Source organism: Pan paniscus, chromosome 22, assembly GCF_029289425.2.
Source record: "Pan paniscus chromosome 22, NHGRI_mPanPan1-v2.0_pri, whole genome shotgun sequence".
Lineage (NCBI taxonomy): Eukaryota > Metazoa > Chordata > Mammalia > Primates > Hominidae > Pan > Pan paniscus.
This window is the reverse complement of record NC_073271.2, coordinates 37,493,766-37,636,518: the sequence shown is the minus strand read 5'-3', so window position 1 is coordinate 37,636,518 and position 142,753 is coordinate 37,493,766. Positions and strand designations below refer to the sequence as shown.

At 47.4% G+C, this 142,753-nt stretch overlaps 2 protein-coding genes, 1 long non-coding RNA gene and 1 other non-coding gene across 19 annotated transcripts; 2 read left to right on the top strand and 2 right to left on the bottom strand.

Moving 5' to 3' along the window:
• Positions 1-25,392: 25,392 nt before the first annotated feature.
• Positions 25,393-25,513, bottom strand: LOC112438125 (small nucleolar RNA SNORA32). Its single transcript, XR_003026605.1, has one exon. It is a non-coding gene; the product is annotated as a small nucleolar RNA SNORA32 (small nucleolar RNA).
• A 30,889-nt stretch (positions 25,514-56,402) lies between these two features.
• Positions 56,403-89,447, top strand: TMPRSS2 (transmembrane serine protease 2). Of its 2 annotated transcripts, XM_034947921.4 has the most exons (13): positions 56,403-56,473; positions 60,001-60,223; positions 64,985-65,071; positions 66,070-66,189; positions 74,004-74,130; positions 75,326-75,436; positions 77,988-78,031; positions 80,244-80,415; positions 81,761-81,936; positions 83,013-83,108; positions 85,218-85,360; positions 85,868-86,020; positions 87,602-89,447. In XM_034947921.4, exons 1-13 carry the CDS (start codon positions 56,459-56,461, stop codon positions 87,611-87,613), a joined length of 1,479 nt encoding a protein of 492 aa, XP_034803812.1. In that variant the 5' UTR covers positions 56,403-56,458; the 3' UTR covers positions 87,614-89,447. The 2 variants fall into 2 exon arrangements, with proteins under 2 accessions (XP_034803812.1, XP_034803811.1); XM_034947920.3 differs by lacking the exon at positions 87,602-89,447 and having other exon boundaries at positions 85,868-87,544.
• A 5,099-nt stretch (positions 89,448-94,546) lies between these two features.
• Positions 94,547-133,292, bottom strand: MX1 (MX dynamin like GTPase 1). 15 transcript variants are annotated; one of them, XM_055105128.2, is made up of 20 exons: positions 132,828-132,964; positions 131,774-131,807; positions 131,549-131,669; positions 130,729-130,884; positions 126,365-126,463; positions 125,802-125,913; positions 123,059-123,134; positions 121,490-121,615; positions 117,636-117,828; positions 116,513-116,650; positions 113,812-113,966; positions 112,634-112,772; positions 111,861-112,059; positions 109,916-109,994; positions 108,229-108,351; positions 107,658-107,799; positions 104,506-104,664; positions 102,555-102,631; positions 100,942-101,190; positions 94,547-95,232 (listed from the first exon to the last, which is right to left on the bottom strand). In XM_055105128.2, the coding sequence occupies exons 8-20, from the start codon at positions 121,592-121,594 to the stop codon at positions 95,002-95,004; spliced, it is 1,989 nt and encodes a 662-aa protein (XP_054961103.2). In that variant the 5' UTR covers positions 121,595-121,615; positions 123,059-123,134; positions 125,802-125,913; positions 126,365-126,463; positions 130,729-130,884; positions 131,549-131,669; positions 131,774-131,807; positions 132,828-132,964; the 3' UTR covers positions 94,547-95,001.
• A 122-nt stretch (positions 133,293-133,414) lies between these two features.
• LOC134729727 (uncharacterized) lies at positions 133,415-135,704 on the top strand. The gene is made up of 3 exons (XR_010111096.1): positions 133,415-133,759; positions 135,081-135,129; positions 135,458-135,704. It is a non-coding gene; the product is annotated as an uncharacterized LOC134729727 (long non-coding RNA).
• Positions 135,705-142,753: the final 7,049 nt, after the last annotated feature.

Genomic DNA, 142,753 nt, shown 5'->3' with positions numbered 1-142,753 from the left:
TAAAATTCAGTTTGACTTTTTTGCAGGGGGACTCACACAGTCTTGTAAAAAGAAAGCTAGCAGTGTCATGACTGACATTTGAACTAGATTGTCAGGGGTCTTTACTGCAAAGTTTTGGGGACAGGGAGAGAATACTATTTCCTGTAATGGAAGAAATGAAAACTTGGTGAAGATTCCACATGGGAACGTGTTGTGTGTTGATTGAGGGCAACTCTGGGGCACTAGGAAATCCAGGTAGCTTGTCAGGTGATCAATCATGTGAGATGAGAAGGGCGAGAGAACAGAGGGGCAGCCTGCAGGAAGTGTATGCAGCACTGAATAGCTTCCAGATGTCGGTTGAGAAGAAGCTGTAAAAAAAACGAAAAACAAACGAAAAAAAGATTTAGCAACAAGGAAACAACCAGGCATATGGGAGCAACGTTTTGCTCTAGTTTTCAGGAACAAGTGACTCACCAGCCTCACCGGTCACCACAGAAACTGAACCGTCTGCTAAATGCAGCGGGAATGCAGGAAGGTGTTACATGTGGGGCGAGTGCGATTCTAGGCATTTCCTGCACTGTCAGAACAATTAATTGTTATTATTATTTTGAGAGAGGGTCTCACTCTGTCTCCCAGGCTGGAGTGCAGTGGTGGGATCAAGGCTCACTGCAGCCTCGACCTCCCCTGGCTCAGGCGATTCTCCCACCTCAGCCTCCTGAGTAGCTGGGACTACTGGTGCACCACCATGCCCAGCTAACTTTTTTGTATATTTTTGTAGAGTTGGGGTTTCACCATATTGCCCAGACTGGTCTTGAACTTCTGGGCTCAAGTGATCTTTCTGCCGCGGCCTCCCAAAGTGCTGGGAATACAGGCATGAGCCACCATGCCCGGCCTGAAACGATTAACAGTGTTCAGGAAGAAACTGAGACTCAGAGAGATGAAGGCAATGGGGTCACCTGTGGGTAACGACCAGACCCCTAGTTCAAACCCAGTCTGGTCCATCTGACTGCAAACTCCACGTGCCTTTCTCTCTGCCTTGCTGCCTTCGAAAGGGCAAACGTGAACCATTCCCAGGTACACCCAAGTGCACATTTTTACATGTTTTCTTTATTACTTTTATTTTATGTTATTTTATTTTTTTGAGACAGAGTCTCACTCTGTTGCCCAGGCTGGGGTGCAGAGGTACCATCTCAGCTCACCAAAACCTCCATCTCCTGGGTTCAAGTGATTCTCCTGCCTCAGCCTCCCAAGTAGCTGGGATTACAGGCGCCTGGCACGATGCCCGGCTAATTTTTGTATTTTTAGTAGAGATTAGGTTTCACGACATTGGCCAGGCCGGTCTCAAACTCCTGAGCTCAGGCAGTCTGCCCTCCTCGGCCTCCCAAAGTGCTGGGATTATAGGCATGAGCCACTGAACCCAGCCACCTTTTACTAAACAGAGAAATAAGGATCCTCAAGCTGAAAATATGTATCAAGTCTGAAATCAAAGAGAGTTTTAGTTGCTATCTACTTTTTCCTGGAAGCTCCATCAAATGTAGCAGAAAGAATATCTAGAGAGGAAGAAGAAAATTCAGCATTGTCACCTTTCCCAAATCTTTCATTTCAGGAGAGAGAGAGGCACATGGCTCCAAACAATTCTGTGAAGAAGCCTCTGCGTCCTGCGTGTTGAGCCATTTGCAGGACATCCCAATGCCCAGCAGTGAACTCTGCCAGCCAATTTTAAACACAACCCTGAGCCGCTGCCGCAGCCCCTCCATGCCTCTCAATCGGATTGTGAGGGCAGTGCCTGGGACTTGCCGGACTCTCTGTCCTCCGGGCTCTTTCAGGACCTGTCCCCTTCAATCTCTCCGTGCCCCCTTCTCATACTCACGGGTCCCTCCAGTCCTCGTAGGGTCTCCTTCCTACCTTTCCGTCAAACTTCTCGAAATCACATACGCTACCTGCAGCTTCTCACCGCCCCCCTGCACTCTGCCTCTTGCCATCTGGTGTCCACCTAGAACTCAGTAGAAATTGCTGGGGAGGGAAGAGATGGGAAGGACATCTTCTTTCAACAGCCAGTTCCTCCTCCACCACCTGGACACACCCAGGGTGCTTGACACCTGGAGGGTAAACATCTTCCAGCCCGGACTCCCAGGACTCCAGGACCACGAGCTTCCTGCTGGGGCAGCCAGAGGCCCAGCTGTCCAGACCCAGGGGTCTTCTTCAGGCAGGTCAAGAAGCAAAGGGTAGGATGAAAAAGAGGAGGTGGGAGGCGGGTCACCTCTGGTTGGAGCTGTGCCTAGTGGCCTAAAGGACAGACTTTTCTTCCAGCTCCCCTGAGACCCCTGTTCAGCACTGTCACCTGAAGACTTGGCTGTGCACTGCTGATGGCCCCCTGCGCCATCTTGTTTCTCTCTGAGGTGCCCCAGCAACTCTGCAAATGACCCAGCAGGACCAACTTCCTGGTCCCAAGGCTGTTGGATGGAGCTTAGGAGAGAGGGTAGATGGAGCATCGCTCATCCAGACACCTCAGAAGGGGCAGACAGCAGCACGCAGAGTGCCAAAGGGGAAGAGATGTGGAGCAAAGAACTGGAAACTTCTCAGGTGTGTGTACTTGGGGGCACGGAGGGGGAATGAGTGTCCTGGTGGGAGAGAAGGCAAATGAAGGTGCCCATCTGAAGAAGGGGCATGTGCTGCCAAAATCTGAGGGTGAGAACAACACCAGGGCCAGTGGGTGAAAACGGGAGGGCATGGGCCTTCTTAGAGCACTGGTTGTAGAGTTCTAGGTGGACTCCAGGCTACAGGGCACTACAGATGAGGAGGTGGTGAGAAGCTTTAAGCAGCAGATGCTATTTTGAGAAGTTTGGCCAGGAAGGGGAGGAAGGAGACAGTGTGAGACAGAGTCGGAGCAGATGGAATGGCGTGGCTCCAGGGCAGCGCCCACCGCCTGCAGGTGTCGTATCCCAAGGCTGGTGACCCTCCGAGGCAGCTTGACCAAGCCAGCCCTTTAGGAGCTGGAGTGGTGGAGGGGCCGCAGTGAGGATGACTTCATAATTCACTCCTTAGAGAGGCCACGTGAGAGGAGGAAGCACAGCTGGGCGAGGCCCTTGGACATTCAGGTTCCAGGCCATTCACCCCGTTGCTGCCCCAACCTGGACAAACTTCCAGGCCAAAGGGGAACAGCAGCCGCAGCTCCCTGCTTGGGGATTTCCCCGGGTGACCGCAGGGCTGGGGAGCATTACACGGCCACTCAATGGCAGAACAGATGACTCCTTTAGGAGAGCTGCCTCCAGAACCTTCCAGGCCAGGATCCGCCTGCCAGCTGCCCACCTCCGGGAGGCTGGAGGAGCCGGGCCAGGCCACATTTGTGGAGCCCGAAGGCCCGTGTGGCGCTTCTCCTATTCTGTTGAGTGGTAGTTTACTTTGTTTTGTTTTCATTTTTTTTTAGTTTATTTTCTTACTTTTAAGGCAAAAGTTAAAACTGCCTACATTAAATTCTGGTTAAAATTCAACATGCTGCCTGCCACGTGTCTCTGTGTCTGGGCGGCTCAAGCCACTGCTCCCTGGGCGGTCCTACTGCAGCCTTTGCCTGCCAGTGCTCCTCCGCCCCACACCTTGCAAACCCGGGTGATGAAGGCTCATTCTGGCCCCCATGGTGGTGACCCCAAAGCTGAGTCCCTGGCCCTCCCTTGTCTGTGTTATTTTGGGGGCAGTGATGATGCCTCATGGTTGATGGTGATGCTATCATGGGTCATGCTTCTTTCTCTCCTCTGACTGTGATCTTGGCCTGAGCAGACCAATCCAATGGTGCTCTTAATCTGTGAGGGGGTGTGTGTGTGTGTGTGTGTGTCTGTGTGTGTGTGTGTGTGTGTGTGTGTGAGAGAGAGAGAGAGCGCAACAGAGCGCGCACCAGCCATCCATCCCCCTGCAAGTCAGGCAAGTGATCCTGCCCCAGGTGGGGAGAAAGCTGGGGTCCCCTCCACACTGCTGTAGGGCCATAGAGGCAGGCTTCAGGCACATCCAATGGTGCAGGTATGCTGGCCTTGGGAGTCGACACACGACAGGCACTCTGTGCTGATGGAGAATCCTGCAAAATGTGGCACTCCTCAAATATCCCCAAACATGGCAGAATCTGGTAAAGCGAGGATAAAGGGGCTGGAGCAGGTTGGAGCAGAGAGGAAGGGAGCAGGAAGCCCTAGTGGAGCCCGGTTCCGCCTCAGTGCTGGGACCTAGGGAAGCACATGGCCTTTCTAAAGCCTCGGTTTCTCAGTTTCTCCACATGTAAAATGAGAGAATCAAACCAGAGGATCTCTAAAGCCCACCTACCTAGAGACTCTGCAGGGGACTAGTCACCTGACCCTGCCAGCAGGACACTGCTACCTGGGCCCCTGAGCCACTGCTGACTGCCGGGGAGGCTCTCTGCCTTGAGACTGGATGAGCCCTCATGGTGACAGCTCACTGATGACCATAAAGTATTCCAGGAAAGAAACAATAAATGAGACGTCCCTGTTTATCAGAGCCATTACTGAGCTGTGTGGTAGATTTCAGGTCAGTAGAGAAGTGACTTTTGCCCAGAGGAAGTCGGTCTGAAGGGACCCAGCGGACACACCCGGCTGTTAGAGGAAGGAGCTGCAGGGAGAAGTGCCCACACCCACAAGGTTTAACAAAGTGTGACCCACCCCTGCAGCAATTTTCCTGGGAGCTGATTTAAAATGCAGATGCCCGGGCCCTACCTCAGACCCACTGATGCAGCGTCTGTGCAGGTAGGACCAGGGAATCAGCATTTTACACCAAGCGTGCCGGGGGTTTTTACGGATATGAAAGTGTGGAAAACCCTGAGAGGCTGGGCAGCAGTTTGATTCTAGAAGGGAGTGCTTTAATTCCTCCAAAGTTGGCCAGCTTTTATTTTAGCGATAAGGTCTCACGGAAGTCGACTTGGAGATGCCCTTGTTTAGACAGCTAGGTTAATGAGCGCCTTGCTTTTTGTGCTCACATAAATAACCCTTTTCCTGTTCACTGCCTTCTGGACTTACAGCATCACCGTCTTGTTCCCTAGGCATTCACATTGGCAACTCCTGTTCCAAGAATAATTATTTATGACAGATTTCAATTTTCGGGGCAGGGATGGTGTCTTACTCATCCTGGGCTTCAGGGCATCTGTGTAACAGATGCTCCAGGTAATGCTTGTTGAAATTAACTAAAATGAAATGCTTGAATGAAGGTCACTAGGCTTTCAAGGAAGCCCCATGCAATCACCTTATCGTCCAATAACCACCCAGTGCCTTGCCCAGAGCGTGGTATCAAATCGTTGTAAAACACACATACGTATAAGATTAGTTGGATTTCCCCACCATAGTTAAGGAAGTAACCGCACCAAACGATAAACTGACTCATCCAAAGTCCCCCCAGGAAAAGCTTGGCTGAGACTAGATTTCTGAACCACCAACACCCTCGAATGAGCTGGCTGTTCCAGATGTGAATAGCAGAAATAGGCCAAGAAGAAATAAAAATAAGCAGTTTTCTAAATTACCAACACACTCTCGATATTGCCAATTTGTTCAGAAAACAATAATTTGTTTAATGCACTGATTCTTTACCTAAGATCGCTGTGAAAATGAGCCAATTCTGTACCTTCTAAAGAACTCAGTGCTGTTCTTTCTAAGGGGTCTCCACAACTGCTCAGTAGACTCAATGCTCCCTTCTCCTCTTCATTTCTTCTGGTGTCCTTGACCCAGAGAACTAATTCGGTGGTTCTCAAACTTGGCTGCCCCTGGAGAGATTTGAAAACCCCTGTAGGTGAGCCTCATCGCTTACAGATTAAAGTGGAACCACAGGGGCTAGTTTCTAATGTGCAGCGAGATTACAGTCCATTGATGTGAATAACATTAGGCCACCAACCGGCCCTTCCCCCCAAAACAAATATAAGTTACTTGAAAAATGAACGGGAAAAACTCACTTGGGAGAGAAAAAGACAAATGAAATTCAAATTGTTCAAAAACCCTCACACCAAGCAATGAAACTGTCACACAGAGGATCCCATCCCCAAATAATAGTTCATTGTTAACTGGCAGTTGACTGATTTTGGTGCTCTTGGTAACCTCTTCTGAATTCAGTTTTCTTCTTCTGGAGTAATTAGGTGAAGCAGTGATGTCAACCCTGGCTGAACACTGGAATCACCTGGGAAGATCAAAAAGCAACACCTCCTGCATCTAGGTTTGGTCTGGATATTGGAATTTTTTAATGTCCTGGTGGTTTTAATGGGCACGCAAGGTTGTGAACTACTTATTTATAGTTTTCATCAAAAGTCTGTCTGGTAAACTCTTAAGTCTTTTTCAGTCTGAAGTCTTTATTTTGAATTCAATCTTAATAAAAATTTGGTGGTTTACAGAATTCTAGATTGAAAGTCATTTTCCTCTGACTTTTGAATATTTTCATTCACCACCTTCCTCTATTTATTTATTTATTTATTTATTTTAAGACACAGTCTCACTGTGTTGCCCAGGCTGGACTTGAACTCCTGGGGCTCAAGCCATCCTCCTGCCTCAGCCTCCTGAGTAGCCACCTTCCATTCTTAATGTTGAGACATCAACTCTTAGCCTAATCTTCCTGGCTTTGTGTAGGTTTTTTTTAAAATCTTTTTTGCTCTAGTAGCCTTTGGATTTTCTCTTTTTCCTCGATATCCTGCGTTTTTAATGCACTGCATCTGACTATGAATTTATCTTTATTTATTCTCCTTGTTTCTCAATGTTATCTTTCTATTTGGAAAATCATGTCTATCTTCAATTTTGGAAAATTGTCAGGTATTATAATTCGGATATGTCCTCCACCATTTCCTGTATTCTCTACTTCTGGAACGTCTATTAGATGCATGTTGGAGTGTCTTATATTATTTTCCATATTATTTTGTCTCTTTCATATGTTTTTACTTCTTTGTCTCTCTGTCCTGTTAGCATTAATTCCTTGGTACAATCTGCTGTTTCTCGCTTTAACTGCATTTACTTGTTTATTGTTTATTTCAATATTTATAGTTTTTTATTTTCAGAATCTCCAATCCTTCATTTATCTAATCCATGTCTTCATGTTGATAGCTGCTCAAGCTGTTCACAGCACCCTATTTTTGTTTTTTCCTGTGGTCGTCCCTTCTTTCGTCTCTTTGAACATCGCACACAGTTAAATAAATCCTCTGATGATTGGTCTATCATTTAGATTTCCTCAGAAGCGTTCTCCAATTTGTCGCATTTATCGTAAATTTTTTCAAGCCATGTATTTTTCCCCCGGCTTTGAAACACCCTTTTGCAAGCTCCCATCGCTTGGTTTGTTTAGCTCTCCTTCTTCTCTCACCTCTCTGTTGTGGCTGGTAGGCCTGCGTTTAACTCCACCTCGAACTTCATCCTCTTCCAAGGTCAGACAAGCAGTCCTTATCAAAGCAACCTGGCCTTTTACTCCTGGAGCAAAGTCCCGCTCCTACTCTTTGTTTCCTAAAGAGGCTGACTCTAGGCTCCTGAAGCACACACCACAGATGCCCCTTCCCATTCAGGAGCTGGGATCCTGGTGGCTCTGCCCATTTCTACATCTGTGGGTTCTGCCTGCCCCTTCTGTGTATATCCATTCCCTTCCTAACCTATAACATTTTTTATTTTTTAGTATGGCTTTGTATGTAGAATATTTTCTCTATGATTGTTAAGATACTTTTGAGTGCAATAAGCAGAAATGGCAATTCAAAGTGTCCTTAAAATAAGGCAATTGACAGCCTCATGCAACTGCAAATCCAGCAGTGTCCGGTTGCTCTAAGAGGCTGTGAGCCTAGCTTGCACTTGTCCTTCCAGGTTGCCTCAGCAGCCCTCTCTGTCCCAGCAAGCTGACCTTACAGACTTCCATTTGAATTCAGCAAATGGGGAGCATCAGCAGGTGATCACAGTAGAAAGCAAAGTGAGTCTGGGTATTTATTTCCCTAGCTGTCTTCCTGTAGGCACCCCCACCACCAGGCTGGTGCAGCCTCCTCCCAGAAGGCCTATCCATGAGGCTCTCGGTCTTCCGGTTCTGGGAAGGTACCTCCCAACTCCCCTTTCAGAACTTGGTGGTGGAGAACAGGATGGGGACACCTCCTCCCACATTCACTAACTTCAAGCAAGTACTTCCCTTATCCATTCTACACCTTTTAAAACAGTCACTTTATTAAACTTTCCCTAAATTTTCCCAATTTCAATGTACCATTTACTGGGACTTTGATTAATTTAAAAGGTCACCAAATATCGAGGTATTTTTGTGTCTCTAAGCTTCATCCTAAAAGTGTTTGGTTGACAGATGGCCACAGCAGTCATAGTGTATACACATGGTAACATTTGGTGACAGAGAAAGACGTCTTCCCTTTACAGAGCAAGGGATTTTTTTCCAGCAACTTCCAGCCAACCTCCCCGCTGTTTCATTGGCTTTAACTGGTCTCCTGTCCATTTCTGAGCCGATTCCTGGCTACCGTGGAAATGCCTTGTGTTGATTGGCTTAGACCTGGGGGCTCTGACCAATTACTCTCAAGGAAGCTGGAATTTCAATGGTTGGCTTAGATTCTCTAGAGCTGAGAACCATCCTCTAGGGAGACCTCGCCATTTCTGCTAAGTTTGGGAGGACAGAGGATGAAGTGGTGAACCTGAGAGTGTATTTGGATGATTGCTGTGCATTCCCCTTTGCTGTGCTGCTTGGCAGTCTACAGAAATTTACAGTTCGGAAGGCATTTGTTATTTGAAAGTAACGGCCCCTAAAAACCTTCATCGGTCTCCAGACCGAAGACAATTATCCGGACCTAAAACGCCCTCAGTTCCCTTACCTGAGCCAGAACTAAAAGACAGAGCACTGCTTGAAAGATTGAATGAGATCGTGTGTCATTCACACCAAGTGGGGAGGCGGCTGGCCTGGTTTAGGCACAGCTCTGTGACCAGCTCCTCCCAACCTGCTTTGTCCATGAGTCAAAGTCTGACCATTGTGAGGGCTGGGGGATTGCTCAGAATGGGTCAGATGCCAACTGAGGGTCAACCTTTCTGTGCAACGTGGCTCTCAGGCAGTATTTTTTGTTTTTTATTTGTTCGTTTGTTTGTTTTGAGATGGAGTCTCACTCCCGTCGCCCAGGCTGGAGTGCAGTGGCACGATCTTGGCTCACTGCAACCTCCATCTCCTGGGTTCAAGCAATTCTCCCACCTCAACCTCCCAAGTACCTGAGACTACAGGCACGTGCCACCACACCCAGCTAATTTTTGTATTTTTAGTAGGACAGGGTTTCACCATGTTGGTGAAACTGGTTTCAAACTCCTGACCTCAAATGATCTACCTGCCTCAGCCTCCCAAAGTGCTGGGATTACAGACGTGAACCACCACGTAAAGCCTCTCAGACAGCTTATTTCGGGCTTCGTTATTAAGTCATTTTTATTTCCTGAGAAGAGAAATGAGAGAAAAGAAATGAGAAATGAGAGAACCATTTCAGATCAGTCTATATGACTACAAAAATATGATTATTTAATGGAACACATGAAACTTTCAATGATTCTTCACTCCCTTTCCTTCTCTCTTCCTCCCTTTCTACCATCAGTAGAGACTGAAGTGTCCTCACTCTCGCTGGGTGAATCTTGAACTGGAGAATGGAATTGCTGAAAAGAAAACAAAGGATGACAGGGGTGCCTGTGTGAAAGTGTGTGTCTATGTGTACATGTATGTACTTGTGCCTTCCTGCATATGTATACATGTAACTTGAGTGTGTGAGCTTGTGTGCATGAGAGTGCACAGTTGCACACACCCCACTGCATACCTCTCCTGAGTGCCTAGAAATCAAAACTAGATAGAATTTAGAGATCAACTAATTCAGAATCTTCCTTGATCACAGTGAACTAAATTAGAGCAAAAGACCTAGAGGTCTGCCAGTATCTACCCATGTTCATGCTGCATCAGAAAAAGAATTTGGTGATAACAACAAAATGGAGACAAGGAAATATTCAACTTGCCCTAGAAATGTTTATGAATGACTTATTTATGCTTCCATTAGAAGAGAATATCGACTTATATATATTACTTGAATTATGAACAACACTCTATACAGTTACAAATAATATGATAGTTTTAATATACTTACTGTGAGAAAATTTTGCCTATATTTTCATGTGTGCAGATTCACAGGCAGCAGATTGTTAATGCCTGAATAAGGCCTGTAGGGATTAGGCTGCATCCACATATGTTTATCTGGCAGAGAAAGTTCAGGTAGCACATGTGACCTCCAATGGTACAAGGCTCCAGGCTTAGTTACAGGAAAATCCTAGACAGTTCTATTAACATATTACTCCTGAGTTAACCAAACAACACAAATTGATTAACAATTTGTTAACTCAAGAGTAAAATCAAATTGATAATACTAAGACTGATATTAAGAGTAATTTATAAGCAGAAAGCATGAAGCAGCAATGGAAAATCACAGCCAACTCAAAACAACACTAATGATACCACAAATTCAAAATCTTCAGCAATCACAATCACTGAATATGTTCCTAAATATTCTTCCCCCTCAAAAAATAACCTTCTAAGAGATTAGTAGGTTGCTTTCCACTTAAATTCTCATGAAGTCTTTTATAAGGCATTCTTACACTTGCTTTTTAAACTCATGTTTTTATTGTGAAACGTAACATCAATAGCTTTTCCACAAAAGGCCAGTGTCTTTTTCCAGGAGGTACAGTAGCCTGGATTGACCTCAATCTGTGCTTGCTGGGGACGTCCAGAGTGGCCAAGGGGGTGAATCACTAACAGTAGATAAAGAAGAAAAGATATTTAACACCGATTGAATTATTCCAGGAGGTATGACCTCGTATTCAGAGGTGTAAGGTGTTAAAAATAAGCCTTGTTGGAGGTTGCAGTGAGCCGAGATCGCGCCACTGCACTCCAGCCTGGGTGACAGAGTGAGACTCCATAAAAAAAAAAAAAAAAAAAAAAGCCATGTAAAGACCACATTAAGAGCAATAGGTTGTCTATGTTGTGTAAATTCTCTTACAAAAGGAATGAAAAAGAAACAATGTTCTAATGTTATATAAATAGTACTTATAGCTAGGGATAAAGTTTCCAGCAACAGTATCTTGAAGTCAGCAGAGCTCAAAGAAATTAGAGGAAACTGAAGACCTTATAATGTTCTCTTGGAAAAGATTAGCTCAAAAGGCACGTCTGTGACAAGAAGACTGTATGTCATAGAGGCAAGGAGAGTTAGAATGAAATGGCTTCATCAAATGAGAACTTGGGGAAAAAAACAATGTGGCAAATTGGAATTTATATACACACAACCTCTGACCTTTCTAATGTGTGTCATGAAATTAACACATTTTATATTTTAAGTAAAGATCGGACTAATCCACATTGTTAAATTGTCTATGGATTTTCTCATAGGACAGTGTCTTTAATGGCCAGTGTGGCCTAGTTCCCGGGATATGAGGCAGCTTCATGAACAAGGGAGAAGCGGGAAGCGCTCGGGGCACCGTCGGGGCCACTTTGGAATTTTTTGTAAAGTAGTAGGCTGCTCATTTTAGCTAGGGAATACATAGCATTAGTAGTGATCTTTTTTTTTTTTTTTCTTTAAGACAGAGTTTCCTTCTGTCGCCAGGCTGGAATTGGAGTGGCATGATCTCTGCTCACTGCAAGCTCCGCCTCCTGGGTTCACGCCATTCTCCTGCCTCAGCCTCCCAAGTAGCTGGGACTACGGGCGCGAGACACCACACCCAGCTAATTTTTTTTTGTATTTTTAGTAGAGACGGGGTTTCACCATGTTGGCCAGGTGGTCTCGATCGCTTGACCTCGTGATCCGCCCGCCTCGGCCTCCCAAAGTGCTGGGATTACAGGCGTGAGCCACCGCACCTGGCCTGTAATCTTTTAATAATTTATTTCATAGGCTATAAGCAAATAGCTCATTGCTTTACACAAACTAAAATCAACATAACTCTGCCTCTTTTCCAGGTGAAAACCCAAAGCAGGCTGGTTCTTCTTGCCGGCTTCCTCCCAGACCCGTGCCTGGCCGGGGAGGGGCCACACTTGGAGAATTCCTGCTACAGATGGGTCAACATCTGGGAGTGGTGTTTCTCCCAGGACAGAATGAGCTAAAGGAGAGAAACTCTACCTGAGAAAAACAGGAAAAGAGGAAACTTGAGACAACTCAGGGCTTGGGTTCGGTTAGTAGCAAAGAGTTACATCTCTTTGTTTCTCAGGTCGATCAGCTACAGTGTGGCAAATACAAAGCCAAAAAAAAAAAAAAAATTCACTTCTGTGAATTGTGCTGTGATGAACACACCATGCATGCGTCTTTACAGTAGAACAATTAATATTCCTTTGGGTATATGCCCAATAATAGGATTGCTGGGTCGAACGGTAATTCTGCTTTAAGTTCTTTGAGAAATTGCCAAACTGCTTTCCACAATGGCTGAACTAATTTACGTTCCCTTTTCTCTACAACCTTGCCAGCATCTGTTATTTTTTTTTGACTTTTTAATAATAGCCATTCTGACTAGTGTGAGGTGGTATCTCACTGTGGTTTTGATTTGCATTTATCTAATAATTAGTGATGTTGAACATTTTCACATGCTTGTTGGCCACGTGTATGTTTTCTTTTGAACAGTGTCTGTTAATCAAGCTAAATGTCCATTAACGGTAGATTGGATAAAGAAAATGTTGTGCATATACACCATGGAACATTATGCAACCATAAAAAAGGACGAGGTTGTGTCCTTTGCAGCAACATGGATGGACCTGGAGGCCATAATTCTACGAGAACTAACACAGGAACAGAAAACCAAATACCGTGTGTTCTCACTTATAAGTGGGAGCTAAACATTGAGTATACACAGACACAAAGAAGAGAACAACAGACACTAGAGTCTACTTGAGGGTGGAGGAAAGGAGGAGGATGAGGACAGAAAAACTATTGGGTACTATGCCTATTACCTGGGTGGTGAAATAATCTGCACACCAAACCCCTGTGACATGCAATTTACCCATGTAACAAGCCTATACACGTATCCCTGAACCTAAAATAAACCTTAAAAACAAAAACAAAGAAGGAAAAACCCTTGCTTATTGGTGCACTGGGCCTTTTTACCAGTGGAGGCTTTCAACCTGTCTCATCTGGGAGTTATCTGGGAGTCACCTGGGAGGTGAAAATCCTGAGGCCTGGGTCCCCCAGGGATTGGGACCTGAGCAGTAAGCACTTCCATTACTAAGCCTGTCAGTCCACAGGAGTCACCTGCAGCCTCCAGGCCAGAGGGCTGACCACTAGGCTGAGGGGCACGTCTTGTCCTCCAGTTCTACTTGGACTGGGCTGCTGATGGGATCACATGCAACCACCCATGGCTAAGGCAGCCTTTGAGAATCAACTTGAAGACACACTCCCACCCACTCCTGGGGCAGCAGTCTTTAGATCTTTACTTATAGAATTTCTAAAGTGTTTTGAAAGACCATGGCCCTTTTGTACTTTTAAAGCTGATATCTAAACACTTCTATCATACATTTAATTAGTCAAGTAGGGAATCAGCGTAATTTGAATATTGACATTTTAAACAAAATTCACATCATCTTTAAAATGTATCCAATGGAATCTAACTAGCACAGCAATCTGACATCAGCCGCTAGTCGTTTAAAAAGCGTGAAAACCAGCTCTCTGACAGAAATTTTATGGGAATGCTTTTCTCCGTGAACTTGCATTTCTATTCTATGGCCTCTACTGATTTTATCTAAATGTAATATATTAAATATTGACAACGTTGAACTTTATCTGGAGGTTAGGAAATCCTCTTACCCTTTTGTGTTCCAGAAGATGGCTTACTGCAAGGAATGACCTTCCCATGTGATGTAGATGCAAGTCACCGATGGTCCATGTTGACCTAGGACAAGGCCAGTGTGAGGCCTTCCAGGTTTCTATTCTTTGGCCATCAGTGATTAGCTGAGTTGCTCTGCCCACTGATCAATCAGAACAAAAGCCTCATTAACCAAACTTTGGTTAAGCTTCTTTCCTTCCCTGGGCTCCTAAACTTGGACTGCCCTCAGCCTGTGCCTGCAGGCAGCCCCTTCTGAGAACAGGCTGGCCTCAAGTCAAACCTTCTTTGACCATGTGCCTCCCATCCATGTCACTGCCCCAGACTCTGCTCTTCCTAGTTTTGTTTACTCCTGTCTACAAAAGAAAATCCCTTTGTGCCTACCTCTTCAGATACTTGCAGGTCTCATGGTTGGAGAATAACTGCTTCCGATTCCCAATTGTAATTCCCAATTACAATAGTTTCCTTCCCTCTTTGTAACAATATCCTACCCCATTGCAATGGCTTCCCTCCCGGTTTGCAGTAAGTCCTCTTCCTCCATTGAAATAGTCCTCCTGGGCCGGGTGCGGTAGTTCAGGTCTGTAATCCCAGCACTTTGGGAGGCTGAGGTGGGCAGATTACGAGGTGCAGAGATGGAGACCATCCTGGCTAACACGGTGAAACCCCGTCTCTACTAAAAATACAAAACAAAATTAGCCGGGCATGGTGGTGGGTGCCTGTAGTCCCAGCTACTCGGGATGCTGAGGCAGGATTATGGCTTGAACCCAGGAGGCGGACCTTGCAGTGAGCCGAGATCGTGCCACTGCAGTCCAGCCTGGGCAACAGAGCAAGACTCCGTCTCAAAAAAAAAAAAGGAAATAGTCCTCCTCCCCCATTGAAATAGTCCCCCTGTCCCTATTGTAATAATCTCCCTTCCCCATTGCAATGGTCCTCCTGTCCCTATTGAAATAGTCCCCCTGTCCCTATTGTAATAATCTCCCTTCCCCATTGCAATGTTCCTCCTGTCCCTATTGAAATAGTCCCCCTGTCCCTATTGTAATAATCTCCCTTCCCCATTGCAATGGTCCTCCTGTCCCTATTGAAATAGTCCCCCTGTCCCTATTGTAATAATCTCCCTTCCCCATTGCAATAGTCCTCCTGTCCCTATTGAAATAGTCCCCTGTCCCTATTGTAATAATCTCCCTTCCCCATTGCAATGGTCCTCCTCCCCCACTGCAATAGTCCCCTGTCCCTATTGTAATACTCCCTCTTCCCTATTGTAATAGTCCCTTTCTTTCTGTTTGAATATCTTATCCAGTAAAGTTTCTCCTAAGTCCAAACTTATTTAACAATATTTATTTATGTCTTTTTTGGATTAACTTGTCATACTCCCCTAGAAGAAAATGCAAATTTAAAACTGTCTGAGGCATAGGGCCCTGATAACTCCTGAATTGGAGTTATCATCTCAATGATTAATGCACGGCTGGTGACAACAATAAGTATAGCATAGATATTGTTACAATTGTAACTTCTGTGTTTAATAGCATCTACCAGAAAAGGATCTGTTCATGAGGTGGCAGGATTTGAGAACTCATACCCCTCCACACAGACACACCCAGACACAGACACAGACACGGACACACACAGACACAGACACAGACACAGACATGGACACACACAGACACACACAGACACAGACGTGAACAGACACAGACACACACAGACACAGACATGGACAGACGCAGCTCCCAGTCTGAGAGGACTTCACCATCCTGTTGTCCTTGTCACATTTCTTGACCATTCCAGGCACCTGCGTCCTGACAAATGGTTTGATTACAGTAACTCCCTGAAAGACCCGTCAACACTGCAGTGGAAGATATCAATGGACAGCGCTAAGATTCTTCCAAACACCTCGCTTCAAAATCCTCTTCTGGCTGTTCCCACCAATCCTCTGAAGGCCCTAGCCAGGTTCTAATCATGTCCGCCTTCACCTGCCAGGCAGTGAATGTCCTGCCTCAGGCCACCCTTCAAATTGACCATAAATTCCAATATTCCCTTCCCCCTTTGGAGACACTCCCCGAGCTCCATGGGGCTGGGTGCCAGCTGGGCACAGCCTGAGCACAACCAGCTACTTACCGACGTGCAGGGGTAGAAATCCAGTTGACAGGCTGAGCATCCGTGCATGGCAGGGGCAGAAATCCAGTCCACAGGCTGCTCTGAGGTTCCCATTTTGTTTATGCATCTGTGCGTGAATGAGAGAGCTCAGCACCAATTTGGCCTCCGTTCTCTGACGTATCAGTGTAAGTGCTGAGGAAACAAGCTTGCCTTGGACAAGTGGATGGGAACACGGGGACTTTGCAGTCATCCCACTCACTCTGTGAAGTCCTCCCAGGTTACACCCCAGAATTCACGATGAAAGCCACACTTTTAAGTTCCCAGCCCTGCTCCATCATTTACTAGATGTGCAACCTCAGGCAGGCCATTACAGCCTCCTGTGCCTCAGTTTCCCCATTGGTCATCTGGCAATGTCTGCCTTATGGGATGGGGAGGACTCGTGGGTCCTATGGTCAGTAACGATCAATGTGATTTTAATGGTCTCTCAGGGGGCAACGAATGTAGGGCTTTCATCTGCCCTGCTTAAAGCCAAGAACTGGAAACTTTCTGGTTTGCAGGGTCAATACCTAGTCATGGGGTGCTTGCTGTCTCCACACCCCAATCACCTCCTCCCGCTTTTGGGGAGGGGGAGCTGGGTGAGGTCAGGAGGTGGAAGTGGAGGGGGGCTGTGTCCTAAGATGCCTCTCTGGCAGGGTGCTTTGGGTTGGGAGGCCCATTTGTAAAATGAAGATCTAACTATTGATTACCTTAAAACTATCCTCACTCACTGCAAGTACCCTCTCCCCGCCCCCACCTGCTTTAGGGGCTCACCCAAGGATGTTAGACAGGCTATTTCAGGAGCCTGTCTTTCCAGCCCCACCTGCAAACTTTTACTAAGAAATCTTCCTTCACTTCTGGGAGAGCCCCGTCTCAGCTTCGGGTGTGTCTTCTCTGACGGCAACAATAGGACATCTGCATTTAGATACAGTTCTTCTCCCAGGAGCTTGGCCTCCTCCAAGTTCCCTTTGCCCCTCTTCGCAAGGATCTGGGAGATGTGCCTAAAGGATCCTTTCTCTGCTGCAACTTCTAACAGAAGTGCTGGTGGCCTCTTAAAGAGGGTATGGTGGGAGATTGTTTCTTGACCTGTGTTGTCAGAAGCTCATGCATTCAAATCCCAGCCAAGCTGCTTTAAAAAGCATGTGGGGCCAGGCATGTTGACTCACACCTGTAATCCCAGCATTTGCAAGACCAAGGCGGGTGGATCACTTGAGGCTAGAAGTTCGAGACCAGCCCGGCCAACACGGCAAAATTCTGGCTCTACAAAAAATATAAAAATTAGCTGGGCATAATGGTGCGCACCTGTAGTCCCAGCTACTTGGGAGGCTGAGGTGGGAGAATCCCTTTGAACCGGGGAAGCGGAGGTTGTAGTGAGGCCAGATCATGCCCTTGCACTCCAGCCTGGGTGACAGAACAAGACTCCATTAAAAAAGAAAAAAAAGCCAGTTACTTAGCCTCTTTGAGCACATTTGCTGCTTTCTATAAAATAGAGATTCCACAAACCTTGAAGGCTGTAAGGATTCCTTAGGTAAGAGCAGAACCTAGGCTGCAATGGATGCTCAGATAGGTCTCAGGTTGGGAGCTGGGCCACCCACAGAGGAAACAGCTCAGCAACTGTGCACCCATGCCAAAATAAGTCAGCTGCCACTCTCAGGGCCTCTGCTTATTCCTGTCCATCACCGGCCAGGACTCCTGGCACCCCAGAAAAGGAGACAGGTGTCTCCTGTCCGTGCACCCCCAAGAGCCTCTACCCAGCCCTGAGTTCTTGCCAGCTTCCCTGCCAGCAGCCTCCCAGCATGGCCCAGTTCTAACTGCAACTGTTTTTATAAAGCAAATCTGTCGCTCTAGAATAGAAGTGGTCCCCAGGCTGGGGAGTGTTGGGGATGGGGGCCAGGTAGAAAGCAAGTCAGCTTTCCTCTGCCTCAGGCCAGTTTGGTGTTCCCCACTCTCAAAACCCCCTGCCTCACAAAGCTGGGCCTCAGTAGCATTTACCAAGTATTCCCCCACTGTTTTGTCACGCCACCTGGCCTCAGGACCAATTTGCCACCAATTGAAAGTCTGTTTCTTGGATTTCTGTTTTATGCCATTGGTCTGTCTGTTGTTCTCTGAACAGTTCCATACTGTTTTAATTTATGTATTTATGATGAATTACGATACCTAGGAAGATGAATTTTCCTTCTTTAAAACTCTTGGACTTCTGATTTTCATATGAATTTTATAATCAGCTTGGCAAGACACTTGGAAAGCCCTTAGAAACTTTGCTCAAAATGGCATTGCATTTGCAGATTCATTTGGAAAGAACAGAATTGACATCATTATGATATTGAGTCTTTCTGTTTATTAGCATGGTATGTTTTTATTTAAATCAGCTTTAAGTTTTCTCTTGCAGATTTTTTGTTAGATTTAGGGATCAAATAATTTTTGCTGCAATTATATGGAATCCTTTTTTGGATTACATTGTGGGGTGTAAACACCTGCTGCTAATTTTTATATGCTGATTGTGTATCCAAAACCTTGCTAGACTCTCTTGTTAGTGCTAGTAGTCTTGCATTTTCTAGTAGCCAGTTATATCTACTGCATATAATGACAGCTTTTCGTATTCCTCTGTAATTCCTTCCTCCTTTCCTTTCTTCTAAAAAAAAAAAACCTTAGCCACTAAAGTTAACAGAGTTTAATTGAGCAAAGTTTAATTGAGCTTGCAAATGGGGCAGCCTCCCAAGCCAGAGTAGGCTCGGAGACTCCGGCACAGCCACGTGGTGGAAGACAATTTAAGGACAGGAAAAGGAAAGTGACATACAGAAAACAGAAGCGAGGTACAGAAATAGCCACCTTGGTTACAGCTCGGCATTTGTCTTATTTGAACATGGTTCGAACAGTTGGCCACCTTTGATCGGCCAAAACTCAGTGACTGGCACGAGAGTAGGCTATGGTCTGCTTACAACTCCATTTAGGTTATAGTCACCAGGTACAGAGAAACCTTTGGGCTGAACTTAAAATACGTAAGGAGCAGCTTGAGGCTAAACTTGATTTAACCCTTCCTTCCTCCTTTCCTTTCCTTTCTTTTCTTTTCCTTCCTTCCCTCCTTCCCTCCTTTCCCTCCCTCCCTCCCTCCCTTCCTTCCTCTCCTCCAGTTTGTCTCTTTCTTTTTTCTTTCCTTTCCGTTCTTTCTCTTTCTTTCTTTTTTCTTTCTTTTCTTTCCTTTCTTTCCCTTCTTTTCTTTCTTTCTTTCCTCTTTCTTTCTTTTTCTCTCTCTCTCTTTCTTTCTTTCCCTCCCTCCCTCTCTCTCTCCTTTCTTCCTTCTCTTTCTTTCTTTCCCTTCCTTCCTTCCTTCCCTCCTTTCCCTTCCTCCCTGCCTCCCTTTCTTCCTTCCCTCCAGTTTCTTTTCTTGCTTGCTTGCTTGCTTGCTTGCTTGCTAGAATCTAGCACAATATTGACCAGAACTGGTAATAGAGAGCATCTGTAAAGATAGTTTATACAATTAATAGACTTTTGCATTGCTATGATAAATCCTACTTGGTCTTAAGTTTTTTAAATATATACTGCTGGATCTAGTTTGCTGATATTTTATTTATGTATGTAAATAAAATATTTGCATCTAAGTTCATAATTGAGATTAGTATCTAACTTACACTGCTTTCATTTGGTTTTGGTGTTCAGACCCAACATGCTTCAACTTTCTTTTCTAGTCTATGTAACTGTTTGCATAAGATAAGCGTTCTTTGAATTCTTGATAAAAGAAAAAAAATTCTGTAAATTTGGGCTTAGTATCTTTTTAGGCTGTAAGGAGGTATTTGATGCAGATTCAATTTCTTTAGTGGTTGCATTGATTTACTCAGGCTTTTACTTTCTTCTTGAGTTAATTCTGGCGATTTGGTTTTTTTTTTAGAAGTGTACACATTTTGTGCAAGTTTTAAAGTGTACAAATATAAAGTCATGTATATATTTTGTTAAAATGTTTAATCTCTCTTTTTATCTTCCCTATTATTCTTACGTAGTTTGTGCCTTTCCTCTTGTTTCTTTGGTCAGTCTTGATGGGAAATTATCTATTTTATGCTTTTTGTTCATTTCAAGAACCAGTTTGATTGATTCTCTTTATTGTTTTGTAGGTTTCTATTACATTTACTAGCTTGTATAGGGAACTCTATTAATTGTTTCCTTACAAAGTACTTACATACTTTGTAACATGTTATGTAATCAATTTTAATATATGTTACATGTATCCTTTAAAAGATCGTAGATTGCCATTTTATTCTTCTATGGAGTTCTTTATCCCTGCTTATGCCTTTTCCTTTAAAATCTAATAGGGGAGAAAAAGTAATATATTTTTCTCACCCATCGCTAGGTTCACGGCCCAAACCCCTATAACGAAAGACAGATGTAAGAAGAGAAAAGCATACAAAATTATTTAGTGTCAGGTTTATGTCACACGAGAGCCTTCAGAAATAAAGACCCACAGAAGCAGGGAAATGGTGTATTTTTTGTTTTGTTTTGTTTAGAGACGATGTCTTGCACTGTTGCTCAGGCTGGAGTGCATTGGTGCCATCATAGCCCACTGCAGCCTCAGCCTCACATGCTGGGGCTCACGTGATCCACCTCAGCTTGCCCAGTAGCTAGGACCACAGGCATGCACCAGCACACCCAGCTTTTTTTTTTTTTTTTTTTTTTCCTGTAGAGACAGGATTTCACTATATCGCCCAGGCTAGTTTCAAACTCCGGGGCTCAAGCAATCCTCCTGCCTCAGCCTCCCAAAGTGCTGGGACTACAAGTGTGAAGCACCATGCCTGGCTGAAACTGTGTATTTCTATAAACAGTTGTGGAAAAGTATGACAGGGGACAAACAGGGTTTGATCTAATGGTAATACAGTGAAGGTTTATGAAGTTTTTAAAATACGTTTAATGAAGGTTAAGGGAGCTTAGCCAGACCTGTTTGTTCAGATTCTTCTTGGCATCTCTGTGTCCTCCTTCCTTTCTTCCGGGTAGAGGAGGAGTCCTCTGGGATGAGGGTCTTATGACCTATTCCAGGAGAGAAGGAAGGAGGAAGCTCAGAGAGCGAACGTCCTGCTTCTGCGAGATTCTCAGTTTCCTTCACCTTAAAATACTCAGTGTGCCAGGGTGTCCTATTCTGGGGCAGCATATTCTGAGCCCTGGGATTTTATTTGTCTAATTCTCATATGACTACAGCAGCTTTCTTTAGGTTATTGTTCACAAACACATTACCTGGGCTTACGTCTTTTAAACAGCATATGGCTGGATTTTGTTTTTCTATTCAATCTGATCATTCCCATCTTTTGTATGTGATTTACACTTTTTTGTGGTTGCTAATATATTTGGGATTTCTCTAGTTCACCTTCTGATTTCTGACTGAATTTTTTCTTCATTCCCTTTTTCTCTCCTCTTCTACTTTCTGTTGAAGTAATAAAATTTTTGCATTCCCTTTTCTCCCTTCTCCTGCTTTGGAGCTTTATAAGTTTCAATTCCTTTAGAGATGGTCCTTCTTTAATATGCTTAAGTCACCACAAATTTTCTTTAAACTATTAAGAAAATCTGGCTGGGTATGGTGGCTCACGCCTGTAATCCTAGCACTTTGGGAGGCCAAGGCGGGCAGATCAGCTGAGGTCAGGAGTTTGAGACCAGCCTGGCCAACATGGTGAACCCCATCTCTACTAAAAATACAAAAATTAGCCAGGCGTGGTGGCACGCACCTGTAATCCCAGCTACTTGGGAGGCTGAGGCAGGAGAATCGCTTGAACCTGGGAGGTGGAGGTTGCAGTGGGCCAAGATTGCGCCACTGCACTCCGGCCTGGGCAACAAAAGCGAAACTCCATCTCAAAAAAAAAAAAAAAAGAGAAAAGATTAAGAAAATCAGCATTTCTATTCTCCTTCTCAAGGAGACACTCTGACACTCTTAGCCATGCCTCTGCGGACTCCTACTGCTGCTGTCCCCTGCCGCTTGGGTTTAACCATTCTTAACACACTAAATAGGTGTGCGTGGGGGGGTGGGGAGTGGGCGGGTGAGTGGATGTATTAGTTTTGCTTTTCCTATTGCTTCTGCAATAAATTACTACAGATGGAGTGAGCTAAACAATACAGACTTATTATCTTATAGTGTTGCAGGCCAGAAGTCTGACATGGGTCTTGCTGGGCCCAAACCAAGATGCCAATGGGGTTACGTTTCTTTCCAGAGATTCCAAAGGGGACTCTGTTTCCTTGTCTTTTCCATCTTCTACAGGCTGCCCCATCCTCTTTCCTCAAAGCCAGCCGCATCGTGTGTCTCTGACCATTCTTCCATAGTCACACCTCTCTTCTCCTGACCCTGGAAAGGTTAATTTCTGATTATGTTAGACTCATCTAAAAACCCCAGAATAGTCTCCTGTCTCAAAATTCTTAACCTTAATCACATTTGCAAAGTGCTTTTTGCTAAGTAAGGGAACATACTCACAGGTTTTGGGATTTAGGGCCTGGGCATCTTTTGGGGGCCGTTTTTCTGCCTACCACTCTTTCTGCCAAGAGGAAATTTAATTTCCCATTATTTTATCCATTTCTATGTTTACCTTCATTTCTTCAATCACTGGTCTTTTCCTAGCTTTCTTTCTTTCTCTCTTTTTTTTTTTTTTTTGAGACGAAGTCTTGCTCTCTCGCCTGGGCTGGAGTGCAGTGGCGTGATCTCCACTCACTGCAACCTCCGCCTCTGAGGTTCAAGCGATTCTCCTGCCTCAGCCTCCTGAGTAGCTGGGATTACAGGCATGCACCACAACGCCCAGCTAATTTTGTATTTTTAGTAGAGACAGGGTTTCGCCATGTTGGCCAGGCTGGTCTCGAACTCCTGATCTCAGGTGATCTGCCTACCTCGGCCACCCAGAGTGCTGGGATTACAGGCATGAGCCACTGTGATCAGCCCTTCCTAGTTTCAATTTGCTTCTTACTCAACGACTTATATTAATATCCCTTTAATGGGAGACAGTAAGTGGGAAAGCGACTAATTTTTTATTATCTGAAAATACTTTTATTTCCACTCCACTCTTGAATCAACTATTGCTGGGTATAAGATTCCACTGGGTGGGTTTTTCTGCTCAGTGCTTTGAAGCTCTTCCTCTTTCCGGTGTCTGCTTCTGGTGATCCAAGTTTGCTGACTGCTAACATTTGTTCCTGAATCCATCTGCTCCCTCTGGTGGTCTTGGGATTTCCCCACCGTCCATAATGTTCTGAAGAATCACTGCAGCATCCCTCATCAGACCTCGGTTTGTTTCAGATGGTTAGCACTTGGAGGTCCCTTGGGTGTCACAGACAGAGTGAGAGCCCTCACTGGTGGACTGTGAGGACAGTGACAACGTGGCCTGGGTGGATCACCACCGCTTGCTTTGAATATGAAATTGTTTTACTTGATAGGTAAGTGATTTTTAACCCCGGGAAAGTCTTTGAAGAAACATAGAAATTATAGTTGAATTTACCATGAAATCAATGAAGTTGAAGCTTCAGGCCCTTTAACAGCGTGTGCCCCTTCGGAGTCCCTGGAGCTCACTTCATAGTCATGAATGTGTGTTCTTTCTCTTAAAGAGAGCCCCGAAATTGTACAAGCTGCAGGCCCCAAAAAGGGTGAATTTTATCAAATCCCCAACAAAGACAATGAAAAAACAAGAGAACCAACACTTAAAAAATTAAGTTAAGGAATAACCTGTGTAAATTAGGGGTTTAAAATGTTTGTAATATTTCAGACAGTTTGGACTACTTGAGAATATAGCAAATTGGACTTGTGATTGCAACCTAGTGCGTTTTTGAGGCATTAATTTAGATCTTTGCTATCAAGCTGAAAACAGACCTCTTCTGTTTCTTGAAACAATACTAAACTATTTAAGAGAGCTTACACATAACCACATTTATAAATGAATGCTATTAAAATTACACATGTACTTGAAAAAGTTTTGTTAGACAACTGAAGTACTTAAAATGAAACTAAAAATATTTAAAAATGATAAATGCAATTCAAAACATTTGAGAACATTTAATAAACAAAAATTGTAAAGCCCCTTTTCTGAGTAATTATCAAAATTCTCCAGATTTCTAAGTAGAACAAGAGGAATTAAACATGAAAGCCTAAGGAAAAACCATGTTTTAAAATTTGTAGCTGTTGAAACATCAAATATATTTTTTTAAAAAGTCATTGCAAATCGTCTTTCCTATGCATAAAAGATACTCCGGGGGCATCATGAAATCCAAACAGAGAAATAGAAGTTATCTCTGTGAGCGGACTTCACATACCTATTTTAAAATCTATGTCAGATTTTCTGTAAAATTAATTTTCCTGGAAAGAATGCCTATTTTTTTTTAATTGAAGTCAAGCATGGTGGCTCATGCCTGTAATCCCTGCACTTTGGGAGGCTGAAGTGTGAGGACTGCTTGAGCCTAAGGGTTTGAGACTAGCCTGGGCAACATAGTGAGACCTCATTTCTATAAAAAAATAACAAATTGGCCAGGTGCAGTGGCTCAAGCCTGTAATCCCAGCACTTTGGGAGGCCAAGGTGGGCAGATCACGAAGTCAAGAGATGGAGACCATCCTGGCCAACATGGTGAAACCCTGTCTCTACTACAAATACAAAAATTGGTATTTGTATTGAGGCAGGAGGATCCCTTGAGCAAAGGGGTTGGAATCCAGCCTAGGCAATATAGTGAGAACCCATCTCAATTATTTACTTATTTATTTATTGAGATGGAGTCTCACTCGTTGCCAGGCGGGAGTGAAGTGGCACGATCTTGGCTTACTGCAACCTCTGCCTCCTGGGTTCAAGCGATTCTCCTGCCTCAGCCTCCCGAGTAGCTGGGACTACAGGTGCGTGCCACCACACCCAGCTAAGATGCATATTCTAATGATGGCTTTTCTCATCTGTGGCCTGCATTGGCATTTGTTCTGGAGTTGTGGTGCCCCACCCCATTTGAGGAGTGCCATCTCCTTATGCAATTTCTTTTCTCTCTGTGGATTTCTGTGACTGCCTCCCCCTGCCTGCTGGTCTCCGTCCAGGACCAGGTCTCACCGTGACATTCGCAACCCCTGCCTAGAAGTCAGCGGAGTGTCCCTGGCCCAGCATCTCAGTTTTTCCCATCCTGCTGAGACACCTTCTTGTCCCCAGGCCTGCTGGGGACCAGTTTGCTACAAACATTTCAGGAGGGAGGTCTGCAGCAGTCTCATTTCAACCTGCACTCCCAGAGTCTGATTCTGACCCTGACTCCTTGTCTCTCTGGATGCCCTCTTGGCCCCATGACCCCTAGACCCAAACCACGCCGGACCCCTGGGGCAGGAGCCCTTCTTCAGCTGGTGGCTGCAATGTCCCTCGCTGCTGCTGCTAAGCGTTTCTGTTCCATTTCTGCCCCACAAAAGGTGTCCATCTGGATTTTCAGTAGTTTGTTTTTTTTTCTAGCTTGCATTGTGTTCATTGGACAGTGATTATCTAGGCAATGGAAGTAAAACTAATAAAAGTTTAATAAGAGGTTAATAAAATGTTCCCAGTGGGCTGATCGCTAGCAAGGTGGCAGACAGAAAACCAAGTGAGGAATTCTCTTCTCGTCGTGTCCACAGCAAATGAGAAATTGCATGCTAAATGCCTTGGTAACAACCAGATCTGTTTTCCAGTCTGTGTCTTCTTGTTTTCTCCTTATATAGATTATCTCTCTGTGTGTTTTGAGACAAACAAATATGTGAAGCACCAGTCACGGTACCAGATTTTAAACTATTTCCAAACATATCTGTTCCGTTATTATCAGAAAACAATTCAGAACGCTCATGGGGAAGGAGGGACATTCCCAGCCTTACTCTCACTTGACCCCCAGCAGCAGTGGCTTCCTGGGCCCCACTCTGCGATGCACGATTTTCCCAAGTTCCCAGGCCCTGACCTGTATGAGTCCAGGTTCCCAGGCCCCCACTTGTATGGAGCGGCAATAACAAATCCCACAGGTGGGGAGCTTCAACGTACATTTATTGGTTCAAAGTCCTGGAGGCTGAAAATCCAAGATGAAGTTATTGGCAGGGCTGGTTCCTCTGAATCCTCTCTCCTCAGCTTGCAGATGGCATCTCCTCCCTGTGTCCTCACAGGGTCATCCCTCTGTGTGCATCTGTGTCCTCATCTCCTCGTCTTACAGGACATAGTCAGATCGGACCAGGCCCACCCTAATGCCGTCATTTGAACTCAATCACCTCCACAAAGACCCTGTTTCCAAATAAGGTCACATTCTGAGGTACGGGGGTTAGGACTTCAACATATGGATTTTGGGGGCCACGATTTAGCCCAAGCACCCCCTTCACCTTGTTTTCCTCCTGTCCCTCCTTAGAGCTTTCTGCTGTGCCCCAGGGAACTGCATGGGGCTCTTGTCTCCAGCTTCATTTCCTGGGAGATCCCAGCCAGCATTACGGCATTAAAGATTGTCTTGATACCCACATGGGAAAGACTCCTGCGTTCCTGCCCCCAGCCCGGGCCTCTCTGCAACTCCAGACTCGGATATTCAGTTGCCTCCTTGGTGTCTCCCTTTGGGGATCCAGAATTCATATCAGATCTAACTTGTCTGAACCTCAGTGATCATTTCACCACCAATTTACCCCTGTCTGCTCGGGGATGGCTCCTCCATCCTTCCTGGACTAGAAACACCAAGTGCTATCTCTTCACTAATAAGAAGAGAAAGGCAATGAGCTACCTGTGCCTCTTCTGAACTAATCAAATGAGGTGGCTGACAAGTAAAGACACGGAAAGGAAGAGAAAGGGTGGGGACCGTGCACTGGTGCAGGGCGGGTGGGCTGCGCTGGCCTTGGTCTCCTCCTCCCGCTTCACCTGCAGAAGCAGAGACAGACGGGCTTGCAGGGGTCCAGGTTGGAGAAGTCCAGGTAAAGGGCCCGCCCAGGTCTCACTGGCTTGAGAACAGTGGGTTCAGACCTCCCAAGCACTACAGAGAAGCTAGGTTGGTTCCAGAACTTTCTTGTTGAGCTCAAATGGGAGATTTCCTGGAAAGCTGGAGCCTAGAAGTCCTGGGAGAAAGCTGCATGGCTGGGGCATTTTGCGAACATTGCAAGAGTAAGCTAAGCTATTTTCATGGCAATCCTGAGGATCGCTGTCTGTTTCTGTTCATGCTCTCTCTCCTCTCTGGGTGTCCTGGCCGTAGTGCAGTGGTCAGGCACACTGGAGCAGTGCTAAGGGAGTGGGAGGTGCACCAAAGTTGGGACCAGTGAGTAGTTCTTATGTTGTCAGCAGTCATGTGCAGGTAATTTGTGGTTAACTCTGAGCCGTGGGAATGGCTTCCAGGAATACACGTAACACACACAGTGACTGCTGGGTGGCAAAGTGCAGGGCCAGGTGTCTCCCCACTGTAGAGGTACAGTATGCCCCATGGTGCCCAGCACTTTAAGTTTTCGGGAAACAGAGTAGAGAAGGGGGTTTTAGAATTCCAGAGCCAGAAGCTACCATGTCAAGAGAAGGCTGAAGTATCCTTCCAAGTGCTCAGCAGGAATGCTATTTTTATAGTTATTGTCCTAAGAAGTAAGCAAAGAGTATGCACCTCAAAGCTGTAGTTTAAAAGGAATTATAAAATTAATAAAATTATTATATTATTTTTGTGGATTTGTGATATTATGATACTGTTAGCTTTTTAGAATTTGTAATCCATTTTATTTTCATTTCTCATTTTAAACAAATATGATCTGCTTCGGATCTGCTCTTGTATTTATAATTTTGTATACTATTCCTTAGGGAAGTTACCCCACATTGTATAAGCTTCATCCTCTACAAAACTAGCATGGGCCCCTTGTAGGCTTCTTGCAAATATGCTGCATCCTCCCTCCAGCAGCACTGAGCACCCAGAGTTTGTGCAGAGTGGGTGCGTCTTGCCAGTGATGACACAGAGAATGAGCCGGAATGAGCCGAGACCAGAGAAACCCCGGCCCACCCAGCCAGCTGTGGACTACTTTGGTGCTTCCTTCTCTCTTCAAAGCATTCTCAGATCTATTATTTCACGTGGCCACTGGTTGGGCAGATCACCAAATCTCTATGTTACAGAGGTGAGGCTGAGGCCGAGGGCTCGGTGGCTGGCAGACAGCCATCTCGCTGGAAACTGGGGGCCTGGAGCCTGAATGCAAACATCCTGGGCTCTGGACCCTGCCTGGATGTGCACATGGTCCATATAACGCCCGGCGAGGCTGGCATTTCTGGTGGCAGCCAAGATGTGCCTAAGGAAACATTCTCTCCTCCAGGCCCAGAGGCTAATGCAGCTCCGATGGGTGCATCTGGTCCAACTGGAAAAACCAGCAAGCCAATCCCCCGGGGTGACCGCAGGCTGACCAGGGAAGAGAATTATTTTCAGATGCAGGTAGTGAGAAAAGTAGCAGAAAAAAAAATGCTGAATTGTTCAACAAGTGGACAAATTATTGCAATCCCAGCTGGTAGAATGACAGAAGCGGATCCTGGGGCCAGTACGGGGCCATCACCTCGACCCCCAGGGCAGTGGATGCACAGCACGCAGGCATGGGCAGAGGACAGGTCAGGACTCACTTCCGTCTCTGTCCTGCCACTTCCTCGCTGTTCCTGCCAGCTCTCCCAGCTTCTCAGCTTGCCCCTGGCTACCAACCCAACTCCCACGTGGAACAGGGAATGCTCTTCCAACAACCTTACCCCTGGCCAGTGCTTCCTTCTGGACCCAAAAATAAAGCTGGAGTTTTGGGAAACCTCCCCCACCACCATGCTGGGTTGTCTGGGTGCAGATGGATCGCCCCTAGGGTTCATGCCCAGGCACAAGTCTGCTGGCACCCACTCAGGGTGGCACTGTCCTGGCTGGTGCCTTCTCCGCATCCCTACCCACCTTGACTGCACCGTCCCTGGCTACACAGTGTCCAGCCTGACTATACTGAAGGTAGACACAGCCCCGTCCCCCTCTCCTCTCCAAATCCAGCCCAGCTCCCAAATACCAGGCAACATTGAACAACAAGCTCAGACCCTGTGCTTCCTCTGGAAAACAGGGCTACTAACCCCACCTCCCAGTGTTATTCCAAGGATGGAATGAGAGAATATTCAGGAAGTATTTATCAAAATACTGGACCTATGACACATCACTTAAAATCAAACCTATTTGATTACAGTTCTATTATGAATGATGAAAATTTTAAATTAGAATATTTATTGTAATTACTTTTTACAGTAGGTATCACAGGTTCTACATATCAAAAATATTGACCATAAACTCTCCCTTCTATGGCTTTGCTCCTGCTGCTTTGGGTGTCTTTTATTGATTGCCACAAAACCAGAGCTGATGTGGCACCATGAAATCCACTCACACTCCCAGCTCCTCCCGATAAAATGGTACTCAGCTAATAATGTCTTTCTTAAGGAAGTTACATGACTCTAGGATTTGTAAAAACAGTAGTGCATGTGGTTCTTCTGTCATTTTCTCTTTATTGAATTTCAGGACAGGGAAGGCATTTTCCATATACAGATCAAGCTATGGCTGGGTGGGGGTCCAGCTTCATGTCTCCATCATCGATGCCATGGGTGAAATTATGAGTTTAAAACATTTATTTTTATTTATTTATTTATTTTTGAGAGAGTCTCTGTCGCCCAGGCTGGAGTGCGATGGCATGATCTCGGCTCACTGCAACCTCTGCATCCTGGGCTCAAGTGATTCTCCTGCCTCAGCCTCCTGAGTAGCTGGAATTACAGGCATACTCCACCACGTCTGGCTAATTTTTGAATTTTTAGTAGAGACAGGGTTTTACCATGTTGGCCAGGCTTTTCTTGATCTTCTGACCTCAAGTGATCCACCCACCTTGGCCTCCCAAAGTGCTGGGATTATAGGCGTGAGCCACCGTGTCTAGCCAATGAGTTTAAAATTTAGAAACAGGGCTGGGTGCAGTGGCTCACACCTGTAATCCCAGCACTTTGGGAAGCTGAGGCAGGAGGATTGTTTGAGCCCAGGAGTTCAAGAACAGCCTGAGGAACATAGCAAGACCCTGTCTCTACAAAAAATAATTTTAAAAAACCTAGCTGGGTGTGGTGGTGTGTGCCCATAGTCCCAGCTACTCAGGAGGCTGAGGTGGGAGGATCACTTAAGCCCAGGAGTTCGAGGCTGCAGGGAGCTGTGATCGCTCCACTGCATCTAGCCTGGGTGGACAGAGCAAGACTCTGTCTCTAAAAAAACACAAAGGTTTAGGGAAAAAAAACAGACAGAAATGCTCAGGATCGAGCCACAGGCTTCTTTCCTAAGTCCTGGCCCTTGGCATTTTAGTTCCTCCAGCTGGTTCCATTCTCTCCCACCCCTTGGTTTTACGTCAAGCTATCATCACGGGTATTCTCTAAAAGTAGAAACACTTTTTCTTTGTCTCTTTATCTTGGGGTTGACCTGGGGTCTGAAAAACACACGTGAAAGAATTTTGACCATTGTCAGATGCTGCCCAAGTATGACAAGGAGAGGCTGTGCTTCCTCAGAATCCAGTGAGCACCATGCTGGTGCCTTAGGTACCTCGTGGCTTTCGTCTTTTCAATCAACCTACAGCATACAGAGTCTTTGTCCCATCTCATGGATGAGGTAACTGAGGCTTAGGGAATTTAAGCAACTTTTCTAGACTACACATCTCAGGAATGACGGTTCTAAGGGTTAAGACCACTTGTCTGATGTCAAAATCAATGTTGTAACCAACTTGAGCAGAACACACTGGTCAGCCAGTCCCTCTTTATAGAGCACATAATCGTCCCAAGCACAGAGTGAATTCCTGGAATCAAGAGGTGTCAAGGGGGTTATAGTGTCTGGACTCCAGGAGCTTTTATCCCCAACAAAACTGTCTCCCAAGTAAAGAACTGTGGCGTTGATTACCAGAAATCCTCCTGGTCACTGACTGCATTTCTCCCTGCTCTCCTACTACCTTATACCCCAGCAGCCGACACAGTCCCTGCTACTGAACTGGGAGCGCCCTGATGGATTCTGCTCCCCATCCCTTCTCCAAGCATCCTTCAGGTGCTGTCCTCTGCCCCTCACCCCCACCATGCCCAGCAGCCCCCTCCAGCTGGCCACAGCCACCCCCCTATGCCAGCCAGCCGCCTGGTCAGGTGATGCCTCTCTGGCTGCTTCTCATTGCTCCCATGCAGCATCGGAAAGGGACATCCCATTGGCTTTCACTGACTTGTGAAATAAATGCAAGAGTGCTCGGGACTTGTGGATGTGGACCCGTTGACTCTTTGCCCTTGGGGTGGGATCTATATTCTCTCCCTTTTAAGCTTCATGCTGAGGGCGGTGCAGGGGCAGTGGCTGAGGGAGAAGTGGGGGGCTTTGTCAGAAAATTGCCTACGACCCGAAATTCAAGCTTACAATCACAGTGTCAGTGTAACAGCCATGAAGCAAAGGACAGGGCTGGAATACATCATTTCTTTTCCTGTGTTTTTTTAAATTATTATTATTAAAAGTAATACAAGAAATCCAGGAAGGGCCAAGTGCAGTGGCTCCCGCCTGTAATCCCAGCACTGTGGGAGACCCGAGCTGGGTGGATCACCTGAGTTAGGACTTCGAGACCAGCCTGGCCAACATGGCAAAACCCCATCTCCACTAAAAATACAAACATTAGCCGGACATGGTGGCACACACCTGTAATTCCAGCTATTCAGGAGGCTGAGGCAGGAGAATTGCTTGAACCCGGGAGATGAAGGTTGTAGTGAGCTGAGATAGTGCCATTACACGGTAGCCTGGCCGACAGAGTGAGACTCTGTCTCAAAAACAAAAAAAACAAAAACAAAACAAAACAGAAATCCAGGAAGACAGTAAGCTCTGGGTGCATGCACTATGCAAAAATAAAATAAAATAAAATAAAATAAAATAAACCGTAATGTTTAGAAGCAGAGGCAGATTCCAGGGTCTTTCCTAATGAAAGAGGTGATATTTTTTCCCTGATGGTAGAGAAGATACTGAGGAAATGACCAAGACTTTCTTCCCTGGTGGCCGCATGGACACCCTCTTTATTTTTCACCTCTGGATTAAGAGTGGCAGGGCCTAGACTCCAGGATGCCTACAGCTTCCCAGCAACAGCAGGAGACGAAGACAGATGTCTCTGGGGGAAGTCAGTCCCCAGGCGCCCCGGGAGTTTGTCCATGGATGTGCACCCCTCAGAGAGGTTCCTTCCAAATCTAGGTGGGGTTCTGAGAAGCCCAGGACCCCTCCCTGCATTTCAGGGGACTCAGTAGCTGTCACTGGAATCCCTGTCTTACCTTAAAGTCATGTTTCTAAACCTTCTCAGCCTTGGACATCGGGCACTGTGTCCAGGTCTAAGAAGAGAAGGAGCCAATAGCCAGTGGTGTAAGGTTATTTTTACAGCCAATCTAACTCAGATGACTTAAGAAAGGAAATGTACCATTAAATTATAAACTCTTCATCTTTGGTGAACTAAGGACTAAACTCTGATTTTTTATCTTGCCCAAATTCCTATCTAAGGGGTCTGGGAAGTCATTTCCTACAAACCATAAATTTTCGTCAGATGGGTTTTATTTAACCCTATATATCGTGACTGACTTTCCAATCTGGCTCTGGCATAACATTATGTGACAAATAAGAAAATCAAAGTATTTTACCCTGAAATGTGTTTCTTTGCCATATTTTGAAATGCCCTGCAAAGATGTCCCTTGTGGGAGAAAATTTGCGTCTGTAAAGAATCTCTATTAACACAGCTAGATCTTGTTTCTTCCAGGCCCTCCCAATCCTGAAGAGATTAAGAGCCTAGCACCTTTTAAAGGTCTGAACAGGAAGCGTTTGTCATTGATTGTCTCTAAGGGCAGCCACTATGAGACTTTGGAAGAACCCTGGTCTCCACAGTCTTTTATCTTAACCTGAGCATTTCCTTTCTATGGATCCCAGGTCTTTAGACAAACACAACCAGTTGTCAACCAGAAAATGTTTAATTTGGCCGGGCGCAGTGGCTCACACCTGTAATCTCAGCACTTTTGGAGGCCGAGGTGGGCGGATCACCTGAGGTCAGGAGTTTGAGACCAGCCTGACCAACATGGAGAAACCCCATCTCTACTAAAAACACAAAATTAGCCCGGCGTGGTGGTGCATGCCTGTAATCCCAGCTACATGGGAGGCTGAGGCAGGAGAATCGCTTGACCCTGGGAGGCGGAGGTTGCCGTGAGCTGAGATCATGCCATTGCACTCCAGCCTGGGCAACAAGAGCAAAACTCCGTCTCAAAAAAAAAAAAGAAGTGTAAATTCACCTATAGCCTGGAAGCACCCTCTACCCATCCCCCACCCCCCCCAACTTTGAGTTGTCCTGCCTTTCTAGACCAAACCAATGTATTTCTTAAATGCATTTGATTGATGTCTCATGCCTCCCTAAAATGTATAAAACCAGACTGCACCCCAACCACCTTGGACGCATGTTCTCAGGACCTCCTGAGGGCTGTGTCATGGGCCATGGTCACTCAGATTTGGCTCAGAATAAAATTCTTCAAATATTTTATAGCGTTTCACTTTTTTTGTTGACACATGGCCGTGTTTTTATGTATTTATCAACAATGGAAGCAAAAGAAGAGGGTACAGGGGGCTCACAGACCATCTCACAGCGGGTGACCTTCAGGCAGAGGCACCTAGGGCTGGGTGTGTAGGGAGGGGTGGCCTGGGCCCACCCCCTAGGTAAGGCTCTCATAGACAACAGGGGGATGCCCCCCAGAAGTCACAATGCAGAGCTGCTTCTCACTCTTCCAGGCTGAGATCTGACTTCTCAGCCCACCAGAGGCAAAAAGAGGACAGTCTCACAGTCCCCAAGCCCAGAGACCACTGGGAGGGGAGCAAGTGGGGTCTGGACCACCGACCTTAGCTTCACCTCAACCCCCAAGAACACCTGCCCCGTTGGAGGTAAGGCCTGGAAATTTGCATTTTTTTAAAAAAGTCTGGCTTTCTCAATAACTCTTATATGGAATGACATTTGAGAATCACTGGAGATATTACCTATACACCCCCAACACACACACATACACACACACACACGCACACGCATACACACACACATGTGATTGTTCTGACCAGAACCTTGAGCATTCTGTCCCTTATATGAGGTGCTTCTGTCTCTAATCACAGCCTCCCTGGCCAGGAGACCCCTGCTTCCCATCTGGGTCCCCTTTCCCTCACTGACAGCAGGCCCGACTAGCACTGATCCCCGTGATGGCATTTTGTAAACTCCTGTGGCCAGTCAACCCTGCTCGTTAGTGGCACATTCTTCTGTTTTTGTTTGTATGTTTAGTTGTATGCCGTACTTTTGATTCATGAAGATAAGATCTCACTGGCATTAAGCTATTTTTATCTTTTAAACATGACCTTGAATACCTATGCTCTGATCCTGTGTGAGCTGCCTTTGCAGTTTTATTGTCAGAAAGTAATTATGTCATTACTTTCAACTTTTGGGGCAACAGCCTTGTCAGTCACTTCATCTAGAACAACAAATACTTTATTATTATTATTAATTCTATTATTTTGCTTAATCTCATGCTATAGGCAAGATCATGGCCTATGATCCTGTCTGGTCCTATGCTGTGACATTAGTAGTGGTTTTGTATGTGCCCAGTTATTTTTGGATATTAATTTATGTATTTTTCTTTTGTTTTTCCCTTTTCTCTCCCTCAGGCAGACTGGAGCTGGCTGTGGATTTTATTTCTCAGGAGAAGGAGGTGGGAGCTGGAGAGAGTGACCCGTGCATCTTTCCAGCTTTTCCTTGGCCACCTGGGTGGCATGGGAGCTGGGAGTCAGAGTTCTGCTGAGCTGTGGGACCGAAGGCCACTGGCTCCGGGGCACCTGCGGACTGAGACACCCACCTGCTGAGACCCAGCCTCTGCGTGCTTAGGGGTCCCCTGCTACAGGGCATTGAGGTGAGGTCCACCTTTGCCCAGTGTGAGAGCGCTGCTTTCAGAGCTTTGAGAAGGCTGTTATCATTTGTTTCTTTTTGAACTTGCCACCTCCCCACTTAGAGAATATCTCTGGGGACAGAGTTTCGTAACTCCTGCCGCATAGTTGGTGCCTGCTCTCGACTACATTAAATCTATTTTCAGTGCCCCTCCTGCAACAAAATAATGCTTTTATTTCTCACATCCCTGGCAACACTGGGTTTATTTTTATTTATCGTTACTGTCTCAAGTACGTGGGATTTTAATACTTTAATATCATCCTCATTCCTTTCCTTCCATGTCTGTGCCGTGCACTTTTTTCAGGTGGACAGAAATCGTTTTCACAGCTTCTTGCTCATTCATATCTTTCCTGGAATCCCCCCATTCTGCCTCTCATGAGCAGCCCCAGAGCTCTGTCCACCGGCTGACCCTCCCTCCCTGGGGAGCTCCTCTGGACCCCGGCTCCAAGTAGCACTTCCCTGCCGGCGCCCCCCAAGTTCACATCTCTATCCCCTCAACTCCAACTGCCTGCCACCACCTGCTCTTCCCGGTTTAATTAGCACCTCCAGTTGAACATGTCCAAGGCCAAGTTCTTGATGTCATCTTGCACATCCGCTTTCCCCATCTCCGTCAGTGGCGGCTCCATTCCTTCAGCTGCTCAGACTATCCCTGGGGTCACCTCTGACTGCCCAGTTCCCCTCAGTCCCCACATTCCATTTGCTAGTCCTCCATTCCCACTCCCCGCTCTAGGATGTCTTGAGCACTATTGTACAAGCCTTCTTCTAGGACCTCCCCTCCTTGGCACTGCTCCTGGCACGTCGTTTGTAACACAGCAGATAGGCCGGGTGTGGTGGCTCACGCCTGTAATCCCAGCACTTTGGAAGGCCAAGGTGGGCGGATCACTTAAGGTCAGGTGTTCAAGAACAGCCTGGCCAACATGGTGAAACCCCATCTCTACTAAAAAAAAAATGTAACAGCAAAGAGCAGACTGTTTCTTCTGAAGTGTTAACCAGGGTATGTAATTTCTCTGGTCCCAGCCATCCAGAATACAATTCTGAATCCTTCCTGCAGTGTTCAGGGCCTTCCATAATGCACTCTCACTGCCCTCCTGAAAGCTCCTCCCCCAGCAGAGGCACCTGCTGCTTCTCCTGCGTATGGACACCCTCCCAGACTCCTGCCAGAGATGGAGCCCCTTCGATGGTCAGGCTGGCCTCTTATCCTGGCTTTACATTTTTTTTTTTTTTTTTTTGGCACTGGCACTGCACATTCATTATGTGTTAGTTTCTGCCTTCCCTGCTGGGACACAAGCTTCAGGAAGCTGCATGTTCTGCTCTCTTTGAACTTCCCAGCACAGGTGGGCAGTAAATGTGTGCAGCCATCCTGCAGAGCAGATGCAAGGGTGCAGGTGTGGGGCCTCCATCGTTTTCCTCATTGTTTCTTTTCTTTTTCTTTTTCTTTTTTTTTTGAGACAGAGTCTCTCTCCATCACCCAGGCTGGAGTGCAATGGTATGATCTCGGCTCACTGCAACTTCTGCCTCCCGGGTTCAAGTGATTCTCCTGCCTCAGCCTCCCGAGCAGCTGGGATTACAAGCGCCCACCACCACACCCAGATAATTTTTGTATTTTTAGTAGAGATGGGGTTTCACCATGTTGGCCAGGCTGGTCTCGAACTCCTGATCTCAGGTGATCCACCAACCTCGGCCTCCCAAAGTGCTGGGATTACAGGCGTGAGCCACTGCGCCCAGCGTTTTCCTCATTGTTTCTAAGCTAGGGAAGTTAGGAAGCGGAGAGAGTGCACAGAGGGAAGCCAAGATGTTTCATGTGCTTGGCGGCAGCTTCTGACCTCCATTCTGTGGGGAGACGGGGTTTCTGGAGCTCGCTGCTGGGCATCGGGGGTTGACCGGACCCCAGCGCCTCCTGGAACAGCTTAGGACAGTGGAATTTCAGTTGCCTGCAGGGCTGCCACTCAGATGCCCGCAGGGCTGAGGAGCTCCTTCCTGCTCCTCTAAAAGGTGGCCCAGTGAGCCAGGTCTTCCATGTTTTAAAGAGAAGCTGGAAAGCTGAATTTTATGTGAAGTCTCCTAGTTTTAAGATGTCAGTTCAAATGTTTGTAAACTTCTGTGTTTCTAGTAAGACACATCGTACCTGGTTTGGCCCACTACAATCAACTGACAGCTTTGTTCTGGATCAATCTAAAGTTGATTGATGCATTTTTAAAAGCTGATGCTTTTATTTCTGTCCTCCAGCTGTATATGTAAGTCAAAGAACAATTGAGATACAAAACTGTGATTCAGTGTTACAACCCATGTAGAAGAGAGTTCAGCCTTAAGGTTTAATTTCTTTCATCTTACAAAATAGGGCATGGACAGATAACCTCACCATGAGTTTGTTCAACATTTTCTTATGAATATGAATACATCATCCTTTCCATAAGACATTTTAAGGCATCCGCAGGAAAATGTCGTGTTAAATATACATATCCTTCATGACTACAAATGTGAAAGTCATCCCTACATTTGTACCGTATGCAACCTGAACAACTACACATGGCAACCCTAGGTATGGATGTCTCTGTCCAGCCCAGTCCAGCCCTAGACTGCTTTGCAAGTTGCCTGAATTATCTACTTCTTGGAAAATATACCTTGTATTTGCCTAGCTCTTTGTAGTCCACAAGTCTCTCTCTATTCATTGGTTAATTTAATTCTTCATGACCCAGAAATACGTTATTATGCCTATTTTATGGATAAAGCAACTAATTCTCAGGGAAGCTGAGCAATCTGTGTATGAGATTACAGAAGTAGTTACAGGTACCGTGAAAGGCAAATCTGTGCTCTGACCTAAGGGGTCCCTGGAGCTGATACGCTCCACCCTGCATGATTTGGTGCATCTTCCTTATCCTTTGGGCAGGTGGGTATCCTCACCCCTACCCCAGCACCTACAGTCCACCCTGGGGGTAAGCTCCAGTCCCTCCCAGTGTGCTGCCTGGGGTGACCAGGAATCAGTGTTCCAGTGAGCAGTTAAAGGCCTGGCTGAGCCAGCTCACAGGCGCTGAGCACAGGTGCTTTCGCCTTCCACGTGCATCTCACACATGGGGCTGGGTGACACCCAGGAGGCGAGCATAATCACTACACACATGCCTGTGACCTCCTGTCGCCTGTGACCTCCTGTCACCTGTGACGACCTCATCATCTAAAAGCTCTAACTCAACCTTGTGCAGGAATCTTGAAATTCTTGACCATTTTTTTAGGATCTCAGATATTAAAACAATTTTCAAACTGCCATTAGCCTAAGGGGTTGCAGGTGATTTTTGAAGGACAGAGTAGGTAAAGAAGGAAGTACCTTCCCCATGCCCCGCTTTCTTTTTATAGTAGAATTCTTTACTATTTTACAGCAGACATTTTGTTCCCATGATTGGAAGACTTTTACAACCAGGAATATAGCCAGTTTTATTTTCTTTGTTAGTTTTATTGAGTAGTTTATCACTGTATATTTACATATGACATTGGTTATTGGCAGACATAGGCTCTCCAGATCCCTAACACACCAACACAAAATGAGCTTATTAGTCACGGTGATAACGGAAGCTACGCAGTGCCTGGGAGGCAGGAGGGCAAGGTTGGAACCCCCTGAAGATTGGAGTTGGGATAAAGTGGAACATTCCCTGTCGAGGGGTGGAGGGGTTGATGAGGAGTGAGTGTGGACCATGTTGCACCAGCCCAAGCTTGGTGGAAACAGCCAGGCAAAGGGTTTAAGTGAGAGATTCAAAGAATCTTAGAGCACAAAGTTGCTGCTTTCCATTGAAGAGCTGATGGGTCTTTCTGGAGGTTTCCATGAGAAATTTGCCCCATTCCATTTACTGGGGCTGGAGTCTCCTGGAACGACTTTGCCAGTCACGTGAATGGAAACGGTGGAAGAGCAAAGTCTCTCCTTAATTACACAGGGAGCTGTTTGCGGTGTGGGGCACAGGTGGTTTAAGCTTTCATTTCTGGTTTTGTTTTTGTTTTTTTTTTTGAGACAGAGTCTCACTCTGTCACCCAGGCTGGAGTGCAGTGGCGCAATCTCTGCTCACGGCAACCTCTGCCTGCAACGTTTAAGGATTCTCCTCCCTCAGCCTCCCGAGTAGCTGGGATTACAGGTGTGTACCACCATGCTTGGCTAATTTTTGTATTTTTAGTAGACAGGGTGTCACCATGTTGGCCAGGCTGGTCTCAAGCTCCTGACCTCAAGTGATCAACCCACTTTGGCCCCCCATAAGTGTTAGGATTACAGGCGTGAGCCACTGCGCCTGGCCAAAGTTCTTGTTTCTTAAAGGACAGATTGGCTAAAGCAGCTACAGTTTCCAAAAACCAATGGGAAAAATGGGCACTTGTGTATTTGAATCTTTAACTATATATTTATAAATATAAATATATAACTATATTTATATTTATGTATACATACTGTATATATGCCTGTTTGTACACGTATGTGTATACACATGCATACACACATACACATATATGTGCATAGATAATTAACTTGTTCTCAGCATGTTACATATCCCAAAATCTGGAAGTAGAGGTGCTCAAGTAGGATGAACTATGTTGCTCCTTGATCAGTTGGTTTGCTTCCTGACCAGATGTTGGGAGTGATAACAGCAGGCTCACAGTGTAGTGCTTCTTTGTCCCTGAAGAAATGAAAGAGGAGTGACCTAGCCATCTGCGACGGGCAGCCACCCCAGGGTCGCTCCTGTTCAGCACGGAAGCTTGTCGCCCCCATCCCTATGGATCTGCGTGTTTCACGGACCCTTTGCTCAGTCCCTCTTTAGCTACACTTCATATTTGTTTCTCTGCAAACACAGAGATTCAAGGGTTTTATGAGCCTTCCTTTGGGCCAGCCATTTTCAGGAAAAAACAAAACAAACAGAAAACAGGTGCAGTTCCTTAAGTGGACTCTCTGACTGGGCAGCGGGGTTTTGGGACTGGGAGGAGATGGAAGGGACAGGGGGTGGGTAAGTGCAGCAGCAGAAGCAGTGCCTGGCCGTCAAGGCTTTGGTAGCCCCAGAGTAACCCAGAGCCTCAAAGGTGTTTAAGCGTGAGCACCGTGGGAGCATCCGCGATTGCCTGGTTGGCTTATTATTATTTTTTTTTTTGAGATGGAGTCTTGCTGTGTCCCCCAGGCTGGAGTGCAGTGGCACAATCTCGGCTCACTGCAAGTTCCGCCTCCCAGGTTCAAGCCATTCTCCCGGCTAATTTTTTGTATTTTTAGTAGAGATGGGGTTTCACCATGTTGCCAGGATGGTCTCGATCTCCTGACCTCGTGATCCTCCTGCCTCGGCCTCCCAAAGTGCTGGGATTACAGGCGTGAGCCACCACGCCCAGCCGGCTTAACCTATTTTTAAAAAGTTACTTGCATGTATTTTAGCTGGAAAAAAGAAATGTACAAGGATCAAAAAGCTTATTTTATGATTATAAAGACTTGTGAACGGCCGGGCGCAATGGCTCACGCCTGTAATCCCAGCACTTTGGGAGGCCGAGGCGGGCGGATCACAAGGAGATTGAGACCATCCTGGCTAACACGGTGAAACCCCGTCTATACTAAAAATACAAAAAATTAGCCTGGCGTGGTGGCAGGCGCCTGTAGTCCCAGCTACTCGGGAGGCTGAGGCAGGAGAATGGCTTGAACCTGGGAGGTGGAGCTTGCAGTGAGCCGAGACCGCGCCACTGCACTCCAGCCTGTGCAACAGAGCAAGACTCCGTCTCAAAAAAAAAAAAAAAAAAAAAAAGACTTGTGAACAAAACCTTGAATTTTAGATCTTCAAAAACTTATTCTAAGTGGAATAATGTTTCTCACTTCTCTCCTTTTCAAAGCAATGAAAAAAAAATATGATCCTGGTTATCTTCACCCGTGAAGAGACTCCTCTTTGTTGGGTGGGAGTGGAGGAGGGCAAAGGCCCAGCCTTAGGGGAGGGCTTCAGTGAGGTCCATTCTATCAGAGCCAACTTTCTGGAAATAAAATTGCATTTGGCAACAGATATACTTTATTTTCTCTTGACAGACAGTAGGTAATGTGTTCTGAAACACATAATAAAAACTGTACTACTCATTTAGAAACACATTTTAGTAAAATGTTAAAAATATAGGAGAGGTAGATTATTTTCTATGCAAATGAAGCTTTAAAACTAGTTTCCTGGGCTTCCAACCACACTGACATGTTATCCCCCAGAACACAGGCATGTGCCTCTTCCTACTCTGCACCTGGCTGGGGTGGGCAGAAGATGGGAAGGGGCAGGAGAAATCAGAGGTGCACGTTCAACGTCCATACACTGAGGAAGGAAGTCCCTCCCCTTTGAACCCTTGCAGGATGCCCTTGCCCTGAGGTCAAACTAAGCTCTTTGGATGAGTCTGCGATGCCTCCAGGGTCTCATCCATCCCTGCCTCCCCCTCAAACAGCAGGGACTTTCAAACCTTTGAAAGCAGCAGCCTCCATTTTGCAGATGAAATCTTGCACACCCTCTTCAAAATGGGCCCCAGCCGAGGTGGATAACAGAGGGTGTTCAGACTGCTGGTGCCTGTCCTGCCTTGGCCTCCACCCTGGCCATCCCCTCCCCACTGCTATGGGACTGCCCTGCCCCATGCCACAGGCAGAGCTAGGTACCAGGGCTCCTGTCCTGGGGAGGGAGAAGCGGCTCCTCCAAGCTCCCTCTGCCCCACACTGGAGCCCCTGGCTGCCTTTCCTCATCCCTTCCTAGTGCAGGGAACTCCCAGGCCGTGGAGAACTCCCAAGGGACGAGATGATGACAAAGATGCTCTGCTTGATTTAACCCAGCAATCCCATTACTGGGTATATACCCAAAGGAATATCAGTCATTCTATTACAAAGAAACATGCACGTGTACATTCATTGCAGCACTATTCACAATAGCAAAGACATGGAATCAACCCAAATGCCCATCAATGACAGACTGGATAAAGAAAATGTGACACATATATACCATGGAATAGTATGCAGCCATAAAAAGGAACAAGGTCATGTCCTTTGCAGGGACATGGATGGAGCTGGAAGCCATTATCCTTAGCAAACTAATGCAGGAACAGAAAACCAAATACTGCATGTTCTCACTTACAAGTGGGAGCTGGACAATGAGAACACATGGACACAGGGAGAGGAACAACACACACTGGGGCCTGTTGTGAGGTGGGATGTGGGGAGGGAGAGCATCAGGATAAATAGCTAATGCATGCTGGGCTTAATACCTAGGTGGTAGGTTGACAGGTGCGGCAAACCACCATGACACATTTACCTATGTAACAAATCTTCACATCCTGCACAGGTACCCCAGAACTTAAAATAAAAATTAAAATTAAAAAAAAAAGATTCTCTGCTTGATGGAACTTTAGTCAAGCTCCTGGGCTTTTCTTAGGGCCCATATGTGCACTTCCTTCTAAAATCCAGCTCCAGCAAAGAACCCTGTTAAGTCAGTTTGATGAGAACTCCACCCTCGATATCTGATGGGGTTCCTCACCCTCCACGATCCCCCGGATGATGTTTGATCACCTCAGCCTGTTCTCAGCAAGGGCAGTTTACCAGAATCCCCCTCACCCCTGATGTTTCCCCTTAGTGATTTTCTATCCACGGACCCCACTCTGCTCCTGGGCTATCAGTCCCCACTTGCCTGTGCTGTAGTTAGAGTGGAGCCCAATCTCTCCCACCCCGGAAAGTCCCATCGCCGTGGTGCCTGGACCTATTGCGATGGTCCTGAGTAGTCCGCCTTTCCATCTTTAACAAGGGTCTTTGAATAACTTTTTCAACCATGGAAAGCAGGTGCTGCCTTTCTGGGAAGGATTTGGGGCACTGATCTTACCTTGTAGGCCCTTTTTAAAAAAGCCTTGTGACACTTCACCCATCTTTGACATATACAGCCGTTCATTTAAAATGGTGCTTTTTCAAAAAGCCCAGGATGTGAGCTTGAAATGTAATTCTGGAAGCTGACCTTTAATGAAGTTAAACACAATCCAGGCAGGGCTATTAATGGCCCAGACCCTTGAGGAATGAAGGTTTGTATCACTCCATCAGGTTAAGAACCATGACCAGCTGTCATGCTTCCCGAAGGCAGAGGGAACGCAGAGTGGGTAGTGGAAGAAGACAGTTACAAACACCAGCTATTGCCCATGCAACCTGTTATAAAGCATTAGATTGTCACGAGTATTTTCTCATTATTTTTTTCTAAATACATTTGTGCACGTATTTGTATATGCAGTATATATCTCTGTTATCTTTTCTCTCATATTCCTTTATTACATAACTTAAGGCGTATTGACTTTATATCATTGTATTAAGTATTGTTAATTTTACATTATGGTATTTAAGTTATGGAATACCAAGGAGAAGTGTAAACACTGGAGAATTTTACATCCACTTCTGGGGAAGGGCTTAGTGCATTTTTTGGTTGTATGCAGAAGAGTTTTATCACATTAGGCAAAATGATTACTTTGCTATTGTCTTTAGAGATAAAGTATGGTGTAAGGAGATGTGTGGGTGTGAAGTCGACAAGGGGTCAACTTATGGTGGCATATATATTCATGCTTAGATAAAACTAAGGTCACATTCTGTCATACAAGCTGGAGTGCAGTGGCACAATCAAAGCTCACTGCAGCCTCAAACTCCTGGGCTCAACTGATCCTCTCGCTTTCGCCTCCCAAGTAGCTTGGGCTACGGGTGCGCACCACCACACTTGGCTAATTTTTAATAAACTTTTTGTAGAGGCAGGATCTTGCTATGGTGTCCAGGCTAGTCTCAAACTCCTGGGCTCAAGAGATCCTCCCACTTCAGCCTTCTAAATGGTGGGATTACAGGTGGGAGCCACTGCATCCAGCCATGGTTAATTTTATGTGTCAAGCCGACTTGGTCATGGGATGCCCAGGTAACTGGTTAAACATTATTTCTGGGTGTCTGCGTGTGAGGGTGTTTTTGGAAGAGATTAATGTTTGAAAAGACTGTGTAATGCTGATTGCCTTCAATTTGGGCAATCTGTTGAGAGCCTGAATAGAACAGAAAAGGGGAGGAAGGTTGAATTTGCTCTCTGCCTGACTGTGTGAGCTGGACTTTGATCCTCTCCTGCCCTCAGCACTCCTGGTTCTCAGGCCTTCAGACCTGGACTGGAATCTGTTCCATCTGCTCTCTAGTTCTCTGGCTTTCAGGACTTTGAAAGCTACAACACCAGCTTTCCTGGGTCTCCAGTCTGTAGATGGCAGATTGTAGAGCTTCTCACCCTCTATAATTGTATGAGTCAATTTCTTATAGTAAATCTTTATATATATTATAAATAATATTTATTACATATAAGCTGTGTATAATATATATCATATCTGTATTATATTATGCATATAAAATGCATGTTTATGTATATATTTATATGTATTTATTTGTAATATATAAGATATTTATATTTATAAATAATATATAGAAATATAGATGTGTGTATATACATGTATGTGCATATGTATATGTGTGTATATATTTGTATTTCTCCTATTGTTTCTGTTTCTCTGGAGAACCCTGATTATTAATATAAAAGGAAAAACAAATGCTGAATGAACAATCACTCCAAGAGGCCTGAGTCTGTGGCAGCACTTACTCCCTGGTTTCTGGGTGGAATTAGCAGGCACCAAACACACTGTCAAGACAGAAATAAGTGAGTTGCCGCCGAAAGACAACTGCACCTGCCCTGTGTGCTGGAGAGGGTCTTTGAGGGTTTCCCACTGGGGCAGCTTGGAGCACAGGGCAGTGTGGGGGATGGGGAGGGCCGGGGCATATTGGGGACAATCCCTGTTGTGGGTGCCACCAGCAGACCACAAAAGGTGCCAAAGGAGGGAGTGAGAGGGAAGGGTTTACTAGGAAAGTCCTGCCCCACAGGAGGCTTCCGGGAGAGCTTCCCAGGAAGGGAGCAGTGAGCCAAGGCAGCCTGGGATGGGACTGAATGGGGCTTTTTTCTGCTTCCACCTCATTTTAAAGCAAATCATGTTGATTTGTATATTATGCAGGGGAGGAGAAAACATGCTTCCCCTCTACCTTTCTAGTTCGTTCAGCTAGTCTACAAATTAAATTGGCATCAAATAGATGAACAGGAGAAAAGCTGTTTTAATGTATGTACTCACAGATGGGAATCCCACAAGAATATGAGACTTAAAGAACAGGCCAGGTGAGTGAGGGGTCCAGTGCGGGGGCTCACACCTGTAATCCCAGCACTTTGGGAGGCCAAGGCAGGTGGATCGCTTGAGCCCAGATTGGAGACCAGTCTGGGCAACATAGGGAGACCCCCATCTCTACAAAAAATTAAATTAGCTGGGCGTGGTGGCACACGCCTCTAGTCCCAGCTACTCGGGAGGCTGAGGTGGGAGGATTACTTGTGCCCTGGGAGGTTGAAGCTGCCATGAGCCATGATTGAGCCACTGCACTCCAACCTGGGCAACAGAGTGAGACCCCTTCTGGGGGGGGGGGGTGGAAACACGAAAAAAAAAAAGGTGCAGCAGCCCGATGATTGAGGCTTATTTGTCACTCTGAGTGACAGAAAGAAATGGGGGTTTGAGGCTTCTGGGGAGCGGTGGAGGAGTGAGGGGAGCGTGAGGAGAGGAGGTGTCTGGTGAACGCAGGTTGCCCTGTGAGGTGAACACAGGTTGCCCTGTGTGGTGAACGCAGGTTGCCGTGTGAGGCAGATAAAAGTTTCCCAGGTGATAAAAGTTGTCCGGGAACAGCTCTCTTCCTGGTATAGATCTGCTGACTAACAAACATTTCCTTTATAGGTGCAAATTTCCTTTACAAAAGGGCATTTTCTCAGAGGTACTCTGGTGTCTGCAGTTTCTCAACATAACCAGTTCCAAATCATCAATGTGCCAAAGAGGACTATGTTGGGGTAGCAGATTCTGGTCTCCTCCAGTCCTACTTGGGGCGATGAATTCTGGTCTCCTACGGTCCTATTAAATTCTGGTGAATTCTGAGCCCCCACAATTGCAAACATTAGAAAGAACCTCTCAAGTGCCCGGGAACAGCCACGTCTTCCTGGCTGAGGTGTGTCCCACCACTTCCTCACTCCCGCCCTGGCCGGTGGTGCCGAGAGACCTGGGACCATCCTGGGGAGCCCTTTCCACCGGACGCTGGTGGGGGCCAAGAAATGCCAGCCTAGGCGGACTGGGGAGGGTCTTGGGCGTCCGGCGCTGTGTCCCCGCCACTCGTGCTTGGGCCAGCAGTCCCCAAGGCCGACTCCTGGGTCCTTGCCCAGAGGCCACAGTGGGTTCCCCGGAGGCCAAGACGGGGCCGGCCGCCTACAGGAGCTCGTGAGGTAGCAGCTCCGGGGGCTCACCCAGGACTCCAGGAGCGCTCCCCAGAATCCCCTTCCTTAACCCAAACTCGAGCCCTCGGGCAGCGCTGCGCCGCGGACCGGAGAGGGGCAGGCTGGCCGCTGGGGCCGGGCCCGGGAAGCGCCCCAGAGTCCCTTATGGGTCCCTCCGCAGCCGGGGTTGAGCCAGGCAGGGAACCCGTCCCGGACTTCCCCTGGGAAACGCCTCCTCCCGCCGCCCCCGCCCCCGCCCGCCCAGGGTGACCCGCGACCCGCTTGGGGGTGTCGCCCTGGACCCTGGGACACCGCCTCCTGAGATTAAAGCGAGAGCCAGGGCGGGCCGGGCCGAGTAGGCGCGAGCTAAGCAGGAGGCGGAGGCGGAGGGCGAGGGGCGGGGAGCGCCGCCTGGAGCGCGGCAGGTGAGCGGCGCCGGTACCAGGGTCCCGGCTCGGGGTCGGGGCTGGGGAGGGGAACCTGGGCGCCTGGGACCCGCCGATGCCCCCTGCCCCGCCCGGAGGTGAAAGCGGGTGTGAGGAGCGCGGCGCGGCAGGTGAGTGCGCCCGAGGGTCGAGCGCTGGGGCCAGCCGGGCAGGGCGCCTCCCGGGGTGCTGGGAGAGTGCTGGGCGCCTGGGACCCCTTCGCACGGCCGAGAGCCCTCGCGGCCCCTGTTGGCTTGGCATCGCGAGGTTGGGGCAGGTGGTCCTGCGAGTCCCTAGCCAGTTGGTGGAAGAGAGTCCCCCGGGATCCCCAAAGCTGGCTCCTAGTCCGCCTGCCCTCCACGGCCCCCGCCTGGGAGCACCGGTGCGCCTTTTCTCTTTGGGGACGAGGACTGGGAGTGCTGTCTGTTGGCTTCTTTGTTTGGGGGAAATCTCTGCAGTCCCGCAGTGTTACCTGAACTCCTTCTGCTTCTTGGTTCCCTACTGAGGTAGGGAGAAACTGGAAACTCGCTGAGATGCCGGGAACGATACGGCCGGCGCGGCGGGGACCGCTGGGCCAGGCTGCTGGAGGGCCCCCGGGCGAGGTGCGAACGGCCAGTCAGTCCCGGGGAGGGACTGCTCGCGACTCAGGCCCCGTTGCGGCGACCCGCTGGCGGCGATCAGGGCCGGGGCCGCCTGGACACCCGGCACCGGCAGGAACCCGCCCGGGAGGAGCCGGTCTGGCTCCTCCGCTTGCGCTCCGTGCCGAGTTGGGTGGAAGGCGGGGCACCTGGGCGCTTCGGACCACCTCATCCTGTCCTGCCCGGCTCGGCACAGTGGCACCCTGAGTGGTCAAGTGCTCCAGTCTGGCAGTGGGCGCTCTGCTCGAGCACGGGCCCAGCTGAAAAACTGCCCCATGTCCAGAAAGTTTGTGCGCCGAGAGCCCTGAGCGCTTGTGGCAGAGGAGGGCCTTCGCCCGCTCCGCCGTAGAGCTCAGCGCGGTGGCCCTGAATCCTGTTCAGAACGCCCTGGTGGCAGGCCTAATCACGAGGAATCCTGGTGGCTTGTTTGGGAAGGAAAGGATAGCACGGCGGCCAGAGGTGAGCCCTGTGGGCAGGGAGCACCCAGGGCTCGCCTTCGAGGCTGCACAGCCCTTCCCTCCGTGCGAACCTGTGCAGTGGTCCCGCGGGAAAGATGAGCGCATCGCGCCCAAGGCAGTGCCTGACCTCACGGAGCTCCCAGCCGTGAGAACCTCCCGAATCATGGAAAATTACAAAGGCTACGCAGCCCAGTTACAAGGCGTTTGGAAAACCTAAAGTGAGACTAAGTTTGTTGACCTGTCCCAGGAGATCTGGGAAGGTACTCCAGGAAGTGGGGATGCAGCCAGCCTCCCCTGCAGGGAGGATGGGGGTTGGGAGTGTGGCAGGGAGAGTTTACCAGCGCAAAGGGCCTTGGGGACGCAAGTAGCTAAGTCAGTCCTGGCTCCTTAGCTGCTGCTGTGAAGGGAGGACCTGGTGGGCCAGGTAACCAGGAGCTCCCCCAGAAAGTCACTGGAGGTTGCTCAGGACTTCCCCACCTTTAATGAGTGCTTTTGAAGAAGTAGGACCTGCCCTGCTCCGCTACAGAACTACTGGACAGGTGAGGTTAGAATGAAACCTAGCAACACCCTCGGGTAAGGACACACTAGGCTGGAGAGTTCGGGGTGCAACCTACGGGCTGAGACCTCTGCCTGGAGATGGCCATCGACACCTCGGCCTCTGGTTATTTTTAATTATCAGCTGGTGAGCTGGCTGGGATTTTGTTCTCTGCTTGGACATGTGTTTGGTCCCCAGCAGCTTCCCTTATTCCCACCAGCCAAGGACAACCTTCTAACAACAAGCTTGTGCTGTTGCTGGAGCCTCAGGCAGGGCCTCCCAGGTTGCTAGGTGCTGGCCTGCCTGGCACCGTTGGCCACTCTATCTGGAACTCAAGTCACCTTAATTGTAGGAGTATATTTGGCTGCACTGGCATTATAATAATAACCACAGACATTGATGTGACACTTTTTTCAGCCAGGCATCATTGCAAACCCTTTATAATGTACTTAACTCAATTGTAAGGAAACTGGGGAAGAGAGGTTGGGAAGCTTGTCCAAGATCTTGTAACCTGTAAGGGGCAGAACTGGGGATAAACATGGCCTGTCTGGCTCCATAGGTCAGTGCTTCCAGTGTCGGGCTCTGAGTTGGAGACACAGGATGCTTAGAAGGGGCTTTAGTGACAATCGGCACAGTACGGATTCCTTTTGATCCTTCCCTGGGTTCTCCCTCCAGGATGTTGGAATGTTACCAGCAAGTGGAGGAAAGGAGGGAAGGAAGCTGGAAACAAGGCGCCCGGAATCCTGATTGAAAAGGGCTTGTTCCTGGGCCAGGCTCTGGTTCTCCTCGACCTGAAAGAGCCCAGCCCCTGCCCACAGCCCTACCTGGGCTCCGTGCTGCTCCCTCTAGCAGTATGACATGGCCAGAGTGCCTGGAACTCTGAAAGGGGGCCTGCGGAGGGCTGACCTCCTAGGCCATGGGGGCATTGAGTGACAAGACGCTGGTGCAAATGTCCTGTAGGTGAAAAGGTAGATGCATGCAGTACCTTATGCCAGTAACCACCACCACCACCATCATCATCATCGGAGTGCGTTGTCCCCCTACCAGGAAATGTAAACCAGAAGTCTGGCTGATAACTCTTATTCTTTTCCACCTGAATCTGCGGCAAGATTCCCTAGGGGATCTTCATAATAATATGGGATCATTGCCTTGGTCCCAATTATTACATCAGACTCTGAGAATGGGGCCCAGGCATCTTATTTATTTATTTATTTTTTCTAAGCCCTCTTGAAAATTCTGGGTTTGGGGAGCACTGATCAGATCTAAGCCTTGGACACTGAGGTAGAAAGGAAAGATGAATGGTCAATGGAGTGCTTGTTCAGTTTTGGTTGCTGAAGACTTGGAAAGTGGCCTTGCTAGTGGGGAGAGTGAGGGCAGGGAGAGCTCCCTGTGGAGAACCAGAGAGCCCAGGAGCATTGAAGGCCCAGGTGCATTTCTGCTCTCTGGTCCCTCCTGCTCTGCACTCCCTGAGTGTCCCTCATCCCACAGTCACCAGGCCTTTGCTACTCTTCCCCGCCCCTCCTTACTTTCCAGGACACCTGCCAGGGGATCCTCCAATATGGGATGCACTGCGTGGCCTCAGGATTGGGGTGCAGGAGCATTATGTACCTGAGAGCTGAGGCCTGTATGGAGTCAGCCTTTGTGGGGCCCCTCCTGGCCCTAAGGGTGATTTGGGAAGCCCTGACTTGCAAGCACCAGGGGTATGGGCCTGGGTGTGAAGAAGGGGGCTTATGATGTCCCCATGGCCATGGACCACCCTGGCCCCACCTAGCCTGTGGACACCCAAGGAGGAGCAAAAGGGGGATCTGTGACAGGGTAGCAGCTTGGTTGAGCACACAGGCAGCTCTTCAGCATGACCTAGAACAGAGGCTGGGCTCCAGGAGGAGGCAGAGCCTGATCTGGGACTTGGTTATTCCTGGTTGCTGAGCAATGGTCAGGAGAGAGGAACTGAATGAGTGGAAATGGCGCTGGTTGGGAGTCGAGGCTGGTTTTCTGGCAGGTGTGTGGGTGGTTACTTTTGTTGTAAACAGAGTGAAGTTTGAGAGGGCAGGAAACTCAAAGACAGGCTTTTCATCCTCCTGGAGGTGAGTCCGGGAGAGGGAGGTGAGGGCTCTGACATCTATGTGTGGACGGCGCTGAGCCATTGGGCATCCATGGCAGGAGGGCAGGAGGAGTTTAGGGCACAGAGTTGTGGTAAGAAAGCAGGAAGTGTTTGAAGGGCACCTTGGCTTGCGGTTGTGGCAGCAGAAGTCTGGAAGTTCACTCAAGGGCAGACTAGGTGGAAAAATCGGGGCTGTCAAGTGGGACTCAGAACGAGAGGCTGTGACGATTGGATTTGTTAGAAAAATATTTTCAAGCGAGGTCTGACTTGGCAGATGGAACTAAGCTGAGGCTTTTTATGATTGCTTGTTTGTACGAGGTGCACAATGCAGTGTCAAATTCCCTTTAAGGCCATTGCTTTCCAAGGGGCTGTCCTGGCAGGGCACTCAGCCTGACCCCACTGCAGTATAGCCCAGGGGTCATGGGAGACCATGCTTTCTAGGGACGATGGGCTTGGAGTTCTTTGTGCAAGATTCTGATAACAGAGAATTTGCTGACATTTTCAAGTTCACTGGTGATGATGCAAATGCATAAGGAGTTGGGAGTAATACTGAAAGATCACTATGTCTGGTCTTGATGCTCAAGCCTAATTCTGTTCTGGAATATGTTGGAGAAATGATCCTCCAGTCTTGAAACATACATTTTTAGGTTTGAGGAATTCGGTACATTCTAAGGTAGCTCCAGGCCATATGTGAACTTTCTAATTGTTGGAACCTTGATTTCCCCAGATAGAATCCAAGCCTGCTCTTCTGGAAATTCTGATCATGATTCTGGTATTGTCCTTTGGATGTATGCAGAATAAACTGAATTCCTTTTCCACATAGCCGGCTCTTAGGTGTTGGAAGATAAACCTTATCTGCCATCATTATGTTATTACTGAGTGCTCATCATGGGTTGGGCACTGAGCTACGGCCTTGCTTTCTCACTTAATCCCTGCAACAACCCTATTTCTGTATCATCCCCATTTTACAGATTGACTTGGACAAGTTCTTTAAGCCTCAGCCAGTGGCTTGTGTGTGGTGTTGAAGTCTCCGCCTGGAGTGACTTGAGGGCCTCTGCCGCCTGCCTGCCTGTCATGCCAGGTTGCACTCAGCTTGAGGCACCTGGACTCCTGGGAGGTCACCCACTGTCCTGACTTGGGCTGCTGGTGTTGTCTGGGTGTGGGCATCTTATCGCCCTCTGCTAAATTTCATCTTACTCATTTGGCCTTTGGAACTCAAAAAATATATTTTTTTTCCTGCAAATTGCATTGTATTTCAAATTTACATTTCCGATCGTCTGTTGTTGGTATATAAAAACCATAGATTTTTATATTGATCTTGTATCCCTCAACTTTGCCAAACATGCTTATTAATTTTTTCCCCAATAGTTTTTGGGGTACAGGTGGTAAGAACTCCATAAAAACATTTAAATACTGTCTTTGTAAGCTACAAAGTGAGATTTAAAAAACAAGCAGAAAAAGAGAGAACCAGACCTGATTTCTGCCCTAAAAAGTTTGTAATCTCTTTGGGACAATGAGTCATTCACAGGAAAAGAAACTTGGATGATGCAGGCAATACCTCTCCTGAGGTGATCTTTCTGTTTCTCGCTCAACCTTTCTCTCTCAGTAGAACTCTTGTGCCAATCATTGTGTATGCAATTTACCTGATTATACATAAACAAGTTTCTGCTGAACAGCCACTGAAATCCACTGTTGGCTAACTTTCATTTAGTCGTGCATTCTATCCTTAGGAGGATAGAACATCTCGTTGTATAATGTGATATTAGTGCGGTTATTTTGGCATAAAGGGCTCTTTTTGATGATTTGGTCATTGGGGGGATGTGTCCGTGGATGGTGGTGGTGCTGTCTGGATTTTGAAGAAGGGGCACTGAGTCTGAGGCTGTCTGTTCCCTCTCACACCTCCAGCAACCGTACCAGTACCAGTCACAGGTGGGGGCTTCGAGAAGGAGAAGGTGTGTGCACAGTGGTGCACGGTGAGGTCAGTGGAGACTTCATTGCAGAGAATACCCCTGGATCTTGGGTGGGAGTCAGTGTCTACAAGCCTAACTTCATTCGCGTTGGCTTGGTTGTTCGGAAAGTAAGTCTCCAGTAAATGTGTCCTGAGATCTCCAGAGGAGAGAAACTAGGAGAAAAGATTCTTGTTTTGGCAGTAACTTCATCATGTCATGGGATGCGGATATGATGCCACAGCATCGTCCTGCTGCATGGTGGCCAGGCAGGTGACTCATGGGCTGACTCAGCTCTCAGTCCAGGATGGACCAAAACAGTGCGAGGACAGCTGCGTGCCATTGTGAGATTCAAGTGGGTGACACTGTCTGTATTGAAGGAAGAGCTCCCTGCCAGCCAGGAATGGAGCCTGAGTGCCACCCACTGTTGCTCTTTCACACTTAAAGGAAAATTTCCCCAAGTGCTCATGGTGGCTGGCTTTCCAGAATTGAGAGCCATCATCCCGGTCCTTTAAATGACAGGAGCAAGCATTCGCTAAACAGCCTTGTCTCTCGCCATCTACGTTACGTCTTGCTCCTTTCAGAAATGAGTTAATGCGATGTACAAGCTTGTGTGAATGAGGAAATGCCTGTTTTGAAGATGAACAGGACTGAACGTGATTTCCTGGTCTTTTCAGGACAGCAGTGCTTCCCCTTGCAGATCTAATGTCAGAGCGGGACATTCCTCCCCTTGTTTTATTTTCAGTTGGAGAATGTTGTTGTTGTTGTTGTTGTTTGTTTTTGTTTTTTTTTTTGAGACAGAGTCTCTCTCTGTCACCCAGGCTGGAGTGCAGTGGCCTAATCTTGGCTGACTGCAACCTCTGCCTCCCAGGTTCAAGTGATTCTCCTGCCTCAGCCTCCCAAGTAGCTGGGATTACAGGCACCCACCATCATACCCAGCTAATTTTTGTATTTTTAGTAGAGATGGGGTTTCACCATGTTGGCCAGGCTGGTCTTGAACTCCTGACCTCAGGTGATCTGCCCGCCTTGGCCTCCCAAAGTGCTGGAATTATAGGCGTGAGCCACTGTGCCCGGCCCAGCTGGAGAATGCTACTGGCAGCATCACTCTGGTCTTCCATTCCAAAGTCCATGGTAGCTGATTTGGGCACACTGAATATTTTTGTTTATCATGTTCTGATTGCTGGAAGAGATAGGATTATCCTGTGACTGCCTCTGGGTCCCGTGGCTTTTATTTGACAATTAATGGTGGTGGCTCCCGGTGTTCCTTCCTTCCCTGGCTTCCTTGTTAGGGATCGTGAATGAATAGCAAGTGTGGGTTTTGAGTATTGATTCTTCACTCCTTTCAGAGGGCTTCTGAGCTGGGAGAGCCGCCAATGGGATCGAATTTTCACTTCCTGAAACTTCAACCAAACCTGTAACCGGGGAGATAGGAGAGCCGAGAAACCAGAGGCGTGAGAATGTGTTTGGTTAGGCAGGACTCTTTGAAAGCAATCTTAGGACGGTACTGAGTTCTTTCCTGCTTATGAGACAAGAATGCGGGATTTATTGTGTTGTCAAGCCTGAGGATCCTCTCTCTTCACAAAGCAGACATAGGCAAGGTCTATTAAGATGTGACTAAAAGGCTTAAATGTTTTCGATACATTTTAAATGGTGATCCTTCCCACCTGTATATTAGTCACTTTCCTTTCCTTATACCCAGGAAGGTGTGAACTTTAGTTTTAATCCTAGAAAAAATCCCAAAGCTACAACATGACCTGGTTCTTGTATTTTTATCTGTACTTGAAGAGTAAATAAATGATTGGTGCATGTTTGTTGTAACCTGTTGGGTGAGGTTTCTCGAGACTAAAAAGCCATATACTCATTTTCATTCATGGCAGGCTGTTGGGGTTTTATAGTTTAATGATTCAGCAACTAGTTCTGCTTAGGACACAGGAAAGCGATGGTGTACTGAAGCCAGCCCCACTCTACTTGACTCCGTGGTGGGCTTCATGTTGGTAGCCTGGAAATATTTACCAGAGGCAAACCTGCGAATCAAGACAGCCCTGTTTTCCTTCAGCAGGTTGTTAAATGTTTATCAGCTTTATAATTCCTCTTATTTAATGGAAAGTTATATAGCACTCATTTTATGCTAAGCATGAAGCACTTCATTAGTATTAACTCATTGAATGCCCTGGAGGTAGGTGTTACTATTATCTGCATTTGCAGATGGGGAAACTGAGGCACAGAACCTTCGATAGCTTCCTCCAGGTCATGGAGAGTGAGTGGCTGAGCCTGAGTTTGGATCTAGAGTCTAGTCTCAGAGGTCAGGGGCTGAACCGCTGCCCAGTGCTGCCTGCTGCTGTTCGAGCACCTGCTTTGTGCCAGCAACTGGGAAATATTCTTCTGTGGGCGTGTCACAGACAGTGGACACTGGTCTGGCCAGGTCCGAAGCCCAGAGCCTCCTCCAGGTTCTTGTTCCCTCATTGGGAACATGGTCTTGTGGATGGATAATCTTGAACCCTGTTTCTTAAAATATTCTTTGGTCATTTAAAGCCAAGTGGGAAGGGGCGGAAAAAAGCCCTTTATTTGCTCAGGAAGTGCATTTTAAAGAAAAAAAAATCGTCCAATGACACTTGTTAAAATGGTGAAGCGAACTTTATTCAGGACCACGGAGACAGGTACAGGGACCACAGCCAGCAGATTTTGCAGTGGGAAAAAGAGACTGGGATCCGCTTGAGTACAGTATGGGCAAGTGGGAGTTAATTTATAACCAAGGATCAGGGTGGGGTTGGTGGGTGGAAAAATGACAAAGAGAAAACATCAAGGGTAAGGGGGATTCTGGCTAAACCAACCAAACAGGATTCTTGCTGAAGACAGGCTGGGTGATCAGACATCACCTGTGGCACGGTGGAGGCTGAGGAACCCGATCAGATATCCAGAGTGATCAGATACCGAGGGTGGGAGGTTCTGGCTAAACTGACTAAGCAAGGTTTTTTGCTAAAACTGGATTTTACAAGGAAATGCACAGATGGCCTAGAAGGTTCAGGAGCTTGATATAAGTTTGATCAAGCAAAGAATCTTTGTCCATGGAAAGTGATGTCAGAATGCGGCTTTACTATACAGCATTTCGTGTTGACGGTATCTCTAGCTATTATTGTTAACTGTTCACAAAGGACAACAAACAAAATGGCCCACAGCTTTCTTTTCATTACTTCTAATCTTAGCAATGGTCAAAATGGTTGGCTCTGAATTTCTTTCCTTTTTGGGTTTGGGGTAGTAAATGGAGTGACTGTGGACATGTTTTATGGATTATTTTAAGCATACGTATCTATTAAAAATTGAGAAGCCCACATGGCCTGCTTTAAAAAGTCAACTGTGAGCTGTATCTGGTGCTGAGCCCTGAACCACCTGCTGGGCGGTGGGTGGCTACTGGCAGTGCCTGTGGACGTTCTCGGGGAAAGACGGTCTGATTGCACCTGCTCTTCCTCAGTTCCTAGCATTGTGAGGCACTCTTTCCCCACTCTCCCACAACCCTCAGCTTAACACAACTGTGGTGATTGCTTTGTCCGTTTTCCCATGAGGACCCTGAGATTTCAACAAGGTTCAGTAACTCACACATCGACACTTCCAGGGAGCTGTGTTGCCAGGAACTGGCCCAGGTCTTTCCCTCCTGGGCCCATCTTGTCCTTAATCTCTGCTGACATTGATGGGTTTAGTTACCTTGTCGTGTTTCTTCAATGTTTTATCCCATGCAGTCTCCCTTGAGTAGATGTTCTGTATAGGGGATATCACAGCTGCCTGGTGAGAACTGGGTTAAGTCCAGCAGGATGCCTGGGCTTAGTGACACTGGAGTTGTGGGTGGCCTTGAGCCCCAGGCAGTCCCCTGAGAGCCCTTCCCGATGGATGTTTGAGTCACTGAGTGTGTTCCTTCTTCTTTCTGGTCAGGCTGTCCTGGCCGCTGCACTTACAATTGCACCCCATCCTCCTACCCACTCTGATCCCAGAGGAGAGTGCTTCTGCTGTAACCTCTAAGGTACAAGTGGGTCCCAAAGTCCTTAAATATGGAGGGATGTGGGGAAGCAGTGGTGAAGATGCAGGCCAAAGGTCAGCAGGCAACACTGGTCTTTGTTGTAGGTAACCTTCATCTAGAGATTCTTCTAGTTCTTTCCAGATTTATCTTCTAAAAACTAACTGGTATGGAAATATTACAGTCCTGTAATTCTTTCTTCTAGGTCATATTGAACATTCCAGATACCTATCATTACTCGATGCTGTTGATAACAGCAAGATGGCTTTGAACTCAGTAAGTGGTTAATTATTACCTTCCTGGCCTTTTCTTTGTTCCCTTGTCCCTTCTGTTATTCCCAACATTGTCTGGGGTCAGCAATTGCAACGGCTATTTGTAGGGAATGCCGGGCCACGCTGATGCTGTTCAAGGCACCCTCTAGAAAGAGTGAGTCAGGTGCGCAGCCACACAGCTGCCCAGGTGAGTCGCAAAAGCCATGGCTGTTGGGTAGACGTGGGTGATATACATTCTCACCTTGACCTCATCCCTTCCTGCTTTGCAGGGCAGGGGGCAGGGACAAGGAGTGGGGACAGATGAGGCAGGATGGCGATAACAGGGGTATGTTCCAGGGAAGAGACCCACGTGGGATCCCATCAATGCCCAACTGAAGGACTAGGAAAAGTCATAACTGCATGAGGCATGGGCGGGCCCTCCCTCTCCCTGGAGCCCACTCCCTTTGGAGACAAATGTGGCTAATCTCTGCTCCCCATTGTAACTGACCCATTTGCCTTATACCTAAAATAAGTGCATTTAGTAAAGAGTTTTAAACACTTCCTAGATTCTATATCTGGAAAATAGACCTTGTTTTCCCCTTTATTTGTTACTGATATTCATTTTTTACTGGGTCTGTGTTTAATTTCAAGTCCACTGCTCAGGAATTTTCAGGGACAAACCTGCTTGCTAGTGGATGGCAAGTTCTCAGATGGCTGAGATTGCAGCCTCTGGCTCCCTCATTTAGATGAGAGATTACCTTGTGTTTTCCCTCTGTGTGCTGCTCTGGTTCAGAGCTGTAATCTTCGGACTTTTGAAGGACAGCATTAGTGAGTTATTAAGTGGAGGTGAACTCTGCGGGCCTTGTTTGGCTCATTCCATTGTAATCAACTTCCCTGGAGGCCTCATTTAAAGTTCTAAGAGCTATGCTGCCTCTGCTCAGAACACCTGTCCATTGAGTACAAACTTGCTGTCATTCTCTGAGGTCAATAAGAGACAAGGGGCAGGCCGGGCATGGTGGCTCATGCCTGTCATCCAGCCCTTTGGGAGGCCGAAGCAGGCAGATCACCTGAGGTTGGGAGTTCGAGACCAGCCTGACCAACATGGAGAAACCCCGTCTCTACTAAAAATACAAAAATTAGCCGGGTGTGGTGGTGCATGCCTGTAATCCCAGCTACTCAGGCGGCTGAGGCAGGAGAATCACTTGAACCTGGGAGGCAGAGGTTGCGGTGAGCCAAGATCGCGCCATTGCACTCCAGCCTGGGCAATGAGAGGGAAACACTGTCTCAAAAAAAAAAAAAAAAAAAAGGAGAGAGAGACAAGAGGCAGAAATTAATGAATAGGAAAAAGTTTTGCATGGGGGCCCTTAGATACAGATAAGAGGAAAATGTGGCCTCCCAGAGTGGCCCAGCCAACAGGTAACCGGGGAGAGCTGAAAGAAGGGGAAGATGTGGGCTGGTGGGGCCCAGAGCGGCCTGTTCGGGGCGAGTCTTGACAGGGTAGGTCTCGGGAAGGCAATTTTTAAGTAGGCTGAGGAAGGGGAGGTGGGCATTCTAAGAAGATAGGCACCAGCTGAAGGATGGAGCTGAGAATAAAATGCTACTTCTAGGCAGTTCCTTTCACATTTATGTATGGCCACACTCTGATCCAGAAATTTCATTTAAAGGGATTTAGCTACACCTTTCTACCCTCTGCACAAAAATGCATGTAATGTGTAAGAATGTTTATTGCAGCAGAGCTGCTAACAGACCATGTTGTGAACCACTCAAATTTCCATTAATAGCAGATGATGAGTGAATGACGATACATTCCTTATACGAGAGAAGAGGATGTAGAAGAGGTATTTGCAGGATAACACAGAGACTATGCTCCTTTAGGAACATTTCTTCACTCAGTTTTTTTCTCTGCAAAATGTTTGTATTAATTCATACCTGTGCCAGTCTCGCTGGCAGTGGGAGGGATTATGGTGAGCGCTCAAGGAGATTATGAGTACAGGAGCCTGGTGGCAACTGAGTTCTCCAATGTTAGCTATTATTCTTCTCATTATAATTATGATATTGCTAGTTTACAGTTTTGTATATTCAAGGAAAAGACTGGAGGAACTAAAAGTACAGGATTTTGGCTTAATGGATTCTAACTCCAAACCTCTACACAACTTTTTAAAATTATTACTATATTTTACTAAATCCCAATGTCTGCCACTTTTTTTTTTTAATTTTAAAGAATACATAGCCCATTGGGCAAACTTGGGTTTGCATGCTTGGCTTTTCAGCAGATGTGGAAGCCCTGGGGTGGGTTCGCCCTGGCTTGTGTGGTTCTCGAGTTTGAGTCTGTACGTCTCGAGTGGGTCAGGGGCCTCAGAGCTTTGCTGCCATTGATTTCTCCCCAACAGCAGACAAAGTCTCACAATGACCTCAATTTTCCCTCTTTCTTTCTTTTGAAGGACCCATTTTTCATGGTACTTGTCTTGACTGTTTTCATAGTGTTTTTTTTTTTTTTTTTTGAGACGGGAGTTTCGCTCTTGTCACCCAGGCTGGAGTGTAGTGACGTGATCTCCATTCACTGCAACTTCCGCCTCCCGGGTTCAAGCAATTCTCCCGCCTCGGCCTCCCAAGCAGCTGGAACTATAGGCGTGCACCACCATATCTGGCTAATTTTTTGTATTTTTAGTACAGATGGGGTTTCACCATGTTGGCCAGGCTGGTCTCAAACTCCTGACCTCAGGTGATCCACCTGCTTTAGCCACCCAAAATGCTGGGATTACAGGAGTGACCCACTGCGCCCAGCCAAATCTGTATTTTTGTATGTAGAGGGAAATAATTTTCTCAACCGTAATCGTGAATAAATATTGTATTAAATTGTCATGAAGGAACTCCTGTTTAATAAATAGACATGTAAGAAAAAAAGAATGAATAGTAAAACCAAACCAAAACAAAAAACTTTGGTAATTGAAAGTTCTGGTTAGTTTTTATTCTAAATAAGTTCAATGTTTGACATAGTTGTAGACACCTAGGGAGAATCTGTAGTACCTTTTCTTTTCTATTACTTTTTTTTTTTTTTTTTTTGAGACAGAGTCTTGCTCTGTCGCCAGGCTGGAGTACGGTGGTGAGATCTCGGCTCACTGCAATCTCTGCCTCCCAGGTTCAAGCCATTCTCCTGCCTCAGCCTCCCGAGTACCTGGGATTATAGGCGCCCACCATCATACCCAGCTAATTTTTGTATTTTTAGTAGAGAGAGGGATCCACCATGTTGGCCAGGATGGTCTCGATCTCCTGACCTCATGATCCGCCCGCCTCGGCCTCCCAAAGTGCTGGGATTACAGGCATGAGCCACAGCACCCAGCCTTGTAGTACCTTTTTAATATCTTGTCACTTTCTTATTAATCTCTAACTGTACAAGTTGTATAGACAGGATGCATATTTCACAAAATAAAATAAAAACATTATCAATTTAAAAGATCATTGGTATAGCTGTGATATGATGTGATAGTTTGTATGTAACCCTTTAGTGCAAATAAGAGTTTTATATTATTCATCTTCTTTTCAATTGTTTAGGGGTCACCAACAGCTATTGGACCTTACTATGAAAACCATGGATACCAACCGGAAAACCCCTATCCCGCACAGCCCACTGTGGCCCCCACTGTCTACGAGGTGCATCCGGCTCAGTACTACCCATCCCCCGTGCCCCAGTACGCCCCGAGGGTCCTGACGCAGGCTTCCAACCCCGTCGTCCGCATGCAGCCCAAATCCCCATCCGGGACAGTGTGCACCTCAAGTAGGATTCTCTTTGTGTTTATTTCCTGTAATAAACCGGGGGTCCCGCGTCTACCTCCCCAGTGGGCTCTCTGCTCCCACCACCACTGTCGCCAGCTCTCCTGGTCTGACCCTTCTCCTCCATCTGCCGGAGCCAGCCTGTCTTCATGCCTTTCCACTCTCTTCCTGCTGGGTCAAAGCTGTCGCTGCCAGGCCTAGCCTCTTGCCCAGGGCCTGCAGATACCTCCCTCTTCCGTTAACTCTCCTGTACAGCTTTGCCTGTTCTACTCAGCGTAGGCTTTCGAGATCACCTTCTCTGGGTTTCTTGGCTGTGTGGTTTATTGGTGGCTGCTCTTGAATAAATGGTAAGCTTCCAAGAGCAGAAATCAACTATCTTACCTTTCTTTGTCATACAGTCCCCTGGATATGACAGGTCATGTTTAAGATGCTCCCTGTTACTTTGCGTTTAGTGGATGACCTGGCTGGTGCGGTTGTCACACAGAAGTATCTGAGCTGTCTCACTGGGCTTCGGGGTCCTGCGGGTGGCCGGAGCAGACCAGAGCGAGTGTGGGAGGACTGGAGGTTAAATTTTATTTACTGTCACTTCAGTCCCTCCTCTTCCTCACCCTACCATTCATCTCCTTTCTTTGCCATTTCATTTGGTCTCATGTCTTTCCAGTCCGCCCCCTCTTGCACTGCCTCCCAGCTGTTAATTCAGGCTAGTTTCAGTGCTAAGAATTGTCCAGGTGGAACCCGCCCAGCAGTGGCTACGCCAAAGATCTTTTACATTGATCTTTTAATTGATAGTGCTTTTATTTTATTTTGTGAAATGTGCATCCTGTCTCTACTACTTGTACAGTTAGAGATTCGTCAGAATGTGAATTTCCATGTGTCCACATCACATAATCAGTCATCAACGTGATTAATGCCAGTGCTCTGTGAAGCCCTGTCTGTCCCCACCTCTCCCCCACTCAGGACAAGTGCTGTCGTTCCTGCGTTTCTACCCCTCCTCTCACCCCCTCACCCTTCACAAATGGCTCTTCCACCCTGTTCCTCTCCAGCCACCTCCTGTCTCTGAGTTTTCTACCCCTTCATGAGCCTTAATTCCTTTCTCTCCCTTCTCTCTTTCTCTCTTTCCCTTCTTCCGATGCTCCCCACCAAGCAGATACTTGTGTTTGCACTGATGTTCTTCTGGGGGTGGTTGGATAGGTCAAGGCCAGTGGTTCTCAGTCAGGACAATTTGGACCCCCAGAGACAATTGGCAGTGTCTGGGGACAGTGTGGGTGGTTACAAGTGGGGAGAGGGTGCTGCTCCTAAGTAGGCACCGGGGATGCTGCTAAACCTCCTGCAAGGCACAAGACAGCCCCCCGACAGCAAAGAATCCTCCAGGCAAAATACCGCTTAGTGTGGAGGTTGGGAACTCCTGATCTTTGTCCATCATGGGGATGGAAGGAAGCCAGGGTGAAAGGGATAAGGAACTGTCTGTGTGAGCTACCCCCCTAAGAAAGGGCAGTGAAGGCCCTCTCCTGAAGTCAGCATCTCCAGACGGTGGTGTTCCCACCAGTGACGGCTAAACCCGGGAAGGCAAACGAACCCCTGGCCCACATGATGGACACATTTCCACGTTTCCTGGGAAAGACTAGATGATGACAGAGTTGGACAGGGATATATCAGTCCCTTATCAGTTGCTTTTATAAGGGAAGAATATGAACCTACGTGTATGATTTTTGCATTATAAAATTTATAAACTCAGAAATAATTTAGTAATTTAATTGAACTTATCCTGGTACTATTTTTAAGAAAACACTGTTGGCATCTAATATATAGAAATGTATACATTTCGAAAGTGTAATGTTTGGCTTTGAAACTCTTCTCCCAGTTATTGAGTAGCACCAATTCAGAAGCACCCATCAGGAGTATAAGGAATTTTTCTAGACTTAATGTATTTATTTGCTTTAGCAACAGCTGTAGAAGGTTGATGATTGAATAGGAGTGAATACACAGCTTAAAGCTTAGGCTTTGGAGAATCGAAGGTCCATAGTCCTCCAAATGTGCGTGTGAAACAAGCAGTTAAACATGAGAAACCTTAAGGCCGAGTTGACAACCTTAAGTTGGTCATGATTGAGGGAAATGGATAGTGGGTTGTGTGTGCGTGTTTTTTTTTGTTGTTTGTTTGTTTGTTTTTTGAGACAGAGTCTCGCTCTGTCACCCAGGCTGGAGTGCAGTGGCATGATCTCAGCTCACTGCAACCTCTGCCTCTCAGGTTCAAGCGATTCTCCTGCCTCAGCCTCCTGAGTAGCTAGAACTACAGGTGCGCTACTGCGTCTGGCTAATTTTTGGATTTTTAGTAGAGATGGGGTTTTGCCATGTTGGCCAGGCTGGTCTCGAACTCCTGACATCAGGTGATCCTCCTGCCTTGGCCTCCCAAAGTGCTGGGATCCACTCCCAAAGTGCATGGGTGGTATGAGCCACCGTGCTGGGCCAGTGAGTTGTAATTAAACTGTGCAACAGCAGCCATGACAAGCCAAGACCCAGTGGTGTCTGTACTGACCACGCGCTGACTACAGATGCCCGTCCAGCAAAGTAAACTTGAGGGCTTCCCGCTTTACACACGCTCCTGGTGAGAACTGTACAGATTGGCACATGCTCAGTGTGAGGTTCAGGATACCTATTTGAATAGCCCTCATCTCAGCAGACCAGTTATTTTATCTTGGATAAAATGGCACTCGGGAAGCCATAGACGGAGGAAAGTGTCCTTGGTAACGGGCCAGAGAGGGCATCTGGAATTTCTCTCATGAACTACCTTGGCCCCAGCTTGCCTCCATCATATATAATCATTGCAGCCGAGTTATGAGAACATCGTGTGCCTGGGCATGGCCCTCAGACCAGTGGTGCTGGCCTCATCTGTGAGCCTGTTAGAAATTCAGATTCAGGTCGGGTGCAGTGGCTCACACCTGTAATCCCAGCACTTTGAGAGGCCGAGGCGAGTGGATCACTTGGGCCCAGGAGTTCGAGACCAGCCTGGGAAACATGGTGAAACCTCATCTACCAAAAATGGGCCAGGCATGGTGGTGCACATCTGTGGTCCCAGCTACTTGAGAGGTTGAAGTGGAAGGATGGCTTGAGCCCAGGAGGTGGAGGCTGCAGTGAGCCATGATTATGCCACTGCATTCCAGCCCGGGCAACAAGCAAGACCCTGTCTCAAAAAAAAAAAAAAAATGCAATGCAGATTCATGCCCGACCCCCAACTGAAACAGAATCTCTGGTGATGGGAACCACCACATTCCCCAGGTAATTCTTAAGCCTGTAACAGTTTGAGAGTGATGGTAGAATTATCAGAATGTTGTCACAAACAGAGAGGCATGGCATTGAGCCCTCAGCAGATGGGTCAGCTCTGAGCTTATCACCCTGGCAGACCTCTGGAGGCACAGGTGTGGCCAGGTGGGGAGTTCCAGGCTGCCACACCACCTCTCCAGCCTGGGAGGGTCTGTTCAAATGCCTTCTCCTCCCCTCTCCTCCACCTCTGCACCTTTCTTCAGGGAAAGCTCCTGGGAGCTCCTGGACCTGGGCTGCTGGGCATCACTGGGGTGATGGGGATGGATGCCCTCCCTCCTGGCCCATGAGCTGGCTGAGCCCAGCGTCTGACTCTGCCATGCCTCTCTGGCACCTGTAGCTGTCTTCTGAACTCTGTGTGACTTTTGGCTTACCCTCTGACCAATAATGCTATGTCTCACTAGAGAAAAATCAGTGACCTTTTCCAAATTCATTTTTTTTCTGAAATGTGCTTTTCCTCTGAGTTTGGTATTTCTGCACTTGGACCAAAAGGCCTGCACTGGCGCTGTCCAGCAGGACTTAGGGACACCATGGGAAGGTTCTACAGCTGCACTGTCTGACATGGTAGCCACCAGCCACATATGATGACTGAGCACTTCAATTTACATCATTTTACTTAATTCCATGGGACATTAATTAAATAGCCACATGTGGCTTTGGTGGATGTCCGAATGGGACAGTAGCATCCATTCGCTAAATAGCCTTGGGTAAGACAATTTATTCTGCTTTGAGTACCACTAACAGAGTGATGATAGTTTTTAGGACAGTATTATTATTTTGCTTATGCTTGTAATTACCAAGATGAGGTCTTAGTTCTTTTTTTTTTTTACATTAATCATCTGCCTATTTTAAGACCCTCTTTTAGCATACTATCTTTTTTTTTTTTTTTTTTTTTTAGACAGAGTTTTTGCTCTGTCGCCCAGGCTGGAGTGCAGTGGTGTGATCTCGGCTCACTGCAACCTCTGCCTCCTGGGTTCAAGTGATTCTCCTGCCTCAGCCTCCCAAGTAGCTAGGATTACAGGCACCTGCCACCACGCCCAGCTAATTTTTGTATTTTTAGTAGAGACGAGGTTTCACCATGTTGGCCAGGCTGGTCTTGAACTCTTGACCTCAGGTGATCCACCCACCTCAGCCTCTCAAAGTGTTAGGATTACCTGCATGAGCCACTGCGCCCAGCGAAGCATATCATACTTTTTAAAAGAGCCTAACCTCCGTGTACTTTGCTGAAGATCACAGCTTCCTCCTGTTGGTCTCCAAATTGCATAAGGTTTAGTGTTATGGAAGAAGTAGGATCGTCCATGATATTTCTTAAAATTAAAAGTCACATTTTTAAGTGTATATGAAATAATTATTTCTTAATGTGGTGTACTATAAAAATAATAGATAACATTTGAGAGCATGACTTCTAAACAACTCTGGTCTGAACGTTGCACTCTCCTCCTTCTTCCAGAGACTAAGAAAGCACTGTGCCTCACCTTGACCCTGGGGACCTTCCTCGTGGGAGCTGCGCTGGCCGCTGGCCTACTCTGGAAGTTCAGTAAGTGCAGGGAGCCTCGATCCCACCATGTGCTCCTGCAGTCCCCAGTGCTCTGAGCCAGACCCTGCTCTCTGGGCTATTGAGACCTCTGGAGGCCCTCCATGAGGTTCCTCTCTTACATAACGAGGCTGTCTCTCTTCCCTTCTCTTGTTTAGCTATGAGATTGACACATCATGGGGAAAGCATTTAGAATGTACCCAGTGCTTTGGGGTGCTTGGTGCCACCCAGCACTGTGAGCACAGGTTCTTCTACCTTGGGGCCACACCCAGTTACCTGTATCTCACTGCACAGCAGTGGCTGTTGGGGACCAGGCCCGCCCCTCCATGTCCCACCTCCTGCAACTGCAGCCTGAGCCTTCCCATCAGCCTGGGGTGGTGCAGACTCATGCGCCATTGTGGATCCTTCAAGTTACCTGTGTGGCAGAGAGGACGTGTGAGTGCCGTCCAAACCCAAACACTGAGAGGGTCCTTCCCATTGCCCCCACGGAAGTAAGGTGCCCCAGTGCTAATTCCACTTATACTTGCTGGTGGCAAGGACACTTCTCCTCCTTATTAAAGTGGGGGATTGGCTGGGTGAGGTGGCTCACGCCTGTTATCCCAGCACTTTAAGAGGCCAAGGCAGGTGGACCACCTGAGGTCAGGAGTTTGAGACCACCAGCCTGGCCAACATGTTGAAACTCCATCTCTACTAAAAATACAAAAATTAGCCAGGCGTGGTGGCGTGCACCTGTAATCCCAGCTACTTAGGAGGCTGGGGCAGGAGGATCACTTGAACCCAGGAGTTGGAGGTTGCAGTGAGCCAAGATTGTGCCCCTGCACTCCAGCCTGGGTGACAGAATGAGACTTCATCTCAAAAACAAAACAAAACAAAACAAAACACAGTGGGGCCAGGAGTTGGAGGCTGCAGCGAGCTACAGTAATGCCACCATGTTCCTCACTCCATGAGGCTCATTGGGTTTCTCAGCCTGATGGGCACCTCTCTTCTGTTTTCTCTGCAAGTGGGCAGCAAGTGCTCCAACTCTGGGATAGAGTGCGACTCCTCAGGTACCTGCATCAGCCCCTCTAACTGGTGTGATGGCGTGTCACACTGCCCCGGCGGGGAGGACGAGAATCGGTGTGGTGAGTCAGCCTTGGCCTTGGGAAGGGACTCCTCTGCTCACCTTAGAGACAGCAGCCAGGTCCAGGGGCCTTTGGGTGACTGGGCCTGGCGTGCGTCCAGTACGCTGACACATGATGTCATTGAATCCCTGCTCCAGGCTGAGCCCTGGGGCTCAGAGAGGTTGTGTTTCCGGCCCAACCTCACCCAGCAGGTGGGAGATGACAGGGCCACCGAGGACTGTGTCATTGGAACCACACGTGCTCTGAACTGCCACAGGAAGTCAGTTAAGATGAGCAAACTGTTTATAAAGTTGGAGATGCAGGCTAGGAACGGTGGCTCATGCCTGTAATCCCAGCACTTTGGGAGGCCGAGGCAGGTGGATCACCTGAGGTCAGGAGTTTGAGACCAGCCTGACCAATATGGTGAAACCTTATCTCCACTAAAAATACAAAAATTAGCCAAGCGCGGTGGCGGGTGCCTATAATTCCAGCTATTCAGGAGGCTGAGGCAGGAGAATCACTTCAACCTGGGAGGCGGAGGTTGCAGTGAGCTGAGATCACGCCACTGCATTCCAGCCTGGGAGACAGAGCTGGCTCAAAAAATAAATAAATTAATTAAAAACAAAATTGGAGATGCACTATGTTATTTTCAAAACAAGCTGCCTTTAAAGATCTATCTGTTGTCACAGAGTGGGCTCATCTGTTTCATTTTATTTTCTGTGGTTTATCTATTTATTTATTTTAATGAACTAGGAAGCATTGCTCCTATTTATGGCATACCACATGATGTTTGGATACATGTATGCCTGTGGCATGGCTAAGTCAAGCTAGAACATGGGCCTTACCTCATATATGTGTCTTATTAAGAACACATAAAACCTACTCTTGTAGTGATTTTCAAATATGCAACATATAGTTTATTAACTGCAGTCACTATGATGTACAATAGATCTCTCGAACTTATTCCTCCTGTCTAAGATTTTGTGACCTCTGACCAACACCTCCCCAGTGCTGTCACCCCCCGCCCCCAGCCTCTGATAGCTGCCTTTCTACTCTCTGCTTCTGTGAGTTTGATGTTTTTACATTCCACATGTAAGTGGCCTCATGCAGTGTTTCTGTCTCTGTGTCTGGCTTGTTCACTTAGTGTAATGTCCTCCAGCTTCATCTATGTTGTTGGAAATGACAGGATTTCCTTCTTTCTTGTGGCTGAATAGTATTGCCTTGTGCATATACACCACATTTTCTTTATCCCTTCATTCACTGATGGACTCTTAGGTTGATGTCATGTCTTGGCCGTTATGAAAAATGCCGCAGTGAGCGTGGGTGTGCAGGTCCCTCTTCAACACACGGATTTCCTTTCCTTTGGATATAAACCCAGCAGTGAGATTGCTGGATCACATGGCAGTTCTGTTTCTCACCTTTTGAGGAAACTCCCTACTGTTTTCCATAATGGCTGTAGCAACTTCCACTCCCACCCCCACGGTGCAAAGTCTCCATTTCTCTTCTACAACCTCACCAACTCCTGTTATTTTCCATCTTTTTGATAGTAGCCATTTGAAGAGGTATGAGATGATACCTCATTGTGGTTTTCATTTGCATTTTTATTTGTATTTTTCATGAATTTTTGAGGGTGATTTCAAGGGTAGTTAGTGACTGGAACAGGGAAACGATCCTGAGTATGAGGGTTGTGCTAATCATCCCCCTCCTGCCAGCTGTGTACGGAACGGGGCTCTGCAGATGGCAGGGAGCTGGCTCGTTTCTCTTTAAGAGCTGCCTTTTACTTTTCTTTCTCTTCCTTTAAAACTTATTTCCTGGCCGGACGCAGTGGCTCATGCCTGTAATCCCAGCAGTTTGGGAGGCCGAGGTGGGCGGATCACGAGGTCAGGAATTCCAGACCAGCCTGGCCAACATGGTGAAACCCCGTCTCTACTAAAAATACAAAAATTAGCCAGACGTGGTGGTGCGGGCCTGTAGTCCCAGCTACTCGGGAGGCTGAGGCAGGAGAATCACTTGAACCTGGGAGGAGGGGGTTGCAGTGAGCCGAGATTGCGCCACTGCACTCCAGCCTGGGCGACAGAGCCAGACTCCATCTCAAAAAACAAAAAAAAGTCATTTCCCAAGCACAGCCATGTATTCCAGGCTTGCGGATCAGCGTTGGTGGTGGTGTGTGCTCTCATATCTTAGTTCCCGCTAAGCACACTCTGACATGTTTACACTAGAACCATTTGTTTTTTCTAGAAATAGAAATTTCAGAATTGTAGAGTCAGAGGACTTACCAGAAATCTCTTAGGTAGTTCTCCTCCCCTCCCTCAAGTGCAGTCCTAACCTCCTGGAGTTTTCTGTAGAAACCACAAGCCTCAGAGCTGGCCGAGAATTCTAGCCAAAGATTTTTCCATGCCAAAGTAATCCCCCCTCTCCTAAGGGCCATCCTTGGTGGGGACTGGTTTCCTGTTAAGCCCTCGCTGTCAGTCGTGGCTGTGGAATTTCCTGGTGAGGAGCACTGGCCCGTGGAGCTCGGCCCTCGTGCCGGCCTTGAGCAGGCCCAAGTGTTCTGTGTTCTTGATACCTTTCCTCCAGCACAGTCTTGCTTCCCAGAAAAAGGTTTGCACTTGAAAATGATGCATTTGCTGATTAAACATAGTTCTTTTGCTTTATTTGGTTTCTAAAATAAAGTGGGGAGTTTTTGAGATTGAGTAGCGTGAGGTTAAGATAGCACGTGGAATGGCTTTTTCTTTTCTTTCTATTTTTTTTTTTTTTTTTTTCCTGGAGACAGGGTTTCACTCTGTTGCCCAGGCTGGAGTGCAGAGGCATGACCATGGCTCACTGCAACTTCGATGTCCTGGGGTTAAGCGATCCCCCAGCCTCAGCCCCCCAAGTGGCTGGGACTACAGGTGCTCGCCACCACACCTGGCTAATTTTTGTATTTTTTGTAGAAATTGGGTTTCGTCAATGTTGTCCAGACTGGTCTCGAACTCCTGACCTCAAGCAATTCTCCCGCCTCAGCCTCCCAGACTGCTGGGATTACAGGCGTGAACTATCGCGCCTGGCCTGGAATGGCTTTTGATGTTCTCCTATGTGCACATGTGGGTGAATAAACACCAACAAAGTCCTTATGTTACCTGAAGAGTTGCTCTCTTCTTAATATTTAAGTCGTATTTATTTAAATACTTTAATAGTTGTACACTATTAAAGTATTATTAGGTCAAAATCAAGGAAGTACAAAAGGGTATGCCGTGAAAAATCTCTTCTTCCTTGCTCTGCTTACTTACCTACCCCGCATCCCCCCATACACCCCAGACACACACACACACACACACACACACACACACACACACGCATCACTCCCATACATGCCCACCTGTTTACCAGCCAATCACATTTCTTGGGGCAACTCATCTGAGTTGCTTCTCTTTCCAGAGAGTTTTTGCATAAAGAAGCACAGGTATTTCTGCGTTACCATGACCCTATTTCCCAGTGGTTCCTAGCCAGTTGACTCTCCTGCACTGGATACCATCCTGGACAGCATTCCTTAGGGAAATGAGCCCCCTGTTTTTTCCCACCATGGCACAGTTGGTCCTTTGCATGGATGCACCATTATTGCCCCTGTCTCTTCTTGGTGGACCTTAAGGTTTTCTCCACCCTTTTGCTGTAACACACACTGCTCCAAGTGTGTGAGCATATCAGTAGGAAACGCTTCCAGGAGTAGAACTGCTAGGTCAGAGGGTGTGTGGATCTGTAACCTGACAGACCTAGACCGGCTTCAGTTTGGTTTCATCCAGTTTCCATATTGATTATTCATATAAAACGAAACAGACAAACAACGCTGTGCATGTATTCTCTCTTAGACCAGAACAGGCATAGGGTGCACTTTTAATTTGTCCATTTCGTAGAGTAGAAATTGTTTTTGCTGAAATGCACACCTTAGGATGCTGAAGAATATGACCCGTCCCATGGAAAACATTAAAAAATGTGTGTAGCGCTTTCTTCCCAAGGGTGTGTGTGTGTGCATATTTTAACACTCATTCACTTTCTACTTCCGTTGCTATCCTTTCTGTGAGTCTTTCTCAGAATCTCAGAAAAGAAACTAAATTGTTCACTCTAGTTAACAATGCTGTACTCTATACCTGGAATTTGCTAAAAGGGCAGATTTTAAGTATTCTCGCCACAGAAAAGAGAAAAGAAAATGGTAATTATGTGAGGTGGTGGACATGTTAACTAGCTTTATTACGGTGAGCATTTCACAGCGGATATCCAGTCATCACGCTGTACACATTAAACATGTACAATTGGGTTTTTTTTGAGACAAGGTCTCCTTCTGTCACCCAGTCTGGAGTGCAGTGGCTCAGTCATGGCTCATTGCAGCCTCGACCTCCTGGGCTCAATCCATCCTTCCCCAACAGCCTCCTGAAAAGCTGGGGCCACAGGCATGTACCATCATGCCAGGCTAATGCATATATATTTATATTTTTTGGTGGAGATGGGGTCTTGCCATATTGCCCAGGCTGGTCTCGAACTGTGGGCTCAAGTGATCCTCCCGCCTTGCCCTTCCAAAGTGCTGAGATTACAGGCATGAGCCACAGCACCGGGCCTACATGTAAAATTTTTATTTGTCAACTATACTTTGACAAAGCTGAGAAAAAAAATCCTAATATTTAAAAAAAAAAAAAAAAGGACTAGCTTGAGACCTTTTCCAGCTCTCTGGCTTATCAGCTGCCGTCTCTTCCAGGTGCAGATAGCTGGAAGGGAAAGAAAATCCCTAAAATTACCCACAAGCCAAGAATGAAGTGTCTCCCTTTGAGCCACAGTGGCAGTTTTGTTTTTAATCATAGAAACGTATTTTGAGCCGGGTGTGCTGGCTCATGCCTGTAATCCCCGTACTTTGGGAGGCCGAGGTGGGGGGCGGAGGGGGTGGGGATCCCCTGAGGTCAGGAGTTCGAGACCAGCCTGACCAACATGGAGAAACCCCGTCTCTACTAAAAATACAAAATTAGCCGGCGTGGTGGTGCATGCCTGTAATCCCAGCTACTCATGAGGCTGAGTCAGGAGAATCTCTTGAACCCAGGAGGTGGAGGTTGCGGTGAGCTGAGATTGTGCCATTGCACTCCAGCCTGGGCAACAAGAAAAAAAAAAAAAAGAAGAGGAAGAAGTGTATTCATTTCAGTTACTTTTAAAAAAGTGAACAGACTTTATATTTTAGAGCGGTTTTAGGTTTACAGAAAATGAAACAGACAGGGCAGCGAGCTCCTTGTACTCCTCCCCAGCACACAGTTGCCCTGTTATGAACATCCCACATCAGTGCTGTGCGTTCATTAACACCGATGAACCTGATGCATACATTATGATGAACTGAAGTCCTGGACTTCACCCTTTCTCTTGTACAGTTCTGTGGGATTTGACAAATGCATAATGCTGTACAGCCACAATGATAGTATCGTCCAGAGTAGTTCTCCTGCCTTAAAACCTCTTCTGCTGCACCTGTTTCTCTCTCCCCACTCACCCCAGCTATCTGATCTTTTTAGTGCCTCCGAAGTTTTGGTCTTTTCAGGATGTTGTAGCATTGGAATCATGGAGTATGTAGCCTTCACCACATACACCTTACTTCACTTTGTTGGCTTCCTTTGCTTAGTAATATGCATTCAAGTTTCCTCCATGCCTTTTCATGGCTTGATAGCTCATTTCTTTTTAGCACCAAATAATATTCCGTTGTCCAGATGTAGCACAATGTTTATCCATTCATGTAACCTGTGACCGACTCACAGGTAGGATGTGGAATCACTCACCACAGAGGCATTAGACAATAATCAGACCCAAGTCATTTCATGGGGGAACAAGCCCACAGGTACCAGACTGTCCAGTGAGTCAGGGCCACTCGTAGGAAGTAAGAAGAGAGGCTAGAGCATCGCCAGGTCCTCACTTTATACTTTAAGTCCATGTATATTTCTCCCAAACCACACAGCATTGTTTCCATGCTTTCAGCTTTGCATGAATAACGTGATACTGAACGCATCATTTAGCACTTGCTCTCTTTCCCACAGCGCTGTTTTCAAGCTTCTTCCTGTTCATGATGCTCTGCTTAACCCTTAAGCTGCATGGGATTCTGTTCTGCGAATACGCCCACCCCATGTATTATCCTGCCCAGCGAAAAGTCCCCAAAACTCTGGATGGTGGTTACCTCTAGGGAGGGAGAGAAGAGATTGGGAATAGGGAGCGACTTCAACGGTGTTTGTAATGTTTTGTTTCTTTAAATAAAAGAGCTGAGATCATTTCAGCAGAATGTTGATTTAGAGTCTCCTGGACCATTTGTTGCTCAAAGTGCTCTCTGAAAGAGCACTTAAAAAAAAAAAACCTTTTATCTTATTATTTATTTATTTATTTATTGAGACGGAGTTTTGCTCTGTCACCCGGGCTGGAGTGGAGTGGTGTGATCTCAGCTCACTGCAACCTTTACCTCCTGGGTTCAAGCAATTCCCCTGCCTCAGCCTCCCAAGTAGGTGGGATTACAGATGCGTGCCACCACACTTGGCTAATTTTTGCATTTTAGTAGAGATCGGTTTCTCCATGTTGGCCAGGCTGGTCTCAAACGCCTGACCTCAGGTGATCTGCCCGCCTCGGCCTCCCAAAGTGCTGGTATTACAGGCGTGAGCTACCATGCCTGGCCTATCTTATATATTTTTAAAAACAGCTTATTGAGATCTAATTTATGTACCATAAAATTCAAGTATATAATTCAGTGCTTTTATATATAAAACATATATATGAAATAGGTTATTGAGATATAATTTTTTATATAAAACAGCTTATTGATATGTAATGTATGTACCATAAAATTTAAATATATAATTCACTGGCTTTTCTATATTCACGAATATGTGCAACTATCACCACAGTCAATTTTAGCATATTTTCATCAGCTCATAAAGAAACCCCAAGCCCTTGAACTATCACCCCATATCCCTCCTCCCAGCCCGTCCCTCCTACTCCTAAGCAACCACTAATCTACTTAGTGTCTATAGATTTCCTACTCTAGGCATTCCATGTGAGCGGGATCATGCAATACGTGGGCTCACGCAATATAAGTGGCATTCCATGTGAGTGGGCTCATGCAGTATGTCCGGCTCCTTTCACTGAGCGTAAGGTCTTCAGCACTCATCCAGGTTGCAGCCTGTGTCTGAATTTCATTCCCTCTTCTGGCTGAATCGTATTCCATTGTGTATCTTGGACATATCCTATTCTGCTCACCCAGCCGTTGGTGGGCGTTTGGAGTGTTTTCGCCTTTCGGCTGTTTTAAGAGGGCTGCAGTGAACGTTTGTACAAGTTTTGGACCCAATGCCTGTTTTCAATTCTCTTGTGTAGAGAGCACTTTTTAGCAGAAAAAGAACAGATTTGTGGCCTCCCTTTGTGTGCGGTCAGTGCCTTGAGAAGAGTGAACTGTGCTGCCACCTCTGGAGCCGTGGAGAGCGCCGGGCTTGGGTAGCAGCTAGGACGATACAAGTTGGGACAAGGCCAGGTGCAATGGCTCACGCCTGTAATTCCAACACTGGGAGACCGAGGCAGGGGGATCACCTGAGGTCAGGAGTTCGAGACCAGCCTGGCCAAAATGGTGAAACCCCATCTCTAATAAAATAGAAAAATTAACTGGACGGGGTGGTGGACGCCTGTAATCCCAGCTACTCGGGAGGCTGAGGCAGGAGAATCACTTGAACCTGGGAGGCGGAGGCTGCAGTGAGTGGAGATCAGACCACTGCACTTCAGCCTAGGTGACAGAGCGAGACTCCGTCTCAAAAAAAAAGAAAAAAAAAGAAAGAAACTCATGGGTAATCCTCCCTCTCGTGCAGTTCGCCTCTACGGACCAAACTTCATCCTTCAGGTGTACTCATCTCACAGCAAGTCCTGGCACCCTGTGTGCCAAGACGACTGGAACGAGAACTACGGGCGGGCGGCCTGCAGGGACATGGGCTATAAGTGAGTATGGGGCAGCACCCGCCGAGTGACAGTAACAGACAGCAGAAACACAAGAAGACCCTCTCTCTGCCTCCCTGTGAAAGCACCGGCACATGAGTGCTGGGGACAACTGTCACCTTCCAAAAGCTGAGCCCTATAACCAGCAGGTGGAACTTGTCCTGCTAGGGCTGTGCCCAGCACACAGACCTTGGCTCACTGCCACCTTGCCCTGCCTCCTCCTTGGCCTCTATAGACTCCTGGTTGCTCGGGAGTGCCCAGTGCTGTGGTCATCTGGTCAGAGGGGCAGGCTGAGGGCGTTAGGTGCCTCTTTTTCCAAGGTGCCTCTCAGCCAGGGTCCATTCACCTCCCTGGGTAGAGGTTGGACCAGAACAGCTGGCGAGGAGGGTTGGGCTGGGGAGAGCAGCAGAGACAAATCCTGTGCCAGTTTCACTTCATTCGGGAGCCATGGAAGCCTTTTGAGCTGGGGAGAGAATCAATCAATCAGACTGATACTTAAAAAATGTCATTCCTGCTCGTAGCTCTGAGGGAAGGTGGGAAGGCTTAACAGGGTGTGTGTCGCCTGACAGTGATTCCTAACGGGGGTGGGGCGGTGGTTACCACTTATCAGCACTGCCTGGGGAGATGTGGCAGCCCTCAGGCATCGGGGGAGAGGGTGGTAGGATGCTACTGCCACTTTGTTTTCCATGGGAGGGTCCCCAGGTGATTTCTATGCAACTTTAGGGTATTCAATATGCCAGTTTTCAGAATGAATTACCACTCGGTGAGAAAGTTGGCATCTTAGCTAGTCACTGTGACATCCCTAAACAGCAGGGGTGAATTACACAGCAAAGCCCCCATCACAGTCCAGGAACCTGGTGGAATTGATAACTGGGGCCATGTTAACATCTGTACCTTTTATTAGATTAAATGTCTGTATGATTATACAATCCTATGTCCTTCTCATAGTTTCTTGATCCTAACCTGGATAAGAAACACAACCAATGAAGGAATTTTGTCTGACACTTTAGGGTTATTGAATCAAAAAATCGTTACAATATTCTAGCACTTGGTTAGAACGTGTGATTTTTTTTCCTAAATGCTAAGGTTTTTCCCTCTTATTCTGAATGTCGTATGAGCGGTATTATGACATAGTATAGGATTTGTGTTTGCTTATGCCTTAGCCATTATCACAAATAAGGTTTTCTGTCTTTTTTAGGAATAATTTTTACTCTAGCCAAGGAATAGTGGATGACAGCGGATCCACCAGCTTTATGAAACTGAACACAAGTGCCGGCAATGTCGATATCTATAAAAAACTGTACCACAGGTATGCAGCGATTTCTTCTTGAAAAATTTTGGAATGAAATCAACTAGGAGACACCATGGGGAATCACTGTCCTGAGTCTGATTTCTCTGAGCTGCAATACTCGGTCTGGATGGGTTTTGCATTGGGAGGAGATTAGAGTCTGACCAGGCCTGGTTACTCTAAGCAGCCCTTGGTTTATTCATAGGAAGTGGCTGAGGTTTCTCTGCTATTTCATTTTCAGCCTCTACCATCTGCCCTTGTTGGTAGCGGCTCACACTGCAACATCGACATTCAACTCTATTTAGTTTTCTTTCCTCTTCAGACATTTAGAGGTGTACCTATTTTGTCAGGGCGTGGTTCTAGGAATCCAAGATAATGTCTCAGTGTCCCAGCCAGGGTGACCGGCTCATTCCAGTTTGCCAGGGACTTCACTGGCTTGAGCAAGGGAAGTCCTGCTCCATTCCAGGCAGCTGGGCTGGCTGGTCCTGTTAGCCCCAACCCCGGGACAGCAGTGCCAGAGGGTGCTCTGTGAGGGATGGGCAGCATTCTGGCGGCCTGGGAATGAGTTGTGGTGTGTCCAGGGGGTAGAAGTGGGTACAAGCCACAGGTCACATGATGAGTGGCTGACCTGGCTGGGAGGGCGGAAGAGGGGATGGACTTAGGCTCTTCCTTTTGCTTTGCGCATATTTAGGATGTTTGCAGACTTGCTATGATTGTTGCTGTTATGTGTTTTCTGATGTGAAAGATACACAGTGTCCTTTGCCCATGAGCTCTCCTTGCCTCCCAGGTCCCCAGGGCTTATGCCTGGTGTCTAGGCATCACCTCCCTGCCCGCCAGGTGCCAGGTGCTGCATTTTGGGGGAGGATGAACTAATCACCCCGTGCCACCTTTCCTCTGAGTGGGAGCCTGGGGCAGGTTTGCATTCCTGGAGGCCGCTGGTGGAGGTGTCTGGGGGCCTGACTTCCACTGCAGCCTGCTGTCCTGGGGAATGTGGCAGGGCAAGCCCAGTGGGGAGGGCTGTGCACGGCCAGGTGCACCCATCAAAACAGCAGGGCTGTGGTTTGTCCCTGTGGAGAAGCTAAACACAGCTGCCTGGGCACTTTGTAAATGCTGAGTGGTTCTTTGTCTTCCTGGGTTACACACAGAATCAGGGAGCCAAGTCCAGCCAGGCAGGGGCGGGGGGAGGGGAGGAGGTGCTGCCGTCCCTTGGCAAGAGCCTTGGGAACTCACAAGGAGGCTGGAGGGCTTGGAAGAAAGAAGAGAAGGCCATTGTCTGGTAGGCTTTATTCTATCTCGGTGGTGGTGGTAGGGGGAGGCGCACTTCTTTTCCTCTTTCTGTGCAGCAGTTGCCCTTTGATGCCTGAGTTCTTGGCTTGTTTTCTGTCGGGCTTCTGTGAATAACCACATGTGCCCTGGCGCTGTGACCACACAGGGCTATCCCTACCGACCTTAGGATTCTTAGGAAATGTCTTCTCTTAAAGGGGACATGTCTTCACTTGGCTGTGTCAGTGCCCCAGAGCCAGAGTCCACCTGGAATGCACCTGTAGTCACTGGGAACCCGGGGGGTGTGCCTCAGTAACAGGGTGTCAGGAAGGACCTATTATTGTAGGGCCTGGGCTCCTGCAAGGTGGTTTGGGGGTGGTTGGAGGAAGCAGAGATTTGCTCTGGATTGGATGCTGTCAGGAAGCAGGGGTAATTCTGTGAGGCTGCTTTATTATTTTTTTTCTAGGAGGAGGTTGGAATGAGGCTAGGCTAAAGCTGTGATTGGTAAAGAAACGTCCGTCGCTCAAGTTAGCCAGGACAGGAGGAGACATCAGATTGTGATTTTGTGGTTGTGAGCACAAGGTTCCTGTTCCGTCTGTTCAGACATCATTTCAGAGGAGGCTCCTTGTGTCTTGCCCCATCTTGGGCATGGAGGGGCCTAGTCCGATATTGACGCTCAGTGAAATAATTCAGGTTCCGCAGAGCACACGGCCCAGCTGTCGGGGCGGGCCAGCTCTGCATGCCAGGGGCTGCGTCTTTCCTTCTCAGCATAGCCTGGGAAATTCACTGCAGGACAAAATGCATCAATTACTTCCCCTTCATCCGTAACCTGGGATGTTTGACTCCCAAATGAGTAACTCTTACGTTTCTTCTAATCCTAGGGAAACTATTGGTTATATTGCTTTCAACACTACAAATTTAAAGCAGTTATAGGAGCCCAGAGGTTTCCAAATGGCTTCCTTAAAAATTAGAAGATGATTTTAAATTCCAAGAGGAAAAACAAAAACTAGCATTATTGTATGCTTACCCTCACAACCATCCTAGGAGCTGGTACAATTTTAAGAGAGGTTAAGTAACTTGCCCAAGGTCACATTGTGGGGATGTGAGCCGCGTACCTTGGCTCAGTGTCTGGTCTTTGCCACTGTCCCTATATGGATTTACTTACCTTATTGGAGTTGTAACTAGCAGACCCTTCTATGTCTCAGAAGACAGGAGAGGGAACATCGGAAGAAATGACTGATTTCTAAGCATGTGAGAGGCAGGTGACTCCGCACTATCGTGACCAGAATTTCCCCTGTTCTTTTTGCAGTGATGCCTGTTCTTCAAAAGCAGTGGTTTCTTTACGCTGTATAGGTAAGTTCATCTGGAGTCCCCCTTTTGATACTTCTAACTAGGAAAAGCTCTCTACTTTCAGAACAGTACTCCCTGTGTCTCTGGGGGCGTGGGAAGGAAGAAGGTGGGGTCACGGGTTGGAATGTGCCCAGCGGCGTCTCGCTCTTTCCAAGGAGCTCCTGGTTTAGATTTCCATGGCCTGTAGACACCTTCAGCCTTGGGTCCAAGGGACACCCCCTGAGATCAGGCACGCTCAAGAAGCTGACAAAGCCCTACACTTTATGCCACCCATGAGCTGGAGGCCCGGCAGGTCTCTTTCTCCAGAAAGCAAAGGGGGGTGGCGTTAGTGAGCCCTGGCAGCCACATAACGTGGACTTGGAGCATCTGCGGGGCTGTGGTCCAGCACCACGGTGTGGCCACCAGGTGCTCATCAGCCAGTGGGACCTGGGAGGAGGGACAAGACCAGAGAACAACAGTGCTCTTGCCTCTTCTCTCCTGAATTTTGGACGGTGGCTTAGACTTGGGTGTCCCCATCTCTGTGTTTAGAGTGCTTACAGTTTCCAAACTGTTTGCAAATGTGGAAGCCACCGTCCCTCTCCTCTGGGATGGCCCAGTGCTGTCGTGGGGCCGTGGTCCTGAGCTCAGCTTTTCATTTGAAGAGGTGGAAGGAGCTGACACTGTCCCATCCCGGCAGGGCTGGCTCAGGTCTTCTTTAGGTCCTGAGTGGGGGTCCAGCACAGCCCCAAGGGTGCGTGGCACCCGCCCTGCCCTCTGCCCATGCACTCATCTCCTGGTGGAGAAGACACTCACACACAGGAAGCAGGGAAGGCAGCAGACCTCACTCACCCCTCACCCCCTCACTCACCCCCTACTCACCCCCTCAACTTCTCATTCACCACTCACCCCCTCGCCCCTCACTCACCCCCTCACTCCCTCAACCCTCACTCACCTCCTCACCTCCTCACTCTCCCCCTCATCCCTCCCTCACCCCACCCCGTCACCTCCTCACTCACCTCCTCACCCCCTCACTCACCCTTCACCCCCTCACTCACCACCTCACCTCCTCACTCACCCCCTACTCAACCCCTCATTCACCCCTCACCCCCTCACTCACCCCTGCACCCCCTCACTCACCCCTTCATCCACTCACCCACCTGCTCACCTCCTCACTCAACCCCTCACCCCCTCACTAATCCCTCACTCCCTCACCCCCTCACGCCCTCACTCACACCTTCACCTCCTCACTCACCCCCTCACCCCCTCAACCCCTCACTCACCCCCTCACCCCCTCACTCACCCCCTCACCTCCTCACTCACCCCCTCACCTCCTCGCCCACCCCCTCACTCACTCCCTCACCCCCTCACCCCCTCACTCACCCCCTCACCCCCTCACTTACCCCCTCACCTCCTCACTCACCCCCTCACCTCCTCACTCACCCCCTCACCTCCTCACTCACCCCCTCACCTCCTCACTCATGCCCTCACCCCCTCACTCACCCTTTCACCTCCTCGCTCATCCCCTCACTTACCCCCTCACTTCGTCAATCACCCCCTCACCTCGTCAATCACCCCCTCACCTTTTCACTCACCCCCTCACTCACCCCCTTACTTCCTCACTTACCTCCTCACCCCCCACTCACTCCCTCACCCCCCACTCACCCCCTCACCCCTCTCACCTCCTCACTCGCCCCCTCACCTCCTCACTTATCCCCTCACCCCCTCTATTACCCCCTCACCCCCTCAATTACTCCCTCATCCTTTCAATTACCCACTCACCCCCTCACCTCCTCACTCCTCACTCACTCACTCACTCACCCCTTTACCTTCTCACTCACCTCCTCGTCTCCTCACCCCCTCACTCACTTCCAGCCCTGCCCCTCCCATCTTCCTTTTCTTTGTGTGAGAATCTGGGGTCCCTGAGTGGTGTCAGTCCCTCCAAGACTCAAGGAGTCCCCAGGGCCTCGTTATCCAGAACACCCCCACCTGGGTCCCGGGAGACCCCATGGGATCACAGGAGTGTTCAGGGAAGTGGTGCTTCCTGGGTCTGGGTGGGCTGGAGGGGCATCCTCCCTTCCCCAAGAGGAGACCCCCAGGAGCCCCCTAAGTCCATCCCCAGCAGTGGTGCCCCTGCCCTGTCCTTGCAGCCTGGGAGACCCTTGGGAGGGGCGGGAGCTGGGTGGCTGGGCGGCTTCTGCTGGTCTCACCCCACTGGCCTCCTGTTTGTCATCCTCAGCCTGCGGGGTCAACTTGAACTCAAGCCGCCAGAGCAGGATCGTGGGCGGCGGGAGCGCGCTCCCGGGGGCCTGGCCCTGGCAGGTCAGCCTGCACGTCCAGAACGTCCACGTGTGCGGAGGCTCCATCATCACCCCCGAGTGGATCGTGACAGCCGCCCACTGCGTGGAAAAGTATGCCAGGGGCGGCGCGGGCCGGATGGGGGCTCCGGGCTGGCCTACAGCCACCCTGTGACCTTGAGCAGGTCTCAACCCTTGCAGCCCCAGCATCCTTGTGTTTAAATGGGGAGAGTATTGCACCTGCTTCCTGGGGCTGTGAGGCAGCAAGTGCGCTCATGCCAGGCAGTGCATGGCTGTATGCACTGAGTGTCCCCTGCACGCAGAACACAGGGTGCAGGTGGAACATTCTCCACGATGTCGCCGTGACCAGCGTTCCTTCCAGCCACTGTCCTCTGAGCTCTGTCCTGCCCTTGAGCAAAGCCCCTGCCCCCTGAAGTATCCTGTCTCCGGGATGCTAGTCCCAGGAGAGGGCACACTCAGACAGGCTTCAGGCTGCCCTGCTGGAAGGTCCCTGGGGTTAAGCGTTCTTGGCCACAGCATTGCTCATGCAGAGGGTTAGGTAGGGGTGAGGCTAGCCGTGACAGTGTTAGCATTTATGGACGCTACCACCCCCTCCCCTTTTCCTTAAACACATAGTGCTTTTGGTCACATGCTGCTTTGGAGGAGGCCTCACTTGGCGGATGTATTTTTCTGCCTTAGAGAGAGGCTGAACTGGGTTTGACTCTTGGCCCAGCCCTCTCTTGCTGCGTGCCCTTAGACGATTCACTCAACGTCTCTGATCCATGGCATGTACAACTATAAGATGGGCATGCCCTTCTCCTCTCGGGCTGTTATGAAGGTCAAGGAAGCAAGGGCTGTTACCCAAGGGTGCTCCCTTCTCTCCCCCTCTTCACACCCCTGGGTGCTCTGGGCCCTCTAGGAACTGTGTTTCTCTCAAGGGCTGTTACCCAAGGGTGCTCCCTTCTCTCCCCCTCTTCACACCCCTGGGTGCTCTGGGCCCACTAGGAGCTGGGATTCTCTTAAGAGGAAACTCTTCGATAAAGGAAATGGTTTGATTGATATTGGACTTCAAGTCTGTTCATTAGTATCCATTTATTAAGCACCTACCATGTGCCAGGAAATGCTTTGGCGTACAAAGGAAAATAAGGGCCAGTCCTGCTAGAAATGGCCTTGAAACCTCAGGGAGGGATGTCGGCCCATTGTGGGTGCTGCAGATTCCTTGAAGGTGACGCAAGAGCCAGAAAGAAGGATGATGTAGGGGGCTGAGGCAGGGAGTCAGGGTGGGGGGAGTGTGGGGGAGAAGGGGAGACCGAGCCCCTCTTCCACTATCTCCCTGTGTGGTTTTTGGTGAACCATCCTGCCTCTGGGTGTCTTGCCTCCAGCTTCTGATGTTGGAAGTTCATCCACCGAGAGCTCTGTGTTTATGGCTCTGAGATACTGAGTCCTTCTTCTCTCCCAGACCTCTTAACAATCCATGGCATTGGACGGCATTTGCGGGGATTTTGAGACAATCTTTCATGTTCTATGGAGCCGGATACCAAGTAGAAAAAGTGATTTCTCATCCAAATTATGACTCCAAGACCAAGAACAATGACATTGCGCTGATGAAGCTGCAGAAGCCTCTGACTTTCAACGGTACGCGTGGCTCAGGCTTGGCAAGCAAGTTGGCAGAATCTTAAAGAGATGTTGATTGGAAATGACACTTGTGCTATGCCAAATGGAAGGGAGGCATTTGCGTTGAGCGAGGATAGCGTGCAGCGGGTGGCCAATGGGAGAGGCTCACAGAGGCTAAGAGCACCTGCCGCATTTTGGGGGAGGCAGCAGCCACCACATCTGTTCTGTACTGTACTGAGTGCTGGTGATTCAAGCCAGGCATGGAAAAGGCTAGAACAAGGCTTTCCCACTGCAGCACCCTTGACGTCTGGGGTGGTTCTCTGTTGTAGGGCTCTCTTGTGCCTTGTAGGATGTTAAGCAGCGTCCCCAGCCTCTACCCACTGGAGGCCAGTAGCTACCAAGCTGTGACAACCAGTGTGGCCTGCTGACATTGCCAAACATCCGCTTTGAGGCAAAGTCACTTCCAGTTGAGAACTACTGGCCTAAAATGTGTAAAGATCCTTGATTTTTAAAGATACATTCTAAAACCAAGTTGCTTAATTCAGGACAAACATGCTTTCTCTTAGCCTCTTATTCGGTCCTACTCTGGTCCATCCAAGGGTCTGGAATGTTCTAGCCCCATGTGGATACAGAAGAAGCAAAACCTCAGCCCTCCCTACAGCATGTCTGTATTCACATTGGGAAATGGTTCACATATAGAAGAGCGAATGCCTGAGCAATGGCGTGGCGCCTCTGGGGCGAAAGCTGACTCCATTGACTCCATCGGCTTTTTGGCTGTTGCCTCCTGTGTGTCTTTCCCGTCTTGGTCACCTGAAGATATGTAATTTTGGAAGCAGAGCTAGCAAATAATTCCTCTTATAAGCAGAGCTAGCAAATAATTCTACTTATAAGTAGCATAACTTCTTGCCTGCCAGAAGGAGGGGTCTGGCAGGGGGAGAAAGTGAGAATGTGGGACTTGTTGGGATGCAGGGTCCTCTGGGCAGGGTGGCCGGGGTGCCAGGCCCAGCAGCCTGCATGTGGGAAGGCCAGGTGCAGACATAGCCCGAGGCCTTAGGTGATACAAGCCTGGCTCACTGTGTTTTCTCTTCTTGAAACAGACCTAGTGAAACCAGTGTGTCTGCCCAACCCAGGCATGATGCTGGAGCCAGAACAGCTCTGCTGGATTTCCGGGTGGGGGGCCACCGAGGAGAAAGGTGAGGCTGCTCCTGGGCACACAGGACTGCAGGGCCCACAGATGGAGCATTGGGTTCGGAAGTGGGAGGTCCAGGTTTTAATCCCAGTTCTACTACTGAATGATTGGATGACTTTGGTTGATTCCCCCAGTCCTTGTGCCTCAGTTTCTCCATCTGCTAAGTGGGAGAAATCCTGCCCAGCCTACCTAATACACCGTGTTCTTATCATGATCACACAGAGCAGCATGTGGAATGGCTTTTGAAGTATCTGGGCCATATGAGTTTAGAGGTGCAGGATCTCCTGTGTTGCACTCATCGTGAGTTTAGAGCTGCCCTGGAGATCCCACCAAGGCCTGCATGGCTGAGTGACAGGGGGCTTGGTGAGGACGGGCGTCCTGGACCCATGGTGGCCACATCTAAGCCTGTCCTCTGCCCTGATAACCACAGAGAGAGGCTCTCTCCACCCCCTTCCGTTGCAGTCTGCATTTCTCTCTGACAGTCTTTCAAATGAAGGGAGCCTGGCTGCTTCATTTTTATGGAGGGTTGGAAGTGCTTAGTGGCAGGCACAAAGGTTCATTTTACATATTGTTTATATCCTTCTCAAAAACGTCTAGGCCATACAGACAACAAATCCTTTCAAACAAGGGGAAAAGTACAAAGGTTGGGTGATTTTTGGGGAGCGTCAGGGAAGGTAGTGGGGGGCATCCTGGCTCCTCATCAGCAGAAACTTACTACAGTGGAGCCACAGGCTGGGCAAAAGACCTCATGGAATCCAAGATGAAGGGAATATCGACAAATATTTGTGCGCACCTGCACCTAGTACAGGCTTGGTGCTACTCAGGTGCTGGGAATGCAGAAGTGAACAGAGTAAGACAAATGTCTCTGCTGTCAGGAGCTTTACCTCTCTTGTGGATGTCGGTGGTGGGGACGGGGCAGGTGTGGTCAGACAGATGGGAGACAAACAACTGAGTGAGGTACTTCCAAATATCTGAGGGTGGGGATCACAAGGTCCCGGCTACTTTGAAGGGGTGGTCAGGAAAGGCTTCTCGGAAGAGGTGGCATTTGAGCTGAGACTCAAATGGCAAAAATGTGTACACATCAAAAAGGCTAGTGCATGTATCTTCAGGTGTGGTCAAGGGGCCAAGGAGGTGGGCTGGGGCCAGATTGCATAGGTCCTTGTGGGTTATGGTGAAGACACCAGCTTCTCGTCTGCTTGGGGTGGGGAGATCGTGAGCCGGGGAGTGCCATGATCTGGCAGCTGCGTGGGGAGTGGGGATGAATGGATGGAGACGAGGATGATGGTGACGAGTCCATTGCTGGGATTCCTTGAGACAGGAAGCCAGCTCATAGCAGAGTGCGGGCGTGGATGTGGAGAGATGAGGGTACACTTGGGCTAGAGCCACCAGACTTACTGATGGGTTGCACGTCTGTGGGAGAGAGAGTGAGAAGTCAGGGACGATGGCTTTCCACTCTGTGGCTGAAGCCCCAGGATGGCGGGTGGTGCCATTTTTCAAGCCAGGAAATATTGGTTGGTGAGAATTTGGGGTGGGAGAAGGTGTGACGGAGGGTTCTGGTTTTGCACACTAAGCCCACGGTGCCCAGAAGATGCCCGAGGGGAGGCAGCAAAGCGAGAGTGGGAAATGCAGAGGTGGCAAGTGCAGGCCGTGTCTTGAGACGCTCTAACGTGCAGGGGAGCCGAGAAGCAGGTGGCCTAGGGAGGGTCGCGTGTGCTCCAGAAGAGTGTGTCCATGCCAGAGGGGAAACAGGCGCCTGTGTGTCCTGGGTGGGGTTCGGTGAGGAGTGGGAAATTGGTTCAGCAGAACCAAGCCGTTGGGTGAATAAGAGGGGGATTCCATGGCACTGATAGAGCCCTGTAGTTTCAGAGCTGGGAATTTCTTTCCCTGAAGCTGAACTCCAGAGCTGCATTCAGCACAGGCACCGCCAGTTGTAAGGAGAATCCAGGTTTCCCAGGAGAGGGGTTGGTGCTGGGATGAGCTGACGGGGGCAGGGCTGGAGAATAGGGCTGTGACCATCTGTGTAGTATGTGTGGAGGTCTCAGGGAGGGAAGTGTGCTCTCCCTGCGAGAGCTGCTGGCAACACTGGGGGCTCAACAAGTCTCCCTGTCCTTAGGGAAGACCTCAGAAGTGCTGAACGCTGCCAAGGTGCTTCTCATTGAGACACAGAGATGCAACAGCAGATATGTCTATGACAACCTGATCACACCAGCCATGATCTGTGCCGGCTTCCTGCAGGGGAACGTCGATTCTTGCCAGGTAATTCAACATTTTTATTCTACCTTTGGCCCTTACCAGATCCTACTGAACCCCCCATGAGAGAGAGGGCATTCTTGGGGTCAGCAGAGCCTCCTCAGTGACACGGAGCCAGCTCAGGGCAGTCATGGGAAGTGATGGCCACAAACAGTGCGAACGCTTCTGGTGGCAGAAGGAAGTACAGTCAACAAATCACACACACCCTCTGAAAAACTAGTATTTGGTAAAAGTGCCAGTGGAACAGAAACAAGTATTTAGACTATTTTAAATTATGAACGGCAATTTATTTAGTAACTATTAGCTTGAACAGATTAAAATTCAGGATGGGGGCTGTCTCTTTGGGGGTTACATCTCTGTCACCATCACCCCTTGATGGTGGAGATTCGAAGCCCACACAGTCACTCGTAACTCACACTGTGACCACCCCCCCAACTCCTCTAGGCCTGGTCAGTGGTGTGCGGCAGATTGTGACTTGATTTTCTGCTCTCTGTACCTTGCTGTGTCCCACAGGGTGACAGTGGAGGGCCTCTGGTCACTTCGAAGAACAATATCTGGTGGCTGATAGGGGATACAAGCTGGGGTTCTGGCTGTGCCAAAGCTTACAGACCAGGAGTGTACGGGAATGTGACAGTATTCACGGACTGGATTTATCGACAAATGAGGGTAACTATCCTGTCCTCCTTCTGACTGTGTTCTCCGATTCCTCGAGCCAAAGCCAGACATCTGTTAGGCGTGGTTCTGCTGCTGGAAGCTGACTGGTGACCACTGGTCAGCATGAAGCAAACCCTGCTTCCTCCAGCCACAGCCCCATCCCCCCAGTGTCCACCCATTGCCCATTGCCTCTCACTGGCTTCGCTTGCATATTTCCCCTGGTGTTTGGATGAAAAGCGCTGGGGCTCAGCTGTGTGAAATTCCTTGGTGCTCTGCCGACCACACTTCGTTCTGGCTCAGCTGACTCAGCTGTTCCACCCAGGCCACCTCACATCAAACTTTCTTTTTTTTTTTTTTTGAGATGGAGTCTCACTCTGTCGCCCAGGCTGGAGTGCAGTGGCACAATCTGGACTCACTGCAACCTTTGCCTCCTGGGTTCAAGTGATTCTCCTGCCTCAGCCTCCCAAGTAGCTGGGATTACAGGCATGCGCCACCACGCCCAGCTACTTTTTGTATTTTTAGTAGAGATGGGGTTTCTCCATGTTGGCCAGGCTGGTCTCGAAGCCCTGACCTCAGGTGATCCACCCACCTCAGCCTCCCAAAGTGCTGGGATTACAAGTGTGAACCATGGTGCCTGGCCTCACATGAAACTTTTGATTTATAGAGAGCAGAGGGAAGAGCCAGCTGTGCCCATCCTTTTCTGGGGCCATCGAGTGGCTCCTGGGCAGCCCCCAAGGTTAGGAAGGGCAGGAGCAGCCAGGGTTCTCTGATGCCCCAGACTCAAGCACGAGGGAAGGTCTCAGGGGTTCCATGTGAGCCTCATGGACGTCTCTGCTTAGCAGAGCCCTGGCTTTGGGCATTGTCCAGATAGGGGGTGAGAACCAGATCTTCTCATCTCCAGGACCTCAGACGTATAGTTTTCTCAGATTTCTGTGCTTTCTGGGGCTGGGCTACTAGTGGAAGAAAGCAGTCTATTCTGTCTTCTCCCAAATCTCCCAGATGCCCAGTCTGTTGAAGGAGGAGCAGAACCAGGGGGCCTTTCCCGCTAAGGCCCGACCTGTGTCTCCTTCAAATGACACGTGGGACTCAGGGCCTTCCCATGACCATGGGGCCCAGGGGGCGTCACCTGGCCCAGGGCCCAGTGCTAGAAACAGATGACCCCAGGAGGAGGAGGCAGGGCAGGAGGGAAGCTGGCAGGGCTGGGACGGTCAGCCAGGCTGAGGGGCGGACTTGCACCAGGATGGAGCTAGCAAATGATCCAGGTGTGTTTGGTGGCTGCAGGTGGGTCTGCATGGCTGTGCAGGGAGGGAAGGGCTGCGTGGCAGGAGAGCAGCCGGGGGAGGCCCAGACTCTGCTGAAGAGATGCCCGTCGTGCCGGCCTCCACATCCGCTGCCCGCTCCTTCCGGAGCTCCTGCCCCGCCATGCTCAGCCTGACTCTGACCAACACGTTGGAGAGAAGAATGATCCCTTTGTGCTATTAAGCTTGCTTATTTGGTTTCTAAGTGCTTCATGCGAACCTAGAGGAAAAAATTATTTTCCACCTTTGTTTGTCTTAAGAAAATAACACACTTTTTCTTTTCCTATTTGAACAGGCAGACAGCTAATCCACATGGTCTTTGTCCTTGACGTCGTTTTACAAGAAAACAATGGGGCTGGTTTTGCTTCCCCGTGCATGATTTACTCTTAGAGATGATTCAGAGGTCACTTCATTTTTATTAAACAGTGAACTTGTCTGGCTTTGGCACTCTCTGCCATTCTGTGCAGGCTGCAGTGGCTCCCCTGCCCAGCCTGCTCTCCCTAACCCCTTGTCCGCAAGGGGTGATGGCCGGCTGGTTGTGGGCACTGGCGGTCAAGTGTGGAGGAGAGGGGTAGAGGCTGCCCCATTGAGATCTTCCTGCTGAGTCCTTTCCAGGGGCCAATTTTGGATGAGCATGGAGCTGTCGCCTCTCAGCTGCTGGATGACTTGAGATGAAAAAGAAGAGACATGGAAAGGGAGACAGCCAGGTGGCACCTGCAGCGGCTGCCCTCTGGGGCCACTTGGTAGTGTCCCCAGCCTACCTCTCCACAAGGGGTTTTTGCTGATGGGTTCTTAGAGCCTTAGCAGCCCTGGATGGTGGCCAGAAATAAAGGGACCAGCCCTTCATGGGTGGTGACGTGGTAGTCACTTGTAAGGGGAACAGAAACATTTTTGTTCTTATGGGGTGAGAATGTAGACAGTGCCCTTGGTGCGAGGGAAGCAATTGAAAAGGAACTTGCCCTGAGCACTCCTGGTGCAGGTCTCCACCTGCACATTGGGTGGGGCTCCTGGGAGGGAGACTCAGCCTTCCTCCTCATCCTCCCTGACCCTGCTCCTAGCACCCTGGAGAGTGCACATACCCCTTGGTCCTGGCAGGGCGCCAAGTCTGGCACCATGTTGGCCTCTTCAGGCCTGCTAGTCACTGGAAATTGAGGTCCATGGGGGAAATCAAGGATGCTCAGTTTAAGGTACACTGTTTCCATGTTATGTTTCTACACATTGCTACCTCAGTGCTCCTGGAAACTTAGCTTTTGATGTCTCCAAGTAGTCCACCTTCATTTAACTCTTTGAAACTGTATCATCTTTGCCAAGTAAGAGTGGTGGCCTATTTCAGCTACTTTGACAAAATGACTGGCTCCTGACTTAACGTTCTATAAATGAATGTGCTGAAGCAAAGTGCCCATGGTGGCGGCGAAGAAGAGAAAGATGTGTTTTGTTTTGGACTCTCTGTGGTCCCTTCCAATGCTGTGGGTTTCCAACCAGGGGAAGGGTCCCTTTTGCATTGCCAAGTGCCATAACCATGAGCACTACTCTACCATGGTTCTGCCTCCTGGCCAAGCAGGCTGGTTTGCAAGAATGAAATGAATGATTCTACAGCTAGGACTTAACCTTGAAATGGAAAGTCATGCAATCCCATTTGCAGGATCCGTCTGTGCACATGCCTCTGTAGAGAGCAGCATTCCCAGGGACCTTGGAAACAGTTGGCACTGTAAGGTGCCTGCTCCCCAAGACACATCCTAAAAGGTGTTGTAATGGTGAAAACGTCTTCCTTCTTTATTGCCCCTTTTTATTTATGTGAACAACTGTTTGTCTTTTTTTGTATCTTTTTTAAACTGTAAAGTTCAATTGTGAAAATGAATATCATGCAAATAAATTATGCAATTTTTTTTTCAAAGTAATTACTGCATCTTTGAAGTTCTGCCTGGTGAGTAGGACCAGCCTCCATTTCCTTATAAGGGGGTGATGTTGAGGCTGCTGGTCAGAGGACCAAAGGTGAGGCAAGGCCAGACTTGGTGCTCCTGTGGTTGGTGCCTTCAGTTCCTGCAGCCTGTCCTGTTGGAGAGGTCCCTCAAATGACTCCTTATTATTCTATTAGTCTGTTTCCATGCTCCTAATAAAGACATACCCAAGACTGCAATTTACAAAAGAAAGAAGTTTATTGGATTTACAATTCCACATGGCTGGAGAGGCCTCCCAATCATGGCAGAAAGCAAGGAGGAGCAAATCACATCTTACATGGATGGCAGCAGGCAAAGAGAGAGTTTGTGCACAGAAACTCCCATTTTTTAAACCATCAGATCTTGTGAGACCCATTCACTATCACAAAAACAGCACAGGAAAGACCCACCCCCATGATTCAATCATCTCCTATCAGGTCCCTCCCACAACACATGGGAATTATGGGAGCTACAAGATGAGATTTGGGTGGGGACACAGAGCCAAACCATATCATTCTGCCCCTGCACCCCCCAAATCTTGTATCTTTACATTTCAAAACCAATCAGGCCTTCCCAACAGTCCCCCGAAATCTTAACTCATTTCACCATTAAATCAAAAGTCTACAGTCCAAAGTCTCATCCATCACAAGGCAAGTCGCTTCCACCTATGAGCCTGTGAAATCAAGAGCAAGTTAATTACTTCCTAGATACAACGGGGGTACAGGCATTGGGTGAATACAGCCATTCCAAATGGGAGAAATTGGCTAAAATAAAGGGGCTGCAGGCCCCTTAAAAGTCCAAAATCCAGCAGGGCAGTCAAATCTTAAAGCACCAAAATGACCTCCTTTGACTCCATCTGTCATATCCAGGTCACGCTGATGCAAGAGGTGGGTTCCCATGGTCTTGGGCAGCTCCACCTCTGTGACTTTGCAAGGTATAGCCTCCTTCCTGGCTGCATCATGGGCTGGTGTTGAGTGTCTGCAGCTTTTCCAGGCACATGGTGCAAGCTGTTGGTGGATCTACCATTCTGGGATCTGGAGGATGGTGGCCCTCTTCTCACAGCTCCACTAGGCAGTGCCCCAGTAGGGACTGTGTAGGGGCTCCAACCCCACATTTCCCTTCTGCACTGCCCTAGCAGAGGTTCTCCATAAGGGCCCCACCCTGCAGCAAACTTCTGCCTGGGCATCCATGCGTTTCCATACATCTTCTGAAATCTAGGCAGAAGTTCCCAAACCTCAGTCCTTGACTTCTGTGCACTGGCAGGCTCAACATCACATGGAAGCTGCCAAGGCTTAAGGCTTGCAACCTCTGAAGCCACAGCCCAAGCTCTATTTTGGCCCCTTTCAGCCGTGGCTGGAGTGGCTAGGATGCAGGGCATCAAGTCTCTAGGCTGCACACAGCACAAGGACCCTGGGCCTGGCCCATGAAGCCACTTTTTCTTCCTAGGCCTCTGGGCCTGTGATGGGAGGGGCTTCTGTGAAAACCTCTGACATGCCCTGGAGACACTTTCTCCATTGTCTTGGGGATTAACATTCAGCTCCTCATTACTTATGCAAATTTCTGCAGCTGACTTGAATTTCTACTCAGAAAATGGAATTTTCTTTTCTATTGCATTGTCAGGCTGCAAATTTTCCAAACTTTTATGCTGTTTCCCTTTTGAAACTGAATGCCTTTAACAGCACCCAAGTCTCTACTTGAATGATTTGCTGCTTAGAAATTTCTTACACCAAATACCCTAAATCATCTCTCTCAAGTTCAAAGTTCCACAAATCTCTAAGGCAGGAGCAAAATGCCACCAGTCTCTTTGCTAAAACATAACAAGAGTAACCTTTGCTCCGGTTACCAACAAGTTCCTCATCTCTATCTGAGAGCACCTGAATTTCATTGTCCATATCATTATCAGCATTTTTGTCAAAGCCATTCAAAAGGCCGGGCGTGGTGGCTCACCCCTGTACTCCCAGCATTTTGGGAGGCCAAGGCAGGCAGATCACCTGAGGTCAAAAGTTCAAGACCAGCCTGGCCAACATGGTGAAACCCCATCTCTACAAAAATACAAAAAGTAGCCAGGCATGATGGTAGGTGCCCATAATCTACTGTAAGCTACTCAGGAGGCTGAGGCAGGAGAATCGCTTGAACCAGGGAAGTGGAGGTTCCAGTGAGCTGAGATTGTGCCAGTGCACTCCAGCCTAAGCAACAGAGACTCTATCTAATTAAAAAAAAAAAAAAAAAAAAAAAAGACATTCAACAAGTCTCTAGGGAGTTCTAAACTTGCCCACATTTTCCTGTTTTCTTCTGAGCCCTCCAGACTGTTCCAGCCTCTGCCTGTTACCCAGTTCCAAAGTTGCTTCCACATTTTCAGGTATCTTTACAGCAGTGCCCCACTCTACTGGTACCAATTTACTGTATTAGTCCATTTCTGCGCTGCTGATAAAGACATACCCAAGACTGGGCAATTTACAAAAGAAAGATGTTTATTGGACTTGCAGTCTCACACGGCTGGGGAGGCCTCACAATCACGGTGGAAGGCAAGGAGGAGCAAGTCACATCTCACATGGATGGCACCACAGCATTTATTAAGCACCTGCAGCATGACAGACCCTGGGTTCCAGAAAACTGGGGCTTTCTACTTTGGTTTGTTCAATACACTCCTGGCCCTGTCATTGCTCTGCTCCTAACTCAACCCCATCCTATGGGGTCCCCTGAGCCCCAGACGTGCCTGGAGTGAAGGTCCCTGAGCAGACATCATTATAATCCTGTCTGTTCTGCACAGGTCAATGGACCATTGAGCCAGTGCTTATGTTACTGGTGGTGAGTGTCCAGGTTCTTGGTGTCTTGAACAAAGAATTAGGCAGAACACACAAACAAAGCAAGAAAAGAATGAAGCAACAAAAGCAAAGATGTATTGAAAATGAAAGCACACACCACAGGGTGGGAGTGGCCCGAGCCTAGGGGCTCAATGGCCCCATTACAGTTTTTGGGGGGTTTAAATACCCTCTAGAGGTTTCCATTGGTTACTTTGGGGGCCCTATGTAAATGAAGAGGATAAAGTAAAGTTACAAAGTCATTTACTTGGCATACGCCCTGTGGAGGGGATAGTCCCGGTTAGAGTTGAAGTGTGAATCAGCCTTACATTCCTGCCTCCAGACCCGATTTTCCTGCCTCACTTACAGGGCAGGCCACGGAAGCCGGAGAGCAGAGTGTGATGCCGGCGCTGCCCGTCATGGCTGGGAATGGAGGGGTGGGTAGGGAGGGGCAGTTCCATTGCTTGCCTGAACTCAGGGCCCCTCTAAGTGCAGGAAGGAGTCACACAAAGTGGTCTCCAGGGCTCTCTCCCAGTTCTGGCCGCTGGGGCCACTCCCCTCTCCGCTCTGGATGACTAGTTAGGACAGGCCTGGGGGATCACCACACATGTTCATTTTGGCTGAAAGGAACGTCCTTGCGGGCACCTTGGGGCATCCCCAGCAGGTTCACTCTGCTGGGGAAATTGAAATTGCTGTTCTCTGGGACACATACTGTCAACTTTCTTCCTCCATCCTCTCTGGTTATCACTAGCAAAATTCTAACAACAGCAAAATAGAATCCTGTGCAACACTTTGACACCTCTGACTCTGTTTCCCGTGCAGCAGAAACTTAAGGCGGGTGGAAGACTGGCTTGGGTGGTGGTGGAAGGAAGGGACGTCTTATAGTGGAGAAGTTTCCCAGGCCTGCCACGAGAGGGCACCTGCCTCATGGAAGGGCCAGGCTGTCTGACGCACCAACACAGCCAGAGGACCTGGGCCATGTCCACTGCGAGAATGCGTGCCTAGTATTGAATTAAGAATGTTTGGATCCACCCTGCCTTACTCTTGCAAACCTCTGTGTGTGCGTTGGTGTTATCTCTTCCTTAAGCATGAGTCAAACTGATCAGCCTCTGTTAACAGTAGATCAAGTCAACCTGCAGGTGCACTTCAGCACCTGGGGGAGCCATAAAGTTACTGCCCAGCGGCAGCTGCTGACCTGGGCTTGTGAAATGTCCACTGCTCTCCGGACATCCTCTCTTATAAATGTATTCTCAAACTTCCCAAAGAATTGAAAATTATACAGTCCCAAGAGTCAGAAGAGATCTGGGATGGTGGGGTGGGGGGGTCCAGAGGGGAGAGGATGGTGTTGCTGGTCCAGCCCCCACCCCCAACCTGACAAGCAGCTGTGCAGCTTGGCCTGATGCCCCCACTGCCTGGGACCTCACAGCTCTTGAGGAAGCCATGCCATCCGGGGGCCCCTCTGTAGAAAGTACCCCCATTTCCCACACTGATCATCTAGAATATACCTCCCCAGAGGATGTCACACCTTGGTGCTCACACTTCATCTCTCTTGTTGCCTTTTGGCCTTCTCTTTCCTAGGCTCGGGCAATCCTGATCCTTCAACTCTCCCCTTAAGGGACAGAGTGTCCGGTCCTCTCCTGCCCCATCCATCTAGTCCACTGTTCAATTTCCTGCCCTTGAGCCTTCCCTGGCCTCATGGTGAGGAGGCCCAGCAGCAGCACTGATTGGGAGCCATGGTTCTCAGAGTCAGGGCGTAGGAGTGTGGCTCGAGTCTCCCCCGACCAGGCTAGACCAAAGAGAACTTCAGTCAGGTTCTCCTCCAAGGTTAGTGTTCCGCCTTCTCTGCTTCCCAGATCACTCCCCCAGCCACAGCCCCTGCAGGTAAAGTCCCACTGGGAAACCTTTTTTTTCCCCTGAGATGGAGTCTTGCTCTGTAGCCCAGGCTGGAGTGCAGTGGCACGATCTGGGCTCACTGCAACCTCCACCTCCCGGGTTTAAGCAATTCTAATGTCTCAGCCTCCTGAGTAGCTGGGACTATAGGCACACGCCACCACACCCAGCTAATTTTTGTATTTTTAGTAGAGACAGGGTTTCGCCATATTGGTCAGGCTGGTCCCGAACTCCTGACCTCAGGTGATCCACCCGCCTCGGCCTCCCAAAGTGAAGGGATTACAGCGTGAGCCATCGCACCTGGCCTGGCAACCGCTTCCTGACTGGGCCTTGTGCTTTTCAACTCCATGCCAGGTACCCAGTGACTCAACAAATTGGACATTTGATCAATGCACATTATTAAGAGTTAGCACCGTTGGCTTCATATTGTTTCATTTTTTAAAGTGTGTTCCCCCATTTCCCTCCAGTCTCTAGGAAATCATCAGACCCTGTTCTTTTGCTTGCTCCTACCGGGCCCCGCCACAGAGGGCAGCTTAAGCATCGACTGCTCCACTGCACCCTACCTGCTAGTTTCAGGCTTCTCGCCAAAATACAAAACATGGCAGAGCAGTGTCTGCTAGAAATGAGTTTATTACAGAGAGAGGAGACAGGGCTCCGACAGGACGCACACACATGGCACTCATGCTCCTAAAACACTGGGTTTGTGAAGGGACATTATAAAAATGAGGAAATAAGCTGTGATGTTCAGCATGTGTCAGTTTCTAAGAATACAGAGAAGGGGAGAGCTGCAAGGTGGAGCGATTCTGAGGGCTGAAAATCCCTTTCCCAGTACGGAGACAGCATCCTTCATCCCCGCCAGCTCATGTGCTCTGAGGGTGGGGCTCTGTCTTCATGCTGGAAACCAAACTGCTCTCCCAGCTTCCTGCTAAATCACCATGGCTAATGGATAAGCAGAGACGGACTATCCAGTCTGACTACTGAGCACTCAAGTCGTCAGTCCGGTGGCTACCCGGGAACGGGGGCAGACAGTGTGCGTGCATGTCTACGGGGCTGGACAGAGAGCGTGGTTAACCGGGGAACTGGGCAAGCCGGCGCCGAGCCTGCGTCAGCCGTGCAAGCCGCTCCTTCAGGAACTTCCGCTTGTCGCTGGTGTCGCTCCGCTCCTTCAGGAGCCAGCTGTAGGTGTCCTTGTCCTGCAGGAGCTGCAGCATGGCCTTCTGAAGCTGCTGGCCGTACGTCTGGAGCATGAAGAACTGGATGATCAAAGGGATGTGGCTGGAGATGCGCTTGCTGGCCTCCTGGAAGGAAAGAACAGTTCACGGGAGGGTGGAGGGGACACTGTGAGGAGGGAACTCTGACCTCACTATGTGCACATGAGGGGATCCAGATTCTCAATGAGGGAGACCCTCGCAGGGCAATGACCTTCCCCTGGGTTTCAAACCCGTCAATCTCCTCCATGGTGGTGGCAGAGAGGAACTATGCACAGTGCAGAGAATGTCCCAGCTATGAGTCATATTCCCACCAGCTTTTCCTGACCATTAAATGGGTAATTCTGATGGAAGAGGGCAAAATATGCTCTATAAAGGTAAGCAGGCAGACAGTGCAAAAACTGCATTTCCAGACCAGCCTGGTCAACGTGGTGAAACCGCGTCTCTACTAAAAATACAAAAAGTAGCCAGGTGTGGCGGCACACCATGGGAGGCTGAGGCAGGAGAATTGTTTAAACCCAGGCAGGGGGAGGCTGCAGCGAGCTGGGATCACGCCACTGTACTCCAGGCTGGGCGACAGAGCAAGACTCTGTCTCATAATAATAAATAAATAGGCATGAAACTCTGACACTTGCTACCACCTGGATGAGGACATCATACTGCATGAAACAAGCCAGTCACAACTCCTATGAGGTACTTAGGTTAGTTGAATTCACAGAGACAGACAGTAGGATGGTAGCTGTCAGCGACTCAGGGGCGGGGAATGGGGAATGTGTTTATTGGGGACAGAGTTTCAGTGTGGGAAGGTCCTGGAGGTGGCTGCTGGTGATGCTGGCACAATATGAATGTACTTAATGCCACTGAACTATGTACCCCAAAATGGTTAAGATGGCAAAATAGACATGATGAATATTTCTGCACAATTTAAAGAAAGAAAAAGTGAGGGTGATGTGGGGGTGCTGGCTGCACTAGATGGTAAGACATAAGAGAGTGAGGTACCAGTGTGACCTTGGTGACACTGATGGATGAAAAGAAGGAAAACAGGGCTGAAGACAGGATGCAGACAGGACCCAACGCAGAGGGGAAGTGAGTGCCTGAGTGGGCGTGTGGAGTACCAGTGGGAACTAGACGACCCTTCCAGGATGGGACTGGGATCTCTGCTGCCACCTGGATCCTGCCTCATTCTTGACATCAAAGAACTCCAAATGGGCCAAAGGTATCATGTAACAGTTAAAATAAGAAATTGCTTAAAGAAAATATTGTCCACCTCATTTATCATCTCAGGGAGACAAAGTCCTTTTAAAGTATGACAAAAACCACTGAGGCCCAAATCCAACTTGAGTTTTCTGCTCTAGAAAACTAAAGCATAGTCTAAAACCACCATAGACAAAAATGACAAAGCAAATGACAAAATGTAGATCGTCTGCATCAGAAATCGCAGAGGTCTACTATCTCACCAAGAAGCTTTTCCTGGATGAAGTGCTTGCTGAGCAAGAAATAGAAATAACCCTCAACACACAAAAAGATGTACCACCTTGTTGTCATAAGAGAATGCCAATGAAGATTGTAATGAGATGTCATTTTCACCTATTAGGCTGTCAAAAAACCCCAACAAGGCCGGGCGTGGTGGCTCCCGCCTGTAAACCCAGCACTTTGGTAGACTGAGGCGGATGGATCACATGGTCAGGCGTTCAAGACCAGCCTGGCCAATACGGCGAAACCCCGTCTCTACTGAAAAAACAAAAATTAGCCGAGTGTGGTGGCACGTGCCTGTAGTCCCAGCTACTCAGGAGGCTGAGGCAGGAGAATCGCTTGATCTCAGGATGCAGAGGTTGCAGTGAGCTGAGACTGTGCCACTGTACTCCAGCCTGGGCGACAGAGTGAGACTCTGTCACCAAACAAACAAACAAACAAAACCCAACAACTTTAGTGCAGACTAAAGTGGCCAGTGTGGATGGAGCAGGCCTTCTCTGGGTCATCTTTATCAGTCTAAAATAAGCCATCCTTTCCCCAGCTGTGATGGTGTGTTTCATGTGTTAGCTTGGCTAGGCTCGAGTCCCCAGTGATTCCATCAAACACGAATCTAGGTATTGCTGCGGAGGTATTCTGTAGATGTGGGTAACATGTGTAACCCACTGACTTTAAGTGAAGGAGACCATTCTCAATGATGTGGATGGGCCTCATCCAATCAGTTGAGGGTCTTAAGAAGAAAAATGAGGTTTCCCTAAAAAGAAGAAATTCTGCCTGTGGACTCAGCCTTAGCTCCTGCTGCAATTTCTGGCCTGCTCTCCCTGCTGGCCTGCCCTGGGATTTTGGACTTGCCAGCTCCCAAAATGGCAGAAGCCAATTCCTTGAAATATACATATATTTCTTTCTTTCCTTCTGTTTTTTGTTTTGTTTTGTTTTTTGTTTGTTTGTTTGTTTTGAGATGGAGTCTCGCTCTGTCACCCAGGCTGGAGTGCAGTGGTGTGATCTTGGCTCACTGCAACCTCTGCCTCCCAGGTTCGAGCAATTCTCATGTCTCAGCTTCCCAAGTAGCTGGGACTACAGGCATGGGCCACCATGCCAAGCTAATTTTTTTGTATTTTTAGTAGAGACCGGGTTTCGCCATGTTGGCCAGGCTGGTCTCAAACTCCTGGCCTCAAGAGATCCATCCACCTCAGCCTTCCAGAGTGCCGGGATTACAGGCACGAGCCACCATGCCTGGCTGAAATATACTTCTTTACATACATACATCTGTGGTTCTGTTTCCCTGCACAATCCTAATATACCAGGAATCTCATTTCTAGGAATTGATGCTTCCAGATACATGATATACAAACAAACCTATTCACAGCAACACACCTGCATTAGCAAAAGACTGCAAACAAACTGTTCGCTTAAAGGGAGCTGGCTCAATATACCACATCCATAAAATGGGATACTCAGCAGCCATTGAAAAGAACAAGGCAGCCCCATCAGAACTGAGGCAGAACAATCTCCCAGGTACAGCAAAAGAGGCAGGGTACAGAGCAGCACGTCCACTCCTCTGCTAACCTTTGTGTAAAAACCATTATAAAATGTATATGCATGGGAGCTTTTGAGTGCATGAGTCAGCCTCGGAGGACAGAAATGAACCCAGAGAAGGGCTGCTTCTGTCCGGGGAGCTGCTTGGCTCGGAGACTCCTCTGCCATTGTCACTCATCCTATTGTTTGGATTCTGTGCATGTATATGCCTCACCTACTCTCAAGGTAACTGTTCATTCTAGGAGGCAGTGGAAGCAGCAGACAGGTGTGAGCTTGGCTGCAGGAGAAGCTGATGTGCATGCCTGTCTTCCCCTTAACTGGCTTCACTCACGTGCATGCAGCTCCCAGTGTCTGGAGGAATGGATGTTGACCCTCGGTTTAGAGCCTTGCTGCTCCAAGTGTGGCCTCTATCCAGTAGTATGGTGACCCCTGAGAGCCCGTTAGAAATGCAGAGGCCGGGCATGGTGGCTCACGCCTGTAATCCCAGCACTTTGGGAGGCCGAGGCAGGCAGATCATTTGAGGTCAGGAGTTCAAGACCAGCCTGGCCAACATGGTAAAACTCCATCTCTACTAAAAATAGAAAAAATAGCTAGGCATGGTGGCAAGGTAAGCCTGTAATCCCAGCTACTTGGGAGGCTGAGGCAGGTGAATTGCTTGAACCCAGGATGTAGAGGTCGCAGTGAGCTGAGATTGTGCCACTGCACTCCAGCCTGGGTAATGGAGTGAGACTCGGTTTCAAAAAAAAAAAAAAAAAGAAAGGCAGAATCTCAGCTTCATCCTGACCTGCAATCAGCATCTGCATTTCCACAAGATCCCAGGAGGCCTCTGTGCTGGGTGGAGTTTGAGAGGCCCTGCTTTAAAGCATCCAAATAGTAAGGCAATGGGGACATCTGATAAACCGAGAGATTACAATTTGCTTTACCTCTTCAGGTGTTGACACATCCCAAGGGCTCTACCTGAGTTGTGCCTGTGTTCACTGCCTCCTTCCCTAGGATGAATTAGATTGTACTTCAGGTTAACTGAATTGTGCAGTATCAACCAAAGCATGTGTCTATGCGATAGCTTCCATTTAGTCTGCTACCATTGCATTCCAATGCTGCACTAAGGAAATTGCTGTAAACCAGAAATAAAATCCTATGCCTTCCAGCCAACTCAACAGAACCCCTCTTGGCCAAGTGGACCCCAGAGAAAGCTGAAAATCTGAATTCCTGGCCGTAACAGGAAGAGAAGCCAGGCCCTTTTGGAGTTTAGGTTGAAATTGAGATCATAAGGTTGGCCAAAAAGACTCTGGAGTAGTAAGATACCATATTATAAAGTCACGTGAGGCAGGGGTTAAGTCACACACACCCCACAGATCATGAAATCTCCTTGGATGAGTTTCCATGAACTCAGTGTGAAATGGCTGACTTTCCAACCCGACTCTGGTATAGCATCACAAGACAGATTGCAGACCCTAAAGGAAATACAAATATTTTACCTAAAAATATATTTTTTGGACATATTTTGAAACGGCTGTAACAGGACCAACAGATTGAAATGGCCCTGCCATGTTTTGTGGGGGGAATTTGCACCTGTAGAGAATCTCCATTAATGCAGTCAGACCTCTCCCCTTCTAGGCCTTCCCTGAATCTAGGAGAGATTAACTGAGAGCCTGCTGCCTCTAAGGCCTGAAAAGAAACATTTACCATTTATTCTCTCTGAAGGCTGCTAGCCAGAGTCTTCATCTACATACCTTTGGCCTCTAACACTGCCCTTAACTCAGGCATTTCTTTCTATTGATGTCAAGTCTGTAGACAAAGTTTAACTCTTTCAAGCAATTGCCAACCAGAAAATCTCTGAACCCACCTATGACCGGTAAGCTCCCCCTCCTTCAAGGTGTCCTGCCTCTTTAGGGAGGGCAAGTACACCTCCCATGTATTGATTTATGATTTTACCTACAATTCCTGCCTCTCTGAAATGTATAAAATCAAACTGCATCCTGACAGCTTCAGGCACACTTCCTCAGGACCTCCTGAGACTGTTCCCAGAGCCATGGTCCCTCATATTTGGCTCAGAATAAAACTCTTTCAAATATTTTAACAGAGTTTGGTTTTTCCATTAGCAATCCATTATCATCATCCACACTCGTCTCCTGGAATATGCACTAGAATCTATGAGGAGACACCATTTTACAAAGAAAGCTGAGGCTCAGAGAGGTTAAGTAACTTGGCCAGAGCTAGACAGCCATCAAAACCAGATGTCACTGGCTCTAAGCCACCATCTCTCTGTCTGAGGTTGAGCTGCTTCTACGAAGGCGATATGGTTTGGCTCTGTGTCCCCACCCAAATGTCATCTTGAATTGTACTCCCATAATTCCCACATGTTGTGGGAGGGACTCAGGGGGAGATAATTGAATCATGGGGGCAGTTTCTCCAATACTGTTCTCATGGTAGTGAGTAAGTCTCATGAGATCTGATGGTTTGATAAGGGGAAACCCCTTTCACTTGGCTCTCATTCTCTCTCTTGCCACCGCCGCCAGGTAAGAAGTGCCCATTGCCTTCTGCCATGATGGTAGAAGGCCTCCCCAGCCATGTGGAACTGTAAGTCCGTTAAACCTCTTTCTTTTGTAAATTGCCCAGTCTCAGGTATGTCTTTATCAGCAGCATGAAAATGGACTAATACAGGAGGCTAACAAGGAGGTAAACGACAGAGCTGACCAACGTCACCTACAGAGAGAGCAAGACTAAAGAGAGAGGCGTTCAGAAGGAAAGGAAAGAATGGAAGCTGGCATCCTGAACCACGCAAAGACGTACCTGGTGATAGGCCATCAGGTGCTGAAAGATCTCCTCCATGGAAGGGTCTGTTGCCGAGCTGGACTGGAAAGCCCCAAAATCCCAGGATTTCTTCTTCTTTTCTTCTTCCAGCTCCTTCTCTCTGACCTTCTGCAACGCACCCCTGTATACCTGGTCCTGGCAGTAGACAATCTGTTCCATCTGGAAGTGCAGGCGGATCAGCTTCTCACCTTCTCTCTCTTGTTCTGCTCTAATGTCTTCAATTTTGGACTACAGTAAAAAATAAATAAATACAGTTTCCCTCAAGACACAAATTCCTGAGTCACAGGAAAGTAGGTAAGAAGTCCGTAAATACCAGGTTACCCAACGTGAGTGAAACAGCACGTTTCCTGGAACAGCCCTCTGGGCCGCGCCCTGGTGTATCTAAGGCAGGTTTCTAGCCCTGGCTGAGGGTCAGAGCTTCCCAGGAGGCTTGAGCCACAGATGGGCCGGACCCCCATCCCGGGGCCTGGGGACCTGCACAGGCTTGCTTTCAGGCCCCGTAACTCAGCTTCTTTCCTTTCTCTTTTAGGGGCTTCTATATCTGATGGCGAGGATTGTCATATCCATCAGATAATCCACAGGGATGAGCAGGAAAGCCATGTTTAAGTCAGAAAATTCTGTTTTATGTTCCCGCGGTTTAGAGAAACTGGTTGCCAAAACCTGAGGAGGAGAAACTTCACCCCTGGACCCTCCAGGCCTTGATGAGAGGCACAGTGCACAGTGGCAGGTGCGTCCTAAACATCTTACTCCACGTCCATCTCAACCTTCTGAGGAAGGCCTTATCAGTCTTCTTTTATGAATGAGGAGTCAGGGGCACAGGCTGGAAGTGGCACATCCCAAGGCCTCCAGCTGGTGAATCATGGGGCCAGGCTCCTCATCTGTGCCGGGGACACCTATTTCTAAGAGTGGCTAAGTCTGGTCTCTTGGCCCAGTCTGTCCCCCAGGCTCATTTCCTGTAGGCTCTTTCCTCACTCTGGATGGAAAGATTTTTTTTTTTTTTTTTTTTTTGAGACAGGGTCTCGCTCCATCGCCTAGGCTAGAGTGCAGTGGTGCAATCTTGGCTCACTGCAACTTCCGCCTCCTGGGCTCAATCAATTCTAAAGTGTCAGCCTCCCAAGTAGCTGGGATTACAGGCATGCACCACCATGTCCAGCTACTTTTTTGTATTTTTAGTAGAGATGGGGTTTTGCCATGTGGGCCAGGCTGGTCTCAAACTCCTGGCTTTAAGTCATCTACCGGCCTCAGCCTCCCAAAGTGCTGGGATTACAGGCTCATCATGCCCACTCGGGCCAGAAATATTCTATTTTTATATGTAGTTTCCTCAGTGAGTTTCTGGATTTGGAGCCATTGCCCTTAGATGTGATAATCTTCTCCGCTAACTGTGGATCTCTTGTTCTATGCGTTTAAGCACTCCCTCCTTTATTGCTTTTAACCAGACATCACCGGTAACATCAGAAGAAGCACTAGTGAGTGATGTTATTTGCTGTTCTAAAAGTATACAATAAAGTTGAAATAATCCTCATCCAAGAAATCTATTTTCTAGTGTCAAGCTTAATTTTTTTTTTTTTTAAACAACACATGGTTGGTTTTACCTTGGTGGTTCTGTGGAGGTTAAAAAATTCTTCAAAATTTTTTATCGAAACATCTGTGAAAGCAAGCCGGACCATATCTAATCAAAGAGAGAAAAATAGTTCAATATTGGTAGGATCATTTGTTCTTTTCTTAAGATGCAAAAAAATATGAGGATCAAATGGTATGAAGTAAAGTTTCCCCTCTCCCCGCTCCCTTCTTCTCTTTACCATGAAAAAGCAAGGCGTGCTCTTTTTGCTTAATAATTTGCTGAAGAATCTTAAAAGCAAATGACCCCTGGCATACATTTATTTGATATTTAAACTTTTTATCCTAAATAGCTGCAAAGAATGTAATTTCTGTTAAATTATAAATATTAATATTTTATAATATAACTCTTAATATAAGTCAAATCACTCTTAAATATATCAATGGAATTTGAGTGTCTACATTATTCATTTGAAAAAAATACAAGAACAAGCTCTTATTTAGATTAAAAAATTTATATTATTTATCTTTTATTTTTGAAACTCATTTCTATTCTACTTCCTCACAGAATTTTATTGTAATACAAGGTATAGTATCTTTATGATTGAAAACCTCTTATTGATCTCCATGTCATACATTTCTGAAAAAGAAATAGGTATATCTATATTGATTTTTATGACTATAAGGCTCTAAGTGTTATAAACTTTCCTCTGGAATGAGTTAAGAGTCTACAATGGACCAAAACAACATGATTGCAGGTTTTGGTATATGATTATTAGGGCTAAAAGGTCAATTTTACTGGAAATACACCTCTGAATGAGCTGTTCTGAGGCTATCTCCAGCTCCTTAGTTCATGGATCCATGAGTGATTATTAATTACTGCTAAGATGAGGCAGCTGAAGTGTGAGTAAGGATACTGTCAGTCAAGGAGAGGATGAAGAATAGAGATTTAATACCTGGAAAACCAAGAAAGCAAAGCATTTCAAGAAGGGAGTGGATCCACAGTAGGATCTAGTTTCCTACCTATCCGTGACACACCTAGATTCCTACAGCACTCTAAAAGGCTCCAAACACATCTACACGTGCAGTTATGGAACCATTGGCTTTACTCCTTGGAGATTTCAAATAAACAGCCAATTTTGAGTGTGAAGCCAGCATAGCAGTGGAGCAGGGGGGAGGTGTGGTGTGATAGGAAAAATATAAATATTTTGTCTTTGTCCCCATTTCCTAACACAGAGCCCTTACATCTCTTGGAATGTCCAGCCTTAGGAGTATCTCGTGTTTTGAAGAGATGATGCCTGGTGGGCCCCTACATAGCTTCAGGATTGGGGCCAGGCACTAGAAAGACCAAGCCTTGGCTAGAAACTTAGAACTTCCAGCTCCACAGAGGAGGGAGGGCCTGGAGATTGAGTCAATCCTCCATCATGCCTTCATGATGAAGCCTCCATAAAACCTTCTCCGCGGTGAGGTTCCAAGAGCTCCCTGGTTGATGACCACATCCCTGTGCCATGAGGGTGGTGCCCCCAACCCCGTGGGGACAGAAGCTTCTGTGTTCAGGCCCCTACTATGTGCCTCTCCAACAGCTTCATTTGTGCCCCTTATCAAGTCCTTTCTAATAGACCAGTAAATGTCAGTGAAGTGTGTTCCAGAGTTCTTGGTTGACCTGAGGAATGGGTCGCAAGAACCTTGATTTATAAACAGTTCATCAGAAGAATGGGAGGTCTGGGACTTGTGACCGGCATTTGTAGTTGGGGCCAGTGTTGTGGAACTGAGCCCTTAAGCTATGGGGTCCACACTGACTGAGGGTAGTTAGTGACAGAATTGAATTGAATTGTTGAATACCAACTTGGCATCTGGAGAATGAGAGGTTTGCTCGTTGGTGTGGGAGGCACCCCAGGAGGAAAGTGCTGAAGTTTGGTGCTGGCTTTGGTTCGAACCTTTCCCTTCTTTAGAAATCAATGCTCAGAGGTGAAACTGAGCACTCACCCGTCACGGTGTGTAGCATATCCACAGCCGGCTCTTCCAGCGCCTTGATTTGCTGTTTCACGATTGTCTCAAATGTCCTGTAATTCACAAAGCCTGGCAGCTCTCTACCACGATACTGATTTTCAAATTTCTGGATTTTTCTACTCAAAATTTTATGGCCTATAGCAGGAAAAAAAAAAAAACTCTAAATTATTTTACAAAAACAATCTTGCACATTTTTCTAAACACAATACCATTCTAAATTTTCTGAAAATATAAATGGCAAGAAAAAGTGGTATCAAATCAAATCTAACTAGTAAACTAAAAATATCCAGGGATGACACACACATACACACACATACACACACACACACACACACACACAAGCCAGATCTGAAGATAATTTTCCTTAGTCATCTCAGGAAGGGGAGTGCAGAGCCAGGTACGATGCCAGGAACCCACACATGCAGAAACTTCGAGTAAGACCCTTTTTTTTCATTTGTTTGTTTGTGACAGAGTCTCGCTCTGTCACCCAGGCTGGAGTGCAGTGGCGTGATCTCAGCTCACTGCAAGCTCTGCCTCCCGGGTTCACGCCATTCTCCTGCCTCAGCCTCCCAAGTAGCTGGGACTACAGGTACCCGCCAACACGCCCGGCTAATTTTTTTGTATTTTTAGTAGAGACGGGGTTTCACCGTGTTAGCCAGGATGGTCTCAATCTCCTGACCTCATGATCCACCCGCCTCGGCCTCCCAAAGTGCTGGGATTACAGGCGTGAGCCACCGTGCCCGGCCAAGACCCCTTCTTAAAAATGTACTCCAGTATGAAGTTTTGGGAATCCAATTTTAGTTTTACCAAAGAAATTGTACCGTAATACATTCCTTGCCTTCAACTGCACACTCATTAGAAATGAGCATGAACACTTTCTGGAATTAACAATACATCACATATTCATGTGTCGAAAGTATTGCCATGTGTAGAAAGTGTTTACAAGTCAAATGGGATAACAGAGTAAACCAGGCACATCAACTTGTATGAATGTGATACAGTAGCACTGTTCACTGTGTAAGATGCTGCATTTTTCTTTAAACTTTTGGAATGATTTGTACTCCCAACAATCCACACTAGAGAGAGTTAGCCCCATGAGAAGTTCAGAGGGTTTGAGTTCCTTTTTGAATGGTAATCTAGAACACTTTTTTTAGTCAGGAAATATTTTCCCATAAGGATTTTTCTAACTAGATGTCATTTACATAGTATAAAATTCACTCTATTAAAAATATATGGTTCAGGCCAGGCACAGTGGCTCACGCCCGTAATTCCAGCACTCTGGGAGGCTGAGGCCAGTGATCACCTGAGGTCAGGAGGTCGAGACCAGCCTGGCCAACATGGTGAAACCCCATCTCTACTAAAAATACAAAAATTAGACAGGTGCCTATAATCCCAGCTACTAGGGAGCTGGAGGCTGAAGCAGGAGAATCGCTTGAATGTGGGAGGCAGAGGGTGCAGTGAGCCGAGACTGAACCACTGCACCCCAGCCTGGGCAACAGAGTGAGACCCTGTCTCCAAAGAAAAAGAAAAAGAAAAGCGTATGGGCGAGTGAATTTTAGTATATTCAAAAAGCTGTGCGACCAGCCCCAGACATAACTCCCAAACCCCACATCCATCACCCATCAGTGATCACTTCCCACTTTTCCCTCCCCAGCCCCTGACAGCCACTGTTCTGCTTTCTGCCTGCCTGGGTTTGCCTGTTCTAGCCATTTTCTATCAATGGAATCATAGACCGTGCGGCCTTTGTGGCTGGCTTCTTTCGCTCAGCATGACATTTTCAAGGTTCATCCATGGGGTGCTGTGGACCAGCACTCTGTGCCTGTCTGTGGCTGGAAATATTCCAGGGCTTGGTGTTATAGGCTGAGTTTGAGTTGTGACCTCTTCAAATTCCAATGTTGAAGTCCTAACCCTCAGAAACTCAGAATCTGACTGTGTTTGGAGACAGGCAAAGAAGTAATTAAATTGAAATCAGGTCACTGCGGTGGGCCCTCAATCCCATCTGCCTAGTGTCCTTGTAGGAGGAGATGAGGACACACACACTGAGGGACAACCACATGAGGACCCAAAGAGAAGATGCCATCTGCAAGGCAAGGAGAGAGGCCTTAGAAGGAACCAACTCCACCAACATCTTGATCTTGGACTTCCAGCCTCCAGAACTGTAAGAAAATAAATTTCTACTGTTTAAGCCCCCCCAAGTCTGTGGTACTTTGTTATGACAGCCAAAGCCAACCGCTACACACAGACACACGCCAGTTGGTTTATCAATTCATCAGTGGATGGTCATTTGGGTTCAGTGATACAGAAGAGAGCAAACATGGCTTTAGTTGTCACTAGCTGCTTATCCTGACCATCCTCCCCAACTGCCCCACTTTTCTCTGTCTTAAGCCAACATATCAGGTTTACCACGGTATTGACTCATTTCTATGGTCTACATGTTGGTGTCCCCTAAAAATTCCTATGTTGAAACTTAATCCCCAGTGTGATGGTATCAACAGAGGAGATCTTTAGGAAGGATTGGGTTATGAGCACTCTGCCCGCATAATGGCATTCCAGGCATATCTTGTTTTATTGCACTTCACCGATACCGTATTTTTTACAAATTGAAAGTCTGTGGCAATCCCACGTCAAGCAAATCAGCACCATTTTTTTCCAGTAGCACATGCTCACTTTTTGTTTCTGTATCAGCAATTTTTTAGCAATAAGGTGTTTTAAACTAAGGTACATACATATTTTTTAGGCCTAATGCTATTACACACTTAATAGACTGCAGTAGGGCATAAATGAACTGTTTATGCACCAGGAACCAAGAAGTTTATGTGACTTGCATTATTGCAATATTCTTTTTGTCTGGAACTGAACCCACAATATCTCTGAGGTATGCCTGTGGTACCCCTGTAAAAAAGAGGTCCGAGGAAGCTTGTTCGTCCCTTATCCCATGAGAAGACACAGCTAGAAGGTGCCATCTTTGAAGCAGAGAACAAGCTCTCACCAGACACCAAATTTCCTGATTCCTTAAGAATAGATTTCTCACCTCCAGAACAATGAGCAATAAGTTTCTACTGTTTATAAATGACCCAGTCTCAGGTATTCGGTTGTAGCAGCCCAAAAGAAGGGACTAAGACACTCACCTTCTTGAAAATTGTTTTCAATTATTGTACTCCATTTGTGGAACTCGTGTCGGAGTCTGGTAAACAGCCGAATGTCTTCCTCCCCTACAGTTTCCTCTCCTTGCATGAGAGCAGAGATGTCCTGATTAAAGGCATTAACTTTCTGTCAAGAAGAAAAACATCAGTATAAGTGGATAGACTTCAAATCCAAGTGTCAAGGTCGTTTGGAGGCCGTGCCTATGTGGAGGGTGGGGAGTCATTCTTTGCTTTCTTATGGGACACTGTGGATCAGGGGAAAGAAGAGGTTTTGGCACTAGAAAATCCTATCCCACCCCTTACTGCCTTAGGGATCTGGGTGATGCTCGTGACAGAGTAGGCACAACGCAGCCTGAGCATCCCTCACTGCTGACTCCACCCCCACACCCACACTCCCTGCCCTGCCTCTCTCAGCCCTGCCCACCCTTTGAGTGCTACGGGCCAGATGTCTTTGGATCAGCCTTGGGGGAGCGAAGAAGGAAGTGCATAAGGCCCAGGGTCCCTTTTTTGACCATGACATGTGCTTCTCCAGCTCCATGCAGCTGGCAACACTCACATCTATCAGGAAGAACATTTTTTCATTTTCATCTTCCGGTATGTCGACACCATACTTTTGTAGCTCCTCTGTTATTCTCTGGTGACTCTCCTTGATTTGATTTTCTAACAGGGGCAGAGATTTCTGAGGAAAATGGAGAGAAAATAATGGAAATGTATAAAGATGAACAGAGAATGAAAAGGAGGTCCCGGGCCTCCCTCTGCAGAGGAGTTGTGTGGGCCATTTGACTTCCTGGCTTCCTCTAAAAGGAAGCTTTTCCAGACCCGGGGGAGGTGCAGGGGGGCACACACTGGGGGCACTGTTTTCTGCCCAGGTCTTCCCCCTTCCCCACTCCTGCGACAGCAGCCTCATGAGCAGCACTGTGGCACCCACTGTGCATGGGTCCTGGGCCCTGGGAGAGTGACCCAGGAGCAGTTCCTCTGTGGTCATATTAGGTAAACTCTCTGGAGGGAGACTGGAGAGATCCACTTGTCTAGTAGGTTCTGAAAAAGTGGCATTTGGAACAATTTGAGATTCAACAACTTTTACGTTGCTTGCAATCAATAAAAAGTGATCAGAGACTTACGTTTTTAACAATACGGTTGACGCCATATGCTGGCTCACCCTTCCATGGCAAACATCTAAAAATGCCGGCTGACATGTGAAAGCTGCACCTTTAAATGTATCGGTGGACTCACAAGTTAGTGAGGGGTAGTCAGAGGCCAGCCCCAGTAACAGTGGCCAGGCAGGGGCTCAAGGAGAAGGCAGCAATGAAGCCTGGCTCAGCCACAAGGGCATCTGTCTAGGTAAGAAAATTCGAACGGGAACTTATGAGCCTGACTTGGTGCAGAGGCAAAAAATCAATCCCCATGGGCTTGCTCGAGGTGGGGAATCTAATAAGGAAGCATCCTCTTTCTGCATACAGTGGGACCCCAGAGAGCTCTGCGCTCATCATGGTCAGCTGGAAACAACCCTGTTCTGCACCCGCATTCCTGGGGACCACGTGGAAGACCTTGCACTCTGGTGCTGAGTTGAAAATTTGAAAAAGGCCAGTCTGGTCAACATGGTGAAACCCTGTCTCTACTAAAAATACAAAAATTAGCCAGGCATGGTGGAGAGCACCTGTAATCCCAGCTACTCAGGAGGCTGAGGTAGGAGAATTGCTTGAACCCAGGAGGCAGAGGTTGCAGTGAGCTGAGATCACGCCACTGCACTCCAGCCTGGGCAACACAGTGAGACTCTGTCTCAAAAAAAAAAAAAGAAAAGAAAAGAAAAGAAAATTTGAAAAAGGAAGACACTACATTCAGGCAGATTTTTAAAAAGAACCACAGAGAGCTTTTACAAAGCTTTTAGAAGTTAAAACATATGTTCATTAGAATGACTAAGACATTATAATAGTGGTTGTCAATGAGAAAGGAAGAGTTAGTAGCTTGTGCATAAGATTTTAATTTTTATTTTGGCCCAGTAGATACAGTCTATCAGCATCCCCCCTGACTGTGGTCCCCTGAAAAGGAATATCCACATTGTCTGGGGGCTTGCTGGAAACGCAGAATTCTAGGCCCCACTCCAGACCCACAGAATCTGAAACTGCATCTTAACAAGATCCTCAGAAGATCTGTGTGTACAGTGATGTTTCAGAAGCCAGCAAGGCTCAGCTCTGCGGTCGTAGTATTCTTTCTAGAGAACCCACAGCTCTGCCCGTGCTTACACAGATGTGTGTGATGAGCTCGCTGGTAAGTTTTTCTGCCAGGCAGGGAACCGTGGCCTTTCCTTCCCCCAGCAGATCCCTAGAAGAGAACACAGGACCGATTTCCACCTTGATGTAGCCAGAACACGCATGTCTGCCTTTTTGCTGTTGGGGAAAGTCAAGGCACATTTCAGTTGCTTACAACTGGATGGAATGTCTTGCAGTTGGTACCCAACAAATACTCAGAACTGGATTGAATAGGATTATGACTGAATTTCAGCAATCTAGGATATTTCCACAATGATATGGAATGAGCTCTTCCAGCTGATATAATAAATGTGTATCATGGTGTTTGACTATAGACTTGGTCATCACAAAAATACACAGACATGTATAGACATGTTTTTATAACACATACCCCCTTCTATGTGTAATATGTGTAGGTAATCATAATGGATACAGACATATCTTCATACAAATACATTGAAGCATATTGAGATAAATGGGTAGCAGAACACTGAGGAGAAGAGACACAAGATATCTTGTCCAAGATAAAAACTTAAACCATGGGCTGCCTGGAGGAAGGAAGTCAAGCATCTTCTCACCCAATCCAAATTTGTGCTCACAGAGTGAGTTATTACAGGGTTTCCCACATTTCATAGGACATTTTAGGATAAAGGCAGCAGTGTAGCATGAGTTTCTGTGCCTTTTTGTGAGAGTATACTCATCCCTAAGCTTCAGTTTCTCTGTCAATTTTTCTAAATTGTGGTAAAATACATATAACATAAAATTGACCATTTAACCATCTTTAAGAGTACACTTGAGTGGCATTAAGTACATTCACACTATTATGCAACCATCACCACTGTCTGTCTTCAGAACTTTTCATATTCCCAAACTGAAACAATGGCCCCATTAAACACTACCTGCCCATTCTCTTCTCTCCCAGCCCCTGGCGCCCATCATTCTTTCTGTCTCTATGAATCTGACTACTCCAGGGACCTCAGCTAAGTGGAATCAGACAGTATCCGTCCTCTTATGACTGGGTTCTTTCACTTAGTAGAATGTTCCCAAGCTTCATCCATGTTGTAGCATGTGTCAGAATGTCTTTCCTTTCTAAGGCTGAAAGTATTCCATGTTTTTGTACAGACCACATTGCTTTCTGCATCCATCCATCAATGGACACTGAATCATCTCATCTTCTGGCAATTGTGAATGTGCAGAACAGCATGTAAGTTTCCATTTGATATTCCTGGAATTCTGAGTAATGGCTCTCTGTAGGCTTCTGGGAGAACTGAATGCAAGAATGTTTACAACTCTACATAGTCTCATCATTTTAAATCTTACCAATTTATCAGTCTTTTCCTTTTAAAAAATGTCACTTTTGGTAGGAGGGATAGAAAAATCTTATAAACTATTCACCTACCTTTCTTCTGAGATGCTTATTGCTTCCTCTTAATATTTAACTTTAAACTTTAACTATTTTGGTATAATGAGATAAGTAAGGGCGGTATTTTAGTTTTTTCCCAAATATTAATTATCCTAACACCATTAATAGATACTCAAGCTGATATAGTCCACTATTTGATTTGAAATGCTGCATTTATCATGTGTCAAATATATATATCTAGGTCTATTTCTGGGCTTTCTACTTTTTTCCTATGCTCTTCTATTTATGTTTTTATAAAATATGGTTCCAGCACCATGCTACGTAAATTATTGTACATTGTTCTCTCCCTATTTTGATTGGTTTTTAGTTTTTTTTTTCTTGCAGTATTTTGTAATCCCCTTCCTATTCTTCTAGGTGAATTCCATAGTCCTTGTTGGAGAACAAGCATAGTCACACACACACGCACGCACACACACACACACACTCCACACATCTGTGGGATGGCTGCCATTGTCCCCTGGAAGGCCTGACATCCTGGGCTTGGACTGATCCATGATGAAACCCAGGCAAGCGCACCTGAAATATGGGTGATCCTGAAAGAAGATCTTCTCTCTCTGCAGGGCTTCGGACAGGCTCAGCTGGTCCTGGATCTCCTGCTGGCCCCGGCACTTGACGATCATGTAGCCCTTCTTCAGGTGGAACACGAGGTTCCGCACCACGTCCACAACCTTGTCTTCAGTTCCTTTGTCCACCAGATCAGGCTTCGTCAAGATTCCTGCGAGCCAGATGTATTTGGGGAGAGAACGTGCCCAGTCACGAGGCAGAGGTGAACGAACAACTGCTCACGCCCCCGGCCTCCCAGGGTTTCCTCCCATCCTTGCTTGAGGACAGGCCATAGCCCCTGCAGAACCATGGGGCCAGTGGAGCCCCGCTCCAGAAAAGAACTCCACGACAAGCCGCGTGAAGGCAGGGATGCCTCCCAGAACAGCGTGTGGCTCTCTCCAAGCTCCTTCACCCGGGTCCACTGTAGAACACGCCACGTTTTGTTTATCCCTTGAGTTATGGACATCCCATCTCAAACGCATTCTTAATGAGTACCATGTGCCTCCTGAGTTTGACCTGCTTCCGAGCCCACTGTGCCTTTCGGAGCAAGTAGATAAGGCTTACAAGGCAACCTAGCCAGTGAGAGTCAAAAGCAGCTCATTTCACTTGGCCTTGGTGGGCACCAAACCTGCTCCCTTAGCAGGTCTTAGTGGAGGCAGGTCCCCACTGAGCAAAGCCCATGGAGACTGGAGGGACGCTTGCCCACTGGCAGACCACCGAGCACAGGCGGGCTCCCCCATTCTCACCGATGGTCCTGTCTCCCTCGGGGTCCACCTCCTGGGCCATGCTGAGAGCCTCTGTGGTGGCGATGTCCACATTACTGGGGACCACCACCAGGCTGATCGTCTCCTGCCTCTGGATGTACTTCTTGATGAGTGTCTTGATCTGTAAGGAAATGAGAGGAGGTGACTCGTGAGTATGGCAAAGGCAAGTGAGAGGTGAGACAAGTCCTGACCTTGCACTTGCTTCAGGCCCTAAGAGTCCCAGGGGTATTTCCCCCAAAAGAAGTAACTTTAGAGAAATGAACCCACAAATGCAACCCTGGAGGTACCAAGCTGGAATTATGAGAAAATAAATTATCTGTGGCAGAAGCAGAGGTATAGGCTCAGGGAAAACCATGAAGTTTCAGATAATTAACCCCTAAGACCTCAGATCTGATGATCACAATGAAAAATGGTGGCCAAAAAAACCCCACTTCACCCCTAAATCTTTAATCTGTAAAGTGAGATTCACTGATACTAAAATATCATTATACCTATTTATTTCTTGCTTGTTTTGTTTTGTTTTTTGTTTTGAGACAGATTCTTGCTCTGTTGCCCAGGCTGGAGTGCAGTGGCACAATCATGGCTCATCACAGCCTCCCTGGTTCAAGCAATCCTCCTAGTAGCTGACAGGTGCATGCCACCATACCTGGCTAATTTTTTAACCTTTCTTTTATAGAGAAGCGGGTCTCACTATGTTGCTCAGGTTTCTGTCAAACTCTTGGGCTCAAGGAATCCTCCTGCCTCAGCCTCCCAAAGTGCTGGGATTATAGGACTGAGCCACTGTGTGTGGCCCATTATACTTATTTTTAATGCTCTCTTCCCACATAAGACCCCTTCCTAATACACAGCACTTTAGATATGCTGCAAAATGTATATAACCAAAAACAAGTCATTGCATAAAACATAAAACAAATACACAGAACACATTTCCAACTGTGCCCACTGGCCTCACTTTCTCCAAAGAAGCTTCCATTCAACTTGACAGAACAGACTGTGACCAAGGGGCTCTCTAAATTCCCCACTCACACCTCCAAATACTAACTCCAAAACTCAGCTCTGGACTCACGGTTACTCTAATACAGTACCCTCTTTCTCCTCCCACCCCTCCACACCCCCATCCCCACGCCACGGCCAAGGTCAGAATGGGTCTGAAGTCTGACCTTATACCCAATGTCAGCAGGCTGATTGCCCACAGCCACTCTGGTTATCCCAGGAAGGTCTATTAGAGTCAGATCCGGGACATCTCGGGAGCTGATCTCCAGGGTGATTAGCTCATGACTGATTCCCATTCCTTCCCCGGCGATGGCATTCTGGGCTAGAAAAGAGACAGGGAAAATCAAACCCAAACAGAGCTTAGGATAAACGGACCTCAGGACGGTGAATACTCTGAAAGCATCTTCTCCTCTCTGCGAGTCATGGATAAAAGCATATTTGGAGCAGATTCAATTTTCTGTGATCGGGATAAAAGAGATCTCAAAGGATAACTCAGTATTTTCCCTGCTGTTGGCCAGCACTGTGTGTAGAGAGACCTTGTGAGAACATCACCATGAGTGACACCCACTTAGACCAGTCCAAAGCTGGGCGGAGGCAAGAAGTTCTTCCTGGTAGCATTCCTAAATCCTTCTCATTGATGTCAGTAGGAAATTAGCAACCAAGCAAAATAAAAACAAATAAAAATATATGGAAATGCCTAAAATATAAACTGGAAAATTATATGGGGAAATGTGCTTATTTTAGCTAAGATAAGCACTGGCTGTGAACATCCCATTAAGAGATTTTATTTTGCTCCTTCCTCCTTAATGAATTTTAGGATATGAATTTGTTTCGTCAAATTGTTGGCTAACACCACTTTACTCTTTTCTAAATCTAGAATGCCTTTTTGGGATGTTTGATATCAATTTAGAACTTAGGAAATATCAGTGGTTATGGTCCACTAATTGTTCCCCCAATATCCATGTACCTGCCACGTGGTCATGAGATCGGGTTCTGGCCAATGGGCCATGTGAAAATGTTATATGCAACTTCCAGAAAGTGTGCTTACAAAGGCAGAGATATGCCCCTTGCCATGGTCCAGCTGGCTTCAAAGCGGACTTGCTGACTAAGTCACGGGAGGTGGGGGGGCCTTGGAAACAGAGGCCACACCCAATGAAGAAATGGGAGAAGAATAAATCTTGGTTCCTGACACTGGAATCCCCAATCAGCTCTGGTCTGCCCGCCTTCAGACTTATATGAGAGGGACAGAAATCTTCTACATTGTTTAGACCACTGTCTTAGCAACTTGCTGGCACAATGGCATCCACATTCCCTTCCATCCCTGTATGCACGCTACTTTACAGGGTGCCTTCGTCACTTCCATGGAGAGAGAGAAAATCGGTCCCTTGAAATTGGGCTTGGCCACGTGACTTTCTCTGGCTAAGGGGATGTTACACAGTGCCACGTCAGGAGAGACTGAAAGGTGTTAGATGTCGGGTCTTGCCCTCTCTTGCTGCTGGGAACCCCTCCACCCACATTAAGAAGTCCAGCTTAGCCTTCTGGAGGGTGAGAGACCACACAGACAGAAGGCCCGGTCACTCCAGCCAAGGGCCATCCTGGACCATCAGCCCCAGCCCAGCTAGCCCAGAGAAGAACTGCCCAGCTGGTCCATCAAATCATGAGAAATAAAAGTGGTCAAGCCATTAGTTTTAAGATGGGTTTGTTATACAGCAAGGGCTAAGGCACACAGTTATTTTGAGTTTTCTGCTGCAAGCAGCCAACCTAATCCCAACTAATTCAAAATCATGGTTTGTCAATAACATTATTTATCTTTCTATAAACAGTCAACAAATGTGATTAATGCTCCATCTTTACAAATGCTAAACCCATCCCTTCCTACTGCTGGGCATTAGTTCATGTCTCTTCAGTACCTTCCCAGTGTGAATGAAACTTAAACATGTGACATGCTAGAAAAACATGAAGGTCGATAGGAAGATGTTATCCATGCATCTCACAGAGGCTGTTCTTTGTCAGCTACTCTACCCTGTCTACACTGCTGGTGTCATTTCCCCTTGCAGACACTTCAAATTGATCCTTGTGGTTTGCATTTATGGAGGCCTGCCATGAATTAGCCTAAGCTGGGATTATGCAAACACACTCACTCCCCTTTCTTAGAAAAGGGTGCTTGTTCTGAGTGGGGTTCAGTGACGATCCTGTCCACAATGTGGAGTTCCTTGTACAAAGGAACAGGGGGAGGAGCTCCCTCACCCCCATATCTGGCTCCTCTTCCTGCCAGATCTAAGTAGGGAAGCCCTTGAATAAGGGACAGACCGTCCATATGTGGGGACATTTTAAAATTCACATTATTCTAGATACTTACATAATAAGCAATACATGTGTTTTTGAGACAGGGTCTCACTCTGTTGTCAGGCTAGAGTGCCGTAGCAAGATCACGGCTCACTGCAGCCTTGACTTCCCAGGCTCAAGCAACTCTCCCACCTCAGCCTCCTGAATAGCTGGGACCACAGGTGCATGCCACCCTGCCCAGCTATTTTAATTTTTTTTTTAAGAGACGGGGTCTCACTATGTTGCCCTGGCTGGTCTTGAACTCCTAGGCTCAAGCAATCCCCCCGTGTCAGCCTCCCAAAGACCTGGGATTACAGGCACAAGCCACTGTGCCTGGCCAGAAATAAATTATTGCTATCAGATGCTGATATCCAAGCGTGCTGGTCATAATGAGGTAAAAGAAGTAGAAGGAACCGGGGCCTGATGTGCAGGAGAAAGGTGTCCTGACAGCACAGGCCCAGGGAGGTGGGAGTATGAACAGTTACAAACAGACCCCATGCATGTCAGAAGGCTTGACCAGGCATCCAAACAGGGGGTACTCACCTTTATTAATTTCCTTTTCTACCTCTGAAGCATCCGAAATCTCATTCTCGTAGTCCTGGTAACTGACCTTGCCTCTCCACTTATCTTCGTTCACAAGTTTCTTCAGTTTCAGCACCAGCGGGCATCTGGTCACGATCCCTAGGAGGCCACGCCCACATCAGTGCTCCACTTTGCTTTTAAAAGACCTACATAGCGCCTTAGGCCCATGGTTCTCAAACTTTTACACGATCATATGGGGAGACATTTAAAACTGGAAACTTTCTGGTCTTACCCTCTGATATGCGGGGACATCGCACTGTGTCTGGGTGACCTCAAGAACGTGCATTCTGAATATGTAACCCAGGTGAGTTTTTGCTTACTAACACTTGAAAGCCACCACTTTCGGCTTCCTGACTCATCCCAGTGTTCTGCCATCAGCTCAGGTGGCAGACCACATTGGGAATCCCCCGAAACTCATCCGAACATCTTCCATTATCCCCCCAGCATACACACTCTACCCCCATTACGAAAGCATCCTGCTGCTACCAGGCCACCTTACAACAGTCCTCCTACTGTAAACTCCTTCCATATTCTACCTACCATGCCTGACCTGTATTGCAATACCCATCCCAGGCCTGAACTCTTTGAGACCTCACTGATATAGTTCTGAACTGGGGGACCCAAATGTGTTTATTCAGATTCTCCTCAAACTGTAGATTACATATGACTTACGTGAAAAAAATGTGCAATGAGATAGCGTTATGAAATGGTGTTCCTGCCAAATTCCTACGTTGAAGCCCTAACCCCTAATGGGACTGTATTTGAAGATAAGGCCTTTAAAGAGGTAATTAAGGTTAAATGAGGTCATTAGGGTAGGCCCCAATCCAATATGACTGGTGCCCTTATGAAGAAGAGGAAGAGACAGCAGAGATGCTTGTGTGCGGAAGGAAGGCCGCATGGGGGAGCGGTGAGGAGGTGGCCATCTGCAAGCCATGCAGAAAGGCCTCAGGAGAAGCTAAACCCCGATGTTGGACTTCCAGTCTCCAGAACTGTGAGAAAATAAACTTTCGTTGTATAAGCCACCCCGTCTGTGGTATTTTGTTATGGCAGCCTGAGCAGACTAACACAGAATGTAAGTTCTTACCGCTGCCTCTGGGAAGGGCAACTCCTGACAGTGCCTCCAACACGGAGCTCTTGCCCGAGCTCTGGTCCCCGATGACGGCGATGGCTGGCAGGGCCAGGTCCTGCTCCACACCTAGAGCCCGCAGGGAGTCAATGAGGTCGATGCAGGGGCGCACCTTCTCCTCATACTGGCTGCACAGGTTGTTCTCAGCCACCTGGAGGAAGCAAAAATGGAGAATTCTTCATGGCCTGCAAATCATGCTCATGATATGGTTTGGTTCTGTGTCCCTACCCAAATCTCATCTCGAATTGTAATCCCCATAATCCCTACGTGTCAAGGGAGAGACCAGGTAGAGGTAATTGGATTGTGGGGGAGGTTTCCCCCATGCTGTTGTCATGATAGTGAGTTTTCATGAGGTCTGATGGTTTTATAAGTGTTTAGCAAGTTCCTCCTTCAGTCATTCTCTCTCCTGCCGCCTTGTGAAGAGATGCCTTCCTCCAAGATTGTAAGTTTCCTGAGGCCTCCCCAGCCATGTGGACTGTGAGTCAATTAAACCTCTTTTCTTTATAAATTACCTAGTTTCAGGCAGTTCTTTATAGCAGTGTGAGAATGAACCAATACACTCCATTAAAGATGGCCAACTTCAATAAGTCTAATACACAGGTTACTGGAATCCCCAAAAGAGAATGGAAGAGAGACAGAAAAAAATATTTGAAGAAGTAATACATACAATTCCCTCAAACTTAATGAAAACCATAAACCCAAAGATCCCAGAAACTCAACAGACATTAAGCACAGCAAACATAAACATCATCAAGCCATAAGAGGGTCAAATTGCTCAAAACCAGTAATAAAGAGAAAATGTTAGGAGCAGCCAGAGAATGATATAGTGTGAGCAGAGGGACACAAATGAGAAATCTGCTGTCAATCTTATCAGAAGCAATAACAAGCGAGAAGACAGTGAAGCAGTATTTTTAAAGTACTGAAAAACACCATCAATCTAGAATTCTATACCCAGCAAAAATAACTTTTAAAAATGAAGGCAAAACAAAGACTTTTTTAGCCATTCAAAAGCTTAACTAATTCATTACCAGCAGACCTGCACTACAGGAAATGTTAAAGAAGTTCTTTAGGTAGAAGGAAAATGATACTGAATGGAAATCTGGATCTATACAAAGGAGTCTATACTAGAAGGGGTAACTACTACACATTTTTGCATTCCTTTGCTATCTTTATTTAAAAGATAATTGAATGTTTGAACATCAATAATAACAATGTATTGTGGGGTTTATGATGTATGTAAAAGATGCATGATAGAAATAGTATGAAGGCTCAGAGCAGAGAGATGGAAATACACTATTCTAAGGTTCTCGCACTATACATGAAGTGACAGACTATCACTTGAAGGTTGACTTATTAAGTTAAAGATATATACTAAAAACACCAAGAGTTATACTTAATAAGACAACAAAGGAGACATGATGGAATCATAAAAAATAATCCAAAAGAAGGCAGAAAAAGATGAAAGGGGGAACAAAGAACAGATGGGACAAATAGAAAACAAATAGCAAGATGATATTCTCAAACCTAATTATATTACCAGTCACATTAAATAGAAATGATCTAAATATTCTTAGTCAAAATGACTTTGAAAAAGAAGAACAAAGTCAGAGGACTAGCATTACCTAATTTCCATAATTACTATAAAACTAAAGTAATCAAAATAGTGAAGTACTTGCATAAAAACAGAGAAAGCAGCAGCCTTCACACTTGGTCCTGCCTACCTACCAGCAGCTGGGTGCAATTTTCCGAATGTGGGCTGATTGAGGTTCAGGAAGAAAATATGAGAAAATCATTTTGTCTTTTACCTCTTTCTAATGACTATTTTTGTGCATGCTTCATCATAGACAAACGTTTTTACTAGGATGGCTTCTTTATAACAGGACAAGAAGCTATTCATATTTGGGGTTAGAAGATTGTTTGTTGCAGGGGCTACCCTACACATTGTAGGAGGTTTAGCCAAATACCTGGCCTCTATTCACTATTCACCCTGAGTTGTGACAACCAGGATGTCTCTAGACCTGGCCACAAGTTCCAGGGAGCAAAATGGGCCCTGACTGAGAAAGAACCACAGCCTTACCAAATGCATGAATACAGTTGGTAGCCTCGGTCTTAGTTCACCTTATAACTTTTTGTTTGTTTTCATTTATTTATACTATCTATTTACAAAAGTGTGTCAAACATAATAAAGCAAATATGCATGTACCAACCACTTGGGTTAAGAACACAAACACTCCCAGTACTTAGGACATTGCACACACCTCCCTGGGTCAACTCCTTCACCTCCAGAGGGTCCCTCTATCCTGAGGCTTGCGATCATCACATCCTTGCTTTTCTTTATAGTTTTGCCACCTATATGTTTTTCCCACAATGGTATATTGCCTATTGCTGCCTGTTGGGGAATTTTACATAAGTGGAATCATTTTGTATATTTCCTGTAACTTGATTCTTTGGTTCAACGTTGTTCATTTGATGCAGCCATTTTGATACCTGGAACTCTAGTTCATTCCTCTTTACTACTGTATAGAATTCTGCTACATGAACATACCACACTCCCAGTATCCATTCCACCATGACAGGCACGTAGACAGGGTCTGAGTTTTGCTGTTATAAACAGTGCTGCTATGCATGTGACTCCCAGGGGGATGTGCAAGAGTTTACACATGGTCCTCAAACTCCAGCACACAGCAGAATCACCTGGAGAGCCTGGTAAAGCACAGAGGGTGGGCCCTGCCCCAGAGTGTCCAATTCACCTGGTCTAGGAGTGGGAGGAGGGGCTGGTCATTTGCATTTCAATCAACTTCCCAGGTGATGCTAATGGGCTGGGCTGGGGGCCACACTTTGAGAACCACAGTCTATCCCCAGAAGTGGAACTGCCAGATCACGAGACACACTCTGTTCTCCTTGACTGGAAAAGGCCAAGCTGCTTCCAAAGCACGCAAGTATGAGTGGGTGAGAGTTCCTCCTGCCCCATACCCTGACATAATTACATCTCTTACAGCCAGACAAGAGACGCACCAGGGACGGAAATGCAGAAAAATGTAAACAGTGGTATCAGGGTGGTGGAAAGGTGGTGGTCCTCTGTATTTTTCTAAACGCTTCAATGTTTTTTGAATATTGTTTGAAAAATTGTTTAACATTGCCTAGGAAAACAGAGCCAGACTGAAACAGGCCAATGATCCACGGTAATAAGAAACTGAGCACTCTGAGTACCTGGACACTCCCTGCACTTTGCTCTCAGCCATATAAAGCAAAGACCATTATTCTCATTTTAGATATGGAAAACCAGGCTTATAACAGGAGGAATAACTACCCACAATCACACAGCTGAGAGTGTCAGCGTCAGGACCAACTGAGGTTGGACTGATTCCAGGGGCCATGATTGGTTCCCACCAAAAATATGTCTTGATTCTGGGCAAAAAATTCACCACGTGGCTTCCCTACAAAGATAATATCTTAATGATGCCCCAGGGTTTGTAGCTTGAGACTGAATCATGATGTGGGCAGGAAAAACAAACCTAGTGCTCCTTGAACCCAGGGCCTGGGCCAGTTCCTTCTAGTATAGATGAGCTGAACCCATCGACAGCTCAGCCAGTGTCCCCAACCCCAGCAGCACCTCCACCCACGGTGAGCTAAGGCAACGAGTCTATACATGGTTGTCAGCTGGCAAGTAGAGGGTCAGGATCTGCGTCCTGGCACAGGAGAGGCGAGAGAGCAGGCATATCTGGGCAGCAGTAGCACCACTGTAGAAAAGGGCAGCCTCGAATGGGCATGGCTCATGTCACATGGATAGCGACTTTCAGAGAGCAACTTACCGAGCCTGGATTTTTCTGGGCCACATTAGCATCTCCATTCAGTAATAGAGGGTGGGATGCAGCAGCTGGATCAGCTTTTGCGATGTCCACTTCGGAAACAACCATCTTCCTTCTTTGCAAAGTAAGCTTAAAATAAAGCAGATGCCTATTGAACAGATAAGCAGCTGGGTGCATTCAACCATGGAACCAAACCCACCACCAGAACGGAAGGCCCCTGGTGGTGGGGACTCTGACTAGTTGTTCATGGTGATGTCCCCAGAGCGTAGAAGAGTGCCTGGGACACAGTGTGTGCTCACTGGCTTTTTATTCACGGAAAGAGAAACAGAGTGACCCAAAGAAGCCAAGGTCAGATAAAGACAAACGCTGCCTCCCTGCTCAAGGCGCTTCAAGAATATCCCTCCAGGCCGGGCCCCGGGGCTCACGCCTGTAATCTCAGCACTTTGGGAGGCTGAGGCAGGTAGATCATGAGGTCAGGAGTTCAATACCATCCTGGCCAAGATGGTAAAACTTGTCTCTACTAAAAATACAAAAAAATTAGCCAGGCATGGTGGCTGGCACCTGTAATCCCAACTACTCGGGAGGCTGAGGCAAAGAATTGCTTGAACCTGGCAGGCAGAGGATGCAGTCAGCTGAGATCACGCCACTGCACCCCAGTCTGGGCAACAGAGCAAGACTCTGTCTCAAAAAAAAAAAAAAAATAGAATATGCCTCTGTTCCCCAAAATATTTTCTAAAACTATCTCCTGTCATAATTTTAGGTTGAACTTCAAAAACGTTTTCAGTATAAATTTGAATAGTTGCAAAGGATACAACTTCTGATGCAGTTGTAATACAATTAAAAAGTTTACATTTAAAGGCTGGGCGCAGTAGCTCACGCCTGTATCCCACCCAGCACTTTGGGAGACCAAGGTGAGTGGATCACCTGAGGTCAGGAGTTCGAAGCGAGCTTGGCCAACATAGTGAAACCCCATCTCTACTAAAGATACAAAAATTAGCTGGAAGTGGTGGTGTGTGTTTGTAGTCCCAGCTACTTGGGAGGCTGAGGCAGGAGAATCACTTGAACCTGGGAGGTGAAGGTTGCAGTGAGCCGAGATCGCACCACTGCACTCCAGCCTGGGCGACAGAGCGAGACCCCGTCTTAAAAACAACAACAAACAAAAACTTTACATTTAAAAATAAAATTGTTATAGAACTGTTTCCAATGTAGCCAAGAGAATCCAAATATTATGGTAATTTGATACCCAAACCTTTAGTTTAAAATATGTGTGAGCTCTAAATCTTTTATGCTCTTTCTTTTGATCATCAATTTCATATTTTCATTTTTACTCCCACAAATGGGGGAAATGAAATGTCATTCATTTTACTCTTGAAAGCATGTAACTGACTGCCTTATACTTGTCTGCATTACAAATACACATGTATGTATTTGAAATTCATTTTTAAAATGTTGTAGGACAAGTGCCTAAATATGAAATTTTACAGTGTCTAATAATCTTGGATAAAAGTAACTGAAAATCTTTCTCCTATGACTCAAAATAAATGTTACAGAAAATAGCATGCACCAACTTACCTCTAATATACGTTCCTTCAAATAAAAGTAATGTCAACAAGTTAAATGGTATCACAGAGCTGTTCTCCTGCACCTCCTTGAAATCAAGCAAAGTGTACAAGTAAGACCCAAACCCGCGGAACACCCGAGAGTACCCACCCACCCAGTCCCATTCCCAAGGCTGAGAACCGGGCAAGTGCAGGAGGGGTGTGCTCTGAAGCTGATTCTGACTTCCCAGAATCCTTTTCCTATGTTTTGACTATTTTAACTATTTTAACAGATGAATAAAGCACAGAGCTTTGCTGCAAATCTGCTGCCTGGATCAATAATATGTAAGGATGCTCTCCTTGCTTCCCCTCGCAGGAATCTCCCCCGAGAGCCATGTGATCTTTGTCAGTACCATGAGGGTTGAAGGGACAGGTTGTTAAAACAAAACTCATCACCCCTGCCTGTCACCCTGCTCTGTAACATATCTAGCTGCACACCTGAGCCAACGCCATTTCTCCATCACACTGGAGTTCACAGAAATGCCCATGTCAGGAAGGTTGGGAAGTGCTGCCATGGGTTCATGCTGCCTTGGCTAAAGAACACGTCCCCAACACCAATACTTAAAACTATCCTTTTCTGTCTCCCTTCCCCGGGTTTATACACTTCCAGGGAAGGCATCCTTGCTCGATTTGGAAGGGAAGAAAGGGATGTATTTCTTTTTTTTTTTTTTTTTTTGAGAGAGAGTCTCGCTTTGTCACCAGGCTGGAGAGCAGTGGCGCAATCTTGGCTCACTGCAACCTCCACCTCCCGGGTTCAAGCGATTATCCTGCCTCAGGCTCCCAAGTAGCTGGGACTACAGGTGCACGCCACCAGACCCAGCTAATTTTTTGTATTTATTTAGTAGAGATGGGGTCTCACAGTGTTAGCCAGGATGGTCTCAATTTCCTGACCTCGTAATCCGCCCACCTCTTTTGTCAGGTAGGATTGGGATGGTTATAAAAGGTAATCCATTGTAAACGGTACTTATGGAGTCTGACAATCTGGGAATTTATTCCCTAAAACTCTCATGCCTTTGGAAATACCTCATGTGCCCAGGGCATCCCAGGCTCGATATCAAAGACCAGCACTTCATCTGCCTCTCAGGAGTACCAGTCTTCTGGGCTATGGTTGCCTCAGTTGGCCTTTCTGCAGCCAGATAAGGAGCATCATTGAGACCAGGACTTGTACCACATGACCACAGGTTCCACTCAATCAGCTGAAACAGGACTTGGTGAGTAGATTCCCTTCCCTAATTTGCTTCATAAAATGAGATTCTCTGAAAGCTAAACCTTATGGGTTTTGTCTGTAAACCATAAACATTTGTACCTTTCCCTGATCATTTGGAACATCAGTTTGGATTTCAGGGGCAGGGCAATCTCGGGAGTTCAAACCGGTTTCTTACTCCTCCATGGAACTTGGCATCCAGCTGCAGTCTTCAAACTGAACTGAGTGCAGGCAGCAGTTCCGGCCTTGGAAGAGCCAAGAGGTGGCGACTCCTAGCTCTCCATCCCAAATTGCTCCTAAAATGTCTTGGCTGCACCCTGTGTTTGGAGAGGAGGCTGCAGGGTTCCAGCCCTCCATCCATTCGCTACTGCACAGCCCCACTGGTCAGAGCCTGAGATGTTAGGTGGGCATGGATGGGGATATGCACCAGGCTCTTCTCACATCCTGAGCAACGGCCCCTGTGCAGGGGCTTCCTTCCGTCCCTGCCCAGGGCAGGTTTGTGCCCATGATATATAATAATGACTTGTGACCCTAATGTCTCAAAATGGAGGCACTCATTAGGTAGCATTAAGCCCATAGTAAGTTTCTTTCTTTAGAAACAATAAACATACGTGTCTCTCACTTTCGCTTATAGTAAAGGGGTTTTTCTTCAAAGTGGTAAGCATGTGTGTGGTAGACTAAGGGGATGAGGGAACACTTGCTGTGGCCCAATGTCACCAGAGACTCCAGTGGATAAGGACCCAGTGGCACGCACACCTGTGGAGGATCGCAAAAGCGACAAGGGACTGGCAGTGTCTGAAGCATTTTCGGAACCTTGGCAGTGAGATTTCTGAAAGCTTCTTCCTGACTTTGGCAGCTGGGCAGCCGAGGATGAGGCCCCTGGAGGAACAGATTTCCCTCCACCACCCAGCACTAGAGCGGGACTTCTGGACTCCCTGGAGTGGCTGTCAGTGGGCTGGCCTCCAGAGCCTCCACTGTGGGTCCTTACCCTAATCACGCCCTTTAATCATTGTACTGTGAATGTCTGCTCAATTGTGTGTGTGAAGCTCTCACAATAAATCCTGAATTTGAGAATCACTCATTGCCTGCTGGGTCATCCTGAAACCTTTTGGGAAAGTGAAAGTTAGTGCACAGGTGGAGGAAACCTGGTTAACATAACAACTAAAATGAACCTGACTGGGTGCAGTGGCTCGTGCCTGTAATCCCAGTACTTTGAGAAATCAAGGCGGGTGGATCACTTGAGGCCAGGAGTTTGAAACCAGCCTGGCCAATATGGTGAAATGCTGTCTCTACTAAACACATACAAATTAGCCAGGTGTGGTGATGTGTGCCTGTAATCCCAGCTACTCAGGAGACTGAGGCACCAGAATCGCTTGAACCTGGGAGGCGGGGGTTGCAGTGAGCTGAGATGGCGCCACTGCACTCCAGCCTGGGCGACAGAGTGAGATCTTGTCTCAAAAAAAAGAAAGAAAGAAAAGAAAGAACCCAACGGCCCACTTCATTTCTGCCTTACCTTGGAATGGTGGCTGGATGGCGGCGTTCTTCACTCCAGCTTTCAGGGAGTGGGAGTTTTCCTGTAGCCTCCGACCCAGAACTGATCTCCTAGCAGTGTGGCCACAGAATTCCTGCAGTGAGGGTAAAGGTGGCATCCAGGGTTGTCAGGGGGGTTCTCTCCTTGTGGTGAAGCTTCCTCAGCTCAGACCCCATAGAGGAGCAGGGATGGGAGGTAGGATTCAGCCCCCTTCCTCTCCCAAAACCCCTAATAAGGACCACCTACTGCCTACGTTCTAGGAAATGCCTAAGATGGAAGAGGCTACGCTTTCCCAACATAATCCAGTCTAGTTTTTTCTTTTTTTATATACTTTTAAGTTCTGGGGTATATGTGCAGAACGTGCAGGTTTGTTACATAGGTATACATGTGCCAATTCAGCCTAGTTTTAAAACTAACTCTTGCAGGACTGACATTCACCTTTTCTTCTGAAAGCGTTTTCCCCCCCAAACCCTGCTGGCATTTAAATTTGTTATGAATAAAAGAGAGAACATCTTGCCCTTTAGACCAAATGCACTGCTACCTACCAAAGCCCCTGAGCTGGGTGAGCAGGTGGGCGGCAAGGGCGCGAGGGAGGCGTGTCCACCGTGACACTGGGATTCCTGGCCGGCAACTGCGGTCCAAGGCTGAAAGATGACACAGCCATTTTAGGAGCCCTTTGGGACTGACACCGGTGGTGGAGGTAGAGGCGTGGTTAGCATCACTGGACTCTACTTCCCAGTAACAAACGTGATTTAAAATTTAACCAAATAACTTGGGCCATCCCAATTGCCCAGCTCGGCAGTCACCCGCTGTGAGTGTTGGTGGGATGGGAGCGCAGGTCTCAGCTGTGCCCGGGCTCCTTCTGCCACCCCCGGGACTGTCCTGCCTCCCTTCGTCCACCGCACCCACTCCACGATCCCGGCCAACTACGATGGACCCCGAGGGTGCGTCAGCCCCACGCGCCGGGGAGGCCCCAGGCATGGCATCCACTGGGGCGGTGGGGGGGGGAACAGCGGGCAGGGGTCTTCCCGCGCATGCCCCATCTCGGCCCAGCTCGGAACCCCCTTTATTCAGCAGGATCGGCGAGAACTCCTTGAACCTTCCCTCCCCAGCGACCTCCGCAGTCTGACTTGGGTTTGCTTTCGCGCGTTCCCAGGAAATAGAAGTCGACGGAAAGCAGTGGTCGGCGTTCGGGTGGGCTCGTGGCCCGCGCAGCCGTGGATCTGAAACTTTCCCGGCGCCCTTCCCCGCTTACTAGAGTCCCTCGGAGACCTCCCCGGAGCCCCGTCCCCCACCCCTTCCCAACCTCTCCTGCAGGAAGGCCGCGGGTTAGGGGGATGTTTCTGATGAGTCATCAGGAGCCCGGGCAGCCTGGTGGGAACCAGAATCAGGCGTGCTCCGAGCCCGCCCATCAGCGCCCTTGCTATAATTATGATTATTATTATTGTTAGTTACTAGCAGCCGAGAAGGTGCCCCCGCCGTGCCCGTGCTCCGGAGCGCTAGTCTCCGCCACGAACGCCGCTCTCCCAATGCCCTTCTCCGCGCTCCTAACGCGGTTACTGGGCGCTGCCCCCAGAAGCGACACTCACCGGTCCCTGCGCAGTGCGGGAGTGCGGCCTCCGCTCTCGCTTCGCCTCTTTCACCCCGCGCCCAGCCCCGCCCCGCGCCGCGAAGAAATGAAACTCACAGACCCTGTGCTGAGGGCGGCTCCGGGCGCAGAAACGAAACCTAGCTCCCGGCCCCGCACCTGCAGCACTTGCCTCGCGGGAACTCGCGGGAGACGCAGGTTCTCGGGCCCGAACCCAGGCCTGCTGAATCAGAAGCTCGTTTCATCAGGCCCGTCTGAGGATCAAGGTGCTCCGGAGGCTCCCTAATGGCCCGGAGTCATCCAAGCCTGCACGTATCCTTGAACCTAGGCATGCCCTTCCCCCCGTCGGTTTTGAAAACAGATGCATTGGTAATTGGGGGTCTTCAGTTCCCTCCCAGGGCTCACTGGGATGATCCCAGCACCAGCAGGGACTCCCAGGCATTGTGTGCCAATGGCTGCAGAGCCCCTCTCGTCCCGAACTCCGTCCAGCACTCCCACCCCTAACCAGGCACACCCATACCATCTTCCTCCTTTCCCGTTTCCCCTTGCCCACTTCTAGGCCTCCCTGGAGTCTGGCTCATCTGGTCTCTCCAGGGTGGAAACGGGTGTGTGGAAGGAAAATAAAATAAAATAAATAAAATAGTAATAATAAAGCTTAAAATAATAAACATAACATAGGTAATAGTTGTCAGGCCAGGCCATCGCATCCCCTGTGACTTGCAGGTATACATCCAGATGGCCTAAAGTAACTGAAGATCCACAAAAGAAGTAAAAACAGCCTTAACTGATGACATTCCACCATTGTGATTTGTTCCTGCCCCACCCTAACTGATCAATGTACTTTGTAATCTCCCCCACCCTTAAGAAGGTTATTTGTAATTCTCCCCACCCTTGAGAATGTACTTTGTGAGATTCACCCCTGCCCACCAGAGAACAACACCCTTTGACTGTAATTTTCCATTACCTTCCCAAATCCTATAAAACGGCCCCACCCCTATCTCCCTTCGCTGACTCTTTTTGGACTCAGCCTGCCTGCACCCAGGTGAAATACACAGCCATGTTGCTCACACAAAGCCTGTTTGGTGGGCTCTTCACATGGACGCACATGAAAATAGTTAACATTTAGTATAAGCTATTTAGAAGTAACACATAGGCTAAAATTTTAAGCAGCCCCTCCCAGCATTGTAACAAGTTGCAGATGCAAGCTTATCTCAAAAGCTTATCACCTGCCTCCGGACCCCAGCCTCCAACCCTAGTCCAGCTTGGAGGATGACTAGTCAATATAACTGAATTGCCAGTTTCCTCAGAATTGTCACGGGTTAAGTAATTTACTGTCTTTGTCTGAAACCTGTATCCTACCTTGTTTTTCCCATCTCAAACGACATATAAGCTAGCTGCTTTCTTTGTTGGGGTTGGCAGCCATTTTGGGCATGAGCCTGCTGTTGGCCCGAATTAAAAGTTCTGTTTTGGTCTCCAAAGGTCTCTTTGTCTTCCTTGGCTAGAGTTTTACTGCAAAGGTGAAAGGGGTTGGGGAGGGCTGAGTCAAGCAGACCCATGGGTGGTCCTCCCTTTGGGAGCTCCCATTCTCGGCTAACTGGCTGTGAGTAGGAGATGGCATTTCCCTTTGGGAGCGGTTGGCACCCCACCTCCATTCTCCTTAGCTCAGCTCACAGTCCCTTACAAGCCCCTGCTAAAGACTTCCATGATTAGGAAGGGTCACCCCCAACCAACCTCAAGGCCCAGAACCTGCCCCAGCTTTAGGTCCTGGGCTCAGGGGAAACCTGGATGGAATCAAATTCAATACTGCTGCACCTACAAGAGAGGGAGGAGCCCCCCAGCCCGCTCCCTGTGCTGAAATCTATTTTGCTTTGCAGGATCCACTCCTAGGGCTGGGCAACCCCATCCAAGGGGTTCTTCATCCAAGGGGTTCATCCAAGGGGAACACAAGTTCTCCCAGGAATTAGCAATGACCTCACTTCAACACACACACACACACACACACACACTCAACCCCTCTTGGCCTTTTACTTCCTAGTCAAGAACCCAGGCAACAGCACATCCTGGGGGGCTGTGAGCAGGCTGGGCTGATGCTTTCTGAAGCAGGAACAGTGCCTTGGGAACGCAGGGTAGGTGTGAGCAGAGCTGGCACTCATGTGAACAGAGACTTCACTCTGGGTGATGCTGCTGCTGTTTCCAACAGCGGGAGGCTTCCCTAAGGGCCCTTGTTCACGAACAAAATCAGAAACAGCTGCAGGCAACTGATAACCAGATAGAGGCACAGCCTCAGCCAGGGCAGGACTCGGAAGGGCAGTGAGGCGCCCTGCCCAGGAAACACAGCACACACAGCTCACTCCCAGTGGGTGCAATGCCTCCTTAAGTTTTAACACCCTAGGCACTTCCCTTGTCCACCGCAGTCCCTCCCTGGCCTTAGATTTTGGTGCTTCATTGCCTCTAATATGCATAGGATATGGCAGGGCCTTAGGGAGTATAGGTGGTTGTTTTGGGGTGTAATTCAGCAGTCAGTCATACAATAATAGCTCATGTCTACTGAGCATGTAGGATGTGTTAGGTGTCAGTGAGAGACAGGACTAGCTGGATTTCCTAGGCCGACTAAGAATCGCTAAGCCTAGCTGGGAAGGTGACCACATCCACCTTTAAACACAGGGCTTGCAACTTAGCTCACACCCAACCAATCAGGTAGTAAAGAGAGCTCACTAAAATACTAATTAGGCAAAAACAGGAAGTAAAGAAATAGCCAATCATCTATTGCCTGAGAGCACAGGGGGAGGGACAGTGATGGAGATAGAAACCCAGGCATTCGAGCCAGCAATGGCAACCCCCTTTGGGTTCCCTCCCTTTGTATGGGACGTCTGTTTTCACTCTGTTAAATCTTGCAACTGCACACTCTTCTGGTCCGTGTTTGTTATGGCTGGAGCTGAGCTTTCGCTTGCCATCCACCACTGCCATTTGCTGTCTGCTGCTGTTTGCCGCCATCACAGGCCCGCCACTGATTTCCAGCCCTCTGGATCCGGCAGGGCGTCTGCTGTGCTCCTGATCCAGCGAGGCACCCATTGCCGCTCCCAGTCGGGCTAAAGGCTCGCCATTGTTCCCGCATGTCTAAGTGCCTGGGTTCGTCCTAATGAGAACATTCACCACATGCCCCAAGATTCCATTCCTTGGAATCTGTGAGGCCAAGAACCCCAGGTCAGAGAACAAGAGGCTTGCCGCCATCTTGGAAGTGGCCCGCCACCCTCTTGGGAGCTCTAAAAACAAGGACCGCTCGGTAACATCAGCTAGAGGGACTCGTGTGCAATCACTCACCTTAACAACCACCCTCCCAGAGGAGTAGGATTATCACACCATGTTCTCCATGAGAAGACCGAGGCCTAAGGAGCTGGGTTCCATATTGGTAGAGCTATGGTTCCAATCCAGGTGATCATTCTCCAAACCTGCGCTCTTCAGCACCTCCTCGCTATGCTGAAATCAAGAGGCAGCTTCTGTACTTAAGAAGCTCACAACCTCCCACCTGAATTGCAGAGGATGTGTGCTCTATTAAACGAACAGCAGTTACTCTCTTTTTTTTTTTTTCCTACCAGATAAGTTTCACTCTTATACTCTGAGAATGGCCCTCTCTTCTTCCAGGCAACTTCTGATCCAGTCTCAGTTCCCCCATTGCCGTCCCTGAACTCAGGACCCAGGTCACACTCAGAGGCTTTGTTGATGCCTGTCCCTCTGCCAGGCTGCCCTCTGTCCACAGGCTCAAAGGGAAATTCATCTCCCCTGCCTGAAGTAAAGGAGTAAGACAATGGCTACTCCACAGAGCAACCCTGAGGGCTGCTGGTTGCCCATTTTTGTGGTTATTCTTGATGATATGCTAAACACGGGGTGGATTATTCATGCCTCCCCGTTTTAGACCATACATATAGGGTAACTTCCTGACATTGCTATGGCATTTGTAAACTGTCATGCGCTGGTGGGAATGTAAAAATGAGGACAACCACAGGTCACTCTCATGGCCATCTTGGTTGTGGTGAGTTTTAACCAGCTTCTTTCTTGCAACCTGTTTTATGAGCAAGGTCTTGATGACCTTTATGACCTTGTGCTGACCTCCTATCTCACCCTGTGACTTAGAATGCCTTACCCCTCTGGGAATGCAGCCCAGTAGGTATCAGCCTCGTTTTACCAGCTCCTATTTAAGATGGAGTTGCTGTGGCATGCACCCGGTGTGGAGTTGCTCTGGGTGTGCCTCTGACAACAGGGTTCTGTTTGGGAAAAAGAATGGCAGCGTTGATGGCTCAGTTCCCAGGCTCAATGTTTCCCTTGGCATAAGGAGTTTGGGGGTCCCGAGATATTTTCTTTTGCACACCTGTCCCCCTCCAGGCCCAGGTGGACTTAGGTGCCTGTGGGGAAAAGCAAGAGAGATCAGATTGTTACTGTGTCTGTGTAGAAAGAAGTAGACATAGGAGACTCCATTTTGTTCTGTACTAAGAAAAATTCTTCTGCCTTGGGGTGCTGTTAATCTATAACCTTACCCCCAACCCCATGCTCTCTGAAACATGTGCTGTGTCCACTCAGGGTTAAATGGATTAAGGGCGGTGCAAGATGTGCTTTGTTAAACAGATGCTTGAAGGCAGCATGCTCCTTAAGAGTCATCACCACTCCCTAATCTCAAGTACCCAGGGACACAAACACTGCGGAAGGCCGCAGGGACCTCTGCCTAGGAAAGCCAGGTATTGTCCAAGGTTTCTCCCCATGGGATAGTCTGAAATATGGCTTCATGGGAAGGGAAAGACCTGACCGTCCCCCAGCCCGACACCCGTAAAGGGTCTGTGCTGAGGAGGATTAGTATAAGAGGAAGGCATGCCTCTTGCAGTTGAGACAAGAGGAAGGCATCTGTCTCCTGCCCGTCCCTGGGCAATGGAATGTCTCGGTATAAAACCCGATTGTACGTTCTATCTACTGAGATAGGGAAAAACTGCCTTAGGGCTGGAGGTGGGACATGCAGGCAGCAATACTGCTTTGTAAAGCATTGAGACGTTTATGTGGATGCACATCTAAAAGCACAGCACTTGATTCTTTACCCTGTCTATGATGCAAAGACCTTTGTTCACGTGTTTGTCTGCTGACCCTCTCCCCACTATTGTCTTGTGACCCTGACACATCCCCCTCTCGGAGAAACACCCACGAATGATCAATAAATACTAAGGGAACTCAGAGGCTGGCGGGATCCTCCATATGCTGAACGCTGGTTCCCCGGGTCCCCTTATTTCTTTCTCTATACTTTGTCTCTGTGTCTTTTTCTTTTCCAAGTCTCTCCTTCCACCTAACGAGAAACACCCACAGGTGTGGAGGGGCAACCCACCCCTTCAGGTGCCTGACACCACAGGCTCCTGGGCGGGCAGGGCCCAGTGGAGCCTGACCTTGTGGCACTGGCCTGGCCTCTGCTACCAGGCTGAGGACCGGGTCAACCGGCAACCCCAGGCCCACGCTGGGTGCCGCTGCACTTGGGATCCCGGCACAGCGTGGTTCGGTGCTTCTGGAATGAATGGGGAATCGGAAGGCCGGCCCTGGTCCTGCAAACGCGGGCCTCAGGGTCCTGCACTGGGCTTACTTCTCCCTGCGCTCTCCGCCCCCACCGCGAATTTCCCGGACAATTCAGTTTCGGTTTCATTTCTGCTCCCTGGTTTCCAGAAAGGAAAAGTCAAATTGCATGACTTCAGACTTCAGAATCCAGGGGGCGGGGAAGGGGGCGGGGAAGGGGGGGGCAGGGAAGAAGGGGGCGGTGCCACGACGAGGGGGCGGTGTTACTCACATACACCGCTAGCACCTCCCCCAGCCTGGACCCGGTTCTGCTGGGCCGGGGAGGCGGGTGGTCGCGGAACGGCGGAGCATCCCACAACCTGCCCATCCTCCCGGCTGCATTTCCTGCAAGTCCGTCCGCCTGCCCGCGCCCCCGCCCGCGCCCGCGCCCCCGCCCCCGCCCTTGCCCGCTTTGTCCTGCCTGGGCGCCAGTAAAGGGACTGGTTTCCTTTGCCTCGTTTCGTTTCCTCTTCTGTGCGTGCGGTATAGACCCGTGCTTCTCAAAGGGTGGTTCCTGGAACAGCAGCATTGGCTTCACCTGGGAAATTATTAGAAATGAACGGTCCGGGGCCATCCCAAGACCCCTGCATTACCACCTGTATTTTAAGGGCCTTCCTCAGGTGATCCCTTGGCAACTGGGCACGAGACTGCTGGCGTCTGACGTGGTCGCTCTTGGTCCTCAAGGTCAAGGCCAGACTTTTCCTTCATGTCTGTCTGGGGCCCACCAGAGAGCCCTGCGGAGAGGAGCAGAAGCTGAAATCCTTTGATACTGGTGAGCTTTGGAGAGCCGAGCTGGGGGCTGCAGGACCTGGGTTCAGGCATTGTGTACAGGTGGACCAGCCACTGAAGGAAAGCAAAATAGTTTACCCCCAAAATCTTTTTTTTTTTTTTTTGAGATGGAGTCTCACTCTTGTCATCCAGGCTGGAGTGCAGTGGGGCAATCTCGGCTCACTGCAACATTTACCTCCTGGGTTCAAGCGATTCTCCTGCCTCAGCCTCCTGAGTAGCTGGGACTACAGGCATGCGCCACCAAGCCCGGCTAGTTTTTGTATTTTTAGTAGATACAAGGTTTCACCATGTTGGCCAGGCTGGTCTTGAACTCCAGACTTCAGGTGATCCACACGCCTCGGCCTCCTAAAGTGCTGGGATTACAGGCATGAGCCACCGTGCCGGGCCCAAAATCTATTTCTTTCGCATACTTTGAGATGGCTGCTCAGAAAGCCAGCCCACAGAAGCACCCTGTGGAACTGTCTTACCTGGGGAAGGCTTGCATCTTAGAGGGTCTGCACTGAGGCGGTCAGGCTTGCTTGCTTTTCTTTCCCTTGTCCAGATCTAGGAAGGGAGAACTGAAAGCCTGACACCTTTAAAGATCTGATAGAGGCCAGGTGCAGTGGCTCACACCTGGAATCCCAGCACTTTGGGAGGCCGAGGTGGGCAGATCACGAGGTCAGGAGTTTGAGACCAGTCTGGCCAACATAGTGAAACCCCGTCTCTACTAAAAATACAAAAAATTAGCCAGGTGTGCACCCATAATCCCAGCTACTCAGGAGGCTGAGGCAGGAGAATCGCATGAACCAGGGAGGCAGAGGCTGCAGTGAGCTGAGATCGCACCATTGCACTCAAGCCTGGGTGACAGTGCGAGACTCCGTCTCAAAAAAAAAAAAAAAAAAAAAAAAAAAAAAGAAAAGAAAAAGTTCTGATGGAAACAGTCACCATCTATTCTCCCTGAGGGCTGCTGCTCCCTGGTAGGTTTCTCCTAGGTAACAAGACCACCTTTGCCAGCCTCTCTCATAGACTGTTTTGCCACAATCCAAGCCCCCATTCTTTTTGTTTGTTTTGTTTTGTTTTAAGGATTTTTAAAAAAACTTATTTCAGGTTCAGGGGCACATATGAAGGTTTGTTACATCGGTAAACTCGTGTAAGCAGGTTTGTTATACATATTATTTCATCAGCCAGGTATAAATCGCTCCTCTTCCCACTCCCACCTTCCACCCTCAAGCAGACCGCAGTGTCTGCTATTCCCTTCGTGTTCATAAGTTCTCATTTCGCTCCCACTTCTAAGTGAGACTGTGTCTGGAATTTGTTCCTTCCAGTGGGTTCGTGGTCTCGCTGACTTCAAGAATGGAGCCGCGGACCTTCGTGGTGAGTGTTATAGCTCTTAAAGATGGCACAGACCCAAAGAGTGAGTAGCAGCAAGATTTGTTGTGAACAGCAAAAGAACAAAGCTTCCACAGCATGGAAGGGAACCCAGTGGGTTGCCGCTGCTGGCTAGGGAGTGGCCAGCTTTTATTCCCTTATTTGTCCCTGCCCATGTCCTGCTGATTGCTTCGTTTTACAGAGTGCTGATTGGTCCATTTTACAGAGCACTGATTAATCCATTTTACAAACTTCTAGCTAGCTACAGAGCGCCGATTGGTGCATTTTATTTTTACAAAACACTGATTGGTGCATTTTACAAACCTCTTGTAAGACAGAAAAGTTCTCCAAGTCCCCACTCAACTCAGGAGGTCCAGCTGGATTCACCTCTCAAGACCACGCGGTATTTGGTTTTCTGTTCCTGCCTTACTTTCAAGCTACCATTCTTTCTCTAACCTCAAGATGGTGTGTAAGCTTCTGCACCCCATGGCTGGATATGTGGGTGGCGGGGCAAGGTGGAGATAATGGATCCGTGGTTCTCCCCTGTGAGCACGTCAGTAAATGGTATGCCTTTTCTCCAATTCATCTGCCTTCCGTGTGTTGATTTTTCATGACTCTTCAGAGGGTGAAGGGGGAGTTTTCCCTTGGCCCCTACCCCATCAACACTGGTGTTTACAATACTGGGAAAGGTCTGGTGGCCCTTCCCAGATCATTTTTTCCCAGATAGGGCCAGCTGTCCACTGGCATTCACACACAGGAAAGAAATGGTGCATTGTGGTAAATCCCATTACATGGGGATTCACTGAGCAAAACATCCCCTCTCTTGCCCTCCTTTTCTCCCTCTGTCTCCTCCCTTCTTCACCTCTTCCCTTTCTTTCTCCACAAACACTTACTGGGCCCCATGCTGGCTTCTATGCTGGACGTTGGTGATATGCAAATGAGTAAGACAAAGCCACTGCCCCTAAGGAGACAGGTGGGGGGCACAGGTGAGCAAGGAAGGAGTGAGCTACTAGGAGCTGGAGCTAAGTGCCACTCTTGGGGCTCATTCCAGAAGCTGGAAGTCCAGGAGAGAGACTTTGAGGGGGTCTTGGGAGCAGCGGCCAAGAGGAAAGTGTTCAGGAATTACTCATGGAGGAAGCGAATAGGCCACTTCAAAAGCTCATTTTCCATTTCCCGATACACAGGAGTTATGGTGAAAAGTAGAACATGTTAATGCTTTCCTTGAGCTGGGCTTCCAGCTACTCTGGAGGCCAAGGTGGGAGGGTGACTTGAGCCCAGGAGTTCGAGGGTGCATAAGCTGTGTTTGCACCACTGCACTCTAGCTTGGGCTACAGAGTAAGGCCCCAACTTATAAAAATAACAAAAACAAAACTTTCCTTGATCCTTGTTTGTGTCACAGATGTGAGGACAGCTAAGCCCTGAAAACTCAGCTCTGTGCTCTAGATTTCTGTACCCCACAGTGCCAGGCGCGTGCTAGGCATTCAGCACATGATCGAGGGGTGCTCCGGTGAGGTCGAGCATGAGGGCTCACAGTGATGACAGAATAGCTCAGCTAAGGGCCAGTGTCTTGCCCCCAGGGAGATCCAGAACTGATATTTCAGATTGTGGCCCTCTCTTCTTTATTCCTGCTCCTTCTACCTGAAATATAAGTGCCTAAAGGTGCCATCACCTCTCATAATAGAAGCCGGTGCAAGAAGTATTTGGGGCTGGGCCTCTGCTGTTCCTCTCCAGACCCTCTGAGCAGCAAGGGAGCTGTATGGACAAGTTTGCTATTTCAGAGCATTCCCCAGTACTAACATGGGTGAATGTCCATGAAGTTTATCCAGTAGAAATTGGGTTTACCTAACCAGCTGCCAAGCAGCCACTATCAGAGGCGCTGCAGGTAAAGGTAGCCAGGCAGCCTTTCTCTGTTGTTCTTGAAAAAAAGAAAAGAACTTGTATCCGAAGAATGCAAGGCTTTTAAAATTATCAGGCCCAGAGAGACATTAAAATAAGACAGCAACCACTCCCTACTCCCCACTTTCAGCTGTGTGTTCATCTCTTGAAACCTCTTACTATTGCCACAGGTATTAATAGCTATGGATTAACCTAATAATGCCACACTGGACGCTGTAATCCACACCCTGTAGCTTAACAATGTATAGTCAATCACTCCGATATGGTTTGCTCTGTGTCCTCACCCAAATCTCATCCTGTAGCTCCCATAATTCACTCATGTTATGGGAGAGACCCGGTGGGAGATGATTGAATCTTGGGGGTGTGTCTTTCCTGTGCTGTTCTCATGATCCTGAATGGGTCTCACAAGATCTGATGGTTTTAAAAAAGGGAGTTTCTCTGCACAAGCTCTCTCTTTTTTCCTGCTATCATCCATGTAAGATGTGACTTGCTCCTCCTTGCCTTCCACCATGATTGTGAGGCCTCCTCAGCCATGTGGAACTATAGGTCCAATAAACCTCTTTCTTTTGTAAATTGCCCAGTCTCAGGTATGTCTTTATCAGCAGCATGAAAATGGACTAATAAGCACTTATCAATGTTATTTCTGTAAACCAATGAGAATTCCTGACAAACAGCTTTGTATCAGCCCTCTCCCTGTCTCCCCCTTTTGCCTTTAAAAATCCACTTATAAATGCCACTTATCAGAGTGTAGATTCAGGGCAACTTAAATCTGTGCTCCAACGTTGCAATCCTGAAGCTTGGCCCAAATGCACTCCCTACTTAGATTAATTTAACCTCAACTTCTTTTATGTATTTATTTTTTATTTCAATAGTTTTTGAGGAACAGGTGGTGTTTGGTTACATTGACAAGTTCTTTAATCGTGATTTCTGGGATTTTGGTGCACCCATCACCCAAGCAGTGTATACTGTACCCGATGTCTAGTCTTTTATCCCTCACCCCACCCTCACCCTTCCCCCTGAGTTCCCAATGTTTATTGTATCATTCTTATGACTTTGCATCCTCATAGCTTGTATAATCTCACTTATGAGTGAGAATATACAATGTTTGGTTTTTATTCCCGAGTTACTTCACTTAGAATAATGGTCTCCAACTCCATCCAGGTTGCTGTGAATGCCATTATTTCATTCCTTTTTATGGCTGAGTATTAGTATTAGTAGTAGTAGTAGTAGTAGTATTCACATATATATATCACATTATATATATATACACACACATATATATCACATTATATATATATACATATATATCACATTATATATATACATATATATCACATTATATATACACATATATATCACATTATATATAGATATATCACATTATATATATATACATATATATACACACACATATATATATATATATAACATTTTGTCCACTCGTTGATTGGTGGGCACTTGGGGAATTGTGCTGCTATAAACATGTGTGTGCAAGTGTCTTTTTCATATAATGACTTATTTTCCACTGGCTAAATACCCACTAGTGGGATTGTTGGATCAAATGGTAGATCTACTTTCAGTTATTTAAGGAAACTCTACTGTTTTCCATTGGTTGTACTAGTTTACATTCCTGCCAGCAGTGTAAAAGTGATCCCTTTCACCACATTAATGCCAACATCTATTATTTTTTGATTTCTTGATTGTGGCCCTTCTTGCAGGAGTAAGGTGGTATCCCATTGTGGTTTTGATTTGCATTTTCCTAATAATTAGTGATGTTGATTTTTTTTTATATGTTGGCCATTTGTATATCTTCTTTTGAGAATTGTCTATTCACATCCTTAGCCCACTTTGTGAGGGAGTATTTGTTTTCTTCTTCTGATTTGTTTGAGTTCCTTGTAGATTCTGGATATTAGTCCTTCGTTGGCTGCATAGTTTGCAAAATTTTCTCCCACTCTGTATGTTGTCTATTTACTCTGATAATTATTTCTTTTGCTGTGTAGAAGCTTTTCAGCTTAATTAAGTCCAATCCATTTGTCTTCATTTTTGTTGCATTTGCTTTTGGGTTCTTGGTCATGAACTCTTTGCCTAAGCCAATGTCTACAAGGGTTTTTCCAATGTTATCTTCTAGAATTTTTATGGTTTTAGGTCCTAGATTTAAGTCTTTGATCCATCTTGAGTTGACTTTTGTATAAGGCAAGATATGAGGATCCAGTTTCATTCTTCTACATGTAGCTTGCCAATTATCCCAGCACCATGTGTTGAATAGGGTGTCCTTTCCCCACTTTATGCTTTTGTTTGCTTTGTCAAAGTTCAGTCAGCTATAAGTATTTGGCTTTATTTCTGGGTTACGTATTCTGTTCCATTGGTCTATGTGCCTATTTTTATATCAGTATCATGCTGTTTTGGGGACTATAGCCTTGTAGTATAGTTTGAAGTTGGGTAATATGATGCCTCCAGGTTTATTCTTTTTGCTTAGTCTTGCTTTGGCTATGTGGGCTCCTTTTTTGGTTCCATATGAATGTTAAGAATGTTTTTCCTAGTTCTGTGAAGAATGATGGTTGTATTTTCATGGGAATTGCACTGAATTTGTAGATTGCTTTTGGCATTGTGGTCATATTCACAATATTGATTCTATCCATCCATGTGCATGGGATATGTTTCCATTTGTTTGTGACATCTATGATTTCTTTCAGCAGGATTTTGTAGTTTTCCTTATAGAGGTCTTTCACTTCCTTGGTTAAGTATATTCCTAAGTTTGTTTGTTCATTTTTTTTTTGCAGCTATTGTGAAAGGGGTTGAGTTCTTGATTTCACTCTCAGCTCTCAGCTTGGTCACTGTTGGTGTATAGAAGTGCTATTGATTTGTGTACATTGATTTTGTATCCTGAAACTTTACTGAATTCATTTATCAGATCTAAGAGCTTTTTGGACAAGTATTTTAAGGTTTTCTAGGTATATAATCATATCATTGGTGAACAGTGACAATTTGACTTACTCTTTACTGATGTGGATGCCTTTTATTTCTTTCTCTTGTCTGATTGCTCTGGCTAGGATTCCCAGTACGATGTTGAATAGATACAAGTGGTGAAAGTGGGCATCCTTATCTTGCTCCAGTTCTCAGGGGGAATGCTTTCAACTTTTCCACGTTCAGTATAATGTTGGCTGTGGGTTTGTCATGGATAGCTTTTATTACCTTAAGGTATGTCCTTTCTATGCTGATTTTGCTGAGGGTTTTAATCATAAAGCGATGCTGGATTTTGTCAAATGTTTTTTCTGCATCTATTGAGATGCTTATGTGATTTTTGTTTTTAATTCTGTTTATGTGGTGTATCACATTTATTGACTTGCATATGTTAAAACATCCCTGGATCCATGGTATAAAACCCACTTGACCATGGTGGATTCTTTTCGATATGCTGTTGGATTTGGTTACCTAGTATTTTGTTGAGGATTTTTACGTATTTCATCAGAGATATTGGTCTATAGTTTTCTTTTTTTGTTATGTCCTTTCCTGGTTTTGGTATTAGGGTGATACTGGCTTCATAGAATGATTTAGGGAGGATTCCCTCTTTCTCTATATTTTAGAATAGTTTCAAGTTTTTAAATTGCCAAGATTTCAATCTTGCTCCTTGTTATTAGTCTGTTCAGAGTTTCTATTTCTTCCTGGTTTAATCTAGGAGGGTTGTATATTTCCAGTAATTTATCCGTCTCCTCTAAATTTTCTAGTTTGTGTGGATAAAAGTGTTCGTAGTATCCTTGAATGATCTTTTGTATTTCTGTGCTATTGGTTGTATTATCTCCTATTTCATTTCTGATTGAGCTTATTTGGATACTCTCTCTTCTTTTCTTGGTTAATCTTGCTAATGGTCTATCAACATTGTTTATCTTTTCAAAGAACAAGCTTTTTGTTTCCTTTATCTTTTGTATTTTTTTGTTTCAATTTCATTTAGTTCTGCTCTGATCTTTATTTCTTTTCTTCTTCTGGGTTTGGGTTTGTTTTGTTCTTGTTTCTCTAGTTCCTTAAGGTGTGACTTAAGATTGTCCATTTGTGCTTGTCTATTTTTGATGTAGGTATTTAATGCTATGGACTTTCATCTTAGCACCACTTTTGCTGTATCCCAGAGGTTTTGACAGGTTGTGTCACTATTATTATCATTCAGTTCAAAGAATTTTTTAATTACCATCTTGATTTCATGCTTGACCCAACAATCATTCAGGAGCAGATTATTTAATTTCCATGTGTTTGCATGGTTTTGAGAGTTCCTTTTGGAGTTGATTTCCAATTTTATTCCACTGTGGTCTGAGAGAGCGCATGATATAATTCCAATTTTCTTAAATTTATTGAGACTTGTTTTGTGACTATCATATGGTCTACCTTGGAGAATGTTGCATGTGCTGATGAATATAATGTATATTGTTGGTTAGAATATTCGGTACATATTTGTTAAGTCCATTTGTTCTAGGGTATAGTTTAAGTCCATTGTTTCTTTGTTGACTTTCTGTCTTGACGACCTGTCTAGTGCTGTCAGTGAAGTATTGAAATCCCCCACTATTATTGTGTTGCTGTCTATCTTGTTTCTTAGGTCTAGTCGTAATTGTTTTATAAATTTGGGAGCTCCAGTGTTAAGTGCATATGTATTTAGGATTGTGATATTTTCCTGTTGGACTAGTCCTTTTATCATTATATAATGTCCCTCTTTTGTCTTTTTTTTTTTAAACTGTTGTTGCTTTAAAATCTGTTTTGTCTGATATAAGAATAGCTACTCCTGCTTGCTTTTGGTGTCTATTTGCATGGAATATCTTTTTCCACCCCTTTACCTTAAGTTTTGTGCGTTTTTATGCATTTGGTGTTTCTCTTGAAGACAGTAGATACTTGGTTGGTGAATTCTTATCCATTCTGCAATTCTGTATCTTTTAAATGAAGCATTTAGGCCGTTTACATTCCACATTAGTGTTGAGATGTGAGGTACTATTCTATTTATTATGCTAGTTGTCTGAATACGTTGTTTTTTTTTTTTTCCATTGTGTTGCTGTTTTATAGGCCATGTGAGATTTATAATTTAAGGAGGTTCTATTTTGGTGTATTTCCATGTTTTGTTTCGAGATTTAGAATTCCTTTTAGTAGTTCTTGTAGTGCCGGCTTGGTAATGGTGAATTCTCTCAGCATTTGTCTGTCTGAAAAAGACTATTTCTCCTTCATTTATGAAGCTTAGTTTTGCTGGATACAAAATTCTTGGCTGATAATTATTTTGTTTAAGGAGGCTAAAGATAGGACCCCATTCCTTTCTAGCTTGTAGTGTGTCTGCTGAGAAATCTGCTGTTAATGTGATAGGTTTTTCTTTCACCCTAATGCTTTTGCCTTATGCCTCTTAAGATTCTTTCCATTGTCTTAACTTTAGATAACCTGGCGACTATGTGCCCAGGTGATGATCTATTTGCAATGAATTTCCCAGGTGTTCTTAGAGCTTCCTGTAGTTGGATGTCTAGATCTTTAGCAACATCAGGTAATTGTTTCTCAATTATTTCCTCAAATAAGTTTTTCAAACTTTTATATTTTTCTTCTTACTCAGGAACACCAATTATTCTTAAGTTTGGTTGTTTAACATAATCCCAAACTTCTCTGAGGCTTTGTTCATTACAATTATTTTTTTCTTTGTCTTTGTCAGATTGGGTTAATTTGAAAGCCTTGTGTTTGAGCTCTGAAGTTCTTTCTTCTGCTTGTTTCAATCAATTGT

Bases quoted from the DNA above. Each gene is read 5' to 3' on its own strand.
- TMPRSS2 (XM_034947920.3), top strand. The intron at 66,190-74,003 runs GTGAGTCAGCCT...CCTCTCGTGCAG, and splicing joins GGAGGACGAGAATCGGTGTG to TTCGCCTCTACGGACCAAAC. The intron at 81,937-83,012 runs GTACGCGTGGCT...TTCTTGAAACAG, and splicing joins GAAGCCTCTGACTTTCAACG to ACCTAGTGAAACCAGTGTGT.
- MX1 (XM_055105129.2), bottom strand. From the start codon at position 121,594: ATGGTTGTTTCCGAAGTGGACATCGCAAAAGCTGATCCAGCTGCTGCA. The intron at 116,651-117,635 runs GTAAGAACTTAC...GTGGCCTCCTAG, and splicing joins TGCCCTTCCCAGAGGCAGCG to GGATCGTGACCAGATGCCCG. The intron at 108,352-109,915 runs GTAAGCACGGGC...CATTTTCCTCAG, and splicing joins AGCTCATCACACACATCTGT to AAATCTCTGCCCCTGTTAGA.